The 139,292-nt window shown below is 39.7% G+C and overlaps 1 protein-coding gene across 1 annotated transcript; it reads right to left on the bottom strand.

Moving 5' to 3' along the window:
* Window positions 1-35,610: 35,610 nt before the first annotated feature.
* On the bottom strand, window positions 35,611-133,412 carry MRC1 (mannose receptor C-type 1). The gene is made up of 30 exons (XM_010354747.2): window positions 133,142-133,412; window positions 118,423-118,824; window positions 115,693-115,866; window positions 109,784-109,948; window positions 102,638-102,751; window positions 98,038-98,184; window positions 93,197-93,382; window positions 89,825-89,982; window positions 86,616-86,726; window positions 82,798-82,913; window positions 80,653-80,801; window positions 77,418-77,617; window positions 73,902-74,029; window positions 73,340-73,427; window positions 72,145-72,289; window positions 70,476-70,517; window positions 69,034-69,197; window positions 66,244-66,311; window positions 64,375-64,475; window positions 63,528-63,673; window positions 63,010-63,124; window positions 58,647-58,813; window positions 50,317-50,419; window positions 45,984-46,216; window positions 43,217-43,382; window positions 42,352-42,501; window positions 40,164-40,277; window positions 39,467-39,631; window positions 37,756-37,797; window positions 35,611-36,561 (listed from the first exon to the last, which is right to left on the bottom strand). Exons 1-30 carry the CDS (start codon window positions 133,200-133,202, stop codon window positions 36,311-36,313), a joined length of 4,371 nt encoding a protein of 1,456 aa, XP_010353049.1. The 5' UTR covers window positions 133,203-133,412; the 3' UTR covers window positions 35,611-36,310.
* Window positions 133,413-139,292: the final 5,880 nt, after the last annotated feature.

Raw genomic sequence — 139,292 nt, 5'->3', positions numbered from 1 at the left:
GTGGGCTTCATCCCTGAGATGCAAGGCTGGTTCAACATGCACAAATCAATAAATGTAATCCATCACATAAACAGAACAAATTATGAAAACCACATGATTATCTCAATAGATCCAGAAAAGACCATCAATAAAATTCAACATCCCTTCATGCTAAAAACTCTTAATAAACTATGTATTGAAGGAACATATTTCAAAATAATAAGAGCTATTTATGACAAACCCATAGCCAATATCATACTGAATGGGCAAAAACTGGAAGCATTCCCTTTGAAAACCAGCACAAGACAAGGATGCCCTCTCTCACCACTCCTATTCAACATAGTATTGGAATTTCTGGCAAGGGCAATCATGCAAGAGAAAGAAATAAAGGGTATTCAATTAGGAAGAGAGGAAGTCAAGTTGTCTCTGTTTGCAGATGACATGATCGTATATTTAGAAAACCCCATCGTCTCAGTCCAAAAACTCCTTAAGCTGACAAGCAACTTCAACAAAGTCTCAGAATGCAAAATCAATATGCAAAAATTACAAGCATTCCTATACACCAGTAACAGACAAACAGCCAAATCATGAGTGAACTCCCATTCACAATTGCTACAAAGAAAATGCCTAGGAATACAACTTACAAGGGATGTGAAGGACCTCTTAAAAGAGAACCACAAACCACTGCTCAAGGAAATAAGAGAGGACACAAACAAATGGAAAAACATTCCATGCTAATGGGTTAGGAAGAATCAATATCATGAAAGTGGCCATGCTACCGGAAGTAATTTGTAGAGTTAATGCCATCCCCATCAAGCTGCCACTGACTTCCTTTGCAGAATTAGAAAAAACTACTTTAAATTTCATATGGAACCATAAAAGAGCCCGTATAGCCAAGACAAACCTAAGCAAAAAGAACAAAGCTGGAGGCATAACACTGCCTGACCTCAAACTATACCAAAAGGCTACAGTAACCAAAACAGCATTGTACTGGTACCGAAACAGAAATATAGGCCAGTGGAACAGAACAAGACCTCAGCAATAACACCACACATCTACAACCATCTGATCTTCGACAAACCTGACAAAAACAAGCAATGGGGAAAGGATTCCCTGTTTAATAAATGGTGCTGGGAAAACTGGCTAGCCATATGCAGAAAACTGACACTGGACTTACTACTTCTTTAAGCTTTTTTTCTGAATAGACGCAGAGTATTCAACTGAAAAGGCAGTTCCTAGATGTGGAACCAGTCTTACATATCTTCTATCTCTGTGATCCTTTCAAAATAATATTTTCATCAATTAAAAAAATGTCAGTTCTGAATGTAGCCCTTTGTCTTTGATTTGGAAGCTGATAGTAAATATGATTAGACAAAAACTATAAATTTTATGTGCAACTCGGAAAAAAATATTCTTATAAAAGTCCTATATTATCACTAATAAAAGACTGTAGAAAATATCTAAGAGTTTTAAAAAAGGCAATCACTCCAGAGGTAACTGATATTATCTGTTATTTGGTTTCTCTCTCTTTAGTCTCTTGGCGTATTTGGATTATATGTGTAATTTTGCAGTTTGTTTTTACTTTTTACAATGTTATGTCATTCTCATTAAATACAGATCTGTTTTATTGTTGGGTTTTTTCTTTTTTTTTCTTTGAGATGGAGTTTCCCTCTTGTTGCCCAGGCTGGAGTGTAATGGCACAATCTTGGCTCACTGCAACCTCCGCCTCCCAGGTTCAAGAGATTCTCCTGCCTCGGTCTGTCAAGTAGCTGGGATTACAGGCATCTGCCACCATGCCTGGCTAATTTTTTGTATTTTTAGTAGAGATGGGTTTTCACCATGTTGGCTAGGGTGGTCTCCAACTCCTCACCTTAGGTGATCCACCGACCTCAGCCTCCCAAAGTGCCAGGATTACAGGCTTGAGCCACAAAGCCTGACCTTGGATCTGTTTTATTAATCATTGCAAAAGTTCACCTTTCAGAGAAGGAAAAGGAAAGGAGGGGTCTGGGCCTTGAGGATCATCAAACTCACCCTGCGAGCCCCTGGCTACCTATCCTTGAAGTTTTCGTTGAATGAAACCAATAAACTCCTATCCCCAAGAAATAGTTTTTGTCAAATTTTCTGTTGATGTGAGCCAGAGGCAAACACTCGCAGAGCTTGAGACAATGATATGAAATCTTGTTTCTTAAGTGACACTTTCAGGCATAAAAGAGGCTGGTGGAAATGGAGAGTTGGTATCAAGAGGCCTGGTGGGTGAGGACACTTCATCTCGTAGCTATTCTGAGTCACTCTGAGTGAATCATTGTGCACACAGGTGTATTCATGATCTATTTCTGCATGTAAAATTGACACAAACTTGGTCACTTACAACAAGTCAAGTGGATTGTTTCATAATTTCTGTGGGTTAGAAGTCCGGGCACAGCTTAGCTGGGTCCTTTGCTTCTGGGTCAGAAGCCTGCAATCCAGGTGTCAGCCATGACTGCCATTTCTTCTGAAGGCTGGACTGGGGAAGGATCCCCTTTCATGCTCATATGATTGTTGACAATCTAATGTAATCTAATCACAGAGTGACATCCTGTATTTTACTGGTCAGAAGTGAATTGCAGGCCCCACTCACACTTAAGGGGAGGGGACACTATATAGGCATGAATATGTACCATAAGGTATTGAAGGTACGGGTAGAAAATTATGAGTCAATATGACAATTTACATTCCAAAGCCTGTGTTTGTCACCTTCACTCTCTTCAGGGGAGGTATATGGAACTTCTAATGACATTTTCTTTATCTCCTAATCCACTCTCTAACCTTGTCTTTAAGTGCCCCCGAATTAGCCACAAATATTACCAACCAAAGGACATCTTCAATGTTTGATATTTATTCAGAATCTTAAGTATTAGTGTAAAATATTGAAATTTTTTTGTTTTAAATTAGCCTTATTTACTTGGTCCTGAAATTAAGAACTCTAATTTCATATTCAAGAATATTAAAGTACAGGACTATCAGATGTTGATTTTTATACCACAAACCAAAAACAGTACTGTTTTCAGAAATTTTTTAGAAAAACAGAGGGATTATATTTAATGTTTTATCCTGCTTTTAAGATTTTGGTATCAATTGATGGATGTATCAAAACTGTGTGACTCATGCTAAAATTCCTATCTTTTAAATAGCCTTTAATGATACTTTTTAAAAAATGAACTCAATTATTTCCAAGAAAGAATAATTTGATGTTATTTGGATTGAACTAATGGCATTGACAGCATTCTACCAAATAAATTATTCAATGATTATTCAACAGATTTTAGTCTCAGTATAAAAAGGGATCACTCTAATATTTAATTATTAGCACAATATATAAAATGTAAAGCATTTATGCATAATACACAGATTAAAACTATGTAAAATATATTTATGGCAAAAACATTGGGTATCAATAAAGTATTAATAGTAACCCACTGGTGGTAGGAATATAGGTGATTTTTCCTTCTGTCTTTTGTATTTTCTAAATTCTATTGAAAACTTGTATAATTTAGTACAGCCAGAAAAAAAATCATTGCCTATTTTGTGCTGCTATAACAGAATACCACGGATTGGTAATTTATAAATAAAAGAACTTTATTTGACTCATGGTTCTGGAGGTTGGGAAGTCTGAGTTTGAGGGTCTGCATCTGGTGAAGCCCTTCTTGCTGCATCATGACACCGCAGAAGGCATCACATGGTGTAAAAGCATGAGAGCAAGAGGGTTGACCTTGCTTTTATAACAAACCCACTCCCATGATAGTGGTATTTATTCATGAGGGCAGAGCCCTCATAATCTACTTCCCTATTAAAGGTCCTACCTCTCAATACTATTGCATTGGCAGTTAAGTTTTCAACATATAAAGGTTAGGGGACACATTCAGACTATAGAAATAATTTTTTAAAGATAATTATCCAAAATCAATGGTATTTATTTGCTCAATTTGTTTTAGCATCAAAACTCTTCTTTTAAAAGACATCTTGAAAAGAACTCTAGTGTATAAATTTGAGAACAATTATTGTGTCCTGGGAAGTAGTTTTTGTTTGTAGAACTCCACAAAAACAACTGGGCCAGAGGGTTTCTAAAGTTCCTTAAAACAGACTATAAGAATTCTGTGCTCCATAATATTTTGTTTTTAATCCTACTTGTCCCATGGTATAATTTATATGTTCATATCTATATCTCATCCATTATTGGGGCATGGGTCTCAGGCATCTTTGTGTCCCCTGGAATCTAGTACTGTATTTAATGGCTAGTAAGTATCCATGAATCAGAAATAATGGCCACTATTGGTCAGTTGTAATATAGACACTTAACAGCATTAGACATAGACTATTACCAGTTTGTGTGTGTGTGTGTGTGTGTGTGTGTGTGTGTGTGTGTGTGTGTTTTGTTTTGTTTTTGTTTGTTTGTTTTAAGTATGAGTCCAACAGACCTAGGGAAAAGAATCCTGGCTCCGGGTAGGACATATTAAGGGACCTCTGAGCCTTATTCTCTTCATTTTTAAAGTGGGGACATCATCTTTCCTTATGACATCTTGGTACCTAGCACATCCATGAGCTCATCAAATAGGACTATGATCACACTGCAGTTATCATCCAAGCTCTATCGCATTATTCTAGACAAAGATCCCACTCTTTGGCTCCTTCTCTAAACTCTTTCCCTCTGCTTCTGCCACACTGAGCTTCTCCAGATTCTGGTATTCATATATTCTCTCAGGCTGGAATGGCCTCTTCTCCCCTCAGCTGCCAAATCTATAGGTTTTATTTCAAGGACCAGCTTAAACACTACTTCCTTTTAAAAGATGTCCATGATTCCTCTGCAGCAGTAGAATCCCCATCATCTGTGCTCCATAATACTTTGTTCTTAATCCTACTTGTCCCATTGTGTAATTAAATGTTTACATCTATAGCTCACCTATTAGTGAGGCATGGGTCTCAGTCATTTTTGTGTCCCCTGGCATCTAGTACTATATTTGATGGCTAGAAAGTGTCCATGAATGGGAAATAATGGCCACTATTAGTCAACTGTAAGGTAGACACTTAACTCCATTAAACAGACTATTACCAGTTTTTACAAAAAGAAGAGGCAACTCAACATTGTTGGGATCTACTGCTAAATGTAGACTCAGAAGATATCAATGAATGAATGGAATTCCTACTATTAGGGGAAGGGCTGGAACCAGCAAATGGAAGATACTAATACAGCGATAATACAGAATTATCAAAATGCCCTTGAGCTGCAGAGGTGGGCAAAAGCCCTACACTATGGACATGGACCTCAAGTGAATCCAGCAACTTTTCCTACAAGATGTTAAATTCATTGAGGAAATGGTACTTCCCAGTGAGTTGGTTAAACCCATCTACCCAATATTGAAGAAAACCATTGCTTTCTCAAATGGCTAAATCTGTCAGTCAATAATTACCCACAGTACTATGACAGAACAGTATACTCATGGGAAAAATGTGGCTTTTCTTATGTCACCTTCAGTCTAAATCTGCGCCTTCATGGAGGCTGATGGTGGGGAATTCCATCCTCAGGTGGGGCCAGAGTCCCAGGTCAAACACCAAGGAAACTCATCGGTGGTGCACCTGAGTAATTGCTGAGACCTCTCACATCTTAATCCCTACAGTCCAGGCAGTCCAGTTTTGGTCATGGCCTCTGCTATTTCCACTCTGCACATGGGGCTCAGAATCTTTGCCAACACTGGACATCTGTCTCGGTTTTAGGCATTCCTCTGAGGCCAGGCCTCAGAGGTGGTGTCACCTGGGGCACAGTTTCAGCACAGTGGGTTAGGCTCCGGTTCTCACTGGAACCAATGCCTGTGTGGGCGACATTTTCTTTCCTTTCCTTTCCTTTTCCTCCTCTTCTTAAAGATGCTTTCATCTCTTCCCTCATCCTCAGGGCCCCTGGCATCACCTCTTTCATGAAAGTTGGCTCTTATAAAAGCCAGAAAGACCCTTTGATATCAATCAGTTCTGCTTGCTCTGTGCAAAAATTCCCGAGGCAAAAGAGCACTAAGACTCTAGCTACTGGTTTGGAACAGGAAAGGGAGTAGAGCAGTTTTTTTTAAAAGAGATAATCCCAGAATGGTTAACATTATAAAAGTCTATAAAAATTACTCAACATTTATTAAAGAAATGCTTCCCTTAATATATTTTTCAGAAATAATTTCTAGAAAAACTTTAATTCAACAAATTATTCAGCAAGCACATGTTTAGAGCCTGTGAAGTGAAATATACTGCTATAGCCACAGTGTTATATAACATAAAGATGTATAGCATCAAGACCCTGTTCTCCCACGTGCTTGGTCTAGTGGGAGATCCTGGCCCATCCTAATGCAAAAGGGTTGAGGATATCCTGTGTTCTACCAGTAAAGAGAAATTTCCTTTTAATTGAACTTTGGAGAAATGAAAAGAATATAAACAGATAAAACCAACCGGGGGTTCATAAAGACCCAGAGCCACAAAATGAGGCAGCGTTACCTTAAGCAGTGGGTCTTGATTTTGTTTTGCCTCTGCACCTACTTCCCAACCTTCCATTCTCCATTTCTCTGAACTGACTCATGCATTATCATTCAGTTTATGCATTACTTTCTCATGCCTTGCATAATTCCCATTACACACCTTCATGGCTTCCTATAAGTTTCCTTCATTGTGTTCCATTCAATAAAAATAAGCTATTTCTGTTGTTATTTGTTTAAACTCTGTCTATCCTGCAGAGCTATAAAGAATCCAAGGATAGGGACTATATCACTGCTATATCCCCAGTTTTCACATCATGCCTGGCATATAGTGAGTGATCAACGTATATTTGATAAATAACTGAATATATGAGCCAAAGGAGGGAAAGTTGATTAGAATTGATTGATTCTTGAATGGATAAAAGGGAATTGATGTGATCAGGAGATCTGAATCTAGAAGAGGGGAGGGCTAGCTTAGAAGAATGTAACTCAACCACTGAAAAAAAACAAGTTCCATGAAAAAGATAAGGCACTGAATAGAGAAAATGGTGACATGAGAGCCATGCCTTCATCTCTTGTTTCACTCACAATCCTCCTCTTATGAAGAGAAAAAGTAGCTCTAGCTAATGGCTGTGCCTCACTTGCTAAACTAAGCACCTTTGTTTAAATAGCCTTTGTCTCCCACATTCCTACTATAAAAACCCAGATTAGATCTTCCTCAAACTGGAGGGTATTGTATAAGAAGTGATCTCATTGGGATCCCATAACTACTAGTAAAGAGCCCTAGATTCATGAAAGTAAAGGTAAGTAGCCTCATAGACCGCATAACTCTACTAGATGTCGTTCACGTAGTGCACGATGCATGTGGCACCCCTGAGAGATATGTGATACAGTGTTCCAGCATGCACTTTGGGAGGGCCAATCCAATTGTATTAGTTAGGGTTATCCAGAGGAATAGGAGACGTAAATATAGACATAGACACAAATAGACATACAGACATAGATAAAGATTTATTATAAGGAATTGGCTTTTAAGACTATGGAGGCTGAAAATTCCCAGAATCTACAATGTGAAAGCTGAGACCCAGAAGATCCTATGGTACAGGTACCAGGTCCATTGCAAAGGTGGAAGAAGACAGATGTCTCAGCTTGAAGACCACCAGGCAGAGGGAACAAATTCACCCTTCTTCTGCATTTTGGTTCTAGTCCAGGCTTCAGTGGATTGGACGATGCTGACCCACACTGGGGAGGGCCAAATGCTTTAGTCAATCAGCCAATTCAAATGTTAGTCTCATCTAGACTCATTCACCAATTATCTGGGCACCCTGTGGCCCAGTGGACAATAAAATTAATAATCACACCAACGTGATATTATTAAAACCCAGCATCCTGTTATGTTAGAACTTCTGGAAACTTAAGCTTCTCTTTGGGGATACACAGCATTTCCCATTTGATATGGTGTGACTCTGTGTCTCCACCCAAATCTCATCTCGAATTCTAATTCGCATGTGTCAAGGGAAGGAGGTAATTGTATCTGGGGGCAGTTTCCCCCCATGCTGTTCTCGTGATAGTGAGTTCTTACCAGATCTGATGGTTTTATAAGCATCTGGCATTTCCATGCTTGCACTTGTCTCTCCTGCCACCATGTGAGGAAGGTCCTTGCTTTCCCTTCACCTTCCAGCATAATTTTAAGATTTCTGAGGCCTCCCCAGCCATGCAGAGCTGTGACTCAATTAAACCCATTCCCTTTATAAATGACCCAGTCTCAGGAAGTTCTTTATAATAGTGTGAAAATGGAAGGGACTAATATACCATTTGAACCTCTTTAGACTTTAGAGTCTAAAAAGATATAAAATGATGAAGGCTAATCTAGGGGAATACTGGAGGTACAGTGTGTTTAGGATGGCACCGGAAAACATGGATGGAATGTCATCAAGTAGAACTAAACAAATTCATTCTTATCAACCAGTTTCTAAGATGGCACTGTTTTTATTTCTTAAATGCCATTTGAGGAGAAGAATAGACCCTGGAAACCTGCACTGAGCATCCTTCTTTTCTCTGGCATACACTGGTTCACCAAACTGAAGTTTGATCCTGAATCTATTCTTGGTCAGGAATCTGCCATAGGTGTAAGTAATAAACAGGCCCAAGAGTTAAATGTTTCAGGCAGATGTCAATATAAATCCCTGCCACTGTCATTCATAAGATTTGTGACCTTGGAAGCCTTCTGAGGTTCAACGTCTTTATCTCTAAAAGGCGGATAATGATTTAGTACCTATCTCATGTGAAGATTAAATGACGTAGACCATGTGAAGTATAGCATCTGGCACTGAAAACGCTAAACATTATTAGCAAAGCCAGAATTTTGTTAGATTCATTTCTTCTTTAAGTTGGTTAAACATCCATAGATATCCAGGATAACTGCCCAATTCTGGGTCCAATTTCCAGTTGTGCTACATCAATACCATCAATACCTCTTTCAGGTTACAAACATGTAACAAGACTTCTGATTAACATGGTATATATTTATCTCAAATCTTTCCTCCAAACACATTTATAATGAAAATAGGGGATTATTAAAAAGCATAAATAATGGAATAAAGAGAACAGAAAAGGGACAACAGGAATAAAAAAAAAAAAAAACAACTAAAAGCTGAAAATGGATGAATAGTCATGGCTTGACATACCAAATTGGAAATCTACTTGCATGAAGAGGAGGGAACTGAGAGATTGTATAATAATTTCTTCAAGAGAAACTAAATTCTGTATCACAGTCCAACAAGGAGGCGCAGGTACCTGGTACCTTTGAAGACCTGGACTAGGGTGAATGTAAAATGGGGACTGACTGGACACGGTAGTGTACCGATTAATGTGTAACTGATGTGAAAGGTGAGGAGCGCCTCCCAACGATGGCTGAGTTCTGTAGTATGAATACTCCTACCATGGCTCATTTCAGGCTACCAGTAAGAGAACACTGAACCACCTACTGGGAAGAGCCGGGTCTGAGCCAACTCTAGCATACCACTAGCTGAAAGTCATAGCAAGAAGTAGTTAGACTCTAGTCCCCTTCTCCAACCCATGCCACTGCATAAGTACTTTTCCCTCACCCTGGAAGAAGGATCAAAGTTTACTCTCTGGAAAGGGTGAGTCAGAAGAATTCTGAACTTGGGGATAGTAGATGTGCTTGGATGTATGTGGGAGATGGGGGTAGGAGAGGAGGGTAACTCTACAAAGAAAGATATAAATGTAATACTGTATCCTAAATGTTGGCTCCATTCAGGGACAGCTTTTATTCCTAGAGAAGATATTGTATCTATGAATCAGGAACAGAATAATGTAAAACACTTTCTTAAAACAAAGAGCTCTTGAATATTACTAATGTGATAGCAGTAGTAAATATTTCAATAATAGGGTTAGAAAAGAAGTATTATAGATGAGCAGAGAGAAATGAAGAAAACAAAGATTACAGGTCTAATTTTCAAATAATAGAAGTTCAGAAACAGCAGAGAAAAAGAGATGAAATTATAAACAACACAAAAATATTTCCTAGAGTTGAAGGACATGAGTTTCCAGATTGAAAAAGGCTAGTAAGTCCAGCATTATAAAATTACTGAGCACTGGAGATGAATAAAAGATCCAAGTCACCTCCAGAGAGGGGAAAAGAAATAGGTCATACAAAAAAGGTACAGAATTGGAATAGCACCAGACTTCTTCATAGTAACTCTGGATGCTGAGATTATATAATAATTTCTTCAAAATTCTTAGGAAAACCAATTCACAAGAAAGGAGAAAAGAGTTTAGAATGAATGTCTCCTAGAAAAATTGTAAGTCTAATAGATGGCCCTATATGTTTTGGTGAAGATGAAATTAATCATTAAGTATTAAAATTAAATTAGGGACAGAAACTTCAAACAAAGCAAAAAGAGAACATTTTAATGGAAAGCAAAACAAAGTAATACAAAACATAAAAGCCTTTATATGTGGCTTTATATATGCTCATGATAGCATAGTAATCTTTAGATATCACTCATGACAGTGTAATGTAATAGCACTAAATATAGGTTTAACAAAAAGAAGTGATAACTTTGTTGAGAGGATAGAGATAAAGGAACTCTTGAGGGCAATGGTTGAAAGAGCTGCTAAATAAAATGCTTCTGGTTATAGATCTTAGAGAAACACATCTTTCTCTCAAAGAGGCAGGAATATGTTAAACTGATCTTACCATAAAAATCTAGAACCTCCTAGTTGACCATCAACAGGGCTTTAGAATTTATATTTTTTAGTTGACTATATGCAGCCAATAAATAAAGTCACTTTATATGTACTAATAAGAAACAATCACTAAAAGTAATCATAGGTTGGGCACAGAGGCTCACACCTGTAATCTCAACACTTTGGGAAGCTCAGGTAGGAGGACTGCTTGAGGCCAGAAGTTTGAAACCAGCCTGGGCAACATAGTAAGACTTCCATCTGTACAAAATTAAATAAATAAGCTGGGCACAGTGGCTCAGACCTGTAGTCCCAGCTACTCAGGAAGCTGAGGTGGGAGGACTGCCTGAGTCCAGGAATTGAAGACTACAGTAAGCTGTGATTATGCCACTGCACTCCGGCCTGGGCAACAGAGCAAGACCCTGTCTGTCAATCGTAATCATAAGCAAAAAAATAAGGCACTTATTCTTGCATTTGTGTAAAAAGAAATGAGGGAAGGTAAAGTTTGCTTTCTGTCTCTCTCCATATATATGCATATATGTATATACACTACTGTTAAAAGTTTACTACATTCTGCCAAAATGTTATATATACACAAATATGAGTATATGTATTATATACATAATATATATGAGTGTATTTATATGTTATATACACAATTTGCATTTTAAAATTTGTATACCATGTATTTGCATCATCTATTCATTGATGATGATAACTATAACAAACATCATAAGATACCCAATTTGTTGTTCTCAGGGCTGATATTGGAAAAGTAGCGTGAAGCTCTTGTATCACACTCTTCCCTCATGGGAAGGCCTCAAGGACCAGCCATATCCAGGCAGGAAGAAGTGGAGTGGCACTGGGAAGCCCACGAGCCCTTGCCTGTCACCAATACCCCCACCCTCACCACCAACCCTTTGCTCTGGGTCGCTGCCTCTGGTGAGTACAGCTTTTGCTCTGGGGCCTTTGGCCTGTGCTGGCCTTCAGTCTCGTTTTCACCAGGGCTCTATCCCAGGGCTGGTTCTGTTTCTGACCTAGCCTACCTACAGTGACCTGGGCTCCCTCTTGCCTAGGAAAAAAATTCAGACAGAGAAAAGTGCTGGTTTTCCTTCCTTCCTTTTTCCTCTTTCTTTCAAAATCCACTTAGTGACTCAAGAGCCAGAATCTCCAGGCTCAAATTCTGGTTCTGCCACTTGCTGGCTGTGGGATGAGCTTCTGAAATTTTCTCTCAGTTTCCTCAACTCTAAAGTAAGGGTTATAATGAAACTTACCTTCACAGGGCTGTTGTGAGGAGTTATATAAATAGTGATGAGGCCAGGGTCGGTGGCTCACGCCTGTAATCCCAGCACTTCGAGTGCCCAAGGCAGGTGGATCATTTGAGGTCAGGACTTCGAGACCAGCCTGGCCAACACAGTGAAACCCCGTTTCTATTAAAAATACAAAAATTAGCCAGGCAAGGTGGTGCACACCTGTAATCCCAGCTACTCGGGCGACTGACACAGAAGAATTGCTTGAACCCAGGAGGCAGAGTTTGCAGTGAGCCGAGATCACACCACTGCACTCCAGCCTGGGTCACAGAGCAAGACTGTATCAAAATAAATAAAATAAATAGTAATGCAAGTAATGACATACATATCACACAGGAAATGTTCATGAGGCTTAGGAATTATGTATACATTCACATAGTATCATACTCAGCTATTTGAGTATCTACCTATGTTACTAGGTTCTAGGTGCTAGTGATACATGGTGAACAGGATAGTCACTGCCCACAATGAGTTCGCAGTTTGTCAAAGAAAGCCTGGTAATCAGTCAGCCAGAATGTAGCAGGGTCAGTACTATAATATGGGATATTCAGTGTTTGCAGTGGGGATCCCTAACCCAGTACCAAGGCCATAGGAGATAACAAAAAGCAAGCTGGCTTTTAGCACTGTAATAAAATGTAGGGGTCTATATGACATCAAATGGAGCAGAGAGGCTAGAAGTGTCCGTGAACAAAGTGGTTATTACTGGACACGAATCACCATCTAGCTACAACCCAAGGTTTCCTCTGGTGACAAATAAATAAGACCTTCAAAATGACCCAGGCATGAGGAGTCACAGTTGATACTGACTCAGCAGACAGAGACCTCTGGGTGCCTACTTGGTTTAATGGCTTGGGCTGTGCAGGTTTTTCCTGAGAAGAGAGTTAGGGAGTGTTGAGAAAGGCACATAAGGTTGAATCTTGAATTCACATTGGGGTTCAGATTTCTGTAAGTATTGTGCTGGCACACTTTAGAATGTCTCTTGGGCACAGGAATGTGCCCTGTAACGTGAACTTTATGGGGTTTTTTCCATCTATAAAATAAAATCTTCCTGCTCACGGAAGCAGGAACTTGGAAAGTTTTTTTTTTTTTTTTTTTTCCCTCTCATTTAGATCTTTAATTTTAAGATCTTCACAATATAGGTTTATTTTACAAAACCCACTCATTGTACAAGTACTTAAAAAAATTTTAGATACTTGCATTATTCAAGGTTCTCTAGAGATACAGCTAGTAGTGTGTGTGTGTGTGTATGTGTGTGAATGATTTTATTTTGTTGTTGTTGTTGTTGGGATGGAGTCTCGCTCTGTCACCTAGGCTGGAGTGCAGTGGCACGATCTTGTCTCACTGCAACCTCCACCTCTGGGGTACAAGCAATTCTTGTGCCTCAGCCTCCTGAGAAGCTGGGACTGAGAAGAAGGCACCCACCACCACACCCAGTAAATTTTTTTATTTTTTCTAGAGACAGGGTTTCGCCATGTTGGCCAGGCTGGTCTCGAACTCCTGATGTCAGGTGATCTGCCCGCCTCAGCCTCTCAAAGTGCTGAGATTACAGACCCGAGCCACCACGCCCAGCCAATGAAGTGATTTATTATTAGGAATTGGCTCATGAATTGTGGAGGCTGAGAAGTCCCAAGATTTGCCATCTGCTAGCTGGAGACCCAGGAGAACAAGTGGTGGAATTCAGTTTGAGACCAAAGACCTGAGAACCAACAGAGTCAATGGTGTAAATCCCAGTCCAAGGGCAGGAGAAGACCCAGCTCCAGCAGGCAGGAAGAATCAAAAGCCACAAACTCCCCCTCCATTCTTCTGCCTTTTGTTCTATTCAGGCTTCAATAGATTGGATGACAATCACCCATACTGGGGAGGGCAACCTACATTACTGAGTCCAGCATTTCAAATGCAATCTTACCCAGAACCACCCTCACAGACACACTCAAAGACAATGTTTAATCTGGGCACCTCATGGCCCAGTCAACCTGACGCATAGAATCAACCATCACAAATACCAAATGTCGAGAGCGTAGGGATACTGCTGAAAATATCAAAACTAGACTCGGGAAGGGCATCATTTTGAGGTCTCTGAGTGTCAATACAAGGTTTTCAAACAGACCTAAAAATGTACAGTTTAATGAATTATTTTCTGCCTAGGTCATGAATCTTGATGTGGAATCACAAAGCAATCACCGTATCTACTCTCATTCCTAGTCAAGGAGTACTTAGATGCAAGTGTCAAGCATCTAGCTGAAATAAGTTTTGAAAAAGAACGAAGGATGTCTTTTTTTGTTGTTGTTGTTGGCTGGGCATGGTGGCTCACACCTGTAATCACAGTGCTTTGGGAAGCTGAGGGGTCAGATCACTTGAGGTCAGGAGTTCAAGACCAGCCTGGCCAACATAGTGAAACCCTGTCTCTACTAAAGTGTGAAAATTAGCTGGGTGTGGTGGCTTACGCCTGTAATCCAGCTACTTGGGAGGCTGAGGCAGGAGTATCACTTGAACCCATGAGGTGGAGTTTGCAGTGAGCCAAGATTGTGCCACTGCAATCCAGCCTGGGCGACAGTGAGACTCCATCTCAAAAAAAAAAAAAAAAAAAAAAGAAAAGAAAAGAAAAAATGATTTTTTCTTTAAAGGATCCAGAACTATCTCATAGAATCTAAGAAAGCATTGAACAGGCCGAGAGCAGTGGCTAATGCCACCCAGCACTTTGGGAGGCCACGGCGGGCGGATCACAAGGTCAGGAGTTCAAGACCAGCCTGGCCAACATAGTGAAACCCTGTCTCTACTAAAAATACAAAAAAAAAAAAAAAAAAAAAAAAATAGCTGGGCGTGGTGGCGGGCACTCTAGTCCCAGCTACTTGGGAGGCTGAGGCAGGAGAATCCCTTGAACCCAGGAGGCAGAAGTTGCAGTGAGCCAAGATTGCACCAGTGCACTCCAGTCTGGGTGACACAGCAAGACTCTGTCAAAAAAAAAAAAAAAAAAAAAAAAAGATATATATATATATATATAAAGCATTGAACCCTCAGGCCTGAGAAAGGGAAAACCAAAGCCCTATCAGGGTCTTCCTCAACAGGAGGCTACCGAGCTGCACCCCCATGCTGCACCATTACAGCCACTTAGCTCCAGTTCTCTCTTGCTATGTTCAAACTCCAAAAAAGATGTTGAGTCCTAACTGGCCAGTCAACAGAGGGCATAATAGAGTAGTGGTTAGGTAACCAGAATCTGGACACAGACTTGGGTTGAAAGCCTGTCTCTACCATGTACTAACTGCATGAACTTGGGCAGAGAATAAAGACCCAATTTTAAAAATCTGTGAAACAGTATGTATATCATAAGTTACTGTCAAAATGTGATGAGATAAACCATGTACCGTTCTCAGCAGCATTTCTTTCACATATTGGACATACGTATTTTTAAAAATCTCTACTCCTGAACCCGTCAGTAGGCACTCTTAGTTTTCTCTCCTAGCCCGATGCTATTCTGCAGAGATAAGGCCAGAGAAAGAGGTCAGTAGCTTGGGCCACCTATTCCCTTGCACACTTTGTTAGCCTCTGGCCAACTGGACCCTGTGAAAACTTAGCAGCACTGAAAAGTAAAATCTCTTTTCCTGACATGTGTAGAAGTCAAGGGAAAATTTTCCTTTTAGCCTCTGAAGGTTTTCTTAAAAATAAAATAAATAAATAGCTGACAAAAGGCAGATTAAAATGAAAAAAAAGTCATACAAATGTATGTGCTTAGGTAAGAACCACAGAGTAATTACCCCAGCCTCTAATGGGTTACAGAAACACATATACCATCTTGAGGTTACGGAAAGAATGAGAGCTTGGAGCATGGCTGGAAAAAGATTATGATGGTAAATCAGGTTATACTGGCAAGGCAGGTTATGGGAGAAAGACCACAAGGCCTGGCTTGCAAAGGTGGTCTTCTTATGTAGATGAAAGCCCATAGGTAGCTGCTCTCAGAACAGATGATAAATGTTTCTTTCAGACCTTTAAGGTGTCGGACTCTCAGCTAATCTTTCCTAGATTTCGGAAAGAGAAGGCCAGGCTGTGTCAGTGCAGATTTTCTGTACAGATGCAAGTCTCCTCTACAAAAGACAGCTTTTCAACTACTCTTATATTTCCCCACTTCTGAATAGCCATCTTGAAATATTAGGTTGATACAAAAGTATTGCGGTTTTCTCCATTACATTTTTTTATTTTATTTTTTTATTTTTTTAAATTTTTTATTATTATTATACTTTAAGTTCTAGGGTATATGTGCATAACGTGCAGGTTTGTTACATATGTATGCTTGTGCCATGTTGGTGTGCTGCACCCATCAACTCGTCAGCACCCATCAACTCGTCATTTACATCAGGTATAACTCCCAATGCAATCCCTCCCCCCTCCCCATGATAGGCCCCGGTGTGTGATGTTCCCCTTCCCGAGTCCAAGTGATCTCATTGTTCAGTTCCCACCTATGAGTGAGAACATGCGGTGTTTGGTTTGCTGTTCTTGTGATAGTTTGCTGAGAATGATGGTTTCCAGCTGCATCCATGTCCCTACAAAGGACACAAACTCATCCTTTTTTATGGCTGCATAGTATTCCATGGTGTATATGTGCTACATTTTCTTAATCCAGTCTGTCACTGATGGACATTTGGGTTGATTCCAAGTCTTTGCTATTGTGAATAGTGCTGCAATAAACATACGTGTGCATGTGTCTTTATAGCAGCATGATTTATAATCCTTTGGGTATATACCCAGTAATGGGATGACTGGGTCATATGGTACTTCTAGTTCTAGATCCTTGAGGAATCGCCATACTGTTTTCCATAATGGTTGAACTAGTTTACAATCCCACCAACAATATAAAAGTGTTCCTATTTCTCCACATCCTCTCCAGCACCTGTTGCTTCCTGACTTTTTAATGATTGCCATTCTAATTGGTGTGAGATGGTATCTCATTGTGGTTTTGATTTGCATTTCTCTGATGGCCAGTGATGATGAGCATTTTTTCATGTGTCTGTTGGCTGTATGAATGTCTTCTTTTCAGAAATGTCTGTTCATATCCTTTGCCCACTTTTTCATGGGGTTGTTTGTTTTCCTCTTATAAATTTGTTTGAGTTCTTTGTAGGTTCCGGATATTAGCCCTTTGTCTGATGAGTAGATTGCAAAAATTTTCTCCCATTCTGTAGGTTGCCTGTTCACTCTGATGGTAGTTTCTTTTGCTGTGCAGAAGCTCTTTAGTTTAATTAGATCCCATTTGTCAATTGTGGCTTTTGTTGCCATTGCTTTTGGTGTTTTAGACATGAAGTCCTTGCCCATGCCTATGTCCTGAATGGTATTACCTAGGTTTTCTTCTAGGGTTTTTATGGTATTAGGTCCAACATTTAAGTCTCTAATCCATCTTGAATTAATTTTAGTATAAGGAGTAAGTAAAGGATCCAGTTTTAGCTTTCTACTTATGACTAGCCAATTTTCCCAGCACCATTTATTAAATAGGGAATCCTTTCCCCATTTCTTGTTTTTCTCAGGTTTGTCAAAGATCAGATGGCTGTAGATGTGTGGTATTATTCTCCATTACTTTTAATGGTGAAAACCACAATTATTTTTGCACCAACCTAATATGTCAAAGTGGTATATTTGGGAGCAAAATATTTTGGTTTCCTTCACATATCTCTAGGCTTTAGAATGAGAGACAACTTTAGAGAAGACTGTGTGTACAAGTCTTCCCCAGAGAGGGAGAATCTGGTGGCAGGAGATAATTGGCAAATATATATATACATGTGTGTATATATATATATAAACACATACCTGTCGCCAGGCTGGAGTGCAGTGGCGCGATCTCAGCTCACTGCAACCTCTGCCTCCCGGGTTCAAGCAATTCTCCTGCCTCAGCCTCCCAAGTAGTTGGGACTACAGACATACACCACCACACCCAGCTAATTTTTCTATTTTTAGTAGAGACGGGGTTTCACCATGTTGACCAGGATGGCCTCGATCTCTTGACCTAGTGATCCACCCGCCTCGGCCTCCCGAAGTACTGGGATCACAGACATGAGCCACCGTGCCCAGCCTCTTTATATTCAAAACATCAGAAACTTCAACTTAAAAAGGTGTGGGGGGGGGGGGAGGGAATAAAGAGCCAGGACATTGCTGAAGTCCAATGGCCATTCTCCTGGTCCTCCAGAGAGTAGATTGTCATTGGAAAATGCAACAGCAACCACCACACCCTGACTCAAGGAGTTTAGAAAAAAACTAAACCAAAAAAGAAGAGATGCAACCACCACACACCCATTAGGATGGTTATTACCAATGTTTTAAAAGAAACTCAAAAATAACAAGTGTTGGCAATGATTGTAGAGAAACTGGAACCCTTATGCACTCTTGGTGAGAATGTAAAATTGTGCGGCTGCTACGGAAAACAGAATGGAACACTTCCTCCAAAAATTAAAAATAAATTTACCAAATGGTCCAAAAATTCTATTTTGGGGTATATACTCAAAACAATGTAAAGCTGGGTCTTGAAGAGATATGTGTATACCCATGTTCATAGCAGCATTGTTCACAATAGCCAAACAGTGGAAGCAACCCAATGTCCATCAATGGATGACTGGATAAACAAACTTGTCCACTCATACAATGAAACAGTTTTCAGTCTTAAAAAGGAAGCAGGCTGGACATGGTGGCTCATGCCTGTAATCCCAGCACTTTGGGAGGCCTAGGCAGGCGGATCCCCTGAGGTCGGGAGTTCGAGACCAGCCTGATCAACACGTAGAAACCCTGTCTCTACTAAAAATACAAAAATTAGCCAGGCGTAGTGGCACATGCCAGTAATCCCAGCTACTCGGAGGCTGAGGCAGGAGAGTTGCTTGAACCCGGGAGACGGAGGTTGTGGTGAGCTGAGATCGAGATCATGCCATTGCACTCCAGCCCGGGCAACAAGAGCAAAACTCCATCTCAAAAAAAAAAAAAAAAAAAAAAAAAGGAAGGAAATTCTGATATGCTAGAACATGGATACACCTTGAAGATATGCTAAATGAAAGTAGCCAGTTATGAGAGGACAAATACTATATAATTTCACTTCTATGAGTTTCCTAAAGTAGTCAAAGTCATAGAGACAGAAAGTAGCATGTCGGTGGCTAGGGCTTGGGTGGAGGAGAAATGGGGAGTTATTTAATGGGTGCGGAGTTTCAGGTTTGCAAGATCAAGAGTTCTGGAGATGGATGGTGGTGACTATTGTGCAAAACTGTGAATGTACTTACTACTGAACAGTATGCTTGAAGTTGGTTGAGATGGTAAGTTTTATATGTATTTTATCACAATTATAACAAAATGAATGTGTACATGGACTCCAGGCAGCCTGGCTGGGTGGAGGTAAAGGTAGTTACCAGCTTCTTTGCCACTTTCTGCTGGTGAATCTGCCCACTACCCTAAGTCAGAATTTGTCTCTCTCACAAGGCCAAATCTCTCTTTCCGAGAGTTGTTTCAATTAAAAAAAACACTAGGAAGATGGTTATTTAAACCAGTGTTTCAACCATGGGCTGCCATTGGATGAGCCTGATGTTTTATAAAAATACCATCTTGAGACTCTACCTCCAGGGATTTGACTTAATTATATTGGAGAGGGGCAGTAGTTTCACAGAATGGGACCCTAAAGGAAGTCTCTTCTTTCTTCCCCCCTGGGCCCCGGGCTCTCCTCCCGCCATCCCAGGGAGGCCACGTTCTAATGATTACAGCCTCCCACCCATGGGTCCTTACACTCTGCCCCTCCCCTGGCTCATTTTCTGTACTCAGGTATACTGAAACCTTTCCCTTTAGCTGCTTTTGCTTGGTCTATCTCCTTCAAACTTCTTGAAACTGCTTTTGGCAAGGTCACGATGACTTTTCTAATGTTACATCTAGTAGACACTTTCAACTCCTGTCTTACCTGATGCAGGGCAGCCTTTGGCAGACACTCTTTCCTTGGCCTTTGGAAAACTCTTGTAGAATCCTCCCTGACTGCTTCTCCCAAGTTTCCTTGTAGGTTTTTCTCCTGCCTCTCAAATGGGAATGTTAGTGCTCTCCCAGTTTCCATCTAAAGCCCTCTTTTTATTCCAATTCTTTCATTGATTCAGTGGAATCAACAAATACTATCAAGCACCATCATGTACTGGACACTGTCAAAGGCTCCAGACATTTCACTAATTAACCTAACTAGATCTGGATCTTGCCTTCATGGAATTTACATTATGTTGCAGGGGAAAGGAACAGGGCAGAAAAAAAAAAGAATTAAAGAATTCTGATCAGTGTTATGATGAAAATAATCAGGGGGCTGAGTTGAACAACAGGGTAGGAGGCTGCCTTAGGAAGAATGACCTGAGAGATCAAAAGGGTTGAAGATCTTGAAGAGTGAGGATAAACATATTCCAAGAGTGGAAACAGCATGTGAAAAAGCCCTGGGGGAAGAGTTCAACTGGTTTGAGATGCTGAGGGAGGACCAGTGTGGCCAAAGCATAGAAAATAAGCATGTGGCAGGCCAGGAGCAGGTGACACAGGTCCTCTAGATTATGGTAAGAAAGTTGGGTGTTCTTCTAAATGAAATTGGAAGATATTGAAAGGTATTAAATTGAAGAGTAATATAGTGTGACTCACATTTCAGGAAGACCACTCGGTGTACTGTGGGAAATTATTGGAGGGTGACGGAAGTAAAAGCAGGGAAGTAGAAGGTTGTTGTATTTCAGGCAAGAAATAATGGCGGCTGGGCTAGGGAGTGGCCAGGGAGAGACAGAGGTGGACAAGTAGAAGTGAAAAGTAGAATTGAACACACTTGGTAATATACGTGGAAGGTGAGGGAAAGAGGGAGCAAGAAGGGCTCCAAGTTTTCTAGATTGACTGGCTGGGTAGATCATGTTGTCATTCACTAAGATGGAAACCATCAGAGTGGTAACCACATGGGGAAAACACCGTGTTCTCTTTGGTTAAATTTCAGATGTCTATGATGCATTTAAGTAGAACAGTCAAGTAGGCCAGTTAGATGTTCCAAGTAGAAGCTAAAGACGTAAATATGAGGTTCATCAGCATGAAAATTACATTTATTCATTTGTACATTTTTTAGGATCTTATTTTTCTTTTAATTAAATGACTATTTTCAGAAACAAAACCTATTACTCATCTTGCATGTCGCAGGAGTTCTAACTAGAATGGAGTATAAACATTACATTATATCAAGAGAAAGAAAAATGTCACACTCCCCAAGAATTTCCTTTTTAGATTTCATCAAGTTGAGAAATGACCCAATAAAAAAAGTCCACAGTGAGGTTAGGAACACCTACCACCTACCCTGATGGAATTATTTCCTGTTTCTGGTCAACATCATAATTTTAATTTTGAAAAGAGAAGGAATGATTCAGTAATAAAGAAATAATTTCATGTCTCTTATGTGTCATTTTTCTTAAATTGCAAATAATTCATAAGACAACATTTGGTTTAGACTTACAGACCAAAAAAGAGAAATACCCTCAAATCTTTCAGGCACACAATACAGAAGTAGTCATTTGGCTAAATGTCCTTCCAATGACTCCTTCATTATCTGTCTACATATAGTCACTACTGAAGTACTCTGATGGTTATAGTCCTACTTGTAGCTTTTAAAGGTGACTATGGCAAGGGAATTAAGAGGGTCACCAAAGGCAAACTTGTTTATCAAGCACCATTCAGAAGTTTTTGTGACAAGAAACTGGCACTGCCTGATGGATCTGTACTTCCTTGGGTTTGCTCCTGGCACCTTCAACATCTCTACAAGCTCTGCCACGACAGTACTGAGTGGCCTTCCACCTCAGACTTTTCTGTCATCAACAATCTGCATAACATCTCAAATTTCTTATTGAAAGGTTTAAGTTTGGCAGTGTCCATGTGATACTGAACACGACCTTCAGCTCTTTGATCAGAGCAGGTGGCACAAATACTGTTGACTCAACTCTTCATGTCTTAGTGGTGATCACTGATGTCTTAGATAGGAGTCTATAGAGGCAATGGTGTTGATCACCCCTGTGGTTATAGTTTTGGTCCCAAAGCTCGAGCAGGTGCATTCAGGGCTGCTTTCTGTGCTAACTACAAAACAGCCTGCCAGGACCTCTAGGGTGATAGTGTTTGCTAATTATCAAATGTTTGAGGAGTTGTGATGGTATAATTGGGTTTTTAAGAATGGAGTGCATGTATTTGACCACTTGCTGTCAGCTAGGGCCCAGCAATAGCTTTGGAACTCATAGCTTATGCTACTATCAGTCTTCTGTTTTGGTTCTTTATGGAATTTTACAACTTGACACTTCAGTATTAGATGCAGTTGGAATGGAAGCTCCATTAGTCAAAGAGACAAAAACAGAGCTGAAAAACGCATGAATTATAGACGTTGTTGGCTACCCAGGTGTTACACCCACTATAGTCCTTGAAACACATTTTCACTTTGATAGTCTTTTTGTGAGTTCCTAGGGGTTGGTGGCAGTTACCTAAGGACCTTTGGTAGGTGGATAAGGGGAACTGCTGGAGAATGAGTGACAGTAGCTTCTCCAGTGACTGTGGCTCATGGTCCTTGAGCATTTTTTCAGTTTGTGTCTTAACCTATGTGAGATTTATTGGCAGGCATGCCCTCTTGGCTAAAACATTCTTTTTCTTATGAAGGAACACATATTTTATAAGCAGTTCTTTGATATCCTGAGGCTTGGCACCAGGGACTATGCCTGGCTGAAGATCATCCAAATGAACCCAGTGGCTTGGATGCTCTGAGGATCAACTTCAAGAAATGGTTACCTGATACTGCCTGGCCTCCCTAAGCTTGTTCCGCCTGCTCCTCTCTACTCACATGGAAAACCCAGAGATTTCACTGCCTTTCAAGGAAGAAAACTGGCTTTTAAACAAGAACAAGGAAGAAGCAAAACAAGCCCAATGACTATACCCATGTTGAGGGGGAGCTCAGAGGAAAACTATGGCTTCAGAAATACCAGTTGGCTGAGACATCTCAGAAACTGTGCCAGATTCCTGGCTGCTTGGCAGTGGAGTTAAGTCAGCTGCTCAGGCGAAGGTCCCAAACTGGTTCTGCTTCCTTCTTCATGCTCTGCAAGTCTAGCCTGGGCATCTACACTGGCTGAGGGATGGCCGTGCAGATAATAAAAGCAGGAGTCCCAGTACCTGCTTCATGACCTCAACTCCAGCCATCATGACCTCAAATCCAGCCAATGTCCAGGCTCTTGACACTACCATGGGAAGAAATTCAGGGATGATTCAGAAAATAGTGCAAGTATGGAGATTTACTGCAAAGTGTAAAGTACACACTCCAGAAAGGAAACGCTGTACTTCCTTCTGTGTACTCAAGAAAAGTCATGCAATGGGGTTTAGGGTTGCTACCTCTATGGGTTTTTTTAACCAAAGGGTGGACTATTCATGAGAATTCCTGGAAGCAAGTGATTTATCTGAACTGTGGTGCCAGCCATTTTTACATCAAATATGGATATTCTCAGAACTGTCATAGTACTAGTGGGTATGTCATTTGCATGCTAATGAACATATAATGAGGTCCAAGGTGAAACCTAGGTCAAATCCAGCACCATGTTGAGTCCAGTCTGTCTTAGTCAGCTTGGTTCACACCCTGGTTTTTCAGGATCTTAGCCCCTAGCCTCTAGTCATGTGAAACTGCTGCCTGGAATCTTTTTATTCTCCTGTGACCACCGTGTATTATTCCTGTCTCAAACCAATTTACTGTTATTATTCGTAGCCTGGAAAGATGGTTCTTTTCACAAAGACCTAGGATTCTGCCCAGGGCTCCATGATGTCTGGCCTATGGTATCCGACTCTTGGAGTTCATATTCTAAGGTTGGATAGGAGAGGGAAAGCTTCACTCACACATACTCATTAATGGTGATTACGAAGGATATGTGAGGAGTCGCGCACTGGGAGAGAAGTAGGGGTTTAGGGCAAAGTGTGGGGGTGGATTTTAGTATCTGTGATTCCTGATTAATAGAAGCATGGAGAAGCTGCAGCTTTAGTTAATTCCTATGCTCTTGAGCTCCTGCTTTTACCTCATGGATTAGGTGAGATTTCTAACGAGCAGTTTGGGGAAATGCAATTTCAATGCAAAAGGGTACCAAAACAGAATGCTCCTCAAAGTCATAGTCTAAGGGCTGTGTGCCTCACAGTTTTTTGAAAAATTTATTCAGATGCAGATTCCAGGGCTCCACCCCAGGTCTACTTAATCAGAATCACAAGCATGGACCCAGAGGAATCTGAGCTTTAGAATAAGCTTCTCATGTGGTTCTTAGGCCTAGCAGTGTTTGAGAATTCCTGTTAGAATCCTCCAACAGGGACAGGCCCACAGTGTCTTAAATTTTCTTGCACTTAAAGAAAAAAAAATAATAAATCAATCGGAAAAAAAGAAAGAACACGGTACCTTTGTAAAGTTCTTTAAAACTCTGAGGCAACTGTGTGTACATGAGCTATAATCACATCCATAAGGAGAACGTTCCCACAAAGCTAGTTGAACAAGATCAATAACCACTGCCAAAACCTATTCTTGCAGAGCTGCCATGAATAGTGTTAATATTTTAAAGCACCACAGAAGAGTCGGATCTCCAGCCAACTCAAGGAGCCTTTCCAATGTCACTGTCACGTTTAAAGAAAGTGCCTGTCAGGGGACATTTCCGAATAAAGAACATTTACAGAACACCAAAGAAAGACCAGTACCAAAGTATGTGTTTCTGGTATGTAGTGGAGCAGTTTGGGTGGAATTACCAGGGGAAGCGGTCTCCTGATACATTGTGTAACACCTATTGCGGCTTGACAAAGAACAATTTTTTTTTTTTTTTTTTTTTTTTTTTGAGACGGAGTCTCGCTCTGTCGCCCAGGTGGAGTGCAGTGGCCGGATCTCAGCTCACTGCAAGCTCCGCCTCCCGGGTTTACGCCATTCTCCTGCCTCAGCCTCCCGAGTAGCTGGGACTACAGGCGCCCGCCACCTCACCCGGCTAGTTTTTTGTATTTTTTTAGTAGAGACGGGGTTTCACCGTGTTAGTCAGGATGGTCTCGATCTCCTGACCTCGTGATCCGCCCGTCTCGGCCTCCCAAAGTGCTGGGATTACAGGCTTGAGCCACCGCGCCCGGCCAACAAAGAACAATATTTTAAGGAAGCTTTCTTATTTAGTATTTAAATATAATCCATATTTAAAGCCATGCTATTTTCTATTTAATATTTAAATATAATCCATATTATATAATCCACATAAATATTAACTAAGCAAATTAAATACTAAGCAAACTTTTAGTTTCTTATTGAAAACTTCTAGTTTCAGTAAGAAAACTTAGTTCCAATCACCTCTTGAACACCCCACCTATCAATATTATTGCACTGACCTGTAAGTTTCAACATCTGAGTTTTAAAAGAAACACATACAAAAACTAAAGGTTTTAAGAAAACTAAAAGGTTTCTTAGTATTTAAATACGGATTTTCTTTAAAAAAATCACAGGAGCATGAAAAGGTGATAATGTGAATTTTTTTGGTTATATCCTCTCTTTGGTTAAAAAAAGATTTTGTGTTGCCATTCTACATCAGGAAATATACCAATTGCTTTCCCACAATTGTGGGAGAGATTTACTCTATTCATGTTCTGAAGAATTTGTACCAAAGAGAGAATACTGAGGATTAATACCTTCAAACCAGCACCAGTTATTTCTTCATGTCTCAATCTACTTGTGCTGCTGATACAGGGGTGACTTATAAAGAACAGAGATTCATTTTCTCACAGTTCTGGAGGCTGAGAAGCCCAAGGTCAAGGCACCTGCATAGGTCAAGAACCTTCTTGCTGTATTCTCTGGAGGGGAGAAACGTCATGTCCTTACGCAGTAGAAGGCGGAAGTGGGAGAGAGCTGAATGCTCCCAGAAGCCTCTCTTACAAGGGCCATAATTACATTCAGGAGGGAGGAGCCCTCATGTACAACCTAATCACCTCTCAAAATCCCCACCTGTCAATACTATCACACTGACCCTTAAGTTTCTACATCTGAGTTTTAGAACGCACTCAAACCATAGCCCTCAGGACCCAGTTCATAGAAGCACCTGGAGTTTCTGTTGGTTTAATCTGTTCTGTTAATTAAGAAAATGCCCGAGTCCTACTCCCAGATTCTGGTTTAATGGGTCTATAACCACCCAATAGGTTCTCCTTGCCTCTTGCCCGGATAGTGAAGATTTATCAAGACAGGGGAATTGAAACAGAGAAGAAGTTTAATTCATGCAGAGCCAGGTGAATGAGAGACCAGAGTTTTATTACTTAAATCATTCTCCCAGAAAAGTCAGAAGATGGAGTTTCTTAAGGATTATTTGATGGGTAGGGGCCAGGGAGTAGGGTGTTCTGATTGGTCAGGTTAAAGATGAAATCACAGGAGATCAAAGGGGGTTCTTCTTGCTGTCTTCTGCTCCTCGGTGAGATCATAGAACTGGCTGAGCCAGATTACCAATCTGGGTGGCACTAGCTGGTGCATCAGAATGCAAGGTCTGAAACAATATCTTGAGCACCAACCTTAGATTTTACAATAGTGATGTTATCCCTAGGAGCAATTGGGGAGGTTCAGAATCTTGTGGCCTCTGGCTGCATGGGTCCTAAACCATAATTTCTAATCTTTTGGCTAACTTGTTAGTCTTACAGAGCAGTCTGGTCCCCAGGCAAGAAGGGGGTTTGCTTCAGAAAAGGGCTGTTATCTTTGTCTCAAAATTAAACTATAAACCAAGTTCTTCCCAAAGTTAGTTCAGCCTATGCTGAGGAATGAACAAGGGCAGCTTGGAGGTTGGAAGTAAGATGGAGTGAGTTAGGTCAGATCCCTTCACTCTCATAATGTTCTCATTGTTGGAATTTTTGCAAAAGCTGGTTCAGGTCTGGGGTGAGGTCAAGGTGATTACAATGGGTACCAATGTTGAGAACACTCATTTATAGTCAATGAAGTAGATTTTCCATAAGTTATCAGCAGAGAATAAATTCTCACGAATATAGATATTCTTTATAATCTTAATAATACAAAGGTTTCCAAGTTAAGACAGAATTTTCCACCTCCAGTTTTGTTATGGAGAGAAGTCAGTTGTTCAATGAGTCCCATAGTTATGTGGCCTAAGCCTTCAAGGGTCTCTAATTCTTCGTGAGTTTACTTGAGTAACTTTATGACCTCACTTTTAAATGTCTGTGTATTTGTCCATTCTCACGCTGCTAATAAAGACATATCTGAGACTGGGTAATTTATAAATGAAAGAGGTTTAATGGACTCACAGTTTCACATGGCTGCGGAGACCTCACAATCATGACAGAAGGCAAAGGAAGAGCAAAGTGTCATCTTACATGGCAGGGGGGCAAGAGAGCTGTGCAGAGGAACTCCCCTTTATAACCATCAGATCTCGTGAGCCTTCACTATCACGAGAACAGCCTAGGAAAAATCCACCCCCATGATTCAATTACCTCCCACTGGGTCCCCTCCATGACACGTGGGAATTATGGGAGCTACAATTTGAGATTTGGGTGGGGACACAGCCAAACTATATCAATCTTCATGTAAAGGGGTATGATTGCTGCTCTCTTTTAAATTAGGCCAGATGACATGTGTAGCTTTGATTATGTAGTGAAACATGTAATCTCCTTGCTTGAGTCACGTGGGCACAGCCTGACACCACATCAAAGGGCCCTGAGTGCAGATGAAGTAGAAGGAGGATCGAATGGAAGAATGCCTCTTGTCATTATTCAAGTGCGCGATCCCTTGCTCGCCTCTCTACATTCATCTCACTTTATGTCTTATATAAACCAGCTGTTTCTCATCCCAGTGGCTTTTCTTAAGCTTCTCCTCTGCCCAGCGTCCGTTCCTGCCTTCCTTTTTCCCTTATGATGCTTTCTTTTATACTCATCATTGAATGTCTGTTCTGGTTTCACTTCAAGTGGCTTTGCTCAGAAGCTGTCCTTGGCATTCAGAGTGATTCTATAGTGACGCTAATGAGGCTTAAGTTTCAGGGCCACTCCCTTGCACAGGTCCCTTCCAAGGCCCTGGGAGGGCTTCAGCAGTGTTTTCACATGGCCATGGGTTTTAAAATAAAATCTGTAGTTAATATTTTAACCATAATTGTTTTAGACTCTCCATGTCAACTACCCTTCCATCATACTTCCTCTGGTGCTGGGTGGTGTTGGAATGACGAAGGACATTTTGGGGAATCAGGGTAAAGAGGTGTTGACTTTGGAATACATTAGTTTGAGTTTTAGTGGAATAATATATTTACGTGGTTGTTAACATAGAAATGGTGTGGCCAGGCGCAGTGGCTCATGCCTGTAATCCCAGCACTTTGGGAGGCCGAGGGGGAGAACCACATGAGGTCAGGAGTTCGAGACCAACCTGACCAACATGGTGAAACCCTGTCTCTACTAAAAATACGAAACGTATCCGGGCGTGGTGGTGTGCACCTGTAATCCCAGTTACTCTGGGAGGCTGGGGCAGGTGAATCACTTGAATCTAGGAGGTGGAGGTTACAGTGAGTTGAGATCGCACCATTGTACTCCAGCCTGGGCAACAAGAGTGAAACTCCGTCTCAAAAAAAAAAAATTATATATATATGAATGGTGTATTAATACGGTTGTTAATAATGGAATGGTTTATTAGAGTTCAACCAAAGAAACAGAACAAGTAGGAAATATAAAAATAGATGGACTGATGATCATTAATACATTCATAGATACACATATATAGAGACATATTACAAGGAATTGGCTTATGCAATTGTGTCAGACTGGCTAAGCAAGTCGAAAGTCTGTAAGACAGGTCCTCAGAAAGGGAAGATTAGGCCAGGCATGGTGGCTCACACCTGTAATCCCATCACTTTAGGAGGCCAAAGCAGGGGATCGCTTGAGGCCAGGAGTTTGAGACCAGTCTGAGCAACACAGGAAGACCTCATCTTTATGAAAAATCATAAAAAAAAAAAAAAAAAAAAAATAGCCAGGTGTGGTGGCACACGCCTGTAGTCCTAGCTACTCAGGAGGCCAAGGTGGAAGGATTGCTTAAGCCTGAGAGTTTGAGGCTCCAGTGAGCTATGATCATGTTACTGCACTCCAGCATGGGAAAAAGAGATCCTGTCAGAAAAGAAAAAAAAGGAAAGAAAACAAAAGGAAAGAGGAAAGAGAAAGGAAGAAAGAAGGAAAAAGAAAGGAAGGGAAGGGGAGGGGCGGGGAGGGGACAGGAGGGGATGGGACGGGAGGGGAGGGGATCAGGAGCAAACTGGAACTGGAACTTCATGTGGAACTTCTTGAGCCAAAGCTGTGGTCCATAATCAGAAGCCCTCACCCTCAGGAAAAGCCTGAGCTTAATTTTAAGACCATTCAACTTATTAAACCGGGCCCTCTCCAGATAATTTCCCTAATTTAAAATCAACTGATTAGGAACTTTAATTACTTCTGCAACATCCCTTCACAAACCACCTAGATTTATCTTGACTGAGTCACTGGGTACCATACTTTAGCCTAGCGAAATGAACACATCAGAAAGCCACCTCGCGAATGGGCTCTAGCAATACACCTATCATTCCCTTTGCAAAAACATCCAACTATATTACTTGAAGGTTGAAGGCCAGATTTTACAGAGTAATATTAGTGTATGCTAGAGGACCCCTGAGCAAAGCAAGTGGGGATCAGAGGAGGAACAAGGTTTGAAATACGAGAAACATGAAGCTAGTCTATAGAAACTATTTTACTCACCAGAGTGTAAAAAATGTAAGTAGAAATTTCAATTATCAGTTCAAGACCAGCCTGGCCAACATGGTGAAACCCTGTCTCTACTAAAAAGACAAAAAAGTTAGCCTGGCAGGGTGGCAGGTACCTGGAATCCCAGCTATTCAGGAGGCTGAGGCAGGAGAATTGCTTGAACCTGGGAGGCAAAGGGTGCAGTGAGCCGAGGTGCACCACTGCACTCCAGCCTGGGCGACAAAGTGAGACTCCATCTCAAAAAAAAAAAAAAAAAAAACGAAATTTCAATTATCATCAATCCTTAATCAAACTGGAAGGTTTAAGTAACACAAAAAGAAGGTCTAAGTCATTAAATGAAAGGTGTATTATTGTCTATAATAGACAATTATAAAAGAACCGCATATTTTTCTTTTTTCTGTTTTGATAAGAATGTGGTATTGGAGTTTTGTCAAGTATGTCATTTTAACTGCAACTTGGAAAAACATTTTTGGAACATTTCAACTAAAACAATTGAGAAGTTCTTCTATAAATCCTGGCAGACTGAAGGTTTGGATGTATAGAAAGTATATCTCATTTTTAAAATTATTAAAGAAATAGGGGCCGAGTGCGCTGGCTCACACCTGTAATCCCAGCACTTTGGGAGGCCGAGGTGGGAGGATCTTGAGGTCAGGAGATCGAGACTATCCTGGCTAAATAGTGAAACCCCATCTCTACCAAAAATACAAAAATTAGCCGGGCATGGTGGTGGGTGCCTGTAGTCCCAGCTACTTGGGAGGCTGAGACAGGAGAATGGTGTCAACCTGGAAGGTGGAGGTTGCAGTGAGCAGAGATTGCGCCACTGCACTCCAGCCTGGGCGACAGAGTGAGACTCCATCAAAAAAAAAAAAAAAAAAAGGAAAAATGCATATGAGATTAATGGGGATATAAAACAGCAAAAAATTGGCCATGAAACCAATATAAATTATTCTGAGATCAAAAAGGAAATAGTAAGAGAATTTTCAGCTCATTTCCAAAACAATGCTTTATAACAAGAAAGATGTTTCAAATGGAAGTACTGAGGAGATTCTTAGATTACATAATTTTAGTTCCTAAAGAAAAGTAAATCATACGAACATATTAGAAAAAGATTTAAATTTTTAGCTGATGTGACATAAAATAACAGCCTTCCCCAAACTCATAGGCCATTATAAAAATAATATCAATAAACTGATTAATATCATCACATCAAAAACTGTCTAAGATTGCTTATTTCTCTCACACCCAAACTCAAAATTAATGTCCTAAATTATTAGTGCTCGTATATGAAAATACGTGATAGTTCTCCCATATGTGATAACAATCCTAAAAATTAAACATTATCAATAACAATTTGTATAGTTGAAATTAGTATTTCTAAACTATCAAATATTTTTTAAATGTCTGATTGACTGTGCTAAAGATGGAATTATCTTTCTATTCCCTCTACAAAAAATATTACAAAATCATTGCCATATAAGGGAGTGTGATGGTTAATCTTATGTGTCAACATGGCTGGGTCACAGTGCCAAGATATTTGACCAAACATTATTTTAGCTGTTTCTGTGATGGTGTTTGGATATTAAGATTTTAATTGATGGATTTTGAGTAAAACAGATTACCCTTCATGACGTAGGTGGGCTTCATTCAATCAGCTGAAGGCCTGGCCTCCCGCAAGCAAAAAGGAATTCTGCCAGCAGATTGCCCTTGGACTTGAACTGCAACCCTTCCCTGGGTCTCCAGCCTGCTGGCCTGCCCAGTAGATTGTGGACTCCTCAAACCTCCACAATCGTGCAAGCCAATTCCTCAAAATAAATCTGTCTCTAGGAAGAGATACACACACACACACACACACACACACACATATATACTGCAGATACACGTATACCGTACATACACATATATATACACCACACATGCATATATTGTACACACACAGGTATACTGTACAAACATATACTGTACACACATCACACACACTATACATGCATATATACTGCACTTACTGTACATACACATATATACTGTATACACATATATACCGCACACATGTATATACTGTACACACATACTGTACAGATATAGAATGCATGCATACACATATACTGTGTACACACACATACTGTACACATACATATATGCTGCACACACATACTGTACAGATATATACTATACACACATATATACTGCACATGCACATATACTGTACGCACCTACACACATATACACATCTACACAGACATACTGTACATGCACACATATATACTGTACAAACACATATACTGCATGCACATATACTGTACATACTGCACACACATAGATATCTACTGCATGCACACACATATACTGTACACAAAGATGTCTACTGTATACACACATATACTGTACACACAGATATCTACAGCATGCACACACATATATACTGTACAAACACAGATATTGCTTGTACATATACTGTACATACTGCACACACATAGATATCTACTGCATGCACACACATATACTGTACACAAAGATGTCTACTGTATACACACATATACTGTACACACAGATATACTGCACCGATATCTACAGCATGCACACACATATATACTGTACACACGTATACTACACACATATATACTGTATACACCCATACTGTACACAAACATCTACTGCATGTACTTATATATATGCTATACACACAATGTCTACTGTATGCACACAAGCATATTCTATACATACCCATACTGTACACACACATATCTACTGCACGCACACATATACAGTACACACACAAATATACTGCACACATACTGTACACACATACTATACACACCCATGTACACACATATACTGTACACACACACTATACACACATACGCATATTCAATTGTTTTTGTTTCCCTGCAGAAGGTATTGGAAAATATCTCTCTGTTGTTTAAGCCACCCGGTCTGTGGCATTTTATTATGACAGCCCAAGCAAAGTAACAGCAAGTACATCAGGAAGGTAATTACTAAAAATAATGTGTAACTGTCCCCAATGTGTGATGTTTGTTGCAGTTACCAGCTTTTAAGAATTTGCAATTTCTCCTGATTTCTTGTTCTGAATACATTTTCACTTTGTACCTATTTTTTAATATTCTTTTTCTTTGTTTTGTTTTGTTTTTGTTTTTCTCAGAGACAGGGTCCCACTCTGTGGCCCAGTCTGGAGTGCAGTGGTGTGATCACAGCTCACTGCAGCTTTGAACTCCTGGGCTCAAGGGATCCTCCCACCTCAGCCTCCTCAGTAGCCAGGACTACAGGCACTTGCCACCATGCCCGGCTAGCTTTTTAAAAGCTTTTTGTAGCTTTGCTCACTATGCAGCTCAAAGCTGCTCACTCAGCTTTGATCACTATGCTGCCAATGCTGGTCTTGAACTCCTGGCCTCAAGTGATCCACCTGCCTCACACTTCCAAAGATCTGGGATTGCAGGCATAAGCCACCACATCTAGCCCTTTTCTTAAAGAGGGTCCTCAAGAGCAACATCTCCAGGCCACACAAAACCTGGTTCTGCCCATGCCAACAGCCATCTCTGCATTTCTTGCTGCTCCATTAATACCTTAAGCACATTCTACCAATGCATCTGCCATATGGTTATTAAATGGTCTGGATGGCCGCTAGACTGCACTGTGTGGACGGGCCCTGCTTCTTAGCTATATCTGAACATACAGGGGTGAGCGCAATGTCTGGCACATGTATTAGATGCTCAAGAAATATGTAATGAAAAAATGAATAAAGGGATAAATGGATGCAGGAGTGAATACTGAGAAATGGATGCGTCATGTGTCCACTAGTCTGTACTGACATCTCCATTATTTTCAGAGTTCAGCTTACACACAATCCGCACTGTTTGAGTTCAACTGGGGAAAAACAGCCTTAAGAATCTTCCAGCTCCTATACCCTGATGAAAACCTCAAGCAAGTGCAATCACATAAACTACAACCACCTAAACCAAAAACAAATGAATAAATGAACAACACGGAAACTGCTCTTCTCTACCCAATACCTCCTCCCGGCTCCACCAAAAAATATCCTTGCTATTTCAGTACAGTACTAAAGAGATACACACGACTTATCTCGTTGAGTATGTGTTTGGGTGGATAATGTGAGAGTGTGAAATACAATACTCAGCAACCCTGTCAAACACAGACTGTTTCCTGAAATGATAAGACATTTAGTCTGAGATATATGTTGCATGGAGTCCAAAATATTTTCTGTGAAACTGCAGCTCTGAATTATAATGAAAAAGATTTGTGTAAAGAATTTGTAAACCATACTCACTCAAGCATTTCTTCTCATTCCATATTTCTGTCTTTTATCTTTGAGGGGAAAAAATTAGATAGTTAGCTAGCTAGACAGACAGAAGGAAAGGGATTGCCTTAGTGTAATTCACCACATACTGCTTTGACGCTGCAGCCACTGTTTCTATTGGAACTTCTTCAAGTCGAACTTGCTTTGTTCTTATCAAGAAAATGAAAAGCAACTTGATTGCTATTATTTGAGGTGTTGAATGGAGTTGTTTGTGCTCAGAAACCTTTCCAACAGTTGCCCACTTACTTTTTTTCATTTTGTTTTTGAGACAGATTCTCACTCTTGTTGCTCAGGCTGGAGTGCAGTGGCGCGATCTCGGCTCACTGCAACCTCTGCCCCCCAGGTTCAAGTGATTCTCCTGCCTCAGCCTCCTGAGCAGCTGGGATTACAGGAGCCCACTATCGTGCCCGGATAACTTTTGTATTTTAAGTAGAGATGGGTTTTCACCGTGTTGGCCAGGCTGGTCTTGAACTCCTGACCTCAGGCAATCCGCCCGCCTCGGCCTCCCAAAGTGCTGGGATTACAGGTGTGAGCCACTGCGCTCAGCCTACTTCTTACTTCCTATTTGTTTCTAAGTTGGAGTATTGGAAACTCCACCCTATCCCAAATACTATGCCATTTCTTATTCTTTTTTGAATGACTGACTTTCTTGAGAATCTAGCTGCTTTCTTTCCAGAAAAATAAAGGCACAAAACAAACATGACATTTTGCCCTGCAATTTGGGGGCCTTCCTAGATCCCTTAATGCCATCCAAGGAGTCCCATCCAGTGATTCCAGGTAAAGACTTCTGCTCGTGGGCAATCTCATAAAAAAGTGAAGGTGAGCTGGCAGTGTGGTACCTGTGCGAGATACTGATATGGTTTGACTGTGTCCCCACCCAAAACTCATCTTGAATTGTAGCTCTCATAATCCCCATGCGTTGTGGGAGGGACCCAGTGGGAGATAATTGAATCATGAGGGCAGTTTCCCCCATACTGTTCTTGTGGTAGAGAATAAGTCTCATGAGATCTGACGGTTTTATGAGGGGAACCCCTTTTGCTTGTCTCTCATTTTTCTCTCTTGTCTACCACCATGTAAGATGTGCCTTTTGCCTTCCACCATGATTATGAGGCCTCTCCAGCCCCGTGGAACTGTGAGTTCATTAAATCTCTTTTCTTTATAAATTAACCCAGTCTTGGGTATGTCTTTATCAGCAGTATGAAAATTGACTAATACAGATGTAAAACCTCCCAAATAATTCACAATATACCTCAAACTTTAAGGCAAAATTGTTAAGTGAAAAGAAATCATTAAAGGGAGAAAAGGATATTCTGAATTCTGATTCTCAGTAGTACTAGTGGCTTTGATGGTTGAATTCTGATTGAGTCCATGTTATGGGGAAGATCTGGCAAAATCGTTATGGTAAAAAATTCATTTTACACACAGCATTTTAGCAACACTCCTTTTCAAAATAGTTCATGAGTTTCATGTAAAGAATTTCTCTACAAGTAATATCATAAGTGTCAAGTTAAAGTGTAAAGTGAGTGGATAAATACATCTCATTTAAAAGCAAATTTATACTAAGATCACCAAAATGCAAATCTATTAAAAATAGACCTTGTCTTTAATGTTTATTTCACATTATCTAAGTACATCCAGTTATGCAAATTTACATTTTTATTTCACATCCTTGTATTCCTGATATACATATAACAGGACAAAGAACACATTTGCAACAGTCAGCCTGTAAAACTCTCTTGGGAGAAACAAGATTCTCAGCTGCCTTATTCTTCTGCACATGTACAAATAAAGTTCTAAATAATTGGAGTGGAAATAAAAACTGGTAAAAGAGAAAACTGACTACATTTTTATGCCACTTGAGGATATTTGTACCTGATTTTTCAAATGGTCTTCTACTTGCTGAGTAACAATTTAATAGGTAACACATTTTCAGAGCTCCTTAAAATTGTTTCTAGAGTGCCTCATTGTTTCTAGAGTGCTGAAAATCCACATGAAGCTGACATCAGCTACACATCACTAATGCTTAGATGTTGGTACTGTGGTGCTGTGCATTTATCTAAGATATTTTAAAAGGTAGTAATCAGCATTATTATCCCTCTTTTATGAAAATATCTTGCCAGGCTAGAAAACAAGCAATTATTTCTTCAATTAGGCAAAGAAAAAAAGGACAGAACAGTACAATTCAGTACTCATTTTAAAGAAAACAATCACATGGAACTAAAAATTTTTAATTTCAGTTACAATTTTATGACATTCAAATATCTCAGAATCGCATTGAGGTACTAGATGACCGCGTGTTCATTCCGTTCAATGTTGCCCACGAGATCTTTCATATCACTAGTTCCTGGGCTTGACTGACTATTGAAATACAGAGTGTTTTCAAAGGCGCCCTCTTGAGGTAGGTGCACACGTCTTTTCTTATAAAAGAAATAGGCAGCAAGGCCAGCACCCGTTAAAATCAGGAGGATCACAATGATGACTACTCCAGCCACACTGTAAGATGGTTTGGAAGGGTCCATCTTCCTTGTGTCAGCTATAAATAAATAAAATCATTACAGAAAAGGTGGAGGGAAGCAGAGGGTTGAATGCTATGCAGAACTTTGCTTGTTGAAAAACTAAAAGGCATAAATATTCTTTCAAGTGACATTCGTCAAACAGAAACGAAAGACGTGAAAACAAGAATCCCTTTGGTATAGAGGATTATTCAAAATGGTAAGATGATTATTCAGTTGCAAGAATAATCCATCTGTCTATGTAGCAGTGTGCTAGTTCATCAATGTATTAAAATATATATACCTTATTTCAAAATAATTTAAGGCTGTTAAATATACGGTATAAGAAGATAAATAGATTAGTAATGATATTAAAAGAAAATTTAAAATGAAGAGAAAAAGAAAATAAGAATACTGAAAACTTGAACTCATGGATGTAATTAGTAAACAAATAGCACTCATGACATTAATAAGGAGGTTACAGGAAAGCCATAAATCTCACTTTCAGTTTTTTTTTTTAAGCAGTCAATAAAATGAGTGAAATGGGATCAGTTACATAATTCAAGTAGTCTATAAAAATTAAAACAAAAAAATTCTAATAAAAGAAGAAAAACCCACAGAGATTTTTAAGAGAAATTTCTTCCATGGGTTCAAGGCAACTGTTTGTAACAGAGCAAAAAAAAAAAAAAAAAAAAAAAATGCCTTCAACAACTGCTTATAGTAAAAACACCAACCTGACTCCAAGGCCTCTTTTTCTAAAGTATTATTCAAAGTAGGTTGATGACAAAGAATAGTTTAGCTTAAGCAAATTCTACTGAGAGAGCAGGGGAGTTGGAAGGGATCACTATTATGCCTTTTAAAACAAACAGTCCGGCCGGGCGCGGTGGCTCAAGCCTGTAATCCCAGCACTTTGGGAGGCCGAGACGGGCGGATCACGAGGTCAGGAGATCAAGACCATCCTGGCTAACCCGGTGAAACCCCGTCTCTACTAAAAAATACAAAAAACTAGCCGGGCGAGGTGGCGGGCGCCTGTAGTCCCAGCTACTCGGGAGGCTGAGGCAGGAGAATGGCGTAAACCCGGGAGGCGGAGCTTGCAGTGAGCTGAGATCCGGCCACTGCACTCAGCCCGGGAGACAGAGCGAGACTCCGTCTCAAAAAAAAAAAAAAAAAAAAAAAAAAACAAACAGTCCGAATGTATTACTAACACAGAACTTGAAATTTTGCAGTGGCCTTACCTTTTGTTGTAAGTAATTCATGAGTAGGTTTAGCATCAATAACTGTGTGTAAAAAAAAAAAAAAAAAAAAAATTTATAAAAACCCAGAATAATTGCAGGTAGATAGCAAATATTATTGGCTCACAAATACATGGAATCCTCCATATTTGATCTGTGTTGATATGATATATGATATTATGATATGATAGATATAAAAATACAGGTAGAAAAAAAATCCGTATCTTTATCTATGTGTCTACCTATCAATCATCTATCTGTCTCTCTGTCTAACCTATGGCAGTCTCCTATGGCTGTATGGTGAGTTTGAGTACATTAGAAGATCTGGAAATGTGATTCTCCAAGTTGCATTTGAGCCAATGATACTCACCCTTAAAATCTACCAATCTACCCATAATTAAAATATTCAAGGCTAGGGGTTTTGAAATTAGCCTGCTGAAGCCTAAGATATTACAAAGCATTTGAATGAAAAGTAAAATAAGACTCCAGGTCTGGAGCGGTAGCTCACGCCTGTAATCCCAGCGCTTTGGGAAGCCAAGGAGGGCAGATCATCTGAGGTCAGGAGTTTGAGACCAGCCTGGCCAACATAGCGAAACCCCATCTCTATTAAAAATACAAAAATTAGCTGGGCATGGTGGAGTGCACCTGTACTCCCAGCTACTTGGGAGGCTGAGGCAGGTGAATTGCTTGAACCCAGGAGGTGGAGGCTGCAGTGAGCAGAGATTGCGCCACTGCACTCCAGAGTGGGCAACAGAGCAAGACTCTGTCTCAAAAACAAAAACAAAAAAACCCAAACAAACAAAAAAACAAAAACAAACAAAAAAAAACCTTTCCAACCTTGCACCAGAGGGTGTGGTGTGTCTTACAACAGTTAGAGAAGGCTAAAGACCTGCCAAATTTTAAAATGGTAAACTCTACCCCGTCTCTACTAAAAATACAAAAATTAGCCGGGCATGGTGGCGTGCTCCTGTAATCCCAGCTACTCGGGAGGCTGAGGCAGGAGAATCACTTGAACCCGGGAGGCAGAGGTTGCAGTGAGCTGAGATCGCACCAATGCACTCCAGCCTGGAGACAGGGCAAGACTCTGTCTCAAAAACAAAAACAAAAACAAAAACAAAAACAAAAACAAAAACACCAACAACTCTACTATCTAATCAGTAATTTATTGGGAGGGATATTATGCGACATGGCATGGCAACGAAATAATTTTAAATTCCAGATAGAGGCACCTTGTGAGCACTCAACACTATCAATTCCCCGGTCCTGTTCCTTTCACGGTCTCGCTTTCCATCTTAAAAGGAGACTGAATTAGTCTGACATGACTCATTCCACAATCAATTCTGATCCCTCTCCAGAACCTTGGTCTCCTCTGGTTTGGGCTGGTACTGGCTTTACCACCTTTTCCCTCAAGCAGTAAGGCTTTGCAGATTAGCTCTCCCGACTGTTTTCAGCTTGGCAAATCCTTCAGATATTCCATTACAAATGCGTTGATAAGCAAAAAATCATTACAACAGTTAAGCAGACAGAGAGTGTCTCTCAATCACGCAAAGCTGCAAACAGTAATGAACTGCAATGGCAGAACGGATTTTTCACGGATGAAAAGAGAGAGCTTGCAATGGCCTCATAATCACATTATGATTCCATACCTGATATCTTACCATTTGAAAGAAATGGCAATCAGTGATTTGCACCGTGCAATGAACTTCTTACTTACGTTTTGGTCTTTTACAAATATATCCTTTGTAGGAAGAACAGTGAATATTACTCCAAAACCCAGAAGACGCATGTAAAGCTACACAATCGTTCCGTTCACCGGAGGGATCTCCCGTGTTCCAGTTGACAAAGGAGACCGGACTATTATTTATCCACAGCCAAATTCCTGATCATCAGATAAAACAAATTAAGACAAAAGTTAAATATAACCCGTCTTAAAATAAGTTCAGCCAATTTATGCAAATTTCTAAGCATATTCTTTTATACTAGAATCAACAGTCATTTATAACCAGACTTAACAGGCAAGACTATAATGACTAATTATTACAGGGAAGGAAACCAAAAAGAATAGGTTTACTATTAGCTTTAGTTAAAAATGTATTTCTAATTAGTACAAATATTTATACTTATCCTTTCCTTAGCATTTTTTTCCTGGCCCCATGAAAACATAGAAAATGCTTTTTAAAGCTTCTGAAACTATCTCAGCTACAAAAGATATTTTTTAATTAGCAACTTTGAGGACAGCATGATATGAAAGTCATTTTAAGTTTCAGTTCTTAAATAAAAATATGAGTTTGAATTTTCAAATTCTTCATGAATTAATCATTTTTAAGGCAACACATTTTGGAAACGAAATCTTGTTTTACATACAACATTTTACAATATTTATGATTAAATAAGCATGCTGCAAACATTACCTTCAACATTTCTGAACAATCCTATCCAAAAATTGGTTTTGCTTTTAAGTGGCTCAACCCGATATGACAGAAAACTGGATTCTGCAGCACTTTCAATGGAAACCAGAGAGGAACCTGGAAAGCATAAAAGGATAAATGTGATAGCTGCACATTTAAGTAGCTGAAAATATTTTTGTAAACAGCACTGCTATTAAGAGCAACAAAAATCAGTCTAACATCTGCACTTAAGGGGAAGAATTTCAAAGGGCAGATGTTTGTCTTCTCAGAATTTTAGTTTTCATTCTGAAATATGTTTTTAAGCATCATTAGCATCATTTGAGTACAAGCACTGAACTAGTTCCTGCAGGATATTCAAAGATTAGTAGGATGTAGAGTATGTCTTACAAAAGTTACGGTTCAGTGGCCAGTAATAAGAGTACGAAGAAATATTATAGAAGGGGAATTAAGTGCCATATGCTATGGACATGTCAAATATTCATTCTTGGTGAAGCAGCTAAAAGGGAGGATAGAGGAAACAGAATTTCAGTAGAGAGAAGAACAGGATTTCAAGTAAAAAGGATGGAAAATAATTCCAGGAAAAAGAGGTGATAAGAGGAAAGACAAAGAGGAAGGGAAGCATCAGGAACAGAGAGAACTTGGTTTGACTGGAGTGTGGCACCAATCTGGTCCATCAGCCCCCAAAAAATAAAAAAAGACATGGGTTAGGTCTCATTATAGAAGGCTGGAGATTGGTATTAAGGGCAATGTGGTGATAAAGAACACTTCAGTTTTTTTTCAGGCAGCTGAATGATGCAATAACCCATCATCTTGCTTTGATTGGTCCTATACATACCAGTTAGATTCTCCACTTAAGAATGGTCCTATATTAGTTATTATTAGAATCCAGCTGTTGTGTACAGGACCAGTCAAAGCAAGGAGATAAAACAGGAAGACCAGTTAGATGGCCATGGAGGTGACAACCCACATTAGATTGTGAACATTAAATTTTAGAGTAAAAATCTCTAGCTTTTTAATAATAACTAATATCTTTTAAGTATTTCATGCTGAACATTTTGCTTTGGACATTACAAGCATTAACCCATTAAATTTTTAAAATCACTTCGTTAAATAGGTACCATCGTTGCCCCATTTTATAGATAAGGAAACTAAGGCACACAGAATGAGTAATCTGCCAAGATCCTAACACTAGCAGAGGGAAGCTCATGCTATGACCCAGGCTTTCTGAACCTTGAGGGTCCGCACCTAACCATATGCCTATATCCCATATTACCGAGTTCTGAACTGTCACCTTGTTTTCACTGCATGATTACATAATCCATTATTAAATATATTTCACAAACATTAGCCATTTCAAAATATTTGTGACTCATATTTTGACAATGAGAATGAGAAGCATTCATTTTATTTACCAGAAAAGAGTCACCTAAAATGGAAAACAAAGTTCCCACATTTTTTTTCAAAAAAAAAAAAAACTTAGCAATATGAAGAAAAACATTTTTTTAATTACAAAAATTCAGAGATGGCATCAGGTGGCATCATGAGAAATGTTGACTTTCGAAAGAAACTGGAGGAAATGAGGCTATAACCTGTGCATATCACTGTTGGATGAAGAACTCTTGAGTGAGGCACTAAAAACATGAAGTAAAAAGAATTCAGTAAAATATTTAATGGGATTTAACTAAGTGACTTTTAAATGTACCCTAAAAATAAACTTTATTTGCCATTTTTTACCTCAGGGGAAAAATCATTCATCTTTGTAGTGTCTATTTGAGTTTTGTTTTATTTGTCTTCACAAAACAATAACTAAATAGAAATATTTTTCTATTAATGGTAAAACAAAACGGTTCCTGGGCACTCGTAAAACTTCAGCTTATCAGTGATAAGAGGTGAGTACAACGCTTGGAATAACTGAGAATGAGAATCCTAACAATTTAGAACCTGAAGTCTGAAAGGAAGAAACCATTTAGAACATGCTGTTTTCTACCTGAATTCTCTAAATTCTCTAAAATTTGAGGCTACAAACTTCGAGATTACATTTGGGAAGCATGATATTGGCCATTCTGTTATAAAATACATCATTAAAAGTATAAACAGGTATTTTTACATTCTTCGTATATTTCATGTATAGTGTCAATGGAGCCCAGAAAAGATGGTTACAGAGTTTTCCTTCAGGAAATGTGGCACTCACCCATTCGAAGACATTCCAGAGAAGCTTGGCCCCAGTTTCTTGTATATGAGGACTCAATATAGTAACAGTGACCATGGAAAGGAATCCAGGCTGTGTGATCTGATTCTGGACATCTGCCAGGCAGTTGTGGGGGTTCAGTAGCAGGGATTTCTGTTAAAAAAAACACATTTTAAATAAAGCAAAACCTGAAGTTCCTGTAGTATGTAGCATAATATATTAGCAGCTACAAAAAATGATCATTGATCATTATTTTTAAAAAAATCTTCCAATGATTATCATTCGGATCACCATATTTATTACTGGGTTTCTTTTTATCAATTTTTCCACTTTGAATATATTTAAATCGAATGTGCTGTGGTATAGTGGCAGTCAATTACACTCATCGTTAAGACAACACATCCATAGATACCTACAAAGATAAACGTTTTAAAAGGCACCACAAAGTAATTTGTAAAGTGACTTCCCTTTTTTAAGTCCCTGTTTTCCTTTTCTGGGATCCTAATCCCTGTAACACTTTCTTAGCTATTAATAGCACCTGGGATATAACTAAATGCTATATTTAGAATTCTAGTATGGTGTCCATCATTGACTGTAAGAATCTACATGTATTCTGATAAAATTTCTTTGATATAGATGTGTTGTCAATATCAAATATAAGCAAAATTTCCTGGGGAAATGTTTATCTCCATTATTTTGATTTACATATATTGGTTTATAAAGATAGTCTTTTGTTAAGTGAGGCAGTATGTTTTATATTATTCTTAGCTATCCAAGATACATTACTGTTTAATAATATCAACAGTGGTAAGTAGTAGCTTATTCAGAAAATTTCAGATCCCCTGATTGTTTTTATATATTCAATTACCATCTGATCTTTTGCAGAGAAAGTAAAAACTTTCATTGCAATATGCTGTCTTCCAGTAGCCATCGAGATCCAGATAAACACATGCTGATTTCAATTTAGGCTCATCAGCAGCCCAGTTAGTGTACCTCACCCTCCACTTATCAGTCCAGGTGTACTGACTGTCAGTCTGCAACAGATAAACACATGCTGATTTCAATTTAGGCTCATCAGCAGCCCAGTTAGTGCACCTCACCCTCCACTTATCAGTCCAGGTGTACTGACTATCAGTCTGCAACAACAAAAACAAGCATTAACATGCAGCCTTGCTTCATTTATAAAATACTAAAAGAACCAATCCAAGAATACAAAGTATATTTAAGACTGTGATTTGACATAGAACCTGGAACATTTGAGAATAAAAAGAACACTATAAATCATTTCTGTCAACTCAAATTCAGTAAATGCAGCCTTTCTTAGAAACAGTTATTTCTTAGAGATCCCCAGGAATACATCCTTGGAAGTAATTTCAAAAAATACTGACAAAAACTATATCTATCTCTTATTCCATGAAACTCTCTTTGTTTGCAGGTTTTCAGGGCAAAAGAGAAGTTTTATCTTCACAACAAATAAGATATTTCTTATATGATTATTGACATTATAATAAAAATTAAGTAATTTTCATTAAATTCATGGTCCCCTGAGGGAAATACTAATCTCTTCATATCTTCTCATTATTCTGCTGTTGAAACAGCACCAATGGTAAATGGCTTAGCTAAGGTCATATGGGTATCGAAGACAGAAGCCTTGGTCTCTTGACGTCTAGTGAGGCAGTCTTTCAGCTATATTCTAGTGAGGTGGTCTTTCAGCTATATGACATCATATATATATGATGTAAAATGTCAACCATTTTAGTCTACTTACATGGTCTCTTTCTTTCTTTTTCTTCCTTCCTTTCTTCTTTCTTTCTTCCTTTCTTCTTTCTTTCTTCTTTTTTTAAATTTTTTTCAGAGAAGTCTTACCCTTGCCCCCCAGGCTTGAGTGCAATGGTTCGATCTAGGCTCACCGCAACCTCCACCTCCCGGGTTCAAATGATTCTGCTGCTTCTGCCTCCCAAGTAGCTGGGATTAAGGGGCCTGCCACTAAACCTGGCTAATTTTTGTATTTTTTAGTAGAGACGGGTTTTCACCATGTTGGCCAGGCTGGTCTCGAACTCCTGACCTCAGGGGATCCGCCCGTCTCAGCCTCCCAAAGTGCTGGGATTACAGGCATGAGCCACCGTGCCCAGGCTGCACAGTCCATTTCTTACTAAATTTAGTGAAACAAATTTATGATCACATACAAAATACTGATAAACATCAAACATATTTATCAATAATATCCTTTTAATAGTCTAATAGAGATTGTACAGGTATTGTCTAAGAATAGATGATATATAACATTAATCAGAGGTAGCCGAATTTTTCAAAGATTCAAGCAATTATCACCCTTTTGACTGCATTATTTAATTTACCAAGTTAATTGCCAAAAATCCAGTGACAAAAATTAGAAGTATGTGTTATCTCAAATTAGAATTTTGTAGTATTATACCATGTTTAATCAAATAATGCTTGTATAATCATTAACTCTATAGACATAAGGAAGATAATACTGTCGTAGTGATAAATATTGCTACAATGAAAAACTATTTAATCTTTCAAAAAATAAAAGCTTACTTTAAACTCATAAGAGAATTGTGAACATGTCTGTGAGAAGAAAACAAATGATTTATCAAATGACTTAATCATAAAAACTTAGTCAACAGGGACATAAAAATGTCTTGCCTAAGTTTAATCACAGAAATCATTCTGAAACTACTTACTTTTAAATATACACTTCCCTACTTAGGAAATACTCATTGTATAAATTGCAAATTTCTATCTCTGCATCATGGTCTTGGAAGCTCTATCACATTTGACACTCATCTACTCTCCAATTTATCTTCTACCATCCTAGACTGTATCTATAAACTTTGACTTTTTCTGAGGAAGCTTCTTGGTCCTCCCCACTAGCCCAACTGGTTCCTTTTCTCTCTTCTCATGACACTTTCTATATGCCTCTCTTTATATTTCTTGTATCTTAATGGCTGACTGCCATATCTACTTTTACTAGGAAGCTTGCTGGTTGGCTAGCTAGAAGGATGAATAGAGAGAGGATAGATGGATGACCAGGCATCAGAGACGACTCGTTTTAGGAACAATTTGGCAACTCTGTCAGCATTCTTAGTTTTGTGCTTCATCCCTAGTCTTGTCCAAACTTTGTCTATTATGGAATACAAGGACTGCAATGAAATATTTCTCACAAATGGATGGGAGCTCCACAACCTCAGAACCTACAACAAGTCTAGAATGTCTTGCCACAAAAAATAAAAAGTGTCCCCATCACTGGCAACTATGTCCCTAACCTGCTTTCTTAATTCTCATGCCATAGTTATAATCATAACCTTGGAAGCAACAAGTGAATAAATTAAACTGTTGAGATTTCGAATATAATTTTTATAGACTAATGCGATGGAGAGTTAACATTCATCAGATAATTCTTACTTTGATTTCTGACACACATCACTAGTTTGCCAGATTCTTAAAGGCATCACGTCCCTGAAAGATTGGATCTTGTTGACGTTAGTATCATTCACATGGCCTAGCACAGTCTCTTACACATGATGAGTATTCAACAGAACAAACAGAAAGAGAATCATATTCAACCACAATTCACTGATCATGTCAAGTTGCACGTATTTCCAGCATCTTACCAAGTTACTGTTCAGGGCAATCCACACACGTTCATTAGATGTTTCCATCTGCAGCCACGCAAATGCATTACTGTAGGGATCCAGAATGCTAGCTATAAGTGAATTGTGAAGCTTGCAGTATGTCTCTGCTTCATGCCATTGAAATTTTTGTCTCATAAGTGAATAGCTGCTTTTGCCATATTTAATAAAGCCATCTGTTTGAATTGTTGCTGGAGGATTAGTCAAGGAAGGATCTAGATAAAAACATTATTTTCATTAGCATTATCAATAAACAGTAATCAAGCCCTGTCAGTAATGACAAGTGGATCTCATCTATCATAAAAATAAGCAAAATAGCGTAACTCCAAACATTTAGCTATTAGAAATATTTTATAAGCCATTTCACACTAGAAAACAAACATTTTTTCATCAGTATCCCTGATCAAATTAAATTAATTCCAAACTATATTTAGAATATTAAGGCAAATATATGATCAAGTTGCTAAACTAACAAACAAAATATATGACAAATTCAATCCAATCTAGTATCTTGATGAAAGAAATGCCGTAGTTTAATCCCACAAATTAAAGAACATAGATGATTGTGTCATTGCTAATCTTTATTTTTCCGTGTAGGTTAAAAGTCAAGGTCAAGAAAAGTCTTTCTCTTCCTCCCTCGTTTTTTCTACTTGATCCATGAGTTTGTATCTGTTTGACTTCACTTGTGAGTAATGCACCTTCAGGTGACGGGTTTAGGTTCAGGAATGAAGCCATACACAAGTCCCTGGCTCGTTTAACCTTGATCTCAGGATCAAGCTTTACTCTTGATGATTTTCTATGCCCTTCGCCTAGGGGTAAAGCCTCCCATAATCTTATCCAAACTGGCCTAGGGGTTGGAGCCCCTACAAGACAAATCGCTTCAGCCTTCTGATCTTTTGTCTTCAAGCTCCCATGTGTTTCTAATCACTGCATTGTGTCCCCTGAACTCTGAGCCACTTCATGTGAAGACCCCCAAAAGAGCTTGTTTCTGCCTGTCTTAACTGATGCCCTAGAAGTCAGCAAATAACAGCCAGAGGATGAAATCTGATGTGTTGTCTGTCTTTGTATCCTATGAGCTACAAAAGTTTTTAAATGGTTGCGGATAGAGGAGAATCAAAGAAGAATAATATTTCATGACATGTAAATATTACATGAAATTCAAATTTGTGTCCATAAATAAAGTCTTACTGGAACACGGCCACATTCATTTGTTTATGTATTGCCTATAACCATCTGCGACCACAGCAGAGTTGAGTATTTGCAGTAGAGACTGTATGCCCTGCAAAACCTAAAATATTTGCAATCTGGTTCTTTTCTCTGGTCTAGGGATCTAGATATTCTTGCTTACCAGTGTGTATCCTGGCCAGTTCTCCAACGTGTCCCACTTTATGCCTCATGACCTGCCATCGGCCTTGTCCTGCACTACAGAAGTGCCAACCATTATTTTATTATTTTATTATTTTATTTTATTTTATTTTATTTTATTTTATTTTATTTTATTTTAGAGTCAGGGTCTTGTTCTATTGCCCAGGCTGATCTTGAACTCCCGGCCTCAAGCAACCCTCCTGCCTCAGCCTCTCCAAGTGCTAGAATCACAGGCATGAGCCACCACACCTGGTGATCATTTATAGTTTATAAAAGTTTATATGCTACCTTTTTTCACTTTAATACTGTGAATCTTTCCTTAAGTGATTAAAAATTTGCAAACAATTTTTATTTGTGGCAACATATTCTATCATGTATGTGTATAAGGAAAAGAGAAGATTTTTATTTTATTTTATTTTATTTTATTTTATTTTATTTTATTTTATTTTATTTTATTTTTTTGAGACGGAGTCTCGCTCTGTCACCCAGGCTGGAGTGCTGTGCCCGGATCTCAGCTCACTGCAAGCTCCGCCTCCCGGGTTCACGCCATTCTCCTGTCTCAGCCTCCCGGGTAGCTGGGACTACAGGCGCTGCCACCTCGCCCGGCTAGTTTTTTTTTTTTTTTTTTTGTAGTTTTTAGTAGAGACGGGGTTTCACCGTGTTAGCCAGGATGGTCTCCATCTCCTGACCTCGCGATCCGCCCGTCTCGGCCTCCCAAAGTGCTGGAATCACAGGCTTGAGCCACCGCGCCCGGCCAAGAGAAGATTTTTAAATAAGTGTGTGAATCACCGTTCACTTCTGGAAGGAGTGTCCCCTCTTGGCCCAAAGAACAGAGGCAAAGATGGTATGCTTTGGTATTACTGGTGACCTAAGATTCTGGTGCTATAGAGTGTAGTATAGAGAGAAAAATGACACGCACTGGGATAGCTTTGTATAGAGAGAAAAATGACATGCACTGGGATAGCTTTTGGATTAAGAAAAGGTTAGGATTTCTGGAGTACTTCTCAACCATCTGAAAACATCTTAGATGGTTTTCAATTATTGTCATGAGTTGACATTACTTCCCTGATTTCCCAAATACTATAGAAAAATTCATTAGGTCTGGGAGAATAAGGACCTTCCAGCTCAAACCCATCCTTTAAGAACTCTACTCAGGATGACAGCAACCCTCCCCACCTTCAACCCTCTTGTCTAATCTATTTTTAAATTTCTGACCCTTTTGTGTAGCTATGAGGTAGGAGGCAGGACTTGCTCCAGACCAGATTGAAGACTGGCTGAGACCTCTCCATAAGGCACACCCACCACTGCTGTGGCAGCCCTCAGAAGTTAACATTCCTTTTCCAAAAATTTGGATGTAATTAAAAGTGGGCATAAATATGAGTGCAGAACTTACTGCCTATGGCATAAGCTCTGCTCCACAAGAAGCAGTATGTCTGCTGCTGCTGTGCACTGTCACTTTAGTAAAAGTTGTCAACACCACCAGCTCACCCTTAAATTCCTTCCTGGGTAAAGCCAAGAACCCTTCCAGGCTAAGCCCCAGTTTTGGGGCTCACCTTCCCTGTTAACTGGGCATTTTTATTCTAGTTTCTCTAGAAACTAAAATGTATATAAACACCATCTTAATTGACAGCAAATATCTGCATATTGTGTTATTTTCATTTAACCGTATTCCGGCTTTCTAAGATGAAAAAAGAAACTCAGATCATATATCCACATGTTTAAGGCACACAAGATACAGGACAAATAATGAGGCATATAGGATGCTTTATGCCAAAAGTTCTCAAATTACATGAATTAAATGGAGGTATTCCTATTCTGACATTAAAAAAAAGGTACAGGCAAGCAAATATCCCAAATTTCTAATAGAAAGTTTTAGTGACAGGTTTAGTCTGCCCAAAACTGTCTGGTAAAAAAAAAAAAAAAAAAAAAGAAGAAGAAAGCAGATTCCTGAATTAAGTACAGAAAATATCACGCTTTTTGTCTGTCACAGGCTTCCATGGATTAAAGCAACAATCAAACCTGTTGCTATGCAAGGGAATGATCATATATTTTATATTTTATTTGTTTGTTTTTGTTTTTATTTTTATTTTTGTGAGACAGGGTCTCACTCTGTCACCCAGACTGGAGTGAATAGCATGATCATGGTTCACTGTAGTCTCAGCCTCTCTGGCTCAAGCGATCCTCTCACCTCAGCCTCCCAAGTAGCTGGGACTACAGGCACAAGTCACCACACCTGTAGTCCCAGCTAGAAAAGGAAAATAATTTTGTAAAAGTACAAAATAATTTTTGTATTCTTTGTAGAAAAGGGATTTCACTGGGTTACCCAGGCTGGTCTCAAATGCGGGGGCTCAAGCAATCCACCCACCTCAGTCTTCAAAAGTGCTGGGATTACAGGCATGAGTCACAGTGCCCAGCCATGATTATATATTTTAAAGTACATTTTAAAACATAGCTCTTCATCAGGACAAACAGCTAATGCATGTGGGGCTAGGTGATAGGTTGACAGGTGCAGCAAACCACCATGGCACATGTATACCTATATAACAAACCTGCATGCTCCGTACATATATCCCGGTACTTAAAGTAAAATAAAATAAAATAAGTGAGGTTGGGCACAGTGGCTTACTCCTGTAACAGCACTTTGGGAGGCCGAGGCAGATAGATCACCTGAGGTCAGGAGTTCAAGACGAGCCTGGACAACATGGAAAACCCCATCTCTACAAAAAATACAAAAATTAGCCAGGTGTGGTGGTGCATGCCTGTAATCCCAGCTACAAAGCAGGAGAATTGCTTGAACCCAGGAGGGGGAAGTTGCAGTGATCTGAGTTCATGCCACTGTACTTCAGCCTGGGCAACAGAGCGAGACTCTGTCTCAAAAAAAAAAAAAAAGAAAAAAAGTGAAAAAAAACCCCCAGCTCCTTCAGGAAGGTGAGGTTTTGGTAGAACTTACCAGATCGTGTCTGGCATATGTAGCCTCGTTTACCGTCACAGGTATCATCCATCCATTTTCCGGCTTCGTTTGATGCACCTCCAATAATAACAACACAGTCAGCCTGTATATTTATGGAGAATGAAAAAGAAAACAATCAGGAATCAATGACCATTGAAATCAATTCATTAATATGCAAATATCTTCCATTATCCTTGATTTCCAAATTTTAAGATTGTCCTAATTTAAAATATGCTCAATCCATCATTACTTTCTACCCAAATGTACCTACTATGCATATCCTCCGCATTTGAACTCTCACTATATGAATTGAAAACCCAACTGATTTGGATAAATTTTGGAGACAGGCCTTAGAAATTTTGCTATCAGACCTTTTATCAATCACTTTCAAAACTTAGAAACCAAAGAAACTAGGAGAACACAGTATCCTCTCCATACACACTACCAGTATCCAAACGCAAAAGTAGGTAACATCTTTTTAAAGGGAAATGAGCACAATCTATATATATCATTGCTAAATTTGTAAAAGTATTATTACAGATTCATAGTATGTGACTGGTATAGCCAGAAAGTTTCACATCTTATTTATAATCTTACAGGGGAGTATGCCAGGACTGGAACAATATTATATTTGTTTGGTTGTGAATGTGTTTGCCATTCCAAATCCTTCTTTCCTTTAAGTACTAAATATATCTCAGTTTGTTTTTTTTTTTCCCTGAAATGCCATTATTTCCATCTAATCCTCATATCTGGTCCTGTTGGAGTAGAGGTGAGAGAAACACATGCTGCCTGCCCCATTTCAATATACAATCTGAACTTTAATTTGAAATATGGTATTTTGCTCATGTAAAGTAAGAGAAGGCCAGGCGCAGTGGCTCACAACTGTAATCCCAGCACTTTGAGAGGCCAAGGCGAGAAGATCGCTTGAGCCTGGGGGTTCGCGACCAGCCTGGGCAACATAGGGAGACCTTGACTCTACAAAAAATAAACAAAATTAGCTGGGCATGGTGGTGCATGTCTGTGGTCTCAGCTACTCAGGAGACTGAGGTGGGAGGATCACTTGAGCCTGGGAGGTTGAGGCTGCAGTGAACTATGTCCATACGACTGCACTCCAGCCTTGCTGAGAGAACAAGACCTTGGGAAGGAAGGAAGGAAGGAAGGAAGGAAGGAAGGAAGGAAGGAAGGAAGGAAGGAAGGAAGGAAGGAAGGGAGGGAGGGAGGGAGGGAGGGAGGGAGGGAGGGAGGGAGGGAGGGAGGGAGGGAAGAAGGGAGAGAGGGGCTGAGGGAAGTCAGAAATAAAGACAAGAGACCTAGTCAAATCATTTTGCTTTTTTGCTGGAGCCCCCAAATTTCACTATGTTTATTTTCACAGTTATCTTCATTTTTTGTTTGTTTGTTTGTTTTTGTTTGTTTTTGAGATGGAGTCTCGCTCTCTCACCAGGCTGGAGTGCAGTGGTGCAATCCTGGCTCACTGCAACCTCTGCCTCCTGGGTTCAAGCAATTCTCCTGCCTCAGCCTCCCAAGTAGCTGGGACTACAGGTGTGTGCCACCATGACCAGCTAATTTTTGTACTTTTAGTAGAGATGGGTTTTCACCATGTTGGCCAGGATGGTCTCGATCTCTTGACCTCATGAACTACCCACCTCGGCCTCCCAAAGTGCTGGGATTACAGGCATGAGCCACCACACCTGGCCAGTTACCTTCTACTTATGGTGACTATATCAATTTTCTACTTTCTCCTAAAAAGAAGTTTTCTTTTAAAGTAAACTTAAGCAAAAAAAAAAAAAAAAAAAAAGGAGTACACTTAAAGAAAATGTTGAAGACTTTAAGTTTCTAGTTTGATATATAAGGAGTTTGGAAGTTGTCACTCCCATCCACAATGCAAGAAAAAGGCTAGAAAAGCTGAAAATCAACAACTTCTTTTAAATGCATTGGAAAATGGAGGTCACAAGACAAACAGCTGCCCCCCAAATTGGAGAAACAGACTGATGGATACAGGGAATCAGAACTGACCAGAGCAGAAGCCCAGGAGCAGAAAGCGGGAACCAGGATTGAGGCAGGAGATACTAAATGTCGTTGACACATTGCTGGAAGTTCAGTTTGGACAAGTTTGAAAATTAAAAACTATTGGCAGAGGAGTACCTGGGGAGGCAGTCCTAGGGAGATTCCAGAGTTTTGTGAGTTTTCCTTCCAGGAGCCCTACCAGATTCTTACAGTGCAGACTGGAGAAAAATGTCCACTTGCTTCCAACAGGAGAGGCGGGAGAAGAGCCATTTTTAAATACGACAGAGCATTCATTCATTCTGTTCTTAATAAGACCAGCACTCAAGAGCAACAACTTTACCCGTGCTTGACTGACTGTGGTTTCACCACACATTAACTAACCTAGGAGAAAAGAAATACTCAACTCCAGCCTCTCTAGCTTTCCTGTCTCACTCAAAAGGAAAAAGCAACGAAACAAAACTGAGAAGCACTTTTGAAGGTCACAGCACAGATTCCCTAAAAGTCCAAGTCCCCATCATAGGACTACAACATACTTCCCCTCCCCAATATCTTACAGCCATATCCTTGGGGCTCCCGTATGACAACAGGCAGATACAGCCGAAGAACTGTGCCTCTCTGGCATTATTTAAGAAGTCTTTAGGAGAACCCAAAGACAACAGGAGAGACAGAAACGAGGACACTGGAGATTTTAACCTCTGACACCTAACGTGACAGCAAACAGCAAACACAGCCTAACTCGTAGCTAAATAAACACAAAACCTCACACTAAATGTCTATTTACCTCTGTTCCCTTTATCCACTACATCAGCAGTTCCCAACCTTTTTGGCACCAGGGACCAGTTTCATGGAAGACAAACTTTCCACAGACTGGGGTGGAGGGTGGTTTCGAGATGATTCAAGCACATTATGCTTATTGTGCACTTTATTGCTATTATTATTATATTGTACCTTGTAAGAAAATAATTATATAACTCACCATCACGTAGAATCAGTGGGAGCCCTGTGCTTGTTTCCCTGGTCAATCTGGTCCCATCTGGGGGTGATGGGAGATGGTGACACATTATCAGGCATTAGATTCTCATATGGAGTGCGCAACCTAGATCCCACGCATGCACAGTTCACAATAGGGTTCACGTTTCTATGAGAATCTAATGCTGCTGCTGATCTGACAGGAGGCAGAGCTCCGGCAGTGATGCGAGTGACGGGGAGTGACTGTAAATACAGATGAAGCTTTGCTCACTCGCCTGCTGCTCACGTCCCGCTGTGAGGCTCAGTTCCTAACAGGTCATGGATTGGTACCCATCTGCGGCCCGTGGGTTGCAGACCCCTGCACTATAATACATGTGTAGTTTTCAACATGAAAATATAAGACACACTAAAAGATTTTGTAAACACACACAAAGTTTGAAACGAAGAGCAAGCATAATAAGCAGACTCAGATATGACAAAGATAGTGGAAATATCAAAAATTTAAACAACTATGAATAATATGCTAAGGACTCTAATGTAAAAAGTGGACAACAAGCAAGACTGGGTAGCTAACATAGGCAGAGAGATGAAAATGCTAAGAAAAAATCAAAAGGAAATTCTAGAAATCATAAACACCTTAACAGAAATGAAGACTATCTCTGATAGGCTCACTGGGTGTGGCCCAGGAAATGAGAGAAAGGAACAGAAGAAGTATTATCTGAAGCAATAATGACTTAGAATTTCCCAAAATTAATGATTGATAGCAAATCACAGATCCAGGAAGCTCAGAGAACATCAGACAGGATAAACACTAAGATACAACATCTAGACACATCATACTCAAACGGCAGAAAATCAAAGATGAAGAGAAAATCTTGAAAGACGCCAGAGGAAAAAAAACCTCTTATCCATAAAGAAGCAAGAATAGTAATTACGTTGGATTTCTTTTCAGAAACCATGCAAGCAAGAAGAGTGGAATGTAATATTTAAAGTGCTGAAAGAAAAAACCCACCAACCTAGAATTCTGTCTCCAGTGAAATTATCCTTAAGAAGTGAAAAGAAAACAAAGACTTTCTCAGACAAACAAACATTGAGAAAATCTGTTGCCTGTAAACTTAGCTTGAAAGAAATGTTAAAAGGAAAAAAGAAAGAGAACTATATATGTCAGAAACTCAGGTCTATATAAATAAATGAGCATTAGAGAAGGAATAAATGAAAGAAATACAGAATTTTTCATTTTCCTTATTCTGAATTCATCTAACAGATACCAGTTTGTTCAAACAACTATAGTTGTTGTTAAACAACTATGAATAATATACTAAGGACTGTAATGTAAAAAGTGGACAACAATATATTTGGTGATAATGTATTTGGTGATAATAGCTTATAGATAAGTGAAATAAATTATAGCAATGTTACATAGGAGAGGAGGAAGAAGTAGGAGATGCTTTCTTACATGCTATTTGAAAAAGGACTCGAATTAGTTGTAAATGTATACTGTAAACTCAAGAGCAACCACTAAAGAAAGTTTGTTTTTTTTTTTGTTTTAGGCCAAGAATGGTGGCTCGTGGCTGTAATCCCAGTACTTTGGGAGGCCAAGGTAGGAGGATTGCCTGAGCCCAAGAGTTCAAGACCAGCCTGGGTAACACAGAAAGACCCCATCTTTATTTATAATAAAAATAAAAAAGAAAAGAAAAAAGTTTTCTTAAAGTATAATTGGTATGCTAGGAGTAGAGAACAAATAAAATCATACAAAATGTTGAAGTAAAACCAGAGAAGGCAAGAAAGAGTGGAAGACAAAAAAATGAAATACAGAATAAAAACAGAAAACAATAACAAATATGATAGGTGTTAACCCAGCTATGTCAACAATCGTTTTAAATGTTAATGGTCTAAATACACAAATTAATAGAGACTCATATATTGGTACAAGAAATTCACTTTAAATATAAAGATACACATAAGTTAAAAGTGAAGAAAAATGGAGAAAGATACACTATACTAACACTAATCAAAAGAAAGCTGGACCAGCTATATTAATTTCAGACAGAGTAGACTGCAGGGCAAGGAAAGTTACCAGAGGTAAAGAGGAACATTGCATAATGATCTAGCGGACAATTCTCCACGAAGGCATAACAGTCTCTATTGCGTATGTGGCCAACAATAGAGCATCAGAATACATAAAGTGAGAACTGATAGAACTGCAAAGATAAATCCATGATTAGGATTGCAGACTTCAATACTCTTCTATCAAAAATAGACAGATCCAGCAGGCAAAAAATCAGTAAGAACATAGTTAAACTGGACAGTACCATCCATCAAACAGATCTCATTGACATCTGTAAACTACTTTGTCCCATAACAGTAGAATATATATTCTTCTCAAGATCACATGAAACATTCACCAAGATAGACCATATTCTGAGCCATAAAACATGCCTTAACAAATTTAAAAGAACAGAAAATACATAAACTATTCTCTAAGACCACAATGGAATTAAACTAGAAATCAGTAACATTGGAAAATTCCAAAATACCTAGAAATTAAAGAAAATGTTGTCAATAATAATACACTAATAGTGATACACAAAGACAACCAAAAAAGGTGACTACAGTTTTTCTGAATGAAAGTACGTAAGAGATGTGTCACTGTGAAGTCAACACATCTTTAACCCATCCCTTGAGCTACAGTGAATCACAGCCTACACTCCCGCCACAGACATCTTGTCAACCTGCGGTGTCTTCATCCCATGTGATACAACTGTCAGGCAACCTGAAACTTACATTTCAAAAGTTCTCCACTCACCCCACTTCCTTTCTTAACTATTTGTATCCCCCATTATCCTGGCTCAGAGTCTCTGATCCAGAAAACCTGTTACAATCCAAGCATATTTCCCCCACAAAACACATATAAAAAGTTCTCTCTCTCTCCTTTTCTAACTATATTCATCTTCTCCATTTTAAAGTCCTGAAATTGTTTTTAAAAAACCATTGCCGGGAGCGGTGGCTCATGCCTGTAATCCCAGCACTTTGGGAGGCCGAGGCGGGTGGCTCACGAGGTCAGAAGTTGGAGACCGGTCTGGCCAATGTAGTGAAACCTTGTCTCTACTAACAGTACAAAAAAAAAATTAGCCAGGTGTGGTGGTGTGCTCCTGTAATCCCAGCTACTCATGAGGCTGGGGCAGGAGAATCGCGTGAACCCGGGAGGTGGAGGTTGCAGTGAGCCGAGATCGCGTCATTGCACTTCAGCCGGGTGACAGTGTGAGACACCATCTCAAAAAAAATAAAATAAAATAAAAAGCATTATGTGTATTTTGATTCCAGTTTTGTGAAATATAAACTTTATCTGTTTATATGCACTACGAAAAAGTCTGGGAAAAAAATTCAACAAAAAATAAGCAGTGTTTTTTTTCTGAATTGGTGAGATTACAGATTTTGTTTGTTGGTTTGTTTTTATTGTTTCTGTCTTTCTTTATGTTCTAAAAACAACAAAAATGTGTATGATAATGAATGCTTTTGATTTACAAGAAATTCACCTCTCATCCATTAAATCTGTCTAAGCAAATACTGTCTCGCTCCATTCTACTTTCACTTCTTCAGTAAGTCTTCAGCCCTCACTGGTGTCATGAAAATGAAAGAATTTCTCCACAGAAAATTATTTACCCATCACCAGTTATTTTTTATCTACAGTAAAAGCAAGTTTATTCGAAAAGTAAAGAAACAAAAGAATTGGCTACTTCACAGACAGAGCAACCTACGGGCTGCTGTCTGGCTCCATCACCAAAATGTATTCACCTGGCAAATAGCTACCAAATTATTAATGGTCATAAAAATGCCATTTTGAGCAGGTCAGTTTTCTAATTTTTTTTTTTTTTTTTTTTTTTTTTTTTTTTTTTTTGCTTATTCGACAAAGTCCAAACTCCATCATAGGGCATCTACATTTCTCTAAATTCTACTTTCCACCTTTCGTAGCTTACTCCGACTTCTTTTTCTGCATAAAACTCCTGCTACATTCAAAGCCATTTATTCCATTTGCCCAAACACATCATGTATCTCTTGCTTGAAGACTGCCCACCTTGACCATCTAACATGGCCTTTCTCATCCTTTTGCTAAGTTCCCCTGATTATTATGTCTTAAATTTCTTGAAACAAAAACCCAGATGGGCGTGGTGGCTCATGCCTATATTCCCAGCACTTTGGGAGGCCAAGGCAGGTGGACCACTTGAGGTCAGGAGTTGGAGACCACCCTGGCCGATATGGTAAAGGCCCTTCTCTACTAAAAATGCAAAAATCAGTCAGTCATGGTGAGGGACACCTGTAATCCCAGCTACTTGGGAGGCTGAGGCAGGAGAACCTTTGAACCTGGGAAGTGGAGATTGCAGTGAGCCGAGATCATGCCACTGCACTCCAGCCTGGGCAACGGGGTGGGAGACTGAGAGAGTGAGAGAGGGAGAGGGAAAGAGAGAGAGGGAGAGGGAGAAGGAGGGAGGGAGGGAGGGAGGGAGGGAGGAAGGACCCATAGCTGATTCTTTTTCATATTTCTTTCCTCCACCATGGACAAAGACAGTGTCCAGCACATAGGATACCATAGATGTGTGTTGACTGATTAAATCACCCCATTCCACAGTGAGCTTGTTTCCTCTTAGCTGCTACAGTGTTTATAGCTGATCCTGTCATTAGACATGTTCATTTCTTTCCTATCTTCCTTCTTATATAAGACTTGTGGTCTAGTTTAAGTGTACACACTTTTAAGGTAAAAACAAAATCTTCCATTTCGTCACACATTTTACAATCCCTAACATGGTGTTGATGTTGATAAGTTGGTTGTTCAATTATATAAGAAAAAAAGTAGTGAAAAAAAGTAGTAAAATAAAGTAGCAATCTGTCTCCCAGGTTAACGTACAAAAGCATCTGGCACATAATAAGCAGTCTGCAAATATTAGCTCATGATCATGACGGTGATGATGATGGACGATGATGATGTGATCTTTAGAAGCAGTAGTAGCTTCCAGGCCTACACCCGAAATACTACAGCAGCTGCAAGGGATAAGGGGAAGGTGACACAAAGAAAGTTGGTAACTCTAGGTTGAAGTGTTTCTTTTGACTGCAAGTTAGGCTTAGAATGGAACTGGGTTTCCTGACCCCTCACTATCGCCACTTCCCCAAGCCAAAGATTTTTTAACTGAATTTATACTCCCTCCCTCCAAGTCAGCTCAGTCTGAAATAGGTAAAATCTGCAAGCGTGGACCAGATCAAGGAGTATTCTGGTAGATTCTTTCATGGAAGAGTAATCAATAAGATGATAACCCTATGCAAGCTGATGGTGTGTAGAGAGGTGACCTGAATCTGATATTTACATCTTCATAAGAAAGACTGCTTCTTCTTCCACCGGGGTATCCTTTCCCCCAGTTTGTGTAATGAACTCCTCGTCCATCCGTCCAAAGGAACGTGTGTTCTGAATTGACATCATTCAGCCCAGTCCAGGCACTGAAAGTGGAGTCCTTCATGTGATAGGTAAGAAATGCTGAAAGAAAATTTCACGAAATAATTTTAAACTTTGAGGGTTAATACCCAAAATATGGAAAATATTCAAAATATATGAATTTCAAAATACTGAGCATGTGATTTGTGTCACTGTTACCTAAAAACATTTACCATGAACACACGAACATTCTAATATCAGCATTGTGTTATCACTTGAGCTTTGGACTTTGAAAAGTTTCATACAATAGAAGTCTAGGTTTTATCTACGCCATTGAAGACACTTGTCCAAGTTGCACCCTGCCCGAGGGCTCCATTCTGTGCACCCTTATCTGGGTTGTGGCTGCCCTGGTTGTACCACAACTTTTTCTAATTCATAAAAATTCACCATATGGATTTGTGACTGTCCTGACTCTGTAAATAAGATAATCTGATTTATATAATAACTATGGGACAAAGGACTCTTAACCCAGACAGTTCTGAAAAAAATAAAAACTGTCAAAACACGAATCATTAGACTGTTGATATGATTTGGCTCTGTTTCCCCACCCAAATCTCACCTGCAATTGTCGTAATTCCCACATATTAAGAGTGGGACTAGGTGAAGGTAACTGAATCATGGGGGATGTTTCTCCCATTCTGTTCTCATGATAGTGAATGAGATGAGTTCTTACAAGAGCTGATGGTTTTATCTTTTAACGCTTTGCTTTGCACTTCTCTGTCCTGCCACCATGTGAAGGACATGTTTGCTTCCCCTTCCACCATGATTGTAAATTTCCTGAGGCCTCCCCAGCTACGTGGAAGTGTGAGTCAATTAAACCTCTTTCCTTTATAAATTACCCAGTCTTGGGCAGCTCTTTACAGTAGTGTGAGAAGAGACTAACACAGCTATCAAATTCTCAGTATCTCAGATTGCCAAACCAAAAGTTTCCCAATTGAGATTCCTCCTGGGGAGGTGGGGTAGAAATCCCTGGAGATCAGTTGTCCATCTACTCAGTGTGCTTGGATCCAAGGGACCATCCTGATGCTGAAATGCTCACATCAGGGGCTGGGGATGGTGGCTGGTGCCTGTAATCCTAGTGCTTTGGGAGGCAGAGACAGGAAGATTGCTTGAGGCCAGGAGTTCAAGATCAGCCTGAGCAACATGGTGACACCCTGTCTCTACAAAGAAATACAAAAATTAACAAAGCATCGGTGGCGTGCGCCTGTAGTCCCAGCTTCTCAAAAGGCTGAGGCAGGAGGGTTGCTTGAGCCCAGGAGGTTGAGGCTGCAGACAGCCATGGTTGTGCCACTGCACTTCAGCCTGGGTAACAAAGGGAGACCCCATTTCTACACAAATCAATCAGTAATAAAGTGCTCACATCACTGGATGATACTATAGAATATGGCTTCTTGCTTATCAATTCTGTGACCAAGCGGATGGTGGCAAACATCCAAGAGACATAAAAGGTTGAATTGTACATGTGTCCCTCCCCTTCCCTCAGTCCACCACCAGGCCTCCCATGGCAGCTGCCATCTGGGGCCAGAACCACCACCTGAGCCGTTACCTCCTAGACCGACAAGTACCTACTCTACTAAACAACAATTTGCAAACATTTACACTTAAACACGTCTCCTGAATGTAAACAGGAAATAGAATGACTAAGCACTCAGGGTTACTAATAGAAAATACAAAATAGAAATCCGCAGAGATATAATTATCTGTGTATTCAGGAACAAACAATTTCATGGAATTTCAAGCAATTCCATTGCTATACGCTTACTCTTTCTGCAGAGTAGAAGAGGCAGCTACCATCTCACTCAGAGACTTCTATTTTTCTCAATTAACTAAAGATTTTTTTTTTAATTCTTCCAACTTTTTCAGAAAAGAAAAAAGAGCATGAGTACAGCTAGGTATGGTGGCTCACACCTGTAATCTCAACAATTTGGGAGGCCAAGGTGGGAGGATCACTTGAGGTCAGAAGTTTAAGGCCAGCCTGGGCAACACAGAAAGACCCTCTCTCTACAAAAAATTTTAAAAATTAGCCAGGTATGATGGTACACACTTGTAGTCCCAGCTACTTTGGAGGCTGAGACATGAGGATTACTTGAGCCCAGGAGTTGGAGGCTGTAGTGAGCTATAATCACATCAATGATCTCCAGCCTGGGTGATCAAGCGAGACCCTGTCTCTAAGAAGAAAAGAGCATGGGTAGATAGTTGTTTTGGTTTTGTTTCCTTTTCCAAATAAGACCATAACTTTTGCCTCATCCCCAGCTTGAAATGAAACATGGAAAAGCTCTACCTGCCAAGATTCAGCACTTTTTTCTGCCAACAACCACAATAAGAATTCAACGACGTGTGCCTGTTTTGCCAGGAATAATGTTATTTTATCTGAAAATTGTTTCCTTCTGCACGTCTCTATCATCCAGTTTCAATTTCATTGTGCCAGGAATCAGCACTTTGTGGTTAACAGGGGAAATCAATCATTGTGTTTCTCTGCTGGGTAGCTAAGCCCAAAATGGGGTAGGCCAGTCGGAGAAATGTGAATGTTATGTTCTTGTACTGCGTGCTTTGGTTTGACCCTTCTCTTTCAGTGCCTGATAAATTGCTCAACTTGTCAAACGTTCTCAGTGAAAGCTTGGTTGGGATTTATTGTACAATGTGTTCTCAGAGAGCACATGGCGGCGTTCACAAAGCCAAATAAGACTTTTGAGAGAGCACCCTACATGTTTCTAGTGCCTTTCTTACTTCCTACGTTTTTCTTCTATTTTCTTTCTCGTATCATTTTTGAAATAAATGATTCTAGAAGTCAAAGAATCTCAGAACCAAAAGAGAGCTTACAGAATATTCAGTCCATATGTCTCCTACCATGTCCTTATAAAGTTATATATACAACAAAAAACTGTTGAGCATCTTCTGTACTACATCCCAGCTAACATACAGGATGCTCTAGCATCCATCTGAGTATCTTCCAGTGTAAGCATTTTCACAGCCCTTTAGAAACTTCACCTTCCTCACAAAGCAGTCTATCCAATCAATTCTGTAACAATGGCCCCTAACCCCTAATTTTGAGCTTAAATCTATTTCCCTGTGACCATCGCTCGTTGGTTCCGGGTCTTATATCTGAGGCGACACAGGGTGATCCTTCAAAATCCACATACTCTCTTTTCCAAGTTGTATAACCTGAGAGTCTTTCAACCCTGACTCACTTGCAGTGATTTCCAAACCCTTCATCAGTTTAGTCTGAATCTCCTGCAGTTGGTCAAAACCCTCCTTAAAGGGCAAGTCACAATTTAACCTAATATCTATTTCAGTGGCTGCCTCCACAGAAAGATCAGGTAGAAATGGTGGGTATCTTTCTTTTGATGACAATATCATGATTTTTCCATCTACTCTATGAATATGATGAATATTCTCCTTCATAGTTCTTGCTTATGTTCATGTTTTATCAAAAAATATTTCAAAGCCAGGTATGGTGGCTCGCACCTATAATCCCAACACTTTGGGAGGCTGAGGTGGGAGTTTAAGACCAGCCTGGGCAACATAGTGAGACTTTATCTCTACAAAACAATAACAACAACGACAACAACAACAACAAAGACTTAAAAAAAAAATTAGCTGAGCATTATGACTCAGGCCTGCCCTAGCTACCCAGGAGGCTGAGGCAAGAGGATTGCTTGAGCTTAGGAGTTCAAGGCTGCAGTGAGTTATAATCCTGGGCAACAGAATAAGACCTTGTTTCAAAAAAAAAAAAAAAAAAAAAAAAATTGAAATTTGTTCAAAGTTCATATTTAAAATATCAGTTGTGTTACATTACAAGTTATATGATCAAGTGACTAGAAAAGCAATAAATGGGAAAGCAGCAATTTTTCATCTTATTACTAGAAGTACTCTTCTTTGACTCTTTGGGAACAAACTGGTTTGGTAGAAAGCTGGACAAGCCTAGGTTTCATTCCCAGCTCTACTGCTTAACAGGCAAGCTCCTTCACTCAAAGCTGTCTATGCACCATTTCCCCACTCACAAAATGGGGTTATAATACCTGCTTCTTAGAGTTGTGATGACTTTTTTTATATAAAATAAACAGCTTAATATGTGCTATAATTGAATAAAATAGTTTTCAATGAGCATTTGATTTTTTCCACTTTCTTAGCTTTTACACTGGAAAACCAAAAAGTCATTTACTGTCAGCAATATTTTACCATTTTGCAGTCAAAATTCCATATTTAAATGCACAACTAATTGCAAAATGGCCGCATACCTTGCTCTTTTTCATTTTGTATGGAGACCAGATTCCCTCCAAAGCCTATACAAGCTTTTCGTGCCTCTTGCCAAGATTTTCTTTCTTCTTCAACAAATCCAAAGATTTTGAAACACTGGGATGGAAGGCGGGGGGGGCAGAAAAAAAAAAAGAAAAACCATGGGGGTTAACTAAAGATGATCAACTTTGTTCTACCAAAAGCAAAATTATTCATGAAGATTATAGCTAAATCAGAAATTTCTCACCACCAACTAGAGATTTAAAAAACTGTTAGTTTTATGACCCACTCACTTTCTTTGCAAAGTTTTATTCTCCCTCAGGAGAAAGGGTACATCAATGTGGATAATATCTCAAGTATGCTCTCAATTTCCATAGAGAGTTTGTCATGCAAATCTTTACCTAGTCTTGCCAAAAATTTTCTAAAGTGATGAGGCTAGCAAAAGTTAACTTTGAGCTGAAAGATTTGCATCACTCTCCATACTGATCAGTGCCAAGATCGCAACTAATTCTCCTAGTACCTTGTTGTTGTAGAAATTCCAACCTTCCTTGCACCCTGATGGGACCGAGGGTTTCGTAGGCATAACCGTGGTAGCATTGATACTACTGTTATGTCGCTGGCAAATGAAGGCACTTGGATAGCCACAGTTAATGTCATTCCAAAACCCTGGCAAAGAGAAAAATAGTTAAATTAGATTCACTTATTTATGTTTTAAAACATTATTTTTAAAAAATATATTTATATTTTACAAGAATTCTCAAAACTTATTTAGACTCTAATCAAACTTGGTTTTTACATGTGACTACAGGTATCCATGCAATATTCTTTTGCTGTTTTACTTAAACTAATAATAGTTCCACTTTATAGAGAGCATCCTATGAACCAAACATGTACTTAATGTTGCAGATGTATTACCTAAATGGTAATAGCTAATAATAATAACCTAACAATAGCAAACTTTGTATACACCAAGCATCTACATAGTATTTTAGATGTATGATTTCATTTCATCTTCTCAACAATTGATAGATTCTGTCATTATTCCCATTTTGCAGAATAATAAGGAGCCAGAGAGAAATAAAGGAGATAGATAAATTCTGGATAATTTTTTTCAAATCAGAACATGAAAAAGTGGCTCCTAATTTGGGAAGAAGTGAGAAGATTAACTATGTTGTTTACTAGTGTAAATGTTAAGCATCCATTCTCCTTACAAATTGAACTGCTATGTTGCTAAAATTAGAATTATCCTTTATTCTCTCTTCTTATCTTGCCTGACGTAGCGCACAACTTGCTACTTTTAGTGTAGGCATGTGGCACATGACACTCCATGCCACAAAGCAAATTCAACATTTGCATGACTTGCCTACCTGAATTTGAATACATGGTCACACAGTTTTCATCCTCATTTGCAAAATTGGGTTCACCTGTGGCCCAAGACACGTAATCCACTTTGCTTCCATCCATCCAACTGGAAAAGAAAATTCAGGCATTTTGCAATGATCCAATCATTAGAATAATTGGATACAGGCCAGGAGCAGTGGCTCACACCTGTAATCCCAGCATTATGGGAGGCCAAGGCGGACGGATCACCTGAAGCCAGGAGTTTGAGACCAGCCTGACCAACATGGCGAAACTCCATCTCTACTAAAAATTAAAATTAAAAAAAAAAAAAAATAGCCAGGCATCATTGTGGGCTCCTGTAATCCCAGCCAGTTGGGAGGCTAAGGCAGGAGAATCGCTTGAACTGGGAGGTGGAGGCTGCAGCGAGCCAAGATCGTGCCATTGCACTCCAGCTTGGGCAACAAGAATGAAACTTAGTCTCAAAAAAAAAAAAAAAAAAAAAAAAGTTGGCTACAGCCTACTGGTGGGGCAGGACAAGTCAACCCAGAATAGGGAGAACTCCAGAGAATGGCAGGAAAACTCCCAATGCCTGAGCATTTGGTGTGTTCTATGCATCTCACTCCACAGTAGCAACCCTCATGCCATGTCCAGGCTGTCTTCTTTTCCCTCCCAGGAAGAAACCACCTTTAGTCGCAAAGTGGAGACCCTGATTACTCTGAAAGTGAGCCAGAGATGAAAATCCTCCCATCGTACTCCCCGGGCATGATTCCCACAAAACCAAACCACCCATGGAGAGGCAGAGCGTATAGAATTTCTCATTAGGCTCACTCTCTGATTCTCGTGTTTACTCTAGTTTCTTGTAATGTAGGTGGCCTAAACTTACGTCTGCAAACTACAGAAATTCAGAGACTGTGAGAAGCAGAAGGGGACCAGTCATGAGATCATCAAATTTGACCTCTTCACGTTAGAAATGATAAAATGACGTTCCTTGTCCAAAGGAAGATCCAACATTTGTACTCTTTAAAAATAATGACCCTGTGGGGTATGGTGGTGCATGTCTGTCATCCCAGCTACTTAGGAGGCTGAAATGGAAGGATTGCTTGAATCCAGGATTTCAAGGCTGCAGTGAGCTGTGATCGCCCCATTGCACTCCAGCCTGGGCAACAGAGCGAGACCTGTCTCAAATAATAATAATAACAACAATAAGGACCTTGAATTTAGGTCTCTAATGCTCAAAGATGACAATAGCAGTCCCCTGGAATACCTGAGGCTAAAAAAATCTGTACATGAGCCAGGAGGATATATCTGCCCTTCAAACTCTAGAGGACATATGTATTAATGTACAAGAAAAAAGAACTTAAATGTATTAATTTTCTCACATTCCTACAGCTTTTTCTGGCTCCTATATCTAATAGAAAATGGGACAATCACTCTTTTAAAGGGAAAGTATTTCCTGCAATTTGAAAGTGTGCTTCAAAACAGTGCTGCTAACACAGGGAACAGGGCAATAGGAAAGGATACTGTGGTTCCCAGCAGCAAGGTTAGCAAGGTTCTCATCCCAGGTGGGATTACAATGTTTTAAATAAGTTCAGTATTTGTATATGTCTAAAACAACTTTTTAGTAGATGATTTACTGACAGATGATGATATCTCAAAACAAAGAAAAGCGTAGTTTTGCAAAACTGAATCCAATTTTGAGTTGTTTGTTTGGCATTTATAGTGCTGAAAATATTTAATAGAATTATTTTGAATTATTTTTTTAAAGTTGCTATTTCAATTGAGAATGCTGTAGGATTTTAAAAAATGCATTCCACAAAGAAAAATCTCAAAATAACTCACAGGTTTCGGTCAGAACACTAACCCAAGCAGAGTTGTTTTCAGCTTGATTTACTTACGCAAACTTTTTATCCAAGCTGATCAATAAACCAATAAAATACGCGGACTGTGCATCATTTCTGTTTACCTGAAACATGGAAGTTTACGTATAATTTAATTTAGAATCACACAATTGGCAAGTTCTTAAATAAAACATACATATCAATGAGGCAGCCTAATCGAAACCTTTTCTAGAGAGGAATTTCTACAGAAACGTAGGACATTCTATATGACGTTCTTCGTAGAAATAAAAAAAAAAATGCACACAATTTAATACTTTGAATTTGTAAAGCAAGAGTCTTTTCTTTGATGCGTAATCCTATAATCCTGACTGGCTACTTTGTTTTAAAGAATGTCTTCAACAATGTAACTATTGTAGGCATTTAATATTATAGAGAACGATTTAAGGCATTTGCTTTACAAATTCAAGTTATTAAATTGTGTACAAATTTTTCTTTTTTATATAAAAAGAATCATATATTAGATTTATTTTATACATATGTTTATAATTTATCATATCATATGTTTATAATATATCATATGTTTATAATTATAAATGTAATAAATGTAGTTATATATGTAAAATAAATCTATATGTCAAATATATATACAAAAAATATATATGAAAAATAATCACCCTGTGGGAGATGGTGGTACACACCTGTAGTCTCATTTACTTGGAAGGCTGAGGCGAGAGAATTGATATGTATAATATAATATATATTATATATACATTACATATATTTTCTATATATTTTTCCACATAGATTTATTTTATATATATTTATTTCATATATATTATTTAAATATTGATTTTATACATATCTTATGTATATATTACATATATATAATTAATATCTGCATATAAGGAGGATATATCTGTTCTTCTAACTTGGGAGAATATGTGTATTCATGAGCAAGGAAAGGAACCCCAAAATGTATTAATTTCATTATAATGTACTATTTCACTATATACAGATATATTTGATTTTCACATATATATTTGTGCAATATTAGCAAACATCTTGAGAATTTCAAAGCAAGCTATATCCACAAGATGATGGCAAGCCAGAGTATACTCTAGTACCTTTATAAATCAAATGCATTTTTATTATTTCAGTACTGCTCAACTTATTTTTTCCTGCTTCTCTCTGTTACCTCCTCTCTGGCAATGAGGTCATGAAGAATTTTAATCAGAAAGATACTGAACAAAGCACTCTCGGAAAAAATAAATTATAAAAATAAATTATACCTTCAGTGATAGGTATATCGATGGCATCACAATTTTGTTACAACCAAGAAAGATGATTATAATAAATAATCAAACTGTGTTATATGTTGGCCAACAATTTGGGCCAAGTAAGCCAGATTTTTTAATTAAAAATTAAGCTGTATGATACACAAAGGGTCCAAGACTGACATATAACAACTAGGTAAGAATTATAATCTTTGCAAATCAAATTAGTGAACTCAAGGCCAACAAGTATGGATCGTCACAAAATCCAGGCTAAAAAATGGTTCTGGGACTGGCCACAGTGGTTCACGCCTGCAATCCCAGCAACTTGGGAGGCCAGGGCAGGCAGATCACTTAGGGTCAGGAGTTCAAGAACAGCTTGACCAACATGGTGAAACCCTGTCTCTACTAAAAACACAAAAATTAGCCAGGCATGGTGGTATGCACCTGTAGTCCCAGCTGTTCGGAAGGCTGAAGCAGGAGAACTGCTTGAACCCAGTAGGCGGAGGTTGCAGTGAGCCAAGATCATGCCACTGTACTCCAACTGGGGCAACACAGCCAGACACTGTCTCAAAAACAAACAAACAAAAAATTATTCTGAGTTCTGCAATTCTGCACTAAATATTTAAACAATAGGGCATAACTTGTGTTATGACCTCCTCCTCCTCCTGCATTTCCATCTTTACTTGACCTTTGGAGGTGCAAATTCAGCACATAATTAGAAATTGTGCTGGGGGTACCAATGGTAGACATTATGTGTATCATATGTCACTGTTCCATCCTTAAATCAATGATGCTCTATGAAAAAATGCTCAACATCACAAATTATCAGGGAAATGTAAATCAAAAATCACAATGTGACACCACCTTACTCCTGCAAGAATGGCTATAATTAAAAAATAAAAATATAATAGATGTTGGCATGGATGTTGTGAAAACGAAACACTTTTACCTTGCTGGTGGGAATGTAAACTAGTACAGCAACTCTACAAAACAGTATGGAGATTCCTCACAGAACTAAAAGTAGAAACACAATTTGATCCAGCAATCCCACTACTGGGTATCTACCCAGAGGAAAATAAGTCATTATATGAAAAAGACATTTGCACAGACGTTTTTAATATTGGCACAATTTGCAATCGCAGAAATATGGAACCAGCCTAAATGCCCATCAGCCAATAAGTGGATAAAGAAAATGTGGTATATGCATACTATGGAATACTACTCAGGAATGAAATAATGACATTTGCAGCAACCTGGATGGAACTGGAGACCATTTTTCTAAGTGAAGTAACTTAGGAATGGAAAACCAAACATCGTATATTCTCACTCATAAGTGGAAGCTAAGCTATGAGGATGCAAAGGCATAAGAATGATACAATGGACTTGGGGGACTTGAGGACAGGTAAGAGGGGGGTGAGGAATAAAAGACTACACATTCAGTACAGTGTACACTGCTCAGGTGACAGGTGTACCAAAATCTCAGAAGTCACCACTAAAGAACTTTTCCATATAACCAAACACCACCTGTTCCCCCCAAAACTGTTAACATTAAAAAATGTATTGATGCTCTTACATATTTCCATAGAAATTTCTTTTCACTTTCACTTCGAATAGAAACAAGATCACCAAAATTCCTCTTGCAAAACGCTCGTGCATTGTCCATGGTTTCCTTCTCTTTGCTGAAATAATACTGGTAGTCTTTGTAAATAACCCACCCATCTTCAGTGACTGGTGGATCTGAAAGGTTAACGAGAAAAGGCCATGAATTTTACACAGACAAATTCAAGAATCTGGTGTGTGTAGCACGCAAAGGTGAAAGGGATAGAGCTGCTATATCAAGAGGTGTCTGCAACTCTGAGAGACCACAACAGCAGAATGTCCACATCAAATACAGACATTTGAATCCTCAGCCAAAATATCCACTTTCTACCAACCCAGTAAAAAGGACCCATTTTGTATTCCCAGCTAAGTCCCATATGTCATTACCGGGTAAAAGAATTCTGGATGTCACTCTCATCAATACGATAGCATAGCTGTGAGGATTTATATACAATGCACCCACAATATTCTAGATCAAAGGAGTGGGAACTATGAGAAAGCAGTTTTCACCCCAGTATAAGAAGAAAAAAAAAAAAAAAAGCAAAACTTCTAATAGATGGACTTGGGTGCTTCAGGGTAGAAGTAAGGAATTCACCTATAAAGTGGGTCCCTCAGCCTTTTTCCAACACATGGGGTTCCATAGTTCTGTGCTACAGTAGGTTGAATAAAAGCCCCCAAAGATATCTAGTTCCTAACCCCTGGAACTTATGAATGTTAGCTTATATGGAAAATAGGACTTTATAGTCATGATTAAGTTAGGATCTTGAGAGATGGGAGGGTTATCCTGGATCGTCTAGGTGGGCCCTAAATGTAATAACAAGTATTCTTATGCAGAGGGGCGGAGGGACATTTGACTAAAAGAGAAAGAGGCAATGTGATCACTGGAAGAAGATGCTACATTGCTGGTTTTGAAGGAGGAAGGGGCCATGAGCAGATGAGTTCACAGAATGCAGCTCTAGATGCTGGTTTATAAAGGCAAGGAAAGAGATTCTCCCTTAGAGCCCCTAACGGGAGCGTGGTCCTGCCAACATCTGGATTTTGGCCCAGTGAAATTGATTCCAGATTTCTGACTTCCAGAACTGTAAGGGAGTAACTGCGTGTTATTTTAAGCCACCAAGTTCCTGGTAACTGGTTACAGCAGCCAGTGGACATTAATATATGTGCTAAAGAAGAAGAACCCGGGACCTTGGAATTGATTCATGAACCCTTGAGAAACTGTATTAACATGCCTTATGTTTGTGCATATGAGCTTCTCTCTGGAGAGGAAGACCCAAACTTCCATGACATTCTCACTCATAGGTATCAAGGACTTCTGCCCTCTACCTTCCTAGGGCAAGTAATTTTTTCATTGAGAAAAAAAAAAGAGGCAGGGAAAGGGTTATCAGTACAGAGATCAGAAAATAAGAAAACACCTACTGTCTTGAGGAGCTGGCGTTGGCTCAGGTTTTGGTGTTTGTCCTGTAAAACAAGAGCAAAGTAGAAATAAAGTGTACTTAAACTTCTGCTAATTACATTTCCTTCTATATTCACTATTTTCATGCATCAATATTCCTAAAAACTTAGTTGTTCTGTTTTTTCCCTTCCCTTTCTTTCTCCAATTTGTACATCATGTTGTGGAGAGCAGAATGAAGGAAAAGAGAATTAGAAGTGAAGACTTAAACAAATCAGGTGCAATCATAGCCACCAGAAATTACAGCCACCACAGTTTTCAGGCACAAGTAGCATCATATAAAGGAAAGAAAAAAAAAAAAAGAACATGAGTTTTAGAATCAGAAAGCCTAGCTTCAAATCCCAAGCCTGGGTTTCAATCATTTAGCCTTAATTTTGTCAACTAAACCAAATAGATCAGTTTGTGAAAACACGTGAGTTATTGGTATGTAATAGGTGTTTAACAGATGTTCGTTTTTCAGTCAGACATCTTATAATCTGTGAAATTATTTATGATTTCATTAGTTGAAAGATTAAATGTGAACTGTTTGTTTATAAAATATTTATAAAATAGAAAATGTATTTTCTTTAAGAAAATCTGTTTTTTTTTAAATGTATGATTTACTAAAAGTTAAATGAAATATTTTTCTTTCCAATTAGTTGGAAAGAAATGACATATTAGATAATGACATATCTGGATTTTGTTGAACGCTGATAAAGGGACTCAGGTTACCTAGCTTTTGGGTTAATGAATTTAACATCTGCAAGAGTAGAGCTACAATAATGCAAAAAGGATACTAGCCATTGGTAGCTAAGAGACCGTTAAAGGACAGTGGACCACCACTGACAACTTCTATTCTGGAAACTTTGAAAGCAATAATAAGCAGGAGGATGGAAAATAAACAAAGCAGGAAGGCATCTCCAGCTATAGAGCTGAAATGGTTGCCAAGATTCCCCAAGAGCAGAGGGCAATGTGGTTCCATTTATCCATTTACAACGGAGGTATTGAGGTATATTTTGGTTCGAGGGTAGGTTTGTTTATTTGACGGTTGGTGTGTTGGTTTCTCTTAACATTAGAACTCGGATCCTCTAGCCTGACTTGGATATGTAGAACTTTCTGAGTCCCAGATAATGACTGTCAGCATGTATATTGTTTGACCATCAATAACATGGTGGGGCTCATAGCATCAGAGGCCACTCCAGGGTGATTGTTCACTGTGTTGAACATTTATCTGAGAAATCAATACTTAGAATATTCAGACTTGGGGAAATGTTCGCCTATTTGATGATTAACGTAGGTCAGAAGGTGAAAATTCCAAAACGGAGGTTGCATTTGCATTATTCTACTTACGGCCTAGGACACCCACAAACTTCTACTGCTATGGAACCTGGGCCAGGATCAGAGCTGCTCTTGGGAACTACTTGGGAGGATGTGACTCTTGCCCAGAACTCCTGGGTGGCCTTTTGATCTTCTCTGTTCCTTTGGCACATTTATCTGTGCTTATCAACTTCATGCTTATCCTATGCCATGATGGCCACTGACCGTTCCCTGATTCTGTTATTTTGTTTGTTAGCTTCTGCTAATAAAGGAAAGATACTGGGGTGTCAGGAGGTTAGTCTACCAAGCTGAGATAAAGGAGAGAAGAGGTGATCATACCTTTTTGTATCTGGCAAATCCAGTTGTTAAGGTGTTCACAATTAATATCATTCCAAGACATACTAGGATCTCCTTTCAGCTCACCACAGTATTCAACATTTTGATAATTATTAGGTTCTCCATAAGCCCAATTTTCATATGAAACCTATATTAGAAACATCAAACGACAACCATTAACCATTTGTATCAAGCCAATGCCAATCATTCATTCAAACAGAAAAGGAAAGATATATTTGCATTGTTTTATCAATTTACTTTTTTTTCACAATAGCTTTGCTTTGAAAGCACAGTTCACAAACATGAGTAGAAAAGAAATAGCTTTCATCACACGGAAACTTGCGATGTTGAATAGCGTACACAATTGATTATTATAACAATTTTATAACATTTTCTTTACTCTTATTAAATAGAATGGATCCAAGGGATGCAAATGGGGGTTTATATATAGGAAAAACTTGGCAACAAAGTTCCACTTCTCAGTATTGGGAGTTCCTAAATTTTACAACCCATTGGAAAGGATAATATTTCAGTGTGTTACTTGGAATTTTTCTCTTTATTAAATGTGTAGGATAAAGAAATAAAATTAATTCTTCTTGCAAAAGAAAAAGACCCAGAAAATATTGCTAACAGAGCTACTAAACTTTGCCAAAATGAACAGTAGAAACAAATGGAGGCCCTGGGTCTAGGACCTCTATGGAGTTTTCAGTGTGGAGTCATAACCCACAGGGTTTTAGACTAAGCACGGTGATGTGTTTTCCAGAGATGTAAATATAAAACCCAAATGTCAATGAAGCCATCAAATAAACCACCTCATTAAAGTTGCTGGTGGAGGCAGAACTGAAATTAAGAGGTAGAACTGAAATTATACAAAATCACTTCTTGTGATGACTAGAGCTTCTAAATATTGCCAGCACGTGCCAGAAGCTCTCACTTCTTCATTCCTGGAAATGGAGAAGTCCGACGAAGCCTAATCATTATTAGTGGGAATATCAAAAATGTCTCCATTTCTATTGTTCTATAAGAGGGTATAAAACATTCAAGTTTTAGGAAGTTTACCTGCACATCAACTTTGCATGGCAGGATAGTGGCTATCATAATGACCTGTCTTACTAAAAGTTTGGATTAAATAAAAAGATAACATCAAAATAAATACATGATAAAGTAAGAAACTTATATAGTAAGTGAAATTACTCACAGGAGAACCATCACTCCAAGTAAAGCCTTCTGAAGGGCTTCCATATGTCAATCCCAACCAAAACAGTTCGTGGTAGCTTCCACTAGCTCTATGAAATCCAAAACACAAAGCAAGCATAAGCTATTGCATGAAGCAAGTCCAGTAACTAATGAGGACTAACCACATTTGAAAGTTACCTCCAAAACATAAATTAATAGTACACAAGTAAAGAGATTTAACAGCTAAATAGAAGACTTATTCAATAGATGTGCATTTTGGTATATCCCATAAATATCTTTAAAACAGGCCACTGCCTGAGAGTAAATAATTATATAGTATTGAAAGATAAGTATGTATTAAGCATCTTGAACTTTTATAGAGCAAGTCATAGCAGAATTTACACTTATAAAATTAAAGGATTTGAAAGTAAAACTAGATCAAACAGGGCGCACAGATTTTGGAGATGATACAGGTGCTCAAACTAGCATCCTGAGACAACAATTTCAGAAACAGACAAATTTTCTCAACTTCATAAGCACCAACTAGATAACAAAAAGGAGTAATCCATAAAAATACCACTTACGTGATTAATCGCCATATCGTTTGCTGTTCCTCTTTGTTATTGATGCTAGCTAAGTCTCCACCCAGAGCTCGACAAAAATCTCGAGATTCAAACCACGTTTTCTTCTCATGTTTTCCTTTTGCATACAGCTGATGATGATATGGTTACAAAAATTATTTTACACTTTGTAGTTTATCAAATTAAGAGAAATAATTATTTACTTTTGATGAGAGTTCATTTACAGAAAAACAAAAATTGTAATGACCCAAAACAATGTAATTCTTTTGCTTTAAAATCAATTTATGAGTGAATAGTTGGGTAAACAAAACTTGGGGGATTATTTTGTTGAGAAAACCTTAGAAAATAAAATTATTTTGTAGCATAAGAGAAATTAGATGAAAATCTTAGGAACTTTAGGCATATGGGTTACATATACAGCTCTTTGTAGAAGACAAGATTAATTTGGTTAAGTGTAAAAAGTGGCATTGAGATGGAAAAAAATGAAAGAAGCTTTTGATACAAAGAAAGTAAACATGAATAAGAAGAATTTTAAGGAAAATAACTTTCCTAAAACTGTGCACAGTTTGTTATTGTGTTCAGCTTAAACAATGAATAACCTGGCAACGTTTCAACATTTTGTTGGTGATGTCCTTCAATACCGCCTTGTATTTTTCATTGTAGTTGTACATTTCAAGAGCTATTGAAGCACATGCAACCACAGATACCCACCTGGCAGGGAGTTATGAGCTAAATTAAATTTAAAAGATTATATGATTTAGGAATTGGGTCATAACATTCAGAGGACTGCAGAGAGAATAGTGAAATGCAGTCAACAGTGACAGTCTGGGACACACCCACCAGTATGCAAATAGAAAGGAGGTATTTGTGGCCATTGACTTTTCTAATTCTCATGCATTGGTCCTCATGAGTTATGGCCCCCACATCACAGGCTTATGGGAAAAAAAATTTGCTTCCAAGGCACTATGGTTGCCCAAGTTGTCATTAAGCAGCCGAAGACAACCTTCACCTTGACCCTAACTTGACTCAAGCTATCTGGATAAAGGTGTTTAAGTAAGTATCCACATCAGTATATCCCAGACTCCTATGATGCCTCAACTTGCTAGACTATGATATAAGATTTTATTTTTTTAACTAAATTTACTATCAGCTGAATTTCATTAATAATTCTCACACCTTAATATTTATAAAGGTGGTCTATATATTTCCAAACAAACCCTACACCAAGTACCTCTAAAACCACCTAATTTCTAGTCAAGCACATGTTTTGATTTGTTGAACATCCACCTGAAAATTCTCTCTACTGAAGCCCCTGGTTCACTTCTCAGCTCTGGGTAAAACTGCTGATTCTCTCGAAAAACTGCAATAAATCTCCATAGCCTAACATCCTCAGGCGAAGGCTAGGAATAAGATGAATCCGGCCTTTGTGTAGTAACTCAAAAGTTTCCAGAGGTAACAATAAAATACTCGATTTTCTTTGTGTTAGTCCTCAAATAATTCATTTACAAATCTCTTCTGTCTTAGCCCAATACACCGCCTTCTATGTAAATTGTGTTATTAAATCTGATGGCCAATCTGGACTGAAGACTTTCTGGATTCCTATTTCTATTAGTGGGAGTGACCAGCTCAATTAACCATACTCCTCTTGAGTTAGAAAAGACTACATAGCCTCATCCTGATGCAAATTCTTTATCAGCCATGCCAAACTGTCTTACAGGGCATGTCATGGCTATATGCTATTCAAAGGGATTGAATAAAAGAAGTACAGGGAGCAGGACTATTAGAAAACAGTATCATTAAGCAGTAGGTAGGTAATATGGTTTGACTCTGTGTCCCCACCCAAATCCCATCTCAAACTGTAATCCCCACATGTCGAAGGAGGGACCTGCAATCCCCACATTGAGGGAGGGAAGTGGAGTATGAAGGCAGTTTCCCCCATGCTGTTCTTGTGAATGACTTCTCAGAAGATCTGATGGTTTTACAAGTAGTAGCTTCTCCTACACTCTCAAATGGTCTTCTCTGTCCTGCCACCCTGTGAATAAGGTGCTTGCTTCCCCTTCCACCATGATGCTAAGTTTCCTGAGGCCTCTCCAACCATGTGGAACTGGGAGTCAATTCAACCTCTTTCCTTTTTAAATTACCCAGTCTCAGGCAGTATCTTTATAGCAGTGTGAGAACAGACTAATATAGTAGGTACATTTCTGTATTTGGCCAAGTCTAACTTTCTCTAGAAAGGATGTGACCTATAAAAGAGAGAGAGTAAAAGACCCAAATCCTTAATTCATTGGGGTTTTTGTTTGTTATTTTCTGGGTTTCTTTTTTTTGTCTGGTTGTTGGCTTTAGTGAATTTGATTGCATAAAGAGGAAACGAATGGCCTAAACTATGAATGTATTAAATAGTGGTAGAATATTGAATTGTCATTTAATGGGCATTGAAAAGCCATGTGCCCCAACCTATCATTTCCTTTCCTCACCCATCATTATAATCATCAGGGTTAAATCAGAAAAAGGGAGTACTCGCTTTAGAATACCTCTGTGGCACTATTGTAGAACACTTTATCAATTTTGTTAGCTAAAACTTGGGCTCAAGAGCATGGAAAAAAAATGAATTGCAATACAACAGTGTGACAGGAAACAGAAATTTCTATCAAGACAAAAAGAGGCTGGGTGCAGTGGCCCACGCCTGTAATTCCAGAGCTTTTGGAGGTCTGTGTGGGAGGATCAATTGATGCCAGGAGTTTGAGACTAGCCTGGGCAACATAGTGAGACCCATCTTTACTTAAAATAAGATTTTAAAAATTAGCTAGGCATGGTGGTGCATACTTGTAGCTACCTGGGAGGCTTGGGTGGGAGGAGCACTTGAGCCCAGAAGTTTGAGGCTGCAGTGAGCCATGACTGTACCACTGTATTCCAGCTTAGATGACAGAGCAAGACCCCATTGGAGAAAGAAAAAGAAGGGGGGAGAGAGAGAGAGAGAGAGAGAGAGAGAGATAGAGAGAGAGATAGAGAGGAGAAGAAGAAGAAGAAGAAGGAGGAGGAGGAGGAGGAGGAGGAGGAGGAGCGGGATGGGGAGGGGGAGGAGGGGAAGAAGGGAGGAAGGAGAAAAGAAGGAAGGGAGGAAGGAAGGAACAGAGGAAGGGAGGGTAAGGGGGGAAGGAAGGGAGGGAGGAAGGGGGGAAGAGGGGAGAGGAAGGAGGTAGATCTAGAAGGCCTGGGAGAAAGGAGAGAAGCAGAGAGGAGGGGATAGTGGCAGAGCAGGTGAGAAAAAACCTCTGTGCACTGTGTTTATGTTGTTGGTTGCATTTGTGGGTCTAAATGCATCCACCCAAGGAGCTCTTCTAAAACACCTGATCCCCGGGTTAATCAAATCAGACTTTCTAAATACCTACGGGTGGAGTCTGGGCACAGTGTTTTGGTTTTTTGTTGTTTGTTTGTTTGTTTGTTTTTTATGTCCTTAGGTGATTCTTTAGGCTGAAGCATACTCCAGATTCTCTTATCAGCTTTATAATTGATACTCACCTTGAAACACAAACTCGTTCTACTGCTGGCGCCCCAATCCTCCGGACATTTGGGTTCAGGAGTCGTCGTGGGCTTCGGCGGGTGGGTTACTCCTTCTGCCCAGTGCTTGCACACAAATTTTGCCTTTTCATCACATTTCAAAACATCCCATAAGCCCCCTGCAATCCCGGTTCTCATGGCAACACACCCTGGCTTTCGCCCTGTATTAAATATATAAAGTAGAATTCACTTGACAAGTGCCTGCCGAAGGCCTGCCATGCTCACAGAAGGCACTCAGAACTGAGTGTCAGGGATGTGGTGAAACCTGCACGTGACAAGGAGATGCAGCCGGCCATGCCAGGGGCATTCAGCAACTGGTCTGTGCTGTTTAGAATCAGTTTGATTTTTATTTGTGTGGTCTATAACCCCAACCCAAAATGATCTCAAATGTTGGAGGGTTTTTAACACTATATTTCTAACATTTGGCAAAGTGCCCCACACACAGGCATTTCATGATAAAATATTTTATATTATCAAATTCACCATAATGGCAAAGATAGTAGTTTACTCTTTCTCTCTCTCTCTCCCTCCTTCCTTCCTCCATTCCTTCTTCCCTTCTTTCCTCCTTTCGTTCCTTCCTCCCCTCCTTCCCTTCCTTCTTCCCTTCCTTCCTTCCCTCTTTCCTTCCTTCTTCCCTTCCTCCCCTTTTTGGTTTTCTCCCTTCTTTCTTTCTTTTTTAATTCTTTAAGATTCTTTTCCTCCTGCTAAGGTCCACATAGGTTTTCCAGGACCAAAGTTTTTCACAGATTTCAAAATGAGGCACGCCTCAACTAGAGATTTTAGGTAAGTTACTCAAACACTCTGAACTTGCTTCAAATGCAAATACCAAGACCTGCCTCATAGAGCTTTAGGAATGCCAGCTTTAACAAAGAAGTACATAAAACAAAATGAGGATGCACTGAGCTGAATAGTTCTGTCTTACAGTCAAGGTTATTTCCAAATAGCAATTAACTAAGACAGAGCTTTGAAAGCATCAGGATTCCTCACTGCTAGGATGAAGTCATTTTTTTTATTATTAGACTTTTAAAGAACATGAAGTGCTGAGAAGTCATTCATGAAGTTTTGGGGAGGTACACCTTTTTTAGAATATTTTCTCTGAAATCGCTGATTCCCTGACACCTCAAGGGTTTTCCCTGATTCCGAAGATTGTCTCTTTCTCTTTGCAGCACCCAGTTAAAACCTGGTAACTGTGGAATAGATGACTACAGAGGCTATGGCGTCCCGTTAACCATCAGAATCAGTTCAGTTGACCTGATGCTCAGGCCCAAGCCCCAGGCTCCTTGCCCACTCCTCCTGAAGCTGTAAACTCAGCCAAAGAGGCCAGCCACCGTCCTTCCATCAAGGATATACCATGACAATGGTTGCAACTGGGTTCTGTTCCAGTTCCAACCATTGTTTTTCACTAAGGACATTCCAGGGCTCACTCTCAGAATCCTGCTGCTGGATGACACCACAGGCAAACTTAAGCAGTTTCACTTACAGAGTAAGACTTATCACTACTGCCAAGATGTGTTTTTAAAGTGTGTACTCAGCTCTTAATACACCATCCAGTTACTTCTTAAATCAACTGAAATCTTGCCATGGTTCAGAAAGTTCAATAATTCCATAAACAAGAATCACACTATTTAGGTTACTGATCTGTTTCCCTTATTGAAAACTGATAATGCAAATTATAGAACACTGAAGATTAGGACATATTAGGTCAGGTAGTAAATTGATAGACTTGAGCTATTATTTTTTAGCTTTTCTCCCAAGTACAATGAAATATTTGCTATAAGGGATGTTGAAATTTCTCTGTGTGTGGTCATACTAAACAATGTTGTGTGCTAGTGATACCACTGTATACAAAGTCAAAGAATCTTTCAGAGACTATTTCAGAAACAACTTACAACATCTTACTAGAGAAGGTAAATCAAAATATAGAGAGAGGCAAGCAGGGTGGTGCGAGTGTAAGTAGCACAGATTTGGGGATGACACAGATTAGTGTAAATCCATGCTTGGAAACTTTCTAGTCACATAAACTTCCTGAGTCTCAGTTTCCACTTTTTTTTTTTTTCTTTTAATGGAGTTTTGCTCTTGTCGCCCAGGCTGGAGTACAATGGCACAATCTCAGCTCACTGCAACCTCCGCCTCTCAGATTCAAGTGATTCTCCTGCCTCAGCCTCCCAAGTAGCTGGGATTACAGGCATACACCACTGCACTTGGCTAATTTTTGTATTTTTAGTAGAGATGGGGTTTCACTATGTTGGCCAAGCTAGTCTCGATCTCCTGACCTCAGGTGATCTTCCCGCCTCCTCCTCCCAAAGTGTTGGGATTACAGCCACTGCGCCTGACCTCCACTTCTTTTAAATGAAGATACTGAAGCCAGGTAACTGGCAGGGTTTTTATGAGGATAAAATAAAATCCAAGGCAAATAAAAGACTAAACATGGTAGCACATGGAAGATACGGAAATAACAAGTTCTGCATGAGCAATGTCCTTTGCTGCACCACCCAAGCACTCTAATATTTCAACTCCTAATTGCCCTGAAAAGTTTTATGTCCATTTAATACAGTTTTAGGTTTTCAGAAATAAGTCAACCAGGACAGGCACAGTGGCTCACTCCTGTAACCCCAGCACTTTGCGAGGCCGAGGCAAGTAGATCACTTGAGACCAGGAGTTCGAGACCAGCCTGGCCAACATGGTGAAACCCCGTTTCTACTAAAAATACAAAAATCAACCAGGCGTGGTGGTACATGCCTGTGGTCCCAGCTACTCTGGAGGCTGAGGCACGAGAATTGCTTGAACCTGGAAGGCTGAGGTTGCACTTAGCCAAGATGGTGCCACTGTACTCCAGCCTGAGCGACCGAGTGAGGCTCTGTCTCAAAAAAAAAAAAAAAAAAGAAGTCAACCATTTGAAACATTTGTGACCACTGAGAATTTCATGAATAGGTTTTAAGTAGACCAGTACCAGATAACCTAGCAAGATACCTAGCAAACTTTTCTTCCTTTTTTCTTTAGAACACTAAACTTATTGGGAAATTTTGGGGGAGGGGGGAGAAGAAAAGAAAAAACAAAAAGAGAATGAAAGATAAACTGTTACTAAAAGCATGATTAATTTACCTAGTCTATTTGGAGAGGTACCCGGAGGAATAACAGACTTTATCCAATGGATTCGTAGGGTGAACGCAACCCTCAACCTAAGCGCTGCCCATACCTGGCATATCCGAATTCCAGTGGGTGAACCGAACCTCTTCCTCGATGGTCCATTGAAAAGTTCCTTTGGTTTGTATATCTGAAAGTCCTGTCCAGAAATATTTTTCAGGCCTTAAGCCAACGAAACTAGTCAGGAACGCTTGTTCATATCTTTAAAAAGAAGAATTAACATTCAATTCAGTTTTCAAAACATTTATGCCAATTTTCAAAATTATCAATATGAAAACTATCTCAGTTCCATGTTTCAGCTATAATTGAATTGGTAATTCAAATATATTGTGTTATATCTGTATGTCATCTACATTATACACATTTTCACCAAGGAAATGTGAGCTTATGATGGAAAAATACCATATAACTGAGTATATAAAATCATTCAGATATACTCAAACCAACTCCCTCTAGCCCTCGCCAGCCCCTCTGCCTCTTCTAAAAATATCACAGAATTTTGAGAATACAAAGAAGAAAACTATTGCGTTTTAAAATACAGTGTTTTAAAAAATCAGTCCACTCTTCAAATAGTTCTACTGAATTATTGATTAAGCAAGTTCAAGGTTAGTAACGTTATCAAGGATAATACCCATGGAATAATCTGCATGAATTTCCCCGCTCAATTTTATTCTCTCATATCTCAGCTCTGAAACAAAAGAGAAAATTATCAAGACATATAGAGAAGCAGAGACTCAATCTCCAGAAAGAATGAGAAGCAGAATCATGAATTCTAACACTGTCTCTCCCTTTGGATTCTTGTCTGTGCATTTGGCATTAATCTGGGAACAATAAAATTCGGTTGACAAGGCACCAAAAAATGTGTCTGAAATGACAAACCAAACAATGGAGGCAGCAACATAGGCAAAAATCTGTCTTTCGAGAAAAAGAAAAATGGTGTCTGAAGTTTCCAGGAACGAAGAGAGTTGTAGATGACTTCAGAGAGAGCAGGAAGATAATACAGAGAAACCTAACAGCAATACAACATTTTATTTGACCATAGTGTAAATCATTTTATTCCCTAAACAAAACAAAACAAAAAAATTAAAAGTTCCAAACTCGATTTAGTTTCCTTAAATGTCTCTAAACCATATTTAACAACAGAGTTAGTGAACTCCTGAGGATAAATATTACAGAAGATACATAAGGAAAAAAATATAGTGAAATCATGTACATAATACACCAATAGACCAAAAGATCAATTATAGTGCAGACCAGAGTATGATCTCATGGTACCTAAAGGTGAGCAGTTCACCTCACTCACAGAAGATAAAAAGTACCTATGTTCTGAGTTTTAGATGTCAGCATCGTATTAGGGTGCTACTACCATATATTAGACATTTCATTACACATGAAAGCAGCATGTGGATAGAAATACAGTTCTTTTATAAAAACTATGAAAGGTTATGACATCTCTCATTTTTATCCAAAGATTTTTAATATCAACAGTATCCCCTACATGTTATTCGGTCTGCCTCGAAACTCCAGTAAATATAACTGATTGTACTAAAACTCCATAATTTCATTACTTCTTTACTGCAAGTGAAATAGATACTTCTCCATTTTTGGAAACTTTCTTCTGTGGCTAATCTAGAGATTTGCGTAGAGTAGGTGAAGAGTAAATAAATAAATCTTAAAAATAGATGGGACCGTAGAGATAAAAAATCACATAAACTTCTCTATGTCCGTGTGATTTTCCTGACCGATGAGTCTGTTAACCTAGCAAAGCAAAGAATGGAAGAATGGAAAGAATGAATGAATTATTCAGTAAATCTCTTTGCCTTCTTTTTTGGTGGACAGAGTGGTAAAGATATAACGTGATTTTGAGCTGGTAACTTTTAGTTACTTTCCTGCTTTAAAAAATTCAACATATAATGGATCATTAAAAAGTTAGCTCTATAAACTACATTTACTAGATTATTATTTGTAAACTGTTCTGAATGTTGCTTTATATTACTAAATTTAGCAAAAACGGTTTATAATGTTTGCAATGAGGAATCCAAATAAGAATATTATTTTTAATGTTTCTACCTTTACAAATCATACCTCAAGATCACACATAGTATGCACAGAAATTTAGAGTACGTTCATACTTGGGCTTTTCTGAAACTTTTTTCTATTTGACATATTTTTAAATGAAATTAAAATAGTTACATACCTGTCTTCAATAGTTGTTAAATAAGCATTCTCATTATTACAGGTTTGGTTTGCTTCTGCAAATGTTGAAAGCGTATGTCCAATCATATAGCAGTAAAAGTGATGTTTTTTCCAGCCCTATTAATGTTATCAAGCAATGAATAAATGAGCAGAGTTCATGCATATATATTATAAGATATTATTATTATTATTATTTGAAATGGAGTTTTGCTCTTGTTGCCCAGGCTGGAATGCAATGATGCAATCTTGGCTCATTGCAACCTCCGCCTCCCAGGTTCAAGCAATTCTCCTGCCTCAGCCTCCAGAGTAGCTGGGATTACAGGCACATGCCACCACACCTGGCCACTGTGCCCGGCCTTAGAAAATATTATTTTAATACTTTTTCTATCATGAAACTATTGGATAAACAATAGGAATGTCTAAAGAACACAACTCTGAAGAATCTGAAATGCAATGAAAATTATATACATAAACGAATAAAAGAAACAGTAGTACATCATTCCTCTTATGACAAATTATGCACATAATTAGGGGCAATCATGTGCCCTTCTAATGTATCCTGCTTCTAATGTATCCTGCAACAAAAACTATTTGTGAAATGTTCACTGAGGAAACTGAACAGAATGGCTAAGATACCAGTTTTAGAATAAGTAACCACAGGAAAGAATTTGGGGAAGCGCAAGCCTAGTTGCCTATGGAAGACAATACTAGAAGATAGGTATAAAGCTACATCATTTGGTCATAGGAGACCACTTTTCAAACTTCAGGCAGCATGATTCAGCATTGTTCCTCCTTCTCCCATACTCCAAATACACAGAAATGGCCAGGCATAGTGGCTCATGCCTGTAATCCCAGCACTTTGGGAGTCCAAGGTGGCAGGATGGCTTCAGCCCAGGAGTTCAAGACCAGCCTGGGCAACATAGGGAGTCCTTATCTTTACAGAAAATTTTATAAAATTAGCTAGGCATGATGGCATGTGCCTGTAGTCCCAGCTACTCGAGAAGCTGAGGCAGGAGGATTGACTGAGCCAAGGAGGTCGAGGCTACAGTGAGTCACAATCAATCACACCACTGCACTCGAGCCTGGGTGACAAAGTGAGACCCTGTCGAAAGAAGGAAGGAAGGAAGGAAGGAAGGAAGGAAGGAAGGAAGGAAGGAAGGAAGGAAGGAAGGAAGGAAAGAAAGAAGGAAAGAAGGAAAGATGGAAAGAAAGAAAGAAATGCTAAATAAAAACATAACAATAAATGAAAAATCCATACTAGAGTTTGAAAGGTAGAAGGGGGAAATCTCCAGATACCCAAATTTGGTAGCATACTAAAAGCTGAATGGAAAATGCACAAACTAAATTGTTGTCGGCCAAGGATATATGAGATCCTTAATTAAGGTCCTAGGGGCTATGGTGTTAGTGTCCACACAGAATATGATATTTGGCCTTTGTCTCACTTGAGGCAGGGAGTTGAAACTGAGGTCCTTGTATAAAAATGATACCACTAACCCCTATAACCCCTTGGTTAAAGGAGAACTAGAACATTCTGCCCACAGAACCAGGAAATGACAGTGTCTTATCATCTACCTGGGGTTCTGAGTACCAGAAAAAAACAATTCCTGAGTCTGAAAATAAATACCAAGTTTGTGCCACAGATGAGTGACAGTTCCAAGTTTATGCTATCCACATTGCATAGGAATCCACAGCCAAAAAATTAAAGTCATACTTAATCTGTAAAAGGAGAATCTCTAAAGCACTCCAAGAAGTAGAATGCAAAACCACACATCAGAAATACGCCCACCAACCAGGTCAAGAGAGACTGTGACGTTTGGGGAGACGGGTGGGGATGGAGAGATCACTAAATCACAACCAAAAACAACAAACTGGCCAGGAGCAGTGGCTCACACCTGTAATCCCAGCGCTTTGGAAGGACGAGGCGGGTGGATCACTTGAGGTCAGGAGTTCAAGACCACCCTGGCCAACATGGTGAAACCCTGTTTCTACTGAAAATGCAAAAATTAGCCGAGCGTGATGGCACGTGCCTATAGCCCCAGCTATTTGGGAGGCTGAGGCAGCAGAATTGCGTGAACCCATGTGGTGGAGGTTGTGGTGAGCTGAGATCGTGTCACTGCATTCCAGCCTGGACAATAGGGCAAGACTCTGTCTCAAAAACAACAACAACAACAAACCATATGAGAAAACAATCCATTTTAAGGAAGAGTCAACAACAGGTGTTTTTAAAGTGGTAAAGTTGTTTAAACTCTTTGTGCTTCAGTTTCCTCTTCTTTTTAATCAGGACTATAATATTAATCCTGTAAATCTATTAGAATGCAATAATTGTACTTGATAAAGGACTGCTATTATTTTATTTTTATTATCATCCTAATGATTAAACAGGATTATTATCAAGATTTTAGATGTGTAGGAAAATAGAAAAAATAAAACTTAGATTGATTAAAAGTAATAAAAATGTAAGGTTTGTTATTTTTAGAAAATGACAGTAATATACAAACTATTGTGCAAGCATATGATCAGGCAAAGAATATGAACGTATGTTGGAACTGAAACAAAGGATAGTGGTCTAGGGACAGGAGACCTGGGTTATAACCTTGCCTCTGTTTCTATCAGAAAGCTACATTGCTTCTCTGAGCTGAAGTTTCCAGAATTCAAAACTTAGAAGAGGAACTTTGAAATCACCCAGGTCCTTTGTGCCTCTTCCATGCTATGATTTTCCATTATCTGCTCTATTTCTTTATGGTTTATTTTTATAGTAGCAAATTATCCACTTTCTGGTACGTATTATAAGATTATGTAACCACAACGTAATACTCTCGGGAAAAAAAAATAGCTTCTACTTCGTTTCTATTCAAAGAAAATGAGAAAGGAGAAAAGAGGAAGTAGTAATCAAACAGAAAAATGAAAACCATAAACCCTGTGTTTTTGAAGCTTCTGTGTGCTTTAAAAAACTATTTCACAGGGACCACTAAGTTAATGTGGGTACCAGTTGGAGGCTGGATTTCCTACCTCCCCACTGCAGTGACCTACTGAGAAGAATCCTCTCCAGGAGATGCCTCATCAGAAATATTATAAATGGGGAAAAATGACTAAGGATCGTTTGCTATCAGCAACTTGCGGGTATCTACCGGAAATGTTCTTAACAACCCATAGGATGACAGACTGTAGTAGACTATGGATGACACCTTCTCCCGTGGCCTGTCCTCAACTTAGCCAGACTCTCTCTGATGTGCCATTTTTAGTTCCTGTTCTCTCTCTTCCAATTCCCGAGACATCCTGAAAGGAGCTACTGGCCTTGTGTATCTCCATATCAACTATAAAGAATTTCCAAAGAAAACTTTAAGGAGAGCTGGGCGCGGTGGCTCAAGCCTGTAATCCCAGCACTTTGGGAGGCCGAGATGGGCAGATCACGAGGTCAGGAGATCGAGACCATCCTGGCTAACACGGTGAAACCCCGTCTCTACTAAAAATACAAAAACTAGCCGGGCGAGGTGGCGGGCGCCTGTAGTCCCAGCTACTCGGGAGGCTGAGGCAGGAGAATGGTGTGAACCCGGGAGGCGGAGCTTGCAGTGAGCTGAGATCTGGCCACTGCACTCCAGTCCGGGCGACAGAGCGAGACTCCGCCTCAAAAAAAAAAAAAAAAAAAGAAAACTTTAAGGAGAACAGTGAGATCAAACACTAACAATAAGCCACTGAAGATTGAGACAGCGGAAACCCTTGGCTACTGCAATAACAAGGCACTTTCACACATAAAAATAAAGCCAACTGTATCAATTCATATGTGCTCAGCTTAAGTCACTGTGGGCATGGCGCACTCACTTTCTTGCAGCCTTCTTCGACTTCCACTATTTCTGGACTTTGGCTTCGTGATTTCATCTTGCAGATGTAGCCAAGAGGCCACTCACAGCCCCGATCTGCCCAGTAGCCATCCTGCAGGGAGCAGAGAGAAAAAAAATAAAGGATTATCAGTTGTTGTTTTTTTTTTTTGAGACAGAGTCTCACTCTGTCCCCCAGGCTGGAGTGCAGTGGCATCATCTTGGCTCATAGCAACCTCTGCCTCCCAGGTTCAAGTGATTCTCCTGCCTCAGCCCCCCAAGTAGCTAGGATTACAGGCACCCACCACCACGCCCTGCTAATTTTTTGTATTTTTAGTAGAGACGGGGTTTCACCATGTTGGACAGGCTGGTCTCAAACTCCTGACCTCAGGCAATCCGCCCACCTTGGCCTCCCAAAGTGCTGGGATTACAGGCGTGAGCCACTGTGCCTGGCCAGTTCTAGACTTTGATGTTATTTTCTTGTAACTGTGCCTCAGAGGAGGAAAATTAAGATCCAAGGTTATTGAGAGAAAACAGCATCTACCAAAAGGAAAGGTAATTGACATGCTCACATGTAAACAGTAATTTTGACTCTGGCTACAAACATGTAAAAAGAGATTGGAACCCCAGTATGAATTTATATCTGAGATGTCCAAGCCACTGTTTAGAGGAATCCAGGGAGAAATTAAAAATGTCTATAAGTCCTTAGATGATGGTGCTCACAAAAGGTTTGCATGCAGCCTCTTCATCAATCTCTGCAGTCAGCTCTGTCTTCAAATTAATCAAGTTCATATAAGCCATCCAGAAAAATCTCCCACACCCAACACACCAAACTTGAAAACATTATGAAACCGCAGTCATCTTTCCTCCCTTCTTCCTATTTCTACCGATGAGTTTTCTCCTGGATCTGAGGCTCAATCTTCCACTTTATTTCAGATTCTATCCTCTCCCTTTTCCTTTGAGATTTCATGTTAACAGGACCTCTCCTTTCCTTCCCTTTGCTGCTAAACATCTTGAAAAAAATGTTTTCTGGGCCAAGCACGGTGGCTCACGCCTATAATCCCAGCACTCTGGGAGGCCGAGGCGGGTGGATCACCTGAGGTCAGGAGTTCAAGACTAGCCTGGCCAACATGGTGAAACCCTGTCTCTACTAATAATGCAAAAAAATTAGCTGAGTGTGGTGGCGCACACCTGTAATCTCGGCTACTCAGGAGGCTGAGGCAGGAGAATCACTTGAACTCTCGAGGCAGAGGTTGCATTGAGCCAAGATTGTGCCATTGCACTCTAGCCTGGGCAGCAAGAGCGAAACTCCATCTCAAAAATAAATAAATAAATAAATAAATAAATAAAAAATGTTTTCTGTATTGTCTGTCTTTAATGCCCCATCTCTTAGTTGGTCTCGGCCCAATGCAATCTAATACGGAAGCCTTTAGCCAGAGTAATATTTATAAATTGCCACTTTGGTCTCACCCCTCTGAGACAATTCATATTTCTTGAACCTCAGTTCCTACCCACCCTTCCGGCTCTAACTTCATGATTTCAACCACACTGACCTTTCACCTCCTCCAAGCATGCTGCTTTCTGGTTTCTTCTGTCTACTCTTTGGATAGTTAACACCTAATATGTTCTTAAACTTTCAATCCATCACGATAAAAACAACCACAATGACAAAAATAATAGCCACAGTGACAAAAATAAACAACCATAATGACAAAAATTATTGAACAATAAATATGGGCTGGGAACTGTGTACTATACATGCATTATTTAATACTTATATCCTGGGCCTGGCACAATGGCTCATGCCTGAAATCTCAACACTTTGGGAAGGTGAGGTGGGCAGATTGCTTGAGCTTAAGAGTTCAAGACTAGCTTGGGCAACATGGCAAAAACCCATCTCTACCAAAAATACAAAAACTTAGCCAGGCATGGTGGCATGCACCTGTAGTCACAGCTATTTGGAAGGCCTGAACCCAGGAGGTCAAGACTGCAATGAGCTGAGATTGCACCATTGCACTGAAGCCTGGGTGACAGAGCAAGACTCTGTCTTAAACAAACAAGCTATAACAACAACAAAACACCTCATATCCACAGGTGAGCTGACTACAGCTCTTATTTCCACTTTGCAAATAAAGGCATCAGTCATGCAGCAAAACCCAGCCTCTTAATCACTGTGTTTATTGTCTATTAATAAAAGATAAATTTGATGACATTTTTCAGTCACTAAGGTCATATTTTAATCATAGACACCATCATTTCATATGACATCTCCATATAAACTGAAAAAAATGAATGTAGCTCCCCAAGTACAGGTTCCAGGCCTCATCTACCATAGTTCTAAGTAGGTCCACATCTACTCGGTGTATATTTATCTCTTATATATATATGGGGCTATGATCTCTTTTTACATATATGTACACACACATACATATATATCTCTTGTTACATCTCTTGTAATCATATATATGGCTTATAATCACTTTTTACATGTACCTACATAATCATATATATATGGCTTAATTAGTCAAATGAGAGCTTTGGTATATATATATATATATATATATATATATATATATATATATATATACACCATTATAATATGGCACTATATATATATATGGCCATATATATAGTGCCATAGGAACAATATGAGTATTTGTTATAGGCCAATTTCATCCTTGAACCAAAAGTTTCTGTCTGTCGCTTCAGTGATCCTCTTGAAAATTTATCTTTGGGTCAGGTGTGATGGCTCACGCCTGTAATTCCAGCACTTTGGGAGGCTGAGGCAGGCAGATCATGAGGTCAGGAGTTTGAGACCAGCCTAGCCGATATGGTGAAACCCTGTCTCTACTAAAAATACAAAAATTAGCCGGGTGTGGTGGCACGTGCCTGTAGTCCCAGCTACTCGGGAGGCTGAGACAGAAAAATCACTTGAACGAGGGAGGTGGAGGTCACAGTGAGCTGAGATCACGCCACTGCACTCCAGCCTGGGCGACAGAGCGAGACTCCATCTCAAAAAAGAAAAAAAAATTTGACTTTGCTAGACAATTGAGAGGGATTCAAGAAATCAAATCTGAATTTTGGTTCACCTTTGATCCATGCCAATTTATGCAGAATAAAAACAATCTAAACAAACATATGTAATTGAGTGGGACAGAAGGAAAAATCCCCTGTGACTTTCATTATAAATATCAGTAATTCAAGCAGCCTTACCTTGCCTTTCATCACCACACAATCTTCCTGTCTGTTGTTTTCATGGCTTGGTTCTCCACGAAGCCATTTGGTAAATGTTACAGGGGTCCCATCACTCCACTCAAAGTACATTTGAATCTTAATGTCATTTAAGCCAATCCACAATTCATCATTTGGCTCTAAACAGGAAGAAACACACAGTAGTATATACAAGGTTGCTTTCCAAAGGTCGGGGGGGTAAAAGGAACGGAAGGCACTCTGCTTCATCAACAGGGCTCTACTTCCCTTGATATGATCACCATCATGAAAGATAGTCCTCATGTGTATTCATCTGACCTACATGCTGTCGACTTAGATGGCAACTACATTTTACCTTGTTAGCTTGAGGTTGTGTAGTGTACTCTTTACATTGTGAATATGACTGTATTCTTTAGCGGAAATATTATAGATTGTATCTCCTGGCAGTTACAAAAACAAAATTGAGGTAGGTCTATTACTATGCTCTATCTTACGAAGCTGCTTTTATTGTTACAAATAATTTACCATGTCAATTGCACTCATATTATTGGAAATATGGTAGCCTATTTATATACATCTATTTGACTATGATTAAATTGATGAATGTTTTAAAATAACAAAAAGTTTAAACAGCTTCTATTTTACTGACTGTTGCTATCAAGAACATTCTAGGTGCTTCTGTTAAAGATCAATCAGTGTACTGAGAGTGAAAAGTATTTATATAGTGAAAGAATTATAAACCAAGAGGTGAGACTTGCGCCTGACATTTGGTAGCTACTTCCTAGGCTGTGCACACAAACGAATCTGTAATCATTTTCACCATGAAATGCCATGAAATTCCAGCAAAACTTCAATAACAAATGAGGTTAAAACCAAAACAACCAATATAGATTTAAAATGTGACCATTTTGTTTTGAAATTCTATGGAGAGCATTATTGATTTTATAAGTAGGTGCCATGCTAAAAATTCCTAAATATCACAACAAAAATGGGACAAAGTTAAAGTCAATGAAGGTTTAAGATGTCATGGCTAAAAGATAAACTTGTCTAAATTAAAAAAAAAAGTTAAAGCATACACAAATCAATATCTATCTAATTCACACAACTGGGAGTCCCATCGTGAATGCTTGATGTATGATCATTTAGTGGTATAACACAATTAGTTGCCAAAGTATTGTAAAGATGATGTTGTGGTAGAAAATGAGGAAAATATCACAATATATAAGAATCTCCCTAAGCGGTTTAGTCTCTTCCTCCTGAAAGTTGCCATTCAACTTTGCTTTTGGAGAAGTCGCTGGCTGGCCTGGCGCCAGCCCTGGCAGATGTTTCCAGTGCCGTGGAGAATGAATGACATTGCCAAGATGATCCTCTTCTTCTTTCACTTGATTTGCAGATCGTGATCTCTTCAGCAACAAATATAGGCTTCCAAGTGACCTCATGTAGCCCTCAAAGATTTCAATTGAAGATCAAAGAAAAACTAACCTCCTAAGTCCCATAGAGTATAGTATTAAGAGTTTTCTATATACATATTTCTCACTAAATTGTTCTTCCCCTATAACTCCTTCAATTCCTAAGCACAATCTTGATCCTAGAAAAATATATAAGATGTGAGTATAAAGTTGTTATGCTGATTTTCATCAATCAGTTGGGGAAGTTGTATTCATTGGTATAATCACAACTTACGTGTAAAGGTCTCAAAGTATTCACTTGAAATATACTTCCACGATTAATACAAAAGCTATCATCTCAACCATCTAAAAAAATTTCTAGGCTTTTTTTTAGAAACTATAATTTTAACTCTACAACTTTACTTGTATTATTATTATTTTATTGCTTAAAATAAAACCTTATCAGTAATTTTAATGGAAGGTTTTCTAATTTATTAATTCTCAAGCTGAATTGCAAAGCAACTTTGACCATCCAATTTCCTGAAATAATTATAGCAATAAAAACACCAGGTTTCTTTCTTTTACTACAGTATGTTATAGAAAGTAGGAGTTAAATGTGCACTCTAGTTCTATAGCATCCTAACTAACCTGTTTTCTGCTAAATCATTTGCAAACTTTACTGGCTATGACAAGTGCCACACTAAATTTAAGTAACTCTTATTCAGACATATCGGTTCTGATTCCATTATTATCTTCTAGTGTGAATTTTCCAGGATAGGTAGACACAGAATACCCAAGAAATTGTTCATAGGCTGCAGCTGGGCTATTCTTATGGCCTAAGACACTCAATGGGGTCAACGCAGGAGGATGGATATCATTTGATAGGTGCTAGGGGTAGGAGTGTTTCGGGGTCTTTTAAGTCTTTCTCTGGTACTACTCTGTTTTTTTCTCATCTATTTGTTAATTGCTTTTTCCTCTCCTCCCCCAGCCCCCATCAGTTTCCAAGCACTATGTGTCAGGAAGCTGTCTCCACCATCTCCACCATCCATTTCCTCTTGTTTTGCTGGGGGGAAATGAAGAGCAGCTGCAGCTATTCAGCAGCCTCATCAGTGGAAGATGAAAATGATCATCATTTAATCAACAAGCACTGCTGAGTGCCCATTATCATTATGCTGTTTCTCAAGTCGCTCGTCTTCGGGACAAGCATTCCCAACTCATTTTATTCATCTATTTTTTTCTTTCTGGTTAGTACATTTTCTATGTATTTTTAATTATGCACCTAAAATTGAGACATACATTTCCTTAGAAAAAAATTTTTTTAGTAGAGACGAGGTCTTACTATGTTCCCTGGGCTGGCCTCAAACTCTTGGGCTTAAGCTATCCTCCCACCTTGGCCTCCCAAAGTGGTGGGATTATAGGCATGAGCCACTGTATCTTGGCCAAGAAATATATTTCTTTAAAAGGTTTAGGCTGACATCTAACCATTACAAAAAAATTCTATATTTTTCACTGTTCAACACCCTCCCAGCATCAGCTAAATTCACAAAGAAGAAAGAAATCCAAAGTCTGAAACAGTCCATTTAGAGATCTTTTTTAGGAGATAAAATATGGACCTAAGAAAAGAAGATACACACATACACACACATAGATAATTCCAAGGAATTAATCATTGTTGACAAGCGTAAGGTAGACTGCTCTGAATCCAGATAATACATTAAAAAATAATGTTTTAAAACTATCTATAAATGGATTACACATTAAAAGAAAAAAATTGAATTATCTTTCAGTGATAAGAATTCTTTCAATTATTATACAATTTTCACATTGTGGCATTTTTAGCATTTGTGATTAAATTCATACATTGTTCATTGAATTATTAATTTACATTGATTAAATTTGATGTTTCTAATAAAATTTTCCAGAGGTAGGTAGAGAGGGGTGCTCCCAGGATTAAGGCCAAGTATATTATCACTGTCAGGCTTCTCACCATATCCTAGCTGGGAGATAATAAAGTCAAATTCCTCAATGGTGTGGATACTTGCTAGGTCACCACCTTCCTTCCTGCATGTGGTCAGAGCATCTCTCTGGATTTTCTTCTCATCTCTGTGAATCTTGTAACAGTGGCCGGCATATGGCCACCACTGACTAGGACAGTGAGTAGGCACATCACTTTCTGGAAACAAAAAGGGGGGGGTGGAAAAAATTTTTTAAATATTTGATTAAAACTATAACAATATTTTAATCATTTTATATAATACATGAAACAGCTTATAGTCATTAGGCAAATAAAGGTAATATTTAGTTTTTATTTTTGCGGCATACATATTCACAAAAGATAGACAAGCCATATACTATTTTGTTGGTTTTTAGACAAAACAAAAGAACCTACTTTTTAGTCAAATGGGATATCACCTTATCAATTTTCTTTCTTTCTTTTTTTTTTTTTTTTAAGAGACGAGGTCTCACTCTGTACCCCAGGCTGGAGTGCGGTGGTATGATTATGTCTCATTGCAGCCTCAACCTCCTGGGCTCAAGCAATCCTCCTGCCTCAGCCTCCTGAGTAGCTGCAACTACAGGGCATAAGCCACTGTACTTGGCTATGGGAAATTTCTTTTTAAAAAGTTGTACCTATAACAAAACTATACTAATATATATTAGATTATCTAAATCTTGTCAGCAAACCTGAACTAAGCATCTGTTATGCACTGTTTAAACGCTGGAGGCCGGACAGCTTTGAGGGACTAAACACATCCTCTAAAAGATTTGAATTTACTTTATTCTATGGACATTAGGGAGCTAGTCACTCTTGAGAGGCAGATTAGTGTTGAAGTAGACAGCTGGAATGGTTGGGGGACAAATGGTCCTCAAGGAGCCTCCGCCACCATAGCCACACGAGTCAGCTACCTGTTGCCTCAAAACAAACCCACTACCATTTACTTGCTCCCCAAAACTGACACGTGCTCTTGTAACTAGGAGAGGGATTTGGAGTCAGAACTCGTAAAACCTGAATGTACGGTGAGTTGTGTGATCTTAGGCAAGTCACATCACATGAACAGAAGTAGCCATACAGATGAAAATTTTTAAATGAGATTAATACTAACACTAATATCAAACCCCCCACCCTGTGTTCTTCTGAACTAGAAAAGAATAGAGAAAGTGTGCTTGTAAACCACAAACACCACACAATCATTATTTAATTAAACCAGTTGTCAACATCCTCAGGATCGCTACTAATAGCATCAAATTGTATAATCTTGATTATATACTGCAAAAATTTACTTTAGGCCGGGCGCGGTGGCTCAAGCCTGTAATCCTGGCACTTTGGGAGGCCGAGATGGGCGGATCACGAGGTCAGGAGATCGAGACCATCCTGGCTAACACGGTGAAACCCCGTCTCTACTAAAAAATACAAAAAAAAAACTAGCCGGGTGAGGTGGCGGGTGCCTGTAGTCCCAGCTACTCAGGAGGCTGAGGCAGGAGAATGGCATAAGCCCAGGAGGCGGAGCTTGCAGTGAGCTGAGATCCGGCCACTGCACTCCAGCCTGGGCGACAGAGTGAGACTTCGTCTCAAAAAAAAAGAAAAAAATAAAATAAAATAAAATAAAAATTTACTTTAATAGTAATGAGCTAGGGCAAACTGACAATAAAGACATTTGAAGGCAGAAACTCACTTTATTCATCCCTGTTGCCTTGAGCCTGGCACGGGGCCTGATACGTATAGGTGTATTGAGTATTGGAAGAGAAAAAAAAATTGAAGTTATAGCTGATATATAGCTGCTTGTTATTACTATTCTAGAGATACTTTTTCAAATGGTACTTTGGCAACATGTTTTGCTTAGAGGGGGACTATATTACCAAATGAAAGTGAAGTTATATATTATTTAAGCTCATATTAAATGTTTTCAAATGGCTGCCTTAGTATATGTTCATTATAGGGTAACTTTCTTCACTATTCCTTTAATTCCTGAATTGGTCCTATCTTCCCTTAAAGGTGGAGAGTATCTGAAATATCATTGTTTAAGCCTAGGATTCTGTGCCCCGTAGCCATGCAAGGAACTAATCAGTCATGAGGCTCAAATGGTGTACAATTATAATAAAAATGCATATTTTTAAAAATACAATTTAGATTCTGTGCACGTCCAGTGGTTAAAAAAAAAAAAAAAAAAAAGGAAGAAAAAGAAAAAGAAAGAAAGGTTAGCACAGCTTTGGAGCCCTCTGGTGGGTTATTTTAATTTTGCTACCCAGGAAATTGACAATAGGATCAGCCAATGCTGAGTCCTTCAAAAACTGAACCGATGAACTTCAAAAATATTTGAAAGCATGAAAACAACCAACTTGAGTGACATGAAGGGGAGGTCCCTGGGGCAGCCACAGAAGATGGTTTGTTCCTCTAGCCACAGCTCATGTGCTCAGTGGCCACGTGTGGTTAGTGCCTGTTAAGCCAGACCGTACAGCCCTAGAGACCTGAGGATTATGGATGAACGGGTTAGTGTTACAAGAATTCACAGGGTTTGAGGTTGAATTCTTGCCTAAGGATGTTGCCAATCCTGTATGTTGCATAATTTGAACTCTGATACGCTTTTCCAGGTTCTGGTTTATCTGAGTTTATAGATAAAACAGAATCATTAATCCAGGGAGTATAGAGATGTTCAGAAACTCACGTCAAGCGGTTAGTAAGTGAAGGAGGCATCACAGAGAAATAAGAATGTACTGAGTGTTTGATGAAATGAACAAAATTTTATCTCAGGAAGAAGAGTCATGAATATTTCCATTTTACAGATGAGGATACCCAACACCGGCAGGGTAAGCAGTAAGGCCAAGTTACAGAATTCTGACTGCTGTACCAGAGAAACTATAAAATAACTATTCTCCTCTTTGGCAACATGGAAATTCCAAGTCTTAGAAAGAGAATTGTATGAAGTCTTCCAAAAAGGAAAAAATATGCTATTTCTCCTAGAGGAGGAATAGTGGAGGTAAAATGCAAAAATGATGGGCTTTCCCTGAAGATACCCACTGTCATTATGGAGAGCCTGTAAAGTATAATCAAACCCAACATCCATGACCCTCATCTATATCTATTTAAGATTTTGGCCAAATCTACATCAATTAAAATCGCAAACACATCTCCTCCCTAATCCAACAAGTCCACTTCCAGGAATTACCATGTGCATGAAATGATGTGCATATAATGTATAGAGTTATTCACTTCAGGGCTGTTTGTATTAATAAAAGATTGGAAGTAAATTAAATTAAAAATCCATTAACAGGAGACTGGTCAAAAAAATATATGTACTGTCTCTGCAATAGCTTTTGGACAGCCATGAAAATACACATAGAAGCTATTTATATTCTATATGGAATGATGTCCAAAATTGTTATTAAGTGGAAAACTTAAGGTAAAAACTATTACAGTATATTGCCATTTGTATGAAACAAAAATAATTATAAATGTATATGTTTATATAGTCACAGAATAACTAAGGGTGCACACCCAGAAACAATTATTCTCCAGGAAGGTAAACTGGGCGTTACAGGTAAGAGGTAGGGAGACCCTTATTATTTACCATGTTGTACCGTTTGAATCTCTAGCCATGTCAAGCATATTTTAAAATACATGAAATTGTTTTCAAAGCCAATGAGAAAAAAAAAAATCAAGAATGTCACATTGTCAGCTTCCTCCAGCAGAAAAACAGAAATGAATTAAACCATTTAAAGCGTTAGTTATCCCTCCAAAAACAGGTAATAATAAAAATATGTAGTTTGTCTTTCATCAATTTGAAGAAATAATTCTTGCCTTAGTAGTTTTTTCTCCTATAAAATTGTAAGGGACAGCACAACTGATTTCTTTTTTTTTCTTGAAGTCTAGCCGACATTTAAAATTCAGTTACAGGCCAGACACGATGGCTCATTCCTGTAATCCCAGCACTTTGGGAGGCTGAGGCGGGTAGATCACGCGAGGTCAGGAGTTCAAGACCAGCCTGGCCAACACAGTGAAACACCGTCTCTGCCAAAAATATAAAAATTAGCTGGGCATGATGGCACACATCTGTAAACCCAACTACTTGGCAGGCTGAGGCAGGAGAATCACTTGAACCCAGGAGGCGAAGGTTGCAGTGAGCTGAGATCACGCCATTGTACTCCAGCCTGGGTGACAGAATGAGACTCTGTCTCAATAAATAAATAAAATTCAGTTACAACTTTTTAGACATTTTATTCTAGTCTATGAAAACTTCAGTATAAGATGCTACACTGCATAGCATGGAAGCCCAGCCCAAAGAGAGCCGTAAGGACCTAATATAAATATCCCGTCCAAATATTAACTTTCTCACTTGGATTCTGGTTTTGCCAGGTGTGCAAGGTTTCTGTATCCTCTGAATATCTTTTTCCTCAACTACAGCATGTGAATAATGACACCTACCTCAGAGGACTGCTTGTGAAGATAACGTTTTTATTTAGGTCAGAGGGTCTCCACAATGCCCAGACACCACCGCACACTCAGAGAATGTTAGCAACCAGCACACAGAAATATTGCAGTAATATCATTCAGCTTACCCCATCGACTATCCACAAAACCTCTGGAGGCATTCCAACAGTTACACGTAAGCCCACAACGCCTGGGCGTAAGTCTCCACAACGCCCAGACGTCGTCGCACACTCAGGAAATCTTAGCAACCAGCACACAGAAATATTGCAGTAATATCATTCAGCTTACCCCATCGACTATCCACGAAACCTCTGGAAGCATTCCAACAGTTACACCTAAGCTGTAATGGTGCTTATCTTTCAATTCTAATAGTTTAGGCACTTCAGACCCCATAGACCACTTACCTGAGGGAATAACAAAAGAATTCAAAGTAGTGTTGCCCTTTTTGCAAATATAGCCTAGTTTCTGAACACATTCCAGGTTCTCCCATTTAGCATTTTTTCCAGGATTTAGTGACACACAGCTTTTTCCAGGTTCAGCTGATGGACTTCCTTTGAGGAAAAGGAAAATTTAAAGTGGACTATTATAGCTATTCCCAGCAGAGAGCATCCCTCCCACGTGTCCTCATGTCTTCATCCTGGAGGTTCAATGGACCCCCATTCTGTCTTTTGCTACACATTCACAAAAAAACATTTACTGACTGCAGAGCAAAAGACAAGATGGGTGTCTATTGTTTTCTTATTGTTGGATCACTCCAATACTTAGAATGTTGATAAAGCAAATATACTTCTTTGAAACAACCTTTTTCCCCATTATCAACTAATACAGCTACATCTTAAAACTTACAGTTGTCACAATGGATTACATTATCAAAGAGAGGTACCTAATGAAAAGAATGCATGATTATGCAGCCATTAAAAAAAAAATGAAATCATCATGTCCTTTGCAGCAACATGGATGCAATTAGAAGCCATTATCCTAAGCAAATTAACACAGAACAGAAAGCCAAATAGCCATGTTCTCACTTCTAACTAGAAGCTAAATATTGAGTACTCATGGACACAAAGATGGCAACAACAGAAACTGGTGACTATGAGATGGGGGAGGAATGGAGGGTAACAAAGTTTGGAAAACGAATTACTGGGTACTATGTTCTCTACCTGGGTGATGGGATGGATCATTTATATCCCAAACCTCAGCAACATGCAATTTATCTAGGTATGTAAAAACCGTGTACATGTATCCCTGAATCTGAAAGTAGAAATTATTAAAAAGAAAGAATACATCATGTTCCAAACCAACCATGTTAAACATTATTAGGGCCGGGCACAGTGGCTCACGCCTATAATCCCAGCACTTTGGGAGGCCAAGGCGGGTGGATCAACTGAGGTCGGAAATTTGAGACCAGCCTGGCCAACATGGTGAAACCCCATCTCTACTAAAAATACAAAAAAAAAAAATCAACCAGGGAGGTGGCAGGTACCTGTAATCCCAGCTACTTGGGAGGCTGAGGCAGGAGAATTCCTTGAACCCAGGAGGCAGAGGTTGCAGTGAGTGGAGATCACACCACTGCACTCCAGCCTGGGTGACAGAGTGAGACTCTGTCTCAAAAATAAAAATATAAAATAAATGGAGGAGAAAAAGTTAATGGGAGAGCGAGAAGGGCAACATGCTGTGCTCCCAGAACTAAAACTCTCTCACTATCTTCAACTCAGCCTATTGAAGAATACTTTCAGCAGCTGTGCCTTATCCGTTTCTTAGTGGAAACTGACTAAAGAACCTGATAAAGTCAGTGTTGCTAGTGGGATGAATACAGGCATTGATATATTTCACATGTGTTTTGCTATTCTAATATATGATTTAAAAACCAGTATTCCCCAAACTAGCTTCACTGTCCACCTGAAGACAGGGTGAATGAGCCACATTCTGTTAATAACTATGCTTTGTGACCTTACAGATGTCTATGTAAGCTGTGCCTGAACTTCACTTCCTTTCCTGCAAGACGGAAATCATATTACCTGCTCCACAAAGTCTGGAGCAGGTAATAACCTAAATAAGGGTTTTTTTTTAAAGGTTTGGTGGTAATGGTTAGTAATAAGCATAAAGTAACCATAAATAATGGTTGGTAATAAGCATAAAGTTATCTTTTTTTTTTTTTTTTTGAGACGGAGTCTCACTCTGTCACTCAGGCTGGAGTGCAGTGGCACGATCTCGGCTCACTGCAACCTCCTCCTCCCAGGTTCAAGCAGTTCTCTGCCTCAGTCTCCCGAGTAGCTGGGATTACAGGAACCTGCCACCACACCTGGATAATTTTTGTATTTTTAGTAGAGACGGGGGTTTCACCATCTTGACCAGGCTAGTCTTGAACTCCTGACCTCATGATCCACCTGCCTTGGCCTCCCAAAGTGCTGGGATTACAGGTGTGAGCCACCACGCCCAGCCAAAGTTATTTTAAAGTTAGTAATAAGCATAAAGTTATCATAAAGTTAGTAATAAGCATAAAGATATCTTAAATATTTGTTGATACGGTAACTAAAATAACAGGATAACTGAACTAGCAGATAAGGTATTAGCACTAAAAATAAACTTTCAAGAAAAAATACATTTTCTAGCTATTAGTTATTAATGTGTTAATTAGAAAATCATATTATACATTTATCAATACCTCTCTCAACTTTGAGACATTAATTAGTGGTTTTAATGTTTACCATAGTTATTATATATTTGAATTCACACTTACACATCATTTATGCAAAATATTCTGACTTCAAAAGGGAATATATTTTAATAGATTCATTACTTGGTAATTATTCAATTGAATGCTTGACTGAACAATTTATATGAAACCAATTTTTAATTTTCACAATATCTCTAATTTTCATTGGAAGAAACTCTCATACCATTTCACAAAGCAATTTAATCTTGCACCTACTTCTTAGGAATTGAGGTTTAATTTAAAAAAGCATTTACTTCCCTTTCTTAATCATATTCCACTTTCATTCTTTACTTCACCCAAAGTTAACTCAGAAATGTTCTCCCTGAACTTGTAGGATCCAAGTGGTTAAATATCATAATCATCACCCCTGATTGAATAAATTAAATGACTGCCTACTGTGCATAAAAATTTAGCAACACAGAGAAGAATACATTCTAGTCCCCTAATAAATTTTATTGTCTAATAAATCAGATTGAGCCCAACCAGTACTCTCTAATTGCATCTGGCTGAATGGGTAGACAGACACCTAAAATCTTCACCCACAGAAAAAGGATATTTTATATGTATTCTCTTGCAGTAAGTCTTCCCATATTCCAGAAATTTTGACTTCCCACATTCCAGAAAAAAATAGAACTGATTATTAGCTCAAGACTTGAGTGACAGCACTGTAACCATCATTTGTTGAAGTAATGCTTTGAAACTGGAATTTCACAGTAAAATATAATTTATTTAAACCAAAATATATTCTCTAAAAATGTTCTCTCATGTTTTAGCATCTATTTGAAATGTTGTTTTATTGCAGTTTTTCTTCTTGCAATACAATAAACCAAATACAGAAAATGGAGAGTTTGGCCAGGTGCAGTGGCTCACGCCTGTAATCCCAGCACTCTGGGAGGCTGAGGCAGGCCACATCACCTGAGTTCAGAAGTTCCAGACTAGCCTGGCCAATGTGGGCAAATCCCATCTCTACAAAAAATTTAAAAAAAAACAGCCAGGCATGGTGGTGCATGCTGGTAATCCCAGCTACTTGGGAGGCTGAGGCACGAGAATCATTTGAGCCAGGAAGGCTGAGGTTGTAGTGAGCCGAGACTGCGCCACTGCACTCCAGCCTGGGCAACAGAGTGAGACCCTGTCTCAAAAAAAAAAAGGAGAGTTTAATTTTCTAAGCCAAATGCAAAAACCACTCAATGGCTTTAAAAAAGAAGTCTGACTGTCTGAAGAACACCGTATTATAATAGTATTGCCCATAAGAGAATTGGTAAGTAAAGATGTGACCAATATGATACTTCTGTCCTTTCCCACACCCATGGCAGACATCACTAATCATTAATTGCACTCTTTCCTAAGAAAAAAAAAAAAATGGGATTGAGGGTGGGGATTGGATTCATACCCAATAGAAGGCCTCAAGTGGCTACTAACACTAGTTGGTACTGGTGAATAAGATAAAAGCTTTATATCTCTTTTTTGTTTTCTCTAAATAGTTGCTCAATATGTAAACTTATTTTATATTGTGTTACTTTTATGTTATGACAATGTAGAAACAATTAGCTCACAGCATTTTCTATCCTCTAAAAAATGAGAAAGTTGTTGTAGGTTTTATCATCCCCAACTGTTTTTCTATAAACTACAAACTGTCTAGAAACCTCTAATGAATTTTTATGCTAATATGGAATATCATAAGCTGTGACTGAGATAGTATTTTTAATCCAGTGCTATTAAATCAAAAACAGGAAAGGGGGCTGTTAATGTAGATGTTAAAATCATTGTCACAAGGACAGCAAAACTGCAAATAGCTCATGACTCAAGGTACAGTCATAAAAAATTCTCCAACCCAAAATAATTTCAATCCACTTGTCAAACTTGACAAAGAGATGTTGGCTAATCCTCTCAAGGATGGTGACAAAGTCGATGTAACAGCAAGTACATAGTAACAATGGAGCTAGCATTTTTAGGAAGTCATGTTTAAGAATAGATACAACATCTGCTTTTGAATGTAATACCCAACAAATCAGGGATATACTGAGAATTGAAACTTTAAACAGAGACCTTTATTGATTTGTGTGAGAATCCTGGCAGACAAATCCCTATCCCAGGAAGCTGGTATATAACCTTAAGGTTTAGTATATGGAAATCTAGTTGGTAGATTTCAAAGCAAGGTGAAATGAACTGTATTTGATGAAGTCTAACAATTCTTCTCTTTGAGATCAACAGGTGAGATAATAAAGGTCTTCAAGGCATCTAGATGACTTAAATTTGGATTAATTCAGCACAGACAGGCTTAATCCTACCTGGTAACCAGTTCAAATATCGGAACGGACTGCGGTCACTCCACTGCCAACCACTGTTGAAGCTCAGACTGTTAAGTCCAATCCAGAGTCCTGAGGTCAAGGAACTGGTTAATCCTATATTTTTAAAGAAAGCAAAACAAACAAATAAGAAACTGCCATTCAGATAACAGTTGAAATTAAATTCAGAATTAAGTGTTTGACTACAAATGTAATTGAGGGAATTCACAATAATCATGCCTACCATGTCTCCTTTGATTCTCCTGACAATCTAAGGCAAGTAAAATTATTACCTTCATTGATAGGTGAGGAAACTGAGGCAGAGGGCGCATAGGTAACCTGGAAAGATTTTTAAGGTTCCAACCCAGATCCAATGAGGCTTCAGACCCTATCATCTTAACTATTATCTACTTTCTCAAGGATAATGTCAAGGATAGTGTTGTGTGAATATGACTAAGTATTACCTCAACTGCATATTTCAAAACTTATTTTAATAATTTTATTTTATGATTTTTTTAAGTCAATTTCTCTTCTTCATTAAAATGATGATTAAATACTAATCACTAAGGGCTTATGCTAACACCAAGGATGCTTTGCTTAAGCAGTTAAGAAATCAAAATTACAATTACAATGTTTCAAATTCTGTACTAGGACTGATGTGGACCTCATTTCTTCAACAGGAAACACTCTAACCTATTATTACCACTATCCTTTTTTTTTTTTTTTTTTGAGACGGAGTCTCACACTGTCACCCAGGCTAGAGTTCAGTGGCGCAATCTCCACTCACTGCAACCTCTGCCTCTCGGGTTCAAGTGATTCTCCTGCCTCAGTCTCCCTAGTAGCTGGGATTACAGGTGACAGCCACCATGCCTGGCTAATTTATTTTTGTATTTTTAGTAGAGATGGGATTTCACTATGTTGGCCAGGCTGGTCTCAAACTCCTGACCTCAGGTGATCCGCCCACCTCTGACTCCCAATGTGCTGGGATTACAGGCGTGAGCCACCGTGCCCGGCCACTTCTATCTTTTTTAACGCCATCAATGAGAATTCTCTGTTCTGAGTTATTTTAATTTATTAAAAGTAATTAATTAAAATAATAACTGTCCTTTGGCTTTTAAAACATTTTTAAAATTTATTTTTATTTTTTAGAGATGAAGTCTCACTATGGTGCTCAGGTTGCTCTCAAACTCCTGGGTCCAAGCGATCCTCCTACCTCAGTCTCCTAAGTAGCTGAGACTACAGGTTGCACAACACTGTACTCAACAACCTTTAAAAAAATTCTTTAAAATAATTTTCACAAATTATTTAAAGTTGTACTAACTTGAATAATAATTATCTCTCTACTTGCAGAGATGTATTCTACAGGACGTGCTCCTAAAAGTAGCATTTTCATACTAGCTATTCCCAAAACCAATTACTCTGGGATTTTTAAAAACTTAGTTAAGAAAATAAAGTGTATTTAAGTTTTAAAAATTGTAAATAATTTGCTGATTAAAGAATTGAAGTCAATTTTGTCTGAGATTACGTAACTAAATTACTATGTTTGGCATAAGAAATGATAATAGCTCTTTAAGAGAAATATCTTTTGACATTTTTTACCAGCTCTAAGTATTTATAAACTTGTCTTGAAAAATTGAATTAGTTAATACTTTTTAAAACAAAGCCTGACATATGGTATGTGCCCAATAAATGTTAAGTTACTACTGTTATTATTACCATTATTATTATTATCAATAGCTTCATACTGAATTAAGGTTGGCAAAAGGTGTGACTTAGAAACAAAATTCAAACCTTGGATTAAAATATATCTCTTAAAGCAGATGAGTGTTGTCCACAAATAATTTTCTCTAATACGCTTTTGTAATTTTATAAAAGAACAGACCAAAATATTTTAGTATTGCCTCACAAAGCAACAAGTCCACGTGCTAAATTTTTGTTGTTTGTTTTGTTTTGTTTCCAGACACCAACTCAAACCAGAAATTTTTTTGTACAGTTGGGGTCTTGCTATAGTGCCCAGGCTGGTCTTGAACTCCTGAACTCAAACAATCCTCCCACCTCAGCCTCCCAAAGCACTGGGATTACAGGCCTAAGCCACTGCGTCCAGCCTCACATGCTCAAGGTGTAACTTTGCTGCATACGTTGTCTGAACTTGTTAATTGTTTGAAATGGTTATATACCAACTTTTGAACTTAGATGTGATAGAAGAGACACAAAAGTCCAATATTACACTGGTATTTTTATTTTCGTGTTTTGTTTTTTTTTTCTTATTGAGGTCCAATGTGTTTTTCAGGCAGTACCAAAGGAAACTGGTAAAAACAATCGGGAAACAAGTCAAATTTCACTTCCTATATCTTATTTCAGTTCTGTAAATCCTCATCCTGCACATACGGAGTCATAAATCTGATTCAGGACTCAGGGACTCCATAGAGTGTCCCAACATTTTTCAGGGTAGAAACAGAAGGGAAGATGATAAAACAGCTGTGGGTAGTGTGCAAATGTGTTGCCAGGCAGAAACATTTCACCTGGCAGATAATATGAAATCAGATCACCACCAATCTGGAATACATTTACTGGAGCCAGGAAATGTTGACAAAATTAAGGGTTCTCATCAGTGCTTTGGGAACCAGTGGATCCCCAGGTGTTCTGTGCGTGAGACACAGGCAGAGTGAAATGAAAGACAGCTGAATTCCAATTTTCTAAACAGGAGGCATTAAGCAAGTTCCCTAACTTCTCCCTCCTAGTCTGTTATCTCATCTATACTGTGGGGCTAATAATATTCATTCATGAAGTTGCTGTAGGCTTTAGAACTAAAGCCCAGAATCTACTACATGGTAGCTCTTCAGTAATCGGCGGGCAATTTAATTAGAGTCATCAAACCAGGTTCTACATTTTTAAACAATGATACTGACTCTGGCCGAGTGTGGTGGCTCACGCCCGTAATCCCAGCACTTTGGTAGGCTGAGGCTGGTGCATCAGCTGAGCTCAGGAGTTCAAAACCATCCTGGGCAACATGGTGGAACCCCGTCTTTACTAAAATACAAAACATTAGCTGGGCTTGGTGGCACGTGCCTGTAGCCCCAGCTACTCAGGAGGCTGAGGCATAAGAATTACTTAAGCCCCGGTGCCACTGCAGTCCAGCCTGGCGACAGAGTGAGACTCCGTCTCAAAAAAAAAAAAAAAAATACTGACTTTTCAAAACCCTCATATAAAAGAAAACTTATTTTAAAAGTGTAAATATTTTGTAGGTTTTTTTTTTTCATTTTAATGGCATATTTTCCAAAAGAGAGTGGATCGCAATCACACACTCACACCACTGTTTTCGATTCTTCCCCAATATATCTCGATCAACACTGAGTGTCATCCCTTTCTTTCAAATAAACAGTGGGGAGAGGATATCTTTCCCCTATTTTTTAAATTCCCTGTCAGATTTTTCTTGTTCTAATGTCTGATATTTTTTACTTAAAGAAAGGCAGGAAGTACTACAAATCTCATTAGAGATGCCATTCTTATCCAGATGCCAGTGAAAATTTGCTGACTGAAATTCCGGAGGCTTGGATAAGATTCAAGTCAGTATCTGAGGTGAACCCAGCCTCTGAATCTCCTGGGGCTTGTTTGCTGTCCTGATGGACACAAGAATAGCCCTTGCTGATTAGGGAAGCATTTCCTGCAGCCGGAGTCTGATAGCAGAGTCCGGAGACCAGGAAATGAGTCTGTGATTGGGCAAAGCCGCTGTCGGCTCAGATCACTCGTTCCTTCTGTGTAGCTGGTGGAGAGAGCACAAAGGAACCTGTGCTGTGTCCCTGGGCTTCCAAGAGATAACACACCCCATAAACAAATTCAAACACAAAACCAAAAACACACCAACTGAAACCATTTCACCTCTGCATCTCTGATATATATTTTTTCTTTTCTTTTTTCTTTTTTTATTTTTATTTATTTATTTATTTATTTTTCGAGACGAGTTTCACTCTTGTTGCCCAGGCTGGAGTGCAATGGTGCGATCTCGACTCACTGCAGCCTCCACCTCCCAGGTTCAAGCCATTCTCCTACCTCAGCCTCCCAAGTAGCTGGGATTACAGGAGCCTGACACCATGCCTGGCTAATTTTTTGTATTTTCAGTAGAGACAGGATATCACCATATTGGCCAGGCGGGTCTCAAACTCCTACCTCAGGTGATCCACCCACTTCGGCCTCCCAAAGTGCTGTGAATAGAAGCGTGAGCCACTGTGCCCAGACCACCTCTGATACATTTTCTCTCGTGCCTGCAGGTCTGCCCAAATAACCACAGGACTGCCTCGAATCATCTTTTCTTTTCCTTAATCGTCTACATAAATTTACTTTTGTCTCTTCTGTACTTTCTCCTCTTCCTCCTTATTTTTGTGCATGGTTGTAAACATGAATCACTCCGATCCTTTGTGTTCCACTATTAGAAGGGTCCTAAAGGCCAATGCAAAACAGAATAATTGAGTAGACAGAGGAAGAACCCTATCTCTAAGATTATGAATGCACAGTGACGTCATATTGCTTTCTATCCTCAGTCTCCTTAATAACAACTTATAGGAGAGATGTGTTCTGGTTGGTGACGGGTGTCATCTGAAAATAGCTGGAAAAAGGTAGGTGCTAAGAAACGAGGCCAGGTAGGGAGTATGCTCTTGCCATTACATGGGTTCACACACATTAGCTCCTTTAACAGACAAGGTCACCAAGGCACAGGTGCCTCAGGAAGTCCCCACGAGCTCCCCCAGTTTCACAGAGCTAGGACCTAGGCAGTCTGGCTCCAGAATCTTCGCTCTTAGCCCCTCTGCTCCACTGCCTGGTGTTGGCACCTGGACGTGGCAGGAACCAACACAGTGTTTTGCCAGATACGCTCTTTCAACCAGCTGCCTCAGAATCACCCAGGAGTTTGATAAAAGGCAGATTCTTGTGCCCTGAGTCACACCTACTGATCTAGAATCTTCGGGGTCTTGGCCCAGGCATCATCACTTTAACAGAATTCCAAGGTGATGAATAAGCCACTTCCCACAGAAGAACCACTGCATTTACTGTCTTCTTGTCATGAACTGTCTAGTTTTCCAAACAGGAGACTGAATTTCTAAATATTTTTATTTTGCTGCACGTGTCAGTCAGCAAACGTTCAGTGAGACTCTTCCTTGGAAGGCTCTGTGTGAATCTCCTTGTGGGGAGAGGGGACATAGATATTCACAAGACATTCCCTGTTTTCAGCTATTTCCCCCCTCTAACACAATCTCCACATGGCCTTCAGTTTGCTTTCCATGCAGGACTTGTTATAATTGGTACCTATTCATTTGTTTGTTTTCTTGTTTACATCTGTTTTTTCCCATTGGACTTGAAGCTGCATGTGGACAGGACAGAGTCAGCTTTGATGTCCCCAGGACCTAGCACAAAGCCTGGCACATGGGTCCCAGGTATCTTGGGAATGAATGAATGAATGAGTAAATAAATAATAACAAATTAATGTATTTATAGTGTTATCGAGGAAGCAGGACATATGTGTGAGTAACTATTATATTAATAAAAGTGGTAATAAGCAAATAAGAGAAATGCAGATGGAAACAGAACTGCATTTCAACTGTATACAATTGTGAGAATTCCAGCCAAAAGAAACGACATGGGAAAAGATGTGAGGGTGAAAATGGATGAGGAAAAACAAGGAACCCAAGACTTCTTCTTTATCGGGACTACAAAATGCAAGACCAGGAACTGTACAGATGTTCGGCAGATGGCAACCTTGAATGTCAGGCAAAATGTATTTTGTTAATTATTTGATGGGAAATGAGAAGCCACAGGGTTTTTTTGAACACGGCAGTCATAGGAGCAGAGACAGATTAATATTAATCTAGTCGTGTCCCGAGAAACCAAAGGGAGGAGATTTTGGGGGCAAGAAATTGGGGATGCTTTTGCTCCCACACTGATTTCTGGTCCTAATCTCTCTGTTTCCCCAAGTGTATATTTTAGAACCTAAAACAGATACTCTCTTCTCAAGCAAACTTTAGCTCTTTCAGTCTTCACAATCTAATAACAACAGATGTTTTAAAAACAAACACATTGGCTGGGTGCAGTGGCTCACGCCTGTAATCCCAGCACTTTGGTACGCCAAAGCAAGTGGATCACCTGAGGCCAGGAGTTCATGACCAGCCTGGCCAACATGGAGAAACCCAGTCTCTACTAAAAATACAAAAATTAGCGGGGCGTGGTGGCAGGCGCCTGTAATCCCAGCTACTTGGGAGGCTGAGGCAGGAGAATCACCTGAACCCAGGAGGTGGAGGTTACAGTGAGCCAAGATCGCGCCATTGCACTCCAGCCTGGGCTACAAGAGGGAAATTCCATCTCAAAACACAACACAACACAACACAACACAACACAACACAACAACAACCAAACCAAACACACTGTGGAAAGAGTATCAATAAAAACCGAAAACCAGTAGAGCCTGGGGGTTCAAGGGACGGGAGGCAAAAAGAACTCGGGGTTTCAGGGTTTCAAAGCAGCCTTTGACTTGTCCCTGCAGTGGTAGCAGTGTTTTAACAGATCATTTTGACCTCTATGAGGCTAATGAAAGACTTGTGGCTTCAGGTTAGACCTGGATGATGGATACTTGACCAAGAGCCTTCAGGTTAGACCTGGATGATGGATACTTGACCAAGAGGCTACAGGTTAGACCTGGATGATGGATACTTGACCAAGAGGCTACAGGTTAGACCTGGATGATGGATACTTGACCAAGAGGCTACAGGTTAGACCTGGATGATGGATACTTGACCAAGAGGCTACAGGTTAGACCTGGATGATGGATACTTGACCAAGATTGTTCCACTGCCTTGCGTCCAAGAACGACATCATTAATCAACTGTGGCATATTTTACTCTGATTCGAGATTAGTCCTCAGAATCTCTCTTAGCACTGGCTCTAGAGACTCTTACAACCAACGGTTGACTCATGAGATGAGAGCTATTTGCCATTCCTGGTGTCCTTTTCAGAATAGATTTTCGTAACATCTGCATAAACTGCTTGAGAACTGCTTCTGTCATATAACATCTATAAACACTTGTGCTGTTGACTTGTAAGTTAAATTATATAAAAATAAAGCACTCTTGATTTTACTTGAGACTTTTCTTTTCATGTCATTACCTGTCAGGTATGTTTGCTCATGTATCTCTGTGATGCTCAGGAGCTCAGCGTTCTGCTGTTGGCAGCTTTTCCTTGCCTGGTGCCACATTAAAGCGGATTTGGAGTTTATCTGGTAGGAAATGCTGGTCAGTGGGTCTTTATTCCATAAGCTTTCACTGCCCTCAACTGTGAAAGAAATCAGATGGAATTTGATGCATTATGCATGGAAAACACTTTCAGTGAACAGCATTATTTAAACCAGCCTAGGAGTATTTTTGCCTGAAGCACTTTCTTTCCTTTCTTTTTTCCCCCTGCTTCTACTTCTTTTTCTTTTTCTTTTTTTTGAGACAGAGTCTTGCTCTGTTATCCAGGCTGGAGGGCAGTGCTGTGATTTTGGCTCAGTGTACCCTCCAATTCCTGGGGTTAAACAATCCTCCCACCTCAGTTTACCGAGTAGCTGGGACTCCAGGCATGCACCACCATACCTGGTTAATTTTTTAAATTTTTGCAGAAATGAAGTCTCGCTATGTTGCCCAGGCTAGTCTAAAACTCCAGCTCTCAAGCCATTCTCCTGCCTCGGCTTCCTAACGTGCTGAGATTACAAATGTGAGCTACCATGCCTGGACTGTTTTACTTGTTTTTAAGGTGGCTTTGAGATTTTCTTTACTCCTGAAATGAAGTAGGAGGTGGGGGATAAGGTTTCAAAGGATCAGCTACATCCAGTCTCTTCTCCCTTCCTAAAGAAAGAAAGGCAGGCACCATCTCCCTTTCAGGATCAGTTGAGTTGGGAAGTGAGACAAATGGAAAGACAATAGACCTTGGATACTACAAAAGGTGGGAGGGTGAGGATTGAAAAATTATCTGTTGGGTACAATATTCACAGTTCGGGTAATGGGTACACTAAAAAACCAGACTTTGCCATGATGCAATATATGCATGCAAGACATCTGCACATATACCCCCTAAATAAATAAAAACAAAAATAAAACTTTTTTTGTTTGTTTGTCTGTTTGTTTGTTTGAGACGGAGTCTCGCTCTGTCGACCAGGCTGGAGTGCAGTGGCGTGAACTCGGCTCACTACAAGCTCCGCCTCCCGGGTCCACACCATTCTCCTGCCTCAGTCTCCCCAGCAGCTAGGAATATAGGCGCCCGCCGCCACGCGTGGCTAATTTTTGTATTTTTAGTAGAGATGGGTTTCACCGTGTTAGCCAGGATGGTCTCGATCTCCTGACCTCGTGATCCACCCACCTCGGCCTCCCAAAGTGAATAAAACTTGTTTTAAAAGAACAGACACCAGCCCAAATTCCTTGATCTAGCAAAGTAAGGCAGGGAAAGCGAAGAAAATAAACGTACATCTTCTCGGCAGGTGGATATTTTGCCTTTGCCTGCACATTCTAGTTTGGTCTTTCTGGAAGCATAAGGTTGTCAGCAGGGAAAGTAAAAGACTCCTGCAGACAGACTGGCCTGGGCCTGCACCTGAGGTCCTATTGCTCACTGGAGACTTGACTTCAGATAAATTATTAACTTTTGGAGTCTCGTTTTCTCATTGCTAGAATATATTTAATACAGGTGGAGCTCTTAGCAATAGCAAATGTTGCTTGTAACTTTTTCATTCCACAGAGTAAAAAAGTCACAAGCTGATTTCTTCCTTTGCTATGTTATGATTCCTAATAAATTCCATAAACCTGATTGTACTCTATAAGCAGCCAATAATATATAGATAAATATTATTGATAGTCTTTCACATATATGATGTTTGTGAAGCCAGTAAACAAATGAAAGATTTTTGCATGCTTCGTATAGTGCATATTTCTTTTTTCTTTTTAATAATATAAAATTCTGCTTACAAGCCATGTGAAGTAATAATCTTTTCATTTATTTGTAAGGAGAAAAGGAAGTATTATATAACTTCTCTGAAAATGTTCTGAGAAATACTCAGTTTGCTAAGAAATTAGGCAATTTTCCATAAGCACATAGCCTACACTCTTGTAAGTCTTAACTGTATCTAATTGCCCTTTATATCTGATGAGGAAGTGATCATAGACCTTTTTGTAATATGCAAACCACACACCATGATATGAAACTTGTGGTCCCATGACATATCGAAGAGGACGAAAACATATCAAAATTTGATTCAGGCAACAGCATAGAAATTTTTAAGATGCTTTAACTACAAAATCATTATATGTTTATATAAAAATAAATTTGAATCAGTAATACTAAATTTATAATGATCTGAGGTCTTGCTAGTTTCATGTCTATGTCGGTGAGACCATTCAAATGAGACTAATTTGGGGTATATTTGAAGGTAGAGATGTTTTAAACAACTCGTTTTAGACACGTGGAGGAAGGTTTTGTTTATAATATGGTAGAACATGCCGGGCGCCCTGGCTCATGACTGCGATCCCAGCACTTTTGGAGTCTGAGTTGGGTGGATCTCGAGGTCAGGAGTTCCAGATCAGCCTGACCAACATGGTGAAACTCCGTCTCTACTAAAAATACAAAAAAAAAAAAAAAAAAAAAATTAGCCAGGTGTGGTACAAAAAAAAATTAGCCAGGTGTGGTGGTACACACCTGTAATTCCAGCTACTCAGAAGGCTGAGGCAGGAGAATCACTTGAACGCGGGAGGCAGAGGTTGCAGTGAGCCGAGATCATACCACTATACTCCAGTCTGAGTGACAGAGCAAGACTCCATCTCCAAAAAAAAATATATATATATATACACACACACACACAGAAAATATATATATAGATATAGAAAATATATATAAATATATATATATAATGTGAGATATAAAAAGGGTTTTATTGTTGTTGTTGTTTAACCTAGGAATAGAGGCAAGTGACATAAATTACATAAGAAGGAAATGCAATTGGCCTTTCACTTAAAGAAAGTATATTTTAAACCAAGGGATTTAAACATATTTCTCAATGAATGTATAGGTTTGCTGATTGCATACCATCTCCCCAAGGAGTTCAAATTCCCACAGTGAACCAACACAACTGATGTTGGAAGCTAAAGTTGCTACAGAGAATTGAGAGAACCAAGACTTTTCCTTTTCCTGTTCTCATGATACTTGAAAATAATGTCTACGTGGAAGGAAAGCATTACAATAACGATGCAACAGACAATGGAGAGCATCTATTAAGTGTTACTAGGTTAACAACTAGTTCCTCATCCTCCTGTATAAAACCTGCCAGTTTTAAAGCTGATCTAAAATAAAATGCTTGGCCAGGCATGGTGGCTCACGCCTGTAATCCCAACACTTTGGTAGGCCGAGGTGGGTAGATCATTTGATGTCAGGAGTTCGAGACCAGCCTGGGCAACATGGTGAAACCCCATCTCTACTAAAAATACAAAAACTAGCCGGGCATGATGGTGGGTGCCTGTAATCCCAGCTACTCAGGAGGCTGAGGCAAGAGAATCACTTGAGCCTGGGAGGCTGAGGTTGTTGTGAGCCAAGATCATGCCAATGCACTCGAGTCTGGGTGACAGAGTGAGACCCTGTCTCAAAAATAAAGAAATAAATAAAATAAAATACTCTTTTGAAAAGAACACAAAATGAAACAGATTGGAAGACTATAAAGCCCTTTAAGAAAGATATTAAATGTACAAAATGTGCTCTAAAATTTTAATGCATATTGAAATCAAACAATTTATTTTCTATGATTATTTTACATTTAACAGGAAAAAAAAACGTAATTTGACAGTGAAGGCATAAATACAAGTAATAAGACTAAAAATTTATTCCACTGAACAAACTCAAGATACGCCTCCAACGTACATCCAAGGATTTCCAAGGTTGTGAGTTTTCTTTGTGATTAGTAACTTACCATTTGTCCTCCACATTTCATTCATGAAATCACACGTTCATCTAACTCTTTTGTCAATTTCACTTATGTGGAGGATGCTATAGTTGGACCCGTGAAATAGAAACCCTTAAGAAACTCCATGAAACAGATTAAGAAAATATCATTCCTATTAAGTAAAGGAGAAAGGCACTTTCAATCACTTGAAAACCAAGTATTGCTTTATCTTAGAAAAAAAATTGCTCAATGTGTTTCGGAAAAAAATATTTCAAATACAAATATTCGACATTTATAAACCTTCAATGGACATCAAATGTCTTTCTAAAGATTGACATCAGAGAGACAAATAGAACTACCTCAGTTAAGACCGAGAGAGCCGTGTTGCTATGAAAGCCTGTGGGCTTTTGTGAGTCTTCATTTGGAATGGAGAGACTGCACTCTGAAGACAATTACAATAGTATACGGGTATCAGAAATTAAATTTACTTTTAGTGGGATAATTAAGGATTATAAATCCAGAGAGACAAATAAGGACAATTCTTAGAATTCTGGCTTTCATTTGTCAAACTCAGATATTTTTGTAAGTCATTCTGTTTTGCAATAATGCTTGAAATAGTGTGATTACGTGTGGAGTTGTGGTCTGGAAAGTTGAGTTGTGATTCTATTGTGACTCAGGCAGTGTCATAATCATTCCAGACCATATCGAATGCTCTTTGCTCTGCCCAGTCCCTTTGCAGGGCAGCAGAAGAAAGAGTTCTGGATAATACCAGGAAACAAGAGCTGCTCTGATCTGGTCTAAAGTAGCAGGTGAGAGGTTGGGGGTAAGAAGTTTGGGAAGGGTGGAGCCAGCGTCAGGAAAAGGGTGTCTGGTGATGGGGAACGTGAAGCAAAGAGGAATGCTTCCTTTTCCTCTTTTCTCAGCCCCAGCTCTGCCTCGCAACATGATGCCCTTCTCCACCACACCTAAAATTGGCTTCACTGTTTGCTTACAGATTGTTAAGCGCGGAAGAACACCAAGAATTCATCTGCTCTGGTGCTTTCCCACCAAGATAATGCAATACTACTTATTTTGCATCCTTGCAATTAAACTTGAATTTTCATTTTTAAGAAACCTTCAAGCATATAAATTACCCATTTCCACTGATTTCTAGCTGTGTGAAACTAAATGGCACTCCTCTTAATTTAAACATAAGAAGAGTATCATGACTACCATTTTCACTGTGAAGAACGCTTTTGACGACATTGACACAAAATTCAGGACCTTCACGTCTTTCTCCATCAAACCACATGCTTGTGGCTTCCTTTGAATTCTGTTTTTGATCTACGGTTTCATAAAGGTAAGGCATTTCAGAGATGAGGGAATAATAGCATGCCTACCTACCTCCAGTGTTAAGTATATATTATATTGTGTACAGGATAATTTTCACTGAGTAACTAATAGTTGGCAAAAATAAAGAAGTCATGGCCGGGCGCGGTGGCTCACGCCTGTAATCCCAGCACTTTGGGAGGCCGAGGCGGGCAGATCACAAGGTCAGGAGATCGAGACCATCCTGGCTAACACGGTGAAACCCCGTCTCTACTAAAAATACAAAAAATTAGCCGGGCGTGGTCACAGGCGCCTGTAGTCCCAGCTACTCAGGAGGCTGAGGCAGGAGAATGGCATGAACTCGGGAGGCGGAGCTTGCAGTGAGCCGAGATCGCACCGCCACTGCACTCCAGCCTGGGCAACAGAGCAAGACTCCGTCTCAGTAAATAAATAAATAAATAAAGAGGTCACTTGATAGAGGGAATGTTGGGACCATGAGGGTGCAGTCTAGTCCTCTTAGCATGATCTCAGGGAATGCTGAGATAGTAGGGGTGAGTCTAGTCTTGCTGGCAAAATCAAAATACACATACAAAGACTACAATAGAAAGTCCAACATCTGTGTTCTAGTCTTCAGCCAATATAGATCATTTTCTCCATTGAAAAATGGAAATATCTGTAAAAGGCTGTAGTAGATACAATGAGGTCATAAACATGAAATAACTTTGGAGGAAAATGCTCTAGATAAATTCAAGGTCTTTCACTACATTCTTAGACTAAATGTACCCAGCTTTTCTTGGTGATAAACAGTACTTACATTTCAATGGACAATATCCAAATAGCTTGTCTGTGTCATAGTCAGTAGTGGTTCCACACCAGAGCCATCCATCTGACCGCCCAGCACTCGTGCAATCTGCATACCACTTGTTTTCAAATTTGAATGGGAATGCACAGGTTGCTCCATTGGCGTTGCCCAGTAGTGTATACATGGCTGGAAAAACATATTGACTTGAACTTGGAATGTGAGTGATATTTCTGAACACTGACTTTCCAATAAGAAGCCTACTGAAGGAATTGGTCTTACTCTTCTGATCACACTTGGTGCACCCACACGGGGATGTTTGTTGTTGTTCTTATTTTTTTTCCTTCTCCTTCTACCCTAGTCTTTTGCTGGGTACATAGAGCAGTCTGTACTTAGCAAATAACTCTTAGTGCCACTTCATTTCCATTGTGTTTTGGAACATTTTCAAATGAGACTAATTTGTTAAGTTATACCATTTGAAAATGTTCCAATGGTACAATTCAAAGTGGTACCAATAACAGTGGAAAATGAAGTGGTACTAGTTAAAGTGGTAATAATAACTCACAGTACCACTTCATTTTCCACTATCTTTTCCGTCTTCCTCTATTGACACCAGCTTTAACTTCTAAATTTCCTCTGAAACAGTTTTCTCTCCTGATTAAAATCATGAAGCTTTGGAATCTCTAGATAAAAAATAACTCCTGAAATCAAGCAATCCTCTCGCCTTAGCCTCCCAAGGTGCTGGGATTACAGGCATGAGCCACCACACCTGCCAGCTTTATTAACTAACTCTATTTAATAATTACTGAGCCATTCTATACACCCAACACTGATGAGGCCAAAAGAATCCCAACTACCTCACTGACACATCATGTAACTGCAGTCAATTTACTCTTCTTACAGTCTGAACTTCCAAACAACCATCAAATCCATCTAAGTCTACAATTCTGGTTCCATTCTTCTAAAATAATTCCTATTTTCAAAAAGTTCCACCATTCCACCCCCTCCCCCATGTTCTCATCAGAGAAAAAGAGACCCTACAATACATCCTCTCAACACTGTCTTCAATGTGTGTTCCCAATCTCACGGTCACACTGAGGAGCTAGAACTGAGGGACAGGATCATCTTAAGTGCTGGGAGATCTTTGGAGAGTTTGCAAAATGTAGTCAATGGACCCTATGCCACAGAATCACCCACGTCTTCATAGAAATCATTGAATAGATTCCTGGGCTTTTTCCCAATATACATATTAAGAAGCTAGTAGAAGGAGGAGCTTAGGATCTGTAGTTCTAACTAACTCTCCTATTGATTCTTAAGCATATTAAAGTTTGAGAACTATCAGCCCAAACCCTGTGCATATTTGTCTCAAAACCAGTGGGGAAACAGAAAGGGTAGGGGGTGAGGGAAGTATATTATATTTTAAAATAAAACAAAAATCCGATGTCTTAGCACCAATCTTCCTCAAGTTAAACTCTTCAATTAGCACAATTGACCCATCTGTGGAATTTGACTCGGTCAAGTTTAATTCACCCTTCTCCTTCCTTGTAAATTTCTATTGAGTTTCTCCTGAAAGGTTCTTTTGTGTTCACTTAGCTTGCCTCTCATATCACTTCTAAATCTATGTTTGAAAAATGCTTCAAAATAACTTCTTTCTGAGCCCTTCTCTCACCCTATTTCAATTCCTATTCTCCCCTGTTCTGCATGTAGATGGAAAATAGAAAGCTCACAAATTATCACTTTACAAAGAACTAAATTGCTCTGCTCAGTCTTAGCTGAGATAAGCTAGGTTCAACCAATCTTAGTAGCCCAGTAACATAGCAATTTTGGAAACAGGTTATCTCTTGTCCCCAAAAGTAGGCTCTTTCTCTGACCTTGAGGTTGTTCTGGATAACATTTCACAATAACCAAGTATCCAAACCTAAAATGTGATTATAACATCATCTAACTCAAGAGACCAGCCTTTGTAACAAGGCTTCAAGTTGTTTTGTATTTTTGTTTTATTTTCTGTGCAGCCACCAGATAATGAAATTTGGTCAATATAAGAAAGAACTAAATACTCTGATTTTATTTAACCTTCAAGAGGTCAAGAAACCAACACATATAAGAGGATTCCTCCCACCGCATTGGTGGCATCACCTTCTCTGATGGCTAATTAAATAGACTGCATATTAATTTACAAGCTAATCCTTCACATTTTATAATCATCTAATTTTTACAGTCTCTAAATACCCATAACCTGACAAAACAAATCAGAAACATTTAGAACCCCATGTTGTCAAGGGATCTGCCGAGATTTCATCTTAGGCAATCTGAATTAGGAAAGAATGTCCTATGGATCATTTTTCCAGGGATAACTTAAATCAAAGGAAAAGAAATATTTGGCAAAATTCATTTATCACTACAACTTTATAATGTTAACTAGGAGGCTTTGGGTCAAAGACTACAAGGAAAATGATGTTCTGAAAAATGTAGCCCATAGTTAAAAGAATAAAACCTCAGAGAAAGTTAAAAGAATGCCTTCCCATTAATTAAAAATAGCTGAAGTATCATTCAGGACTTTTTACCGCACTTATTCACCATCATGTCTTCAAAATAGTTCTACAGAATAGTTGAAAACACAAAGATGCTGATCAATTGATATTTCTAGTACACACCAAATAAGAACATGATGATTTTCTTGAATTAGGTTCCAACTAAGAAGATGAGAAAAATTTGACACGAAGGTAAACATTCCAAGCATCTTACCTTCATAACCTCTAGAGCATAGATTGTCTGTGGTTCCATAGATCTTCCACCTGCTCCATAAACCCGATCCTTTGTAGAGCATAACATTCTTTTCCTGTCTATTGCCATAGTTAAAAAACAAATCTTCTCCTTTGATCCCCAAAAGTGTGTCATTTTTGCACTCCCATTTCTGAAATTCACTTTTTGAGTCACAGGCATAGAGAGTGATAGCAACCCAGTCAGTTTTTGATGGCACTCCCAGGCATAATTTAAACGCAACACTCATAATCTGAGATTCGGACACCCATCGGAATTTCTGTGATTCAGCATCCTGGTTGCAAGTCGCGGTTTGGACGGCACTGGGACTTACTGCTTCCACACAGCGCTTGTGATCTTCATTATAGATTAAAAATTGCCTGGTGTCTGTTTAAAAAGAAAGCAGCAGGAAAAGAAGAAGAAAGCAAGCATGGGTAAGTGGATTCGTGTAACAAGGATAATATTTTAGGTCGAAAGTTTCCAACTCTTCCATTTCCCTAAAGACTTAAGATTGCAGGAAAAGAGGTACTGATAACTATACCTGGGGCCAGCTCTCTTTGAGGATCCCTGAAGCTGGAGGGAGAACCTGGACTGAGGGCCTGCCAAGGTGCCAGCACTCAGCTGGATGTCCTTAAAATGTCCTAGTTCACTATGAGGAGTCTCCTGAAAAGGCCCACCTTACATGTCCAAGGAGTGGAACACACAAGGGAGATAACAGAAAGGAATAATATCAACGGGGAAAAGAAAATTTGGGTAAAATGAATACAATAAACTGTAAAATTAAATGCATGTCTGTCCTGGAAAAGATGTGTGTTTGCTTGTTGTTTTTAAAGGACAAGGTCTCGCTCTGTTGCTCAGGCTGGAGTGCAGTGGTGCAGTCATGGCTCACTGTAGCTTCCAACTTCTGGGCTCAAGTGATCCTCCTGCCTCAGCCTCTCAAGTAGCTGGGACTACAGGCTCACGCCACCATAATCAACTAATTTTTTAATTTTTGTAGAGATGGAGTCCCACTGTGTTGCCCAGGCTGGTCTCGAACTCCTGGCTTCAAGCAATCCTCCGACTTCAGCCTCTCAAAGTGCTAGGATTACAAGTGGGATCCACCTCACCCGGACTAGAATAGGATTTTGAAGTATGACACATCTCAACACATTTTGGTATTATTTGTTAATAATTTAATAGTGAAGTTTGCAATAAAGGACAAATAAACGTAAGTTTTATATCATTGGAGATAATATTTTATGAGAATAACTTTAGAAATAACATTTTGTATATTCATAATTTGGAACTGGTGATTTAAGTAAATATGTAACGATGGCTTATACTTAACAGCACATAGCTGCTAACTGGCAAAACGGAACTTCCTCTTACAAAAGAGGAACAAAGGATCTGGTAAGCATTTTTTTTTCCTTTAATTAAATCGAAATTGAATTCATGTAAAGGTTTCTCTTTTTTCTTTATTGTTAAGGAATACAGAAATGAAAGTAACCGAGTGCTTGACTTTTGTGGCATAAACATCCAGAAATTAAACACATCTTGTGACATTTTCCTAAATTCCATGTGCTCACCTTGTTCTTTCAAAATGAGCTGGTAGTAGTGCAGATGTTTGAGGTTCTCACTAAATGAGCTCATTAGTTTTAATTAAAGAACTCCAGTGAAATCTTAAAAAGTTAGAACCACGCCACTAGTAGAGTCCTTCAGTGTTTCCAGAGCATTTTTGCAAACCGTATTCTGTTGCCTGTTCTGAACGCCGCAGGGAAGTTAGCACCACTTACACTCTGAGATCAGTTCTAGACCCATAAACTTAAAGCTTATAATAAATTCTTGCCTCAAAAGATTTTCTCCTGACACGCTTCTCTATATGCTCTTGTCCACACTAGTTCCAGACCTCCTACCTCTATCCTACCTTGAAATGATCATCTTAAAAACAAACAAACAAACAAACAAACAAAAAAACCTTTATAGCAACATCCAGTCTGGTGCTTGATCAAATATCTGGGTGCCAAGACCCAGCCATGTTGACACATAAAATTAACTACTGCAGTGTATTTTTGGGTACCGTCGATAGACTTCACTACTGTTTTAGAATGCAAATACAAGCTGAAAATCCAGGAAGACTCCTATACTTTTAGCTTATGGATCTTGAGGGATGGTGGTGCCAAGGATGAGAGAAGTTTGGCACTGTCTTACTTAGAGTGAGTAAGACTTACTCTCACTTCCTCTATGCTACCTGGGTTCCTAGTTCTCTGCAACTTCAAACCTCTGCCTGGGCTCCTCTGCTAGGTTACTCATTCATGCTGCTTTGATTTCTTGGAATCGGAACTCAAGCCTGCATCCAGACACCTGCCTCTGCTGGCTTCTCTGCAGTTGACATCTGTCCACCGAACATGCAATACCTGTCCCAGTCTCCTCCCGTCTAGCTGAGCTTCCTTCCACACCTGATCTCATTTTGTAACTGCTCATGCCCTAGTGGGACAAAATGAGTAATTTTTTACCTTGGCAATAAAATGAGAATTTTGATAATATAGGACTTTGCTCACCATGAAACACAGGAAATAGGAAAATGAAAACGGTTTTTTAAAAAACAGTGACTATGATCATTTACTTTATGCAAAGGTAAATTATCTTGTCTAATCTCAAAATGTAACAAACTCTGAAACTTTTGCCATAGATACCTGTAAACTCCACTATACTAGCCTCTAAATTTAACGTAATTTGTTTGTGTTATTCCACCTACTTTTTTTTTTTTTTTTTTTTAACCTGGACTTATCTTCCACTTTTCAGATAGCTTTGCTTAGTAATACCTCATTGTTAATAATAGTAAATATATCGGCCGGGCGCGGTGGCTCAAGCCTGTAATCCCAGCACTTTGGGAGGCCGAGACGGGCAGATCATGAGGTCAGGAGATCGAGACCATCCTGGCTAACACGGTGAAACCCCATCTCTACTAAAAATGCAAAAAACTAGCCGGGCGAGGTGGCGGGCGCCTGTAGTCCCAGCTACTCAGGAGGCTGAGGCAGGAGAATGGCATGAACCCAGGAGGCGGGGCTTGCAGTGAGCTGAGATCCAGCCACTGCGCTCCAGCCCTGACGACAAAGCAAGAGTCCGTCTCAAAAAAAAAAAAAAAAAAAAAAAAATAGTAAATACATCTTCCACCTTATACTTTGGCCATTTTCATTGCATTTTCAAACAACAGTCTTGTTAACTGGTCAAATTCAGTCAATTAAGCGGTTGGTAACTAGGCTTTTAAGAGAAGACATTCAAAAATCTTTATGCATGAATAGTGTTCCCTCTTCAGATGTTTTTACACTTATTTGACTTTTGTATGTTTAATTTTTATCTGCAGTCCATCTTAATTTCACTCTAAGACAGACAGCATTTAATGAGTAACATCCAAACTTCTCTTTCTCATTCTTGGCACCACCATCCCCTGAGATCCACAAGCTAAAAACCTAGGAGTCTTCCTGGATTTTTAGCTTGTTTTTGCATTCTAAGACAATAGTGAAATCTACCAGCTCTACCCAAAAATACACTGCGGTGGTTAATTTTATTTGTCTCAACATGGCTGGGTCTTGGCACCCAGATATTTGATCAAGCAGCAGACTGGATGTTGCTATAAAGCTATTATTTAGAGCTGAGATGATCATTTCAATCAGCCAACTTTAAGTAAAGCAGCTCACTCTCCTCAGTGTGGGTAGACCTCATCAAATCAGGTGAGGGTCTTAAGAGAAAACAAACTGAAGAAGAAGAAGAAGGAGGAATTCCCCAAAGAACCTTGGCAAAGAACGAATTCTGCCTCTGGACTGCTTTATTTCTGTTTTCGTTTATTTGTTCATTTGTTTTTGAGACAGGATCTTACTCTGTCACCCAAGCTAGAGTGCAGTAGTGCAATCACAGCTCACTGCAGCCTTAAATTCCTGGGTTCAAGCGATCCTCCCACTTCAGCTTCCCGAGTAGCTGGGACTACAGACCTGTGCCACCACACCCAGTTAATATTTTTTATTTTTACTGGAGACAGGGGTGTCACTTTGTTACCTAGGTTGGTCTTGAACTCCTGGGAGCAAGTGATCCTCCTGCCTCGACCTCCCAAAGTGCTGAGATTACAGGCCACCTCACCCAGCTTTAGACTGCTTCAGTCTCAAACTGCAATATCAACTTTCTCCTGAGTTTCCCGCATACTCCTCCACTCCTGCAGGTTTTGGACTTGCCAGCTTCCACAATTATGTGAACCAATTCCTTAAATAACTCTCTCCCTCTCCCTCTCTCTACCTTCTTTTCTCCCCTTTCTGCGTGTACATACACACACACACACACACCTCTGACTAATACACATCCCCTAATTCATTCTCTTTGCTCCAACTCCATTTCCATCACCCCAGGCCAAGCCACCATGGTCTGGCTCCAGTCTTCCTCTCTTGAAAATGGAATCATCAAAAAAGATAACACCTGATCACCCCGTTTTTTGGGAGGAGCAGGCCTGACTTGTCACCTGATGCCAAATTGCAAAACCTACCCAATATAATAGGTGGCCTTCACTGAGCTGCGTAAGAGAGTGAGATTTCTTTCTGTTTTTCCCATCTCTCTCTCTCTCTTTTTTTTTTTTTTTTTTTTGAGACGGAGTCTCGCACTGTCGTCCAGGCTGGAGTGCAGTGATGCAATCTCAGCTCACTGCAAGCTCTGCCTCCTGGGTTCACGCCATTCTCCTGCCTCAGCTTCCTGAGTAGCTGGGACTACAGGCGCCCGCCACCACGCCCGGGTAATTTTTTGTATTCTTAGTAGAGATGGGGTTTCACCATGTTAGCCAGGATGGTCTCGATCTCCTGATCTCGTGATCCGCCCGTCTGGGCCTCCCAAAGTGCTGGGATTACAGGCTGGGATTACAGGCGTGCACCTGGCCTCCCATCTCTTTTGCAGATTGCCTGTGATGCACACCACATTCTGGTTGAATGCTCACTCAATAATAAAATTCTTTTCTTTCTCATCTACCTTTATAGAGAGGTTTTCTGGGTGGGGAGGAGATTAGGTTTCTAACTACAAGTCCTCAGCAACTTAAACCCTGCAAAAGGGAACCACTGTACCCAGGAAAAATACATCTAGCCCCTATATCATTGTTTATTAGCAAGGGCACAGTGACCCATCTGCCCTCACCACCAACTACACCACCTTTCAGCTCCTCAAACCCTCTAGGATCACTTCCGCACTGGTGACTTCATGTTTTGAGTTCCCTCTTTTTGGGATGCTCACTAAGACCATAGCTCAAGTGTCAACTTTTCTTTTCTTTCTTTGAGACAGACCCTTGCTCTGTCACCCACACTGGAGTACAGTGGCGCCATCTTGGCTCACTGCAACCTCGGCCTCCTGATTTCAAATGATTCTCCTGCCTCAGCCCTCCGAGTAGCTGGGATTACAGGCGCGTGTCACCACACCCAGCTAATTTCTGTATTTTTAGTAGAGGTGGGGTTTCACCATGTTGGTCACGCTAGTCTCGAACTCCTGACCTCAAGTGATCCGCCCACCTCGGCCTCCCAAAGTGTTGGGATTACTGGCGTGAGCCACTGCGCCTGGCCAAATGTCAACATCTAAGAAGGCTGATCATCCTAACTCATTTTATTCTTTTATTTACCATATAATATCCATAACCATCTTAAAATAAATTATTCAATTTGTTTACTAATGTTCTGTCCGTGGCACAAATTAGATGGGTCAGAAAACGAATTCCCTGTAAGAGGAGACCTTCATCAGAGGCCAAGGAGAACTGCTGAAGGTTCTAAATCTCTTGTACCTTGTATGGGATGAGTCCCAGGCACCCAGTCGCCCAGTCCTCTACTGGAATATAAATTTCACAACAAGGGTGACTTGAGCTTTCTGATTTAGTGCCACAGTCTCTCTTTGGGGAGCATAAATAATCTCTCAACAAATAATTAGTTGAATGAATGAAAGAATATTTATTAAAGCGGAAGCATCTTGACTAGTAATCCAGATAAATTATTTATCTAATGATAGATTAATGATTACAGGTGTATTGAATATTCATTTTTCCCCTGAAAGCTTATTTTTACTGAAGAGCAATTTAGAAATGTGTATACTTACGAAAAGAGTACTTGGAAATGAAAAGGTTCTATTTCAATACACACTTATCTATTCTTGTTTCCTTTATTTATCTTTTGCCATTAGGAAGCAGTGTAAGTTTGATATTGCCTTTGCCAGACAATACAAGGAAATGTAAAATTATTGCTCTATGGTGATACATTCATCGTGCATTATTCTTCTCCCCAAATAACCAGCATGTCATTTTGCTTTTATCATCATCTCAGCAACACGTCTGACTTAAAATGTCATACTTCTTCCTCTGAAGGCGTATTCAAGACATTGGCCAAAAGGCAGCTTGTGGCATTTTTACCAATATTAACCACACTAACATTTATAAACATCCTATTTTTGTTCATACTAATTATGTTTTTGTAATAGAAATAAGGCAAAGATGAACAGATGGGCACGTGGTTGCTGTTTTCATTTCTCTGCAATCTCATTTGTAGGATCTAATATGTGAGTTTCTTTTTTTAATGCTTACACAGCAGAAATTTATTTCCAGAATTGCAGTGATTCTCCCTCCATCCTAACTTGATCTTACTAATCTCATATTTATTTTTTAACAAATATTTGACAAACATCGACCACATGCTACATGCTATGCTAATGACAATACAATGACAAACAAAAGAGATAAGTTTCCTGCCACACTGAGTACACGCTCTACTGTGGTTAACTCAAGGGCAAAAATATCAAGGGTCAAAATACATTTAGTGAAGAAGCGATAAGTTTCAACCCAATGTCTCAGGTTAAAAATGATTAAAGACTAAACATCCAGTAACATAGGTGTGGATTTCTTTTTTTTTTTTTTTTTTTTGAGACAGAGTCTTGCTCTGTTGCCCAGGCTGGAGTGCAGTGGCGCGATCTCAGCCCACTGCAACCTCCGCCTCCCAGATTCAAGCAATTCTCATGCCTCAATCTCCTGAGTAGCTGGGACTACAGGCATGTGCCACCACGCCCGGCTAATTTTTGTATTTCTAGTAGAGGTGGGGTTTCACCATGTTAGCCAGGCTGGTCTCAAACTCCTGATCTCAAGTGATCCACCTGCCTCGGCCTCCCAAAGTGCTGGGATTACAGGCGTGAGCCACCGCGCCTGGCCTGGATTTTCTTTTAAGCGTTTTAAAAATTATTCCACAACATTGAGCAAGTCATTAAATTCCCAAGCCTGCTAGCAAAGAAAATTAGCTTATTAAAGGTGATTGTTCAGGAAGATAAGTATGATATGCTACATTTTCTTACACATTTTTAGATTTTCCTATCAGTAAATAAAATGCTGACATTAAAACACAAAAGACAGTAACTTCTGGAAGATAGAGAAGCTGGATAAGAGGAAAAGCAGTAAGTAGCTGTAGCAGATGCCACCAGATTTATACTATTTCTCCTTGGCCTTCGCTGATTAGGTGCACGCAGACCCCACTCCCAAATGCCAGCACCACGTCTTTTGTCCTGGGGGCTTTTTCTGGTTATCGGAACTCTCTAGGCTCAAACGTGGCACAAATTAGATGGGTCAGAAAATGAATGCCCTGTAGGAGGAGGCCTTCATCAGAGGCCAAGGAGAACTGCTGAAGGCTCTAAATCTCTTATACCTTGGATGGAATGAGTCCGAGGCACCCATTCACCCAGAGCTCCTACGCTCCATCACCCACAGCGGTCACTGGGTATCCACACACCTTCCCTCTCTGTCTCACTTCCCCATTCCCCTGCCAGTGTTTCCTGGGCTCACTTCCCAAATAAACTAACTTGCCCTCAAACCAAAGTGCAACTGTCTGAGGACAGCTTCTTGGGGAACCCTAAGAAATATGCTCACCAGCCTTAGTTAAATAAATGTACCTATGTTTTCCCCAAAGACCCCAAATTAAGTGAAAAACAAATATTTACCCTGCACCTAGTACATTCAAGAAGCTACGCCAGGTGCTGGGGGCTGATGGGGGGGTGTTAGTCAGAGTCTTAGGCTTAGAAATGTTGAACAGGAGGCCAAGGCAGGTGGATCACCTGAGGTCAGGAGTTCGAGATCAGCCTGGCGAATGTGGCGGAACCCCATCTGTACTAAAAATACAAAAATTAGCCGATGTAGTGGGGCATGCCTGTAATCCCAGCTATGGGAGGCTGAGGCAGGAGAATCTCTTGAACCCACAAGGGGGAGGGTGCAGTGAGCCAAGATCGTGCCACTGCACTCCAGCCTGGGCGACAGAGCGAGACACATCTCAAAGAAAAAAAAAAAAAAAGAAAAGAAATGTTGAACAAAAGAAAAACATGGAGAATTACTTCATTTGTCACTTTGATCCTTCAGACCCAGAATATCCAGGGAAACTACTGATTTAGGTCATTGCAATTGGCCATTTGGAAAAGTACAAAATATGAACCCAGTATGGGTCTGACCACAAGGATAAAACAGGGGCCAAGAAACTCTTCCAACTTCCCTCCTACCACCTTAAAGATATGAATATCTACACCTTCCTGGGGCCATTCACTCCCATGTCAGTAGAAGAGGCTTCCTTCCTCCTGCCGACCGCTCTACCTGTGTCCTGGATTCTGAATCTCCTACCTCTCCACAGCTAGTTTCTCCTCTCACTCCTATTTCTTTAGTCTGAATGCCAGCCTCCCCAGATCCCCCTTAAGATAAATAAACAAAACCCTTTACTAGGTAAGAAGCTGACACTACACTGCTCTTTCTTCTTCCATGCATAGCACCACTAATGAATTAGTTCACCATAGGTATGTATCAAGCCAATCTGATCATGACAGAATCAGAGCTCTAGGGTTTGGCTCCCAGGTAACAGACTCCACTGCTCGCTGGCTGTGTGACCTTGGCCAAGTTCAACATCACTCTGTGCTTCCACTTCCCCATCTGTAAAATAAAGGGGGAAACAGCGGACCTCCTCATCGTCGTGAGAATGAAATTAGATCATCTAAATAAAGGCCTTAGAAGAGTCCCTGACACAGGAATTGCTTAATACATGTTCATTATTATTATTGTTAACTTGGCAAAATCAATCGTACAGTGTGAAATGTTTCAGAATAGGATGAAATGAAAGAGCAAAGAACTGTTGCAGCAGTCTAGAAAGAGGGACTGGCCCGGCGCAGGGGTTCACGCCTGTAATCCCAGCATTTTGGGAGGGCAAGGCAGGAGGGATCACCTGAGGTCAGGAGTTCGAGATCAGCCTGGCCAGCATGTACTAAAACTACAAAAATCAGCCAGGCATGATGGCACATGCCTGTAATCCCAGCTACTCGGGAGGCTGAGACAGAAGAATCACTTGAACCCGGGAAGCGGAGGTTGTGGTGAGCCAAGAGGGCGCCACTGCACTCCAGTCTGGGCGACAGAGTGAGACTCTGTCTCAAAAAAAAAAAAGAGGGACGGAAGGACAGAGAACACGGAACCACGGAGTTTCCAGCCTCAGGGGGCTGGGGGCGTGGTTAGGAAGGTTATGTTCTTTGGGGTTGACAGACTTGCAATCAAATCCTGGTTCCACCATTCTTTAGCTGTGTTGCCTTAGTGCTGTTAGCCATTCTAGCCTCTACTTCCTCATCTATAAAATGGGGATAATAATGCTGTCTGGTAAAGCTACCGTGAACTTCTAAATGAGATCATTTATGTAACGCACCCAGCATATCATTTGTATGTAATACACACTTGATAAATATTAATTCCCTCCTTTCCCCCTCTTGAAGTGAAAAGTCCAGAAAAATTGATACAGATAAAGGGATCCAAATCCTTCTTTTAACATAGTGTTATTTGAACCATATTATATCCTTCATGATCAACACACTCCAGGTAGTAAATATCTATTCTTAGCCTCAGAGTCTGAAGATCGTAATGAAGAGTTAGCTCTGTTCCTTACTGACTACCTGACTTCTGCAAGCCACTGAATCTTCAGAGCTTCAGCTTTCTTACCTAGGGAGAGGTACACAGTGACATCTTCCCATCTGCTTTATGGAAGCTATGGGCCCCTTAGTTCTAAGTTTCTACTACAATTATTCACGTGCAATATTTGTAGATTAAACCAAAAGTTGCATAACTGTCAAAACCTAAGGTTGAGCACGGTGGCTCATGCCTGTAATCCCAGCACTTTGGGAGGCCAAGGTGAGCAAATCACTTGAGCCTAGGAGTTTGAGACCAGCCTGGACAACATGGCAAAACTCCATCTCTACCAAAAAACGCAAAAATTAGCCAGGCAGGGTGGCATGCACCTGTGATGCCAGATACTTAGGAGGCTGAAGTGGGAGAATCACTTGAGTCCAGCAGGTCAAGGCTGCAGTGAGCTATGATCATGCCACTGTACTCCAGCCTGGGTGACAGAGTGAGAGCCTGTCTAAAAAAAAAAAAAAAAAAAAAAAAAAAAAAAAAAAAAAAAAAGCATATATATATATATATGTGTGTGTGTGTATATATATGTGTGTGTGTATGTATGTGTGTGTGTGTGTGTGTGTGTATATATATTCCAAAGCATAAAAGTTAGCTCAGCCTTTTAGATACAAACACTGAGAAAGATGGAGACCACATTTAAAAAGGAGAAAGGTGCTTGTATTTTTCTCCCACTTAATTCAATTTTGTGAAAAAATACATAGAAGAGCCAATATTTAACATAAGACATACAGTTATATTGGAATCAAAGTTTTCAAGAGTGATTGCGAAAAACCACTACTGTGATAATTACATATAATTATCTTTCTTAGCATTTCATTGAGGGAAAGGAAATAGAGGAGTATCAGGATTATACCATTAGTGTGATGTCAATGTCAGAACCACAGTTGGATCCCTTCCAGCCAAATGCGAGCTCCACAAATGGCAACAGGAATAATCTAATTTGTCCTTACCTGATCTAACAGCGCAGCAAGAAATCTAAGGGGAGGTGGAAGAGTACAAGCTGTTGAGCAAAGTCCTGGATCTGTGTCTCCCTGCTAAACAGTCGCCTTCTGGACATTTTACCTCCCTGAGCCTGGTGCCTCATCGATAAAATGATGTCAAAGTGCATTACTTCCAAGTTCCCTCTTGCTTTAAAGCTCCATGATTCTAAAGCTTCTCTGTTCACCAAGTCTCTCATTTTCATTTTCTGAAGATGTTCTAGGCTTTTCATGATACTACCTGACCCACTGTTTGAGTGCCTTCCCACAGCCTAGAAAAGCTCCATCCAGGGACTGATGGCAGCAGCTAGTAAGAGCCTACTGTTGGCTGGGCATGGTGGCTCATGCCTGTAATCTCAGCACTTTGGAAAGCCAAGGCGGGCAGATCACGAGGTCAGGAGTTCAAGACTAGCCTGGCCAACTTGGTGAAACCCCGTGTCTACTAAAAATACAAAAAAATAGCCAGGCATGGTGGTGGGTGCCTGTAATCCCAGCTATTCGGAAGGCTGAGGCAGGCGAGTCGCTTGAACCCAGGAGGCAGAGGTTGCAGTGAGCCAAGATTACACCATTGCACTCCAGGCTGGGTGACAGAGAGAGACTCCATCTCAAAAACAAACAAACAAACAAACAAAAAAAGGGCCTATTATTGGCATCTCTTCCCAACTCTGCCCCCACTGGCATCAAGTCAGTAGTTTGAAATCAACCATGGTGGGAATATTTACAGCATGGACATCAGTAAACAGCATAAATCAAATCAGTGCTTCCTCTCTTTTCCTTCTTGGAACCAGTAGTTACAGTAGTTAAGTTTGCCAATACACCACTACCTGTGAGCCAAACCCTCCCATTTCCAAGTTAAACTTCTTTGCTGTGGTCCAACCTCTGTGTCCCACCAGCTCTCATGGTACATCTACCACGATTATAACCCAACTGAGCTCAAAACCTTGCTGCTGAGTGATAAAAAGATAGCATGGCAAGAACAACAGTAGGAAGGGTAAGCATCTAGTCCTGTTAACCTCTAGCCTCCTGTACCCCTCCAGATAGAACCAGCCCATCCGTTGGGAGCAGCCCACAGAGACTTATGGTTCTAATGCTGTGGGATGCTCTCCTGAAGGTGGAAGGAAAGGTTGTGGATTGAAAAGAAATAAACCGATTGTAAGTAGGGAGACCTTCCCATGGGTTTTCCTGGTGGGCAGAAGCCAGGGGAGAGGTCTTGAGGCTTCACATAGCTTTAACCTGCTGCTAAGTAAGCAGGTGCTCTGCCTTTACACAAATTCCTCCAATCACATGCTTCTTGGGCCAAGAAAAGATAAAATAAAAGTTACGGGAGGCTGAGGCAGGAGAATGGTGTGAACCCGGGAGGCGGAGCTTGCAGTGAGCTGAGATCTGGCCACTGCACTCCAGCCTGGGTAACAGAGCGAGACTCCGTCTCAAAAAAAAAAAAAAAAAAAAAAAAAAAAAAAAAGTTACAGGCTGGGTGCAGTGGCTCACATCTATCATCCTGCACTATGGGAGGCCAAAGTGGGAGAATCGCCAGAGCCCAGAAGTTTGAGATCAAACTGAGCAAGTTAGTGAGACCTGTCTCTACTAAAGTTCCAGCTACTGTGGAGTTGGGAGCGGGCCAAGGCAGGAGGATGGCATAAGCCCAGACGTCAAGGCTGCAGTGAGCCGTGATCGCACCACTGCACTCCAGCCTGGGAGACAGAGTGAAACCCGTCTCAAAAAACAAAACAACACAAATTACAGGCTTTCAAGTAACAGGCTCCCTTGAATTTTTTGTTTGCTTATTCTCCAAGTAAACAGATCTTCGGTATCCTCCCTCTCTCCCCAATATCTGTGCCTATGAAAAGGAAGACATTAGTCAGAAGAGGGCATCCTGCTGTCAGGAAGAGGGAAACACTCCTGAGCAAACCGAGAAACACTATCGCTCAGAAGCATTATCAAGTCAGTTTAAAGAAAATTAGGCCCGGTATCTGTGCTGCCCAATATGATAGCTAGCCAGCCACCTCATGTGACCACTGTACACATAAAATGACACTACTGTGAATTGAGACGTGCTATAAGTATACAATACTCACCAGATTTTGAAGAGTTAGTTTTAGGAAATGAATGGGAAAATATTCCAAATCAATTAAATGTTGAGTGATAATATTTCTGAGTTATTGGGTGAAATAAAATACATTAATAAAATCAGGGCTTGGCACTGTGGCTCACGCCTATAATCCCAGCCCTTTGGGAGGCCGAGGAGGGCAGATCACTTGAGGTCAGGAGTTTGAGGCCAGTCTGGCCAACACGGCGAAACGTCATCTCTACGAAAAATACAAAAATCAGCTGGGTATGCTGGTGCATGCCTGTAATCCCAGCTACTTGGGAGGCTGAGGCATGAGAATCGCTTGAACCCGGGAGGTGGAGGTTGCAGTGAGCCGAGATCATGCCACTGCACTCCAGCCTGGGCAACAAAATGAGAGTCTATCTCAAAAATAAAAATAAAATTAATTTCATCTATCCTTTCTATTTGGTCTTTTTTTGTACTTCTTTTCTGCCACTGATTTTAATAGCTAACACTTACAAGGCGTTTACTATGGGTCGCACTCTGTTCTAAACATTTAACATACGGTTACTCATTGAATCGTCACAAGAACTGATGGGGGCAGGTAATAGTCTTCTTTCCATTTTATAGACATGGAAACTAAAGCACAAAGAAACAAAGTAGCCTGCCCAAGGTCGCCAAGCTAGTGAGTGAGAGAGACAGGGTGTAAACCACACCGCCTTCACTTGTGTTTTTATAATCACTGCTACTCAATACTTATTATGATTTCAACTTTGCGGTACTAAAATACGCTCTTCCTAGGAATCTTCCTACCCACCTTCACATCAGTGCATAGAGTAGATCGTAGGCACAAACCGTTCTCTGCAAGTGTTTGTTGATATCACAGAAATAAAGGGGGATTGGAAACCAAAAAATCAAATTTGAAATCTCTTCTATATCATCTCTAAATAGAACCAGGAATGAAAATCCCCCGAGGCCCTCCCATCCTGAAGTTTAAGTAATTGAGTCTAGAGACTGGAAAATGTATTTGAGAATTTGAAAAACTCTGGAGCTGTTCCTAATGAGTAATCTCTAATCTCCAGAAAAAAAAGAAAAACAGGAATCGATCTGCTTATGCGGCAGTTTGAACAGTCTAGAGTACAGATAAGGATGAACTTTCTAACAATCAAGCGTATGAATGATTCTGGCAGAAAAAAAACAAATGAGCATGGAAATTGCTTAGAATCACTTTTGGAGGGATGATCTGAGTTGATATCCTTGGACCTAAGACGCGGGGAGACATCAGGGCTGCCCGCCTTCCAGCCAGAGACACTCAGACGGTGTTTGTTGGCAGTGAGAGAGAAATAGTGTGAACTGAAAACCAGAAAGAGTAAACCACAGAGCAGGAAATTTCTGCACGAAGAAAACAGGGAAGGAACAATGAGCGATGAGAGAAGTCAGGAGGAGACTGAAGGTCTGTAGGACTCCAGGCTGGGCAGCAACCGAGACCTGAGATGCATCCTCCTCCCTCCTCCAGCTCCAGGCCTTCCATGCCTGGCCGCCAGGTGAAGGCAGCAGGCTTAGCTGTGGACTGCGTGGTGCAGGGGAACCCCGTTTCCTCCTCACAAAGGTATTGGAAGGAACCCATTCACAGTAAGCCACAAAACGAGGGTGTGGTCCCGGCCCCCCAAGTCAGAAAGCCCCTGCCCCCCAAGTCAGAAAGCCCCTGCCTCAGAGCAGACTTACCCAGTAGCAGAACAGCACCCGGAATCACAGAGGCAAAAACCAGGAGCAAGGGTAGCCTCATGGCCCAGGGGTTATCCTCTCCTTCTCCTGATGGAGAGGAGGGCGGAACAAAGACGCAAAACAACCAGGCCCCCGACTGCCTCTCCACCTAATCCAAGTTCCCAGAGCTGCCCCGCTGAAAAAACTAGAGAGGAAGCCCTCCCTTTTAAAGGGCTCCTGAATTTAGGGAAAGCCTCCACTAAGGAGACATCCTGTCACATGAGGGTGGCTGGAAAACAGGAATTCAAAGTCGCAACTTTGCTTCGTAAGCTAACTTCTGAGAAAAGCAGACACAGAGGAAGGGGAGAAAGGGACACGTGTGGGAGAGGAGTGGCGGGGTGGGGAGGAGAGAGGGCGATGGTGATGGTGAGGAGTCAGGAAGGAGAGAAGTGAAACAGCTGGGAGCTCCCGGCCTGCTCAGATGGGGCTGGGTGGAGATCAAGCTGCAGGCCATTACCTGTGCCGGAAGACGGAGCTTCCCCTGGGAGGCAGCTGAGTCAGGGGTCCCTCAGCAGACAACCTCCACTCTGAAGTGACAGCCACACGGGCCCTGGAAAGGACAGTTTTACGCTGGAAACAGTTCAGAGTTGAAGCTCATCCCCCTGTCTCCACATTCAGTGCTTAGAGCTTTTCTTTTTTTTCTTGGAAAGTTTCAAGAGAAATTTCCATGGAGCTTCATTTCCTCCAGGCAGAAGAAAAGTGAAAGGGAGGCTATGCATAAAAGGGAATGTCAGTTAGGCCAGGAAGGAGAAAGTTCTAGAAACCTTTTGCTAGAAAGTTCTCTAGAAAGTCAGAAAAAACAGTGGCAAAGGATTTGCAGTAAAGCCTTGCTGCCCAGCCTCAACCGTCGCGGTGCTCTTCAAGTTTAAGAGGCTCCCCTTGCTAGAAAAAGAAAAGCTGCCCCGGCACAATGGCTCATGCCTGCAATCCCAGCAGTTTGGGAGGCCGAGGCAGGCAGATCATCTGAGGTCAGGAGTTTGAGACCAGCCTGGTCAACATGGCAAAGACCTGTCTCTACGAAAAATACAAAAGTTAGCCTGGCGTGGTCGTGCACACCTGTAATCCCAGCTAGTCAGGAGGCTGAGGCAAGAGAATTGTTAGAACCTAGGAAGTGGAGGTTACAGTGAGCCAAGATCGCACCACTACACTCCAGGCTGGGCGACAGGCAGGAAATTCCATCTCAAAAAAAAAAAGAAAAAAGAAAAAGAAAAAAAAGAAGAAAGGAAAAGGAAAAGAAAAGAAAAAGAAAATCTGGTAGTTTGGTCAAAAGGTATATCTTTATTTAAAGGCAAGTGGAATTCTTAGAATAAAAAATGTTTCTAGATCTTTCATTAAGCAGAAAATAACCCTCCAAACATCTACGTTGTCATTTTTCAAAAGTAAAACATGAATTTAGAACATTTTAAAGCAGAAACTGACGATTAGCTGGCCAAATCATTACTAGAGTGTGGAATATGTTAGTAATTCAAAAAGAAGCTACTGGAAACATTGTAATTTTTAAATTTTTTTAAATGAATAGTTTTATCTTCAAACGGAAAGCCTCCACATTCAATGTCTTTGTGATAAAGTTGAAAAGTTTCCATCCTAATAAAAATGTGATATAGTTCTCTTACTGATTGTTTTTAACATGTACATTTGAGATCATTCTGACCAGAAGGAAAAAGATAGTGAAAATGTAGGACAGAGAACCAATGTTTCTTTGTCACTAAGCCTGTACCTGACTGAAAAAAAAAAAATGGTGGTTATAGAACAGAACAGAGAAAACAAAAATGTTTCTTTCTAAGACATTGTTTCACTGACTTATTTAAAAAAATAGTTTAAATGGGTCATTTGTGGCTTTCAAATATAAATAAATCATATACAAAAAGTTACTGCCTAATTTAGATTTATATGAATTTCAGAAGGAAATACAATTTAATTGAATCTTGTATATAATCACATTCAGGTTTTGTTTATTTTTTGAGACAGAGTCTTGCTCTGTCACCCAGGCTGGAGTGCAGTGGTGCAATCTGGGCTCACTGCAACCTCCACTTCCCAGGTTCAAGCGATTCTCCTGCCTCTGCCTCCCAGGTAGCTGGGATTACAAGCATGTGCCATGACGCCTGGCTATTTTTTGCATTTTTAGTATAGACGGGGCTTCACCATGTTGGCCAGGCTGGTCTCAAATCCCTGACCTCAGCTGATCCACCTGCCTTGGCCTCCGAACGTGCTGGGATTACAGATGTGAGCCACCATGCCTGGCCCAGGGTTTGTTTTTGAATTACATAAGTGTGTATATCACGTTAGTAAAATTAAAAATTAAGATCAGGGCTGGGCGCGGTGGCTTATGCCTGTAATCCCAGCACTTTGGGAGGCCAAGGCGGGTGAATCACAAGGTCAGGAGATCGAGACCACGGTGAAACCCCGTCTCTATTAAAAATACAAAAAAAAATTAGCCGGGTGCGGTGGCGGGTGCCTGTAGTCCCAGCTACTCAGGAGGCTGAGGCAGGAGAATGGCGTGAACCCGGGAGGCGGAGCTTGCAGTGAGCCGAGATTGCGTCACTGCACTCCAGCCTGGGCGACAGAGCAAGACTCCGCCTCAAAAAAAAAAAAAAAAAAAAAATTAAGATCAGTACTAAAATCTGTGAAGTTTAAACAAAATGCAGTCAAGCACCCTACAAAGAATTTACCCCATGACCTTGACCTCATTGAAACAAAGATTTATCAGGGTACAAGAGGCCACCAGGGCAAAAAAGAAATCCAAATCTTGGGGAAGGGGTGTCACAGAAGATGGTGGTGTAGGAAGCTGCAGGAATTCATCCCTCCATCTAAGCAGCCATCAAACGGGCAGGAACTAAACTGAAGCAACTGCAGATGCTCCTCTATTCATGATCGAATTAGGCCCTGATAACTCATTGGGAGGTGAAATATGGTAAGTCACAAATGCACTTAATACACCTGACCTACCAAACATCACAGCTTAGCGCAGCCTACCTTAAACATGCTGAGAACACTTACATTAGTTTCCATTTGGACAAAACTGATATGGACAGGAGACAGAGAAGTGCTAGGTAGAGAAGGGCGGGATCCCTGGCGAGGGCTCCACCCTCAGACCTGGGCCCATGGACCTAAGTGAGAACAGGCACTCCTGTTTTCATGCCCAAATGTTACATTTCCAAGACCGCTCTGGCTCACCACACTCCACATCCTGTGCCCATAAAAACCTGAGACCTTAGCGGGCACAGACACAAGCGCTGAACATTGAGAGGAGTGAAGGAACAGACCAGTGGAGAGCAGTGGGGTGGCACAGCAGAGAAAGAGAGAAGGACATCTGGACGCCAAGGGGAGTTTGGCCAGGGTTGGTTGGAGAACAGTCCGGCTGCTGGGCAGCCTGGCTTCAGGGGAAGACCACCTTCCCACTCCATTCCCCCCTTCCAGCTCCCCATCCATCTCGCTGAGAGCCACCTCCACCACTCAATAAAACCTTGCACTCAACCCTCCAGCCAACATGTGATCTGATTCTTCCAGGACACTGGGCAAGAACTCAGGCTGTCACACTGGCTCTCTGTCCTTGTGATAAGGCTCTCTGTCCTTGTGATAAGGGTCTACTGAGCTGACTAACACAAGCTGTCTGCAGATGGTATAGCTGAAAGAGCACACCGTAACACACGCCCCCTTGGGCTTCAGGAGTCCTAGATGCTGCCATGGGGCCAGAGCCCAAAAGCACTCCCCACAGCTTCTGCACCTGCCCATCTGCATGCTGCATGCTCCCCCTAGGGGTTTGAGCAGCAGGGCACCAAAGGAGCAAGCCTCATTCCTGTCGCACGCCCTGCGAGGGTCATAAGGGAACTCTTCTATTTCAAAATCATCTAACTCAAAGCCTATTTTATAATACAGTGTTGAGTATCTCATGTAATTTATTGGATATGGTACTAAAAGTGAGAAGCAGAATGAGTGTGTGGGTATTCGAAATACAATTTCTACTGAATGCACCATTTCTATTTTCGCATCATCATAAAATGGGAAAATCATTGTCTAACCATCTTAAGTCAAGGACCATCTGTATTTTGAAACTAGTCTAGCCAAAAACTTGGAGCATCCAAGGGAGAACTTGATAAAGAGGCTGGTACATTTCAGTGAATTTCAGCCTCTCCCTGTGGTTATGGCTGTGTCAGGCAGCTGTGAGGGGAAGCAGCCCACACACCCAGTGCACCTTGGTGAGGCCAGGCCGGGCAACAAGAATTTAGCCCTCCAAATGTCAGGGCTGTGTGTTCTGATTGGTGCTTTTATTTGCTTTCATCACTTCTCTTCAACCTAGTACTCAAAGTTCTAGTAAGAGCACGTAGGGAAGAAAAAAATAAATAAAAGCATCCAAATTAAAAAGGAAGAAGTGAAATTATCTCTGTACACAGATGGCCTGATTTTAAATATAGGAAGTCCTAAAGCTTACACACACATGCACACGCACACCACTCACACACAAATACACACCACACACACATACACATCACACACACAGACACCACACACACACCACACACACACACATACACCACACACATGCACATACACACCACACACACAAACACAAACTGTAGAGCTAATAAATTTAACAAAGTTGTAGGACACAAAATCAAAACACAAAAATCAGTTGAATTTTGATACACCTGTAATGAACAATCTGAAAATAAAATTAAGAAAATTCCATTTACAATAGGATCAAAAAGAATAAAATACTCAGGAATAAATTTAACTACACAGCCAAAGACTTGTCCACTGAAAACTACAAATGATTGCTGAAAGAAAAAGACCTAAATATATGAAAAGATACCCTGTGTTCATGAAATGGAACACTTAATATTGTTAAGATGTCAATATAATCTATAGATTCATGCAATCCCTATCAAAATCCCAACGATTTTTTTTGCAGAAATGAAAAACCGCATCCTAAAGTTCATATGGAATTTCATGGGAGTCTGCACAGCCAAAACAATTTTGAAAAAGAATGAAGTTGAAGGTTTCACACTTCCCGATTTCAAATCATACTACAAAAAACAGTAATCTAAACAGTGTGGTACTGGCATAAGGATAGCCATATAGGCCAATGGAATAGAATAGAGAGGCCAGAAATAAACCTATGTGGGCAGTTGATTTCCAACAAGGTGCCAAAAGCATTCAGTGAGGAAAGAACAGCATTTGTGCTGGGAAAACTGGCCATCCAAAGGCAAGAGAACGAAACTGGACTGTTACCTTACACCAAATGCAAAAATTAATCCAAAGTGGATCAAATGCTAAACATAAGAGCTAAAAACTATAAAAGTCTTAGAAGAAAACGTCAGGAAAGAAAATCTTCACAACATTGGATTTGACAATGATTTCCTGGATTGGATACCAAAAGCACAAGCAACAAAAAAGTAGATAAATAGGCCTTTATCACAATTAAAAACTGTGTCCATCAAAGAACACTATCTAGAAAGTGAAAAGACAGCACAAAATAGAAAATATCTGTAAATCACATATCTGATTAAGGAATGAATATCCAGAATATATTAACAACTACAACTCAATAACCACAACAAAACCAAATACAAAATGGTCAGTGGACCTGAATAGACATTTCTCCAAAGAAGACATACAAGTGGCCAATAAGCTAAGCACATGTAAAGACGCTCAACATCATTAGTCATTAGGGAAATGTAAATCAAAACTATGATGAGATACAATTTCACACTCAAAAGAATTATTATTAAAAAGAAAAACAGAAAATAACAAGCGATGGTGAGAATATGAGAAATTGGAACCCTCAGGCATTGCTGGCGGGAATGTAAAATGGTGTAGCCATTGTGGAAAACAACTTGGAAATGCCTCACAAAGTTACACATATAATTATCGTATGATCCATCAATTCTACTTCTAGGTATATACCCAGAAGAACTGAAATTAGGGACTCAAACAGATATTCGTACAACAATGTTCAAAGAAGTATTACTTAGGATAGCCAAAAAGTAGAAGCAACTCAGGTGTCTGTTAGCAGATAAACAAATGTGGTATGCACTTACAGTGAGATATTATACAGCTGTAAAAAGGAATCCTGATACCTGCTACATGTACAACCTTTCAACATTTTGCTAAG

This window comes from Rhinopithecus roxellana, chromosome 11 (assembly GCF_007565055.1).
Source record: "Rhinopithecus roxellana isolate Shanxi Qingling chromosome 11, ASM756505v1, whole genome shotgun sequence".
Lineage (NCBI taxonomy): Eukaryota > Metazoa > Chordata > Mammalia > Primates > Cercopithecidae > Rhinopithecus > Rhinopithecus roxellana.
Note: the sequence above shows the minus strand (reverse complement) of the source record. Positions and strands in the feature narration are given on the sequence as shown.

Excerpts from the sequence above, each read along its gene's own strand:
- MRC1 (XM_010354747.2), bottom strand. The coding sequence starts at position 133,202 with ATGAGGCTACCCTTGCTCCTGGTTTTTGCCTCTGTGATTCCGGGTGCT. Across the intron at positions 82,914-86,615 it reads TCGAAGAAGGCTGCAAGAAA|GGCTGGAAAAAACATCACTT; the intron begins GTGAGTGCGCCA and ends TAACATTAATAG. Across the intron at positions 37,798-39,466 it reads TATTTGTAAAAGACCAAAAC|TTATTGATGCTAAACCTACT; the intron begins GTAAGTAAGAAG and ends TTTTACACACAG.